Below are 144179 nucleotides of genomic sequence, written 5' to 3'. Positions count from 1 at the left end.
GACCAACTTGGGCAACATAGTGAAACCCTATCTCTACCAAAAAGAAATATAAAAATAGCCAAATGTGGTAGCACATGCCTATAGTCCCAGCTACTTGGGAGGCTGGGGTGGGAGGATCTCTTAAGCCTGGGATGCAGAAGTTGCAGTGAGCTGAGATTGTGCCATTGGACTCTATCCTGGGCAGCAGAGCCAGACCCTGTCTCAAAATAGAAAAATATTTAAAAAAGAAAGAAAAATTGGCAATTGAAACTCAAAAAAGTACCACTTACAATCGCACAAAACATAAAATATTTTAAAATGTGTAATACCTGTGTAAAGACATCTATAAAACATTGCTAACAGGAAGTCCTCTATTAAAAGGGAGCAAGTCCCTGAATACTGACCTAGAGCTCTCTCTTAAAGAAAGCCAAATTCAGTTTTAGAGATGAGCCTGTGGATGGAGGCTAAGCAGCTGTGACTGATAAATAGAAAGATGATAAATTAGTTAAGATAGCTATAAGTTAGAGCTTGTAAAAGCAAATAAACAAACAACAACAACAAAAAAAACTGACTCATGTCTTAGTCTGGTTCCCCTAAAGGGAAGCCTTTGGTGAAGGCTTATGTGTCAATATTTTATTAAGGACTCCCGTCCCAGGGAATAAGAGTGAAGTTAATGAGACAGGAAATGAGAGTCGAAATGAGGGTGCATTGCCTGGGTAGCCATCACTTGTAATCAAGGTGGCTGATTGCTTGATAGCATGACTCTCTTTCAAGAAGCCATATACATGACTATTTCTTAGAACTCTCCAACTGAGGTAGAAAGGGAGAATTTATTAGCTGATTTCTGTCTCCCTCCACTCAAATTTCTGCCCCACAGGATGTTAATTCACCCGTTTTTCTGCATTGCACATGCATAAATATGAGAGCAGTCACACTGTCTCTCTTGACTTACTGCCAACAGGCAAGCTCTGGGACACACGAAGAAATCTGTGGTCACGAGACAAGATGGTTTTGAGTTGTGCCTCAGTGGAGTTGTTTGGGCTCCACGCTGAGTTGGCCGACTATCTTTTCACTCTGCTTTCCTCATTCTCATTGGATCAGATTTTATCTCAGGCCAGACCCTTCATGCTTCCAAGAGGCTGCAGCAGTTCCAGGGATTGTTTCTAGATGGATTATTTCTGCATTATCTTCTTAGGGTTGAGGAAATGCTTTCAGAATATTTCCAGAAGGCTTCTAATTGGGTACTCTTGGCCAGAATTGAATCACATGCCCATTTCTAAACCAATAACAAGAAAGAGAAATGAGATTACTATAACTGAATTACCAGAATCAGGGTATATTCTCTGAGGCTTGTGGTAGGAACGGTTTTCCCTGAAATGCATGATAGGTTGTAGAAGGGACAGTGAACTGCATATGATTAGGGTTGTTGGGAAGGAAGAAAGAAGGATTAAGAGCTTGGATAGACAACACACAGCATCTGCCATAAGTTTAAAGGCAAAGATTGAAGATAGATTATACCTGTATTCTATTTTCAATAGAAAACATGAGACATTTTTCTTTCTAAAAATCCTCCTGACTTCAATATAAACCATCCATTCATCTGTCCGTCCATCTGTCCTTCCATCCATCCATCCATCCGTCCATCCACCTATTTATCCATTTTTCCACTTGTATTATTGTTTACACATATTAATTGCCCTTATGCTGTGAATAGGCACAGAATCACTTAGATGATTTATATGTGTCAATTATAAGTAGACCTTGATAGTTCATTTTGTTACGAATCTTCTTTCAGATTCTGTATCTAAGGGATCTATCACACCAAGTGCAACTAATTTAGTTGTTGGGAGGCTATTCCTTTTCTCTATGTGCCAATCCATTTAATATCAGCATCTTTGCATGATACCAGCCAAGCAAAGTCAGACATTGGTGAAGCTTAGCCTCTTTATCGACCTGAAGGATAGCCCTAAATGCTCATATTAAGTAGGTAGCTTTGGAAGTTACCAAACATCCAAACTTGATGACTTCCTTTTAAAGAAAAATGTGTAAAATTTGCCTATTTGATATTCCATCAATGACCTTATGGACATTTCAAACCGAACATATTCAGAATGCAACTCTAGACTTCTACCCCTGCCCCATATATATGTTCTTCTTCCCAGTCTTCATCCTTTCAGTAAATGGCAAGAAAGGGGCAAGCATCTGGTTCTCCTTCTTCCTCATCTTTCTCTTTTAATCCAACAGCAAGACCTATGACTCCTATTTCCAAAAATAGATCTGGAATCTGTCCCACCATTCCTATGCTGCCACTGTGATCCCAGCCTCCAGGATCTCTCCCCTGAGCCACTGCAGTAGCTTCCTCAGTGGACTTTTTATACTTCTTCTTGTCTTCTCCCAGTGTACTTACTTCACAGCAATCAGAGTAATCTTCTGAACATGCAACTTAGGTAATGCTACTCCCTGCTTAAATCCCTTCATGGCTATACAATACATTTTAAATAAACTTCAAACTCCTAAATACCTAAATAATCTGACATTTGCCTATCTCTACAAATCTGTCTCAACCTGTACTCCCTTGGGCCAACAGGAGTCTAGCATTACTGGCCTTCTGTATTAGGCCATTTTCACACTGCTATAAGAGTGGGTAATTTATAAAGAAAAGAGGTTTAATTGACTCACAGTTCTACATGGCTGAGGAGGCCTCAGGAAACTTACAATCATGATGGAAGGCAAAGGAGAAGCAAACACCTTCTTCACAGGGTGGAAGGAGAGACAGAGAGTGAAGAAAGCCACACTTAGCATCAGATCTTGAGAAAACTCACCCACTATCCTGAGAACTAGCAAGGGGGAAATCGGGTCCCATGATCCAATCAACTCCCACCATGTCCCTACTCTGACACATGGGGATTACAATTCAACATGAGATTTGGGTGGGGACACTGAGCCAAACCATATCACCTTCTTCTCTCTTCCTGGAGCACGTCAACTCATCTTTCAAGGTTTCTGAGAATACCCTTCTCTTTTCCATTTTAACTAAGTCAGCTCCATTCCCACCTTCAGAAACCCCTGTTGGCCTCTTCCCCAGATGATTTATAAGTGCATGGCAGTGGGAGTTCATGCCCATGTTGTTTACCATTATATATCTAGTTCTAAAACAATGCCTGAAACCTAGAAGTGTTTAATAATAACCTCAAGTCCTTCATGTCTGTGTTTTCTCTTCTGAAGTACTCTTCCTCTACATCTTCACACCATTTGCTCCTTCATATCAGTTCCCTGGGCTCTTCTCCCCAGTCACCTCCTCCAAGAGACCTTCCCATCACACTCACCCATAGGTCTCTTTACCCTTAGGTAAGCCTTCATTGTGGGAATTATTTTATATATTCCCCTAAGAAATATGAGCTCCATGAAGGCAGTGGCTTTGTTCATTGCTTTATCTCCAACACTGAAAGTAGCACTTAGAACATAGTGATACTTCATAGACATGTGTTGAATGAATGAATGTAGAAAGCCAGGGAAGGTAATGTTAAAATCCAAAATGAAATTGCTGTGAAGAACACTAGAAAATAAGCTTACATTAATTGCCAATTAAGCCCTAAACATTTGGAGATTCAGCCTTCTTTACCCAGCTCCACCTCTTGCTATAGGAAGGGCAAAGGAAATGATCCAGAGTGCCATTGCTGAACTCCTACTTAGTATCCAATGTGTTTGCATTTTAGCAGCTTTGTGTGTTGCATTCTTTGCATTTCATCTTTTAACTGTTTTGAGTGAAATATGAAGTGAGTGCAAGAATGAGCATTCAAATGAGTAAATATAGAGCATCACCAGTGCATACTTGAGGGTATGTATCAATTTTCACCAGGGAGAGTCACAGAGGATGTGCGAAGCAGTGTTGACATTATAAAGGTGAGTCTCCTACCTCTGGTGCATGGTGAACATTTATTATATCTCTAATAATTTATTTTGTAAGACAGAGTCTTGCTCTGTCACTCAATCTGGAGTGTAGTGGTGTGATTTCTGCTCGTTGCAGCCTCCGCCTCCCTGGCTCAAGTCCCAAGCAGCTGGGACTACCGGTGTGTGCCACCATGCTTGGCTAATTTTTGAATCCTTCTATTGTAGAGATGGAGCTTTGTTATGTTGCTCAGCTGGTCTCAAGAAATCCACTTGCCTCGGCCTCCCAAAGTGCTGGGATTTCAGGTGTGAGCCACCACACCTGGCAATAAAAATGTTTTTTAAAAACAGGCATGCTTCTGAAAATCCCAGAGAGCTTTACCTATATTTAGCTTAGGTTTCTTCCTTCCACTTACCGTTTGTTTGTTTGATTTTAGATGGAGTCTTGCTCCGTCACCCAGTCTGGAGTTCAGTGGCATGATCTTGGCTCACTGCAACCTCCATCTTCCAGGCTCATGCTGTTCTTCTCCCTCAGCCTCCCGAGGAGCTGAGACTACAGGGGTGCACCACCACATTCAGCTAATTTTTGTATTTCTAGAAGACAGAGTTTCACCATGTTGGCCAGTCTGGTCTGGAACTCCTGATTTCAAATGATCTGTCCACCTCGGCCTCCCAAAGTGCTGGGCTTACAGGTGTGAGCCACCATGCCTAGACTTCTTCCACTTATTGAAGCTAGATAATCTCAATATGTTACCATTGATATTTCTCAGACATCTACTCACAGGGGATTAAATTTGAGTGTTTGTGTATTGTGTCATTAATTGAAACTTTACAGATATTTTGAGTTAATATTTACTAAAAATCAAACCTTATTTTTGATAATCAAGGAATTTATCTTAAAAATACTGATATGGTTTGGCTATGTCCCCACCCAAATCTCATCTTGAGTTGTGGCTCCCATAATTCCCACATGTCATGGGAGGAACGCTGTGCTGGGTAACTGAATCATGGGGGCGGATTTTTCCCATGCTGTTCTCCTAACAGTGAATAAGTCTCATGAGATCTGATGGTTTTATAAAGGGCAGTTCCCCTGCACACGCCCTCTTGCATGCTGCCACGTAGAACATGACTTTGCTCCTCTTTCACCTTCTGCCATGATTGTGAGGTCTCCCCAGCCACGTGGAACTGTGAGTCCATTAAACTTCTTTCCTTTATAAATTACAAAATCTCAGGTATGTCTTTATTAGCAGTGTGAGAACAGACTAATACAAATGCAAATTCATTTTTCAAAAAACTCCCTGATTTAAAAATTATAGGCATATATGTAAATATATGTGTATGTGTCCATATATAGACACAGACACATAGTAACAAATTGTAACAAACCAGTGTAACAAATCAGTATGGTCTTGTAGTTGTGACACTTGATTGTAAAATAGTATTAACATGCTTTGTAAACAATGAAGGGGGTAGGAAGGTATTATATTATGTGTTCATAATATTTTCCTGGATAGAAAAAGCTATATAAATCTTTAGTTCCCTTGTCTTATGTGTGCTTTGACTGATCCATGACAATTTGGACAAATTTTGAACTGTTTCCCTTGGTAGGAAATAGCCAAGACCATACATTTGTAAGGCATCTATCTGGCCAAGGTCATAGACATAGCCTAGAGCCTTGAAATCATTTTTCTTGGGGAGATCTAACCGGCGTAAATGGAATTTGGGTATAAATAGTGCCCTGACCAGTGACAACAAATCTTTTGGTCTCTGAACTGACATGACATAATCTCTTCTTTTGCCAGGGTTAGGTTTGATTCATAGACCTCAGGACTATGGGCTAGTGAGCTGTGTGCATCATTCAGCACTGTGCCCTGGCTTCCCTGGCATCATGCACAATGAATGACTGTGAACAGGTTGGGAGTTGTTACACTTTTGTCACTGGATAGCTGGGTGGTTGGCTGCTTACCAGCTTCAGAAAGAGTGCAATGAAACTAGGAAAATCTTTAGGGATGAGAAATAAGAAAGCTCAAGATGAGAAAGCAGCAAGGTCTATGGAAATTTGGGTATATTGCTGAAAATCTCTCGGAATTGCTGTTATTGGTCCCTGAAAATCTTTCAGGAGGATAGGAACCATGAAGAAAATATAATAGAATTCATAACATTTTTGTTGTTTGCTCAAGGAAGCAAAGCTATAGGTGCTGTTTAAATAACCAAGTATATTGAGTCCGATTATTCATCAACTGTTCTCCATTTCTTCCCCTACTAAGCCCGAAAGAGTGGTATAGCTTTAAACTATGGCAGTCAGAGTTTGCTTTAAACATAACACATAGCTTCAGGACCAGAGTGAAAATGCCTGGGTATCACCTCGGTCTTATTTCTTTGTGAGGTGGGCTGGAGAATGTGTTTGAATTTGGACTTGCCACGGGGAGGCCCTCTTCCATTTTCATCTTGTGGAGCACCAGGTTCCTTGAGAAGCTAAGACCTGTCTTCCTAGTTGATGTGGACCGGACTTCCCTACCAGCTCACATTTGGCAGGAAGATCTTCTTCGATGTTGCAAAGCTCAGGATGCGATCCTAAGGAGACCGGTGGTTTTCTGAAAGGCCAGCAGAGGGAGCTAAGAAACAAGAGATTTTTTTTTTTTTTTTTTTTTTTTTTTTTTTTTTTCACCTTTGCTCAGCTATTCCCAGTGGTTACCTATGTGGAAAAAGAGAATTTTCTCTACCAGGTTATGATCTGGAACATATTAAACCAAGATCAAGGCTCCCTAATTTGGCAAGTGAGTGTGCCTGGTGTATCAGCTCCACTGTGCCTCCCTGAGCCAGCCATGTGGTCTTTATCTCTGAGTGCTAGAAGCACAACTGCAAAACAGTCCAGCCCATGTGGATGTGTGCACTGCTTTATGATCCTCCTGAGGTGGAGGCAAAGAGAGCAGAACCCAATCACATTTTGGTTTATGAGACTATCTGGCCGATACATTTCTCCTCAATTTTGTTTTGTTCTAATAAAGTAAAGAATGACTCTCCTTAAGGTAACAGTGTTAATCCTTCTGAGAGATGCTTTATAGAAGAGTCTGATGACAAGTCCTTCATAAAGGAAACAGCCAAGTACCCAGGACACATAGCATGCGGTTGGTTTTATGTTAGGTCAGCAAATGGACCAATTAGGTAATTTGTAAGTTAAAAAAAAAATGGCCACAGAAAGGAAGGAAAAAATGATAATAATTCAACCCAGAATTTCAATTGTAAAGAGAAAAAGAAATGCTCTTAAAAAAAGATCATGCATTTGAACTCTAGAAGGAATTCATTGATGAACAGAATCCATTAGATCTCCAAGCAAATGGAATAATAACATTAATTTTGAACTAATGGAAGACCTTCAGATTATTTCCTGGGCATAGTGGGGAATGATGACCAGAACCAAATGGAACATAAGTATTGTTTGAGTCAGTCTTTATTCTTCAGATGTGAATGAAATAATGATTATGGAATGAATTGGGCTAAAAATAACTCTAGAGCTTTTATTTATTTACTTACAGAGTCTCCTGCAATGATTCAGACTTGGCTTCTCTGGCTTCTTCCATAGAAAAGCACCAACCTAGGAGTGCTCAAAGCTGTTCCAGATGAAAGATAAATTCAGCTTTTGGTCTACAGCGACTTCCACCCTAAGTGGCTGTGGACAGTGCTACATCTCCCTCTATAAATATGTCTCTGCAGCAGGTAAGTGACATCTCCTTCTCAGAAGGCCAGAGTCCTCAGTCATCTGGCAATTCACAGGGCTCAAATACTTGATCCCTGACATAAACTTGGTGGCTTTTTCTAGTTCTTATATAACTGAGAGTCAGCTAGGGGGCTGACCTGCCCCTTGAGATGGAGGTAAAATTGCCTTTAACTCTCTAATAAGTGGGTCTGATCTCTGTTACATCTCTCTAGTGTGAACTCACCTTATATGGTTCTCAGAGTCTTTTCTGCCTCCTTGGACTTCCACTTCCTCCCTAGTTGTCTGGGTCATCCTATGTCAAACTTGAACTTGGCCTTTTTAGTTTCCACCACACCAAAATCATTCATACAGAATGCAGCCCCCTCCCTCTCAATGGCACCCATTTCTCTCACCTTCTTTTCTCTGCTGGATTTGCTGAGGAAATCCAGTGGCTTCTCCTTTTATTTGCAGTGCATTCAGCTCCTTTCTCTTCAGCCTTTGTACTGACCTTCATGGGCATCCATGGTGCTGGTTGTGGTGGATGGGGAGGAATGGAGGTGAACTTTTCCCCTATGTCTTTCTCAAAACATTTCCAAAGGGGAAGAGTGACTTTGCTAAGATAAAATTTTCTGCAAGCCACAGGTTAATATTTTGCCAACCTCATTATGACGATTTTAATTCAATTATTAGTATTCTTGAAAGAATACCTATTCCCACCTCCATTAGGCTCCATTCACAACCTTCATCTTGATACACAGAAACGCCTGGTTGGAGAAGGGCAGAAAGTTGAGAATATTCTTTACTGGAAAAAAATGTACACTAAAAGTATATTTTATTAAAGCAGTAACACAGAAGAAGAGAAAAATCCAAAGCGTTCAGATGGGCATATGACAATAACAAAATGTCTCACTTCCCTTCCTCCTCTTCTCTCCCTGCTAGCGCTCCCCTGAGGTTGCCACTTTTGGACATTTCTGCTTTTAGCTCTTCTGGTGTTTAGAATCATAACTTCCCTGACTGAGAGGCATGACTAACCCTGAGCATGAGGGTGGGGCTTGTGCGCTGGAAGGCTTAACTCGAATCTTGTGGGCAGGAAGTCAGGCTAGAACCCCTCCTAAAGTGCCTGGGGAAGATGGGCCTTTTCACTGTTGGTTGCTTCCTCAAATCCAGTGGTTCTTGAACTAGAGCCCTCAGCACTGCCTGAAAAGTTGGTAGAAATGCAACTTCTCGGGCCCTACCCCAGACTTATGAAATCAGAACCTCTGGAGGTGGTGCCCAGCAATCCATGTGCTATTTTGACAAGTTCTCCAGGCGATTTTGATGCCTGAAGCCCCATTCTAAGACAGCCAATCAAACAACCAACCACCACCACCAACAACAAAGAAACAAAACTAATTTCTCCTTCCAGTGATTGGTTTGAGGTGGGCACGTGACCCTGCTCTGTCTAATGCAGTGCAATAGGAGGCTTGTCTAGGGGCTTCTGAGGGGAAGTCTTGTTCTTGAAAGAGATGCTTGAGGAAGGAGACCTTGCCCTGGGTCCTTTCCCGTGTAGGTGAGAGGCGTGGTGCTGCTACTGCCATCTTGTGCACACACCGAGTGGAGGAGCTGAACCAAGGGAAGAACCCGGATGCCTAATGAATGAATGCCAGAGCCCTGAGAGTAACCATCTCAGAGCCACCCTACTGTAGACTTCTTGTGTGATCTGTATTACTTTTTAAAGTTAAAAGCGGTTGAGTTTGGTTTAGCAGTTAGGTGCCCTGACACAGCTCCATTATGGAACTGTTATCTCCTCCCAGACACATGGTAAGTGGCTGCCAAGAACAGCTCTCTGGGTAGGATGGGTCATAAAAGCCACTATTACACGAACAGGTGAGGGGAGACAGGAGGGGAAATGAACCGACCTCACTCTATTTGTATTTTCAGTCATTTTAATACCTGCCATTTCTGAGTTCAGGACCCTCTTTCAGCCTCTTCCCGGTCATGTTCTGAGCTGTTGTTCCTTCTGCTAATGTTACTCCCTCAGTGTAATTCCACTCACTGACTGGTTTCCAGAACTTTGTGAAAATCCTTGGCGTGCCCATCCTTTCATGTGCCTGCCATTCCTCCTATCCTTCCTTACTGCCATCTAGATGGGATTTGGGGAGAGCAGAGAGATAAAGGAGTGTTTGGCTTGCCATCTTGAATGGGAAGGCCCAGATTGCTTCATTTTTCACTTTCATCGAGACTTGGTTATTATTGCCCCTTTTCAAAAGAAGAAAGAAAGATAAAATAGTGGAGGAGGAGAACTGCCCAGCAAGGTTCCCTCAGGGACATCCATGTAACCCTCTTGGAACATATGCTAATGCTATGGAAGTGATTCTTAAGTCTCAAATTTTGTTGCTCCTTCCAAAATGCAGACTATTCAAGATAGATGGGGACATGGTGGTGAATCAACTTGATGGGGAGGGGCTCTCAGGCCTCCTGAGTTTACCCTAGATTATATCTGTCCTTCCCTGGAGCTTGGGTGGACATCCTTCCCTCTAAGAAGATGAAGAATATGAGTCCCTTTGCCTTCATAAGTTTGCGAAACTGAAATTTTAATTGTCCAGCACAAGCAAAGAATGTATATACATAGTTTTATTCAAACCTTCAACCACATGATGCTATCTTGAGGTAGCACTTACATTGGTGAGAAACCACTGTGGGATCTTAGGGTCATCTCAGATAGGCATCCTTATTCTACTGTATAAGTTTTCTGAGCCAAACTTCCTTCATTGTGATGTGGTTTTGCCACAGCTGATCTTTCTCTTTGCTCTTTGATTCCCGTTGAAGAATGCATGTAGATTCTCCCTTTAAATATCAGAATGTGACATTCAGTATTTTTGGCAGTATTTCTTTTATGTGTATTCCTTAATGTTTCTCTTTTATTTAAGTACAGTCACACATCATTTAACAATGGAGGTACATTCTGAGAAATACGTTAGGTGATTTCAGGTGATTTCATTGTTGTGCAAACGTCATGGAATATACTTACACAAAACTACGTGGTACACACCTAGGCCATATGGTACAGGCTGTCGCTCCTGAACTACAAATTAGTACAGTGTGTTACTGCACTGTAGGCTATTTTAACACAATGGTAAGTATTTGTACATCTAAATATATCTAAACATAGAAAAGGAACAGTAAAATACAGTATTATGATCCTATGAAATCACTATTGTATATGGGATCTTTCATCAAGAGAAATGTCATCATGTGGCACATGACTGAATAGGTTAAACCTTAGGTTTGTTGCTGTGTGAATCAGGGACCCCTACATTAAAAGGCTCAGTATGGCAGAAGCATCATGATCTGACCCAGGATCAGGATGTTGAGGCTTTTACTGGCTCTAAAACTGAGTCAATTCACTCTTTCCTTTTAAGCTTGAGACACTTCCTCTGCAAAAGACGATACACTAATCACAGCCTCTGACAGATTTGTGGAGTTGAGGCTTGACAAGGGTGTTAGTTAAAATTGCAGTCTTGCAGATGTGAAGCTGAAGTTCTGAGCTATGAGTAAACCGATCATCACCGCTACTGAGTGACAGCAGTCACTCGGCCTTTCACATTCCAACTTAAAAAGCAGATGCATATTCCTATGACTTTTCTTCAATAAACTCTATCCATAAAACATGGCAGAAAAGTTCTGGTTTCTTTAAAGTGGGAGGGAAAACTACAACGTATTTTAAGGCATTCCAAGTACAGAGGTTTTTATGAGTCCCCGTTCCACTTACCCACATATGAATTGACATATTTTATGCCAATATAAATTTATTCTACCTTTCCAAAGCCATTAACTTAATATTCATAGAGCTCTGTTTTTTCTTTTGCACTCGTATTTCATTGGTTTAAGTAACCTACTTAATCATATAATTAGAATAGTAAGTAGAGTTTATATTACCTTGGAATGCATTAGCTGGACAACAGATAATTCACTTGGTGGGAGTAGAAGTAAATGGTGTACCACCAGCTGTGAACACTTAGCAGCTACTACGCACTCATCAAAGAATGTTACAAAGGGTTGCAGAGAATTGGGAACTTAGTTAAGGGCAGATTTGGTTTTTTTAAAAAAGTTTCTTCTTTGCTAATCAAATGTGTTCCTTCAGAATGGTCTTCAGGAGCCTGGCCAGTCACAGTCTGATCCAAGGACCAGCAGCATCACATCACATTTTCTTTTTCTGGAGGATCTAGGGAAGAGTCATTTTCTTACCTTTCCCAGCTTCTAGAGGCTTCCTGCATTCCTTGCCTTGTGGCCTCTTTCTTGCATCCTTCTGACCTTTGTTTTGAACTCACGTTTCCAAATTCTACAGTCAAATCTCTTCCTACCTCCCTCTGATAAGGGCACACTTGGAAAATCCAGGGTGGCATCCCCATCTCAAGATCCTTGACTTAACTGCATCTGCAAAATACTTTTACCATGTTGTGAAATAATAAGAAATATATATATGTGTGTGTATGTGTGTGTGTGTGTGACTGTGTGTGTGTGGAGATAGATAGATACATAGATAGACAGATAGATGGATAGATAGATACACAGAAAGATACATAGAGATATTTGTCTCTGCCCCTGGCTCCTGACATACAGCTCCTATGCTTCCGTAATTCCCTAAGCGATATGGGTACTAGCAGCATCATTTGTTCTAACATTTGGTCTTTGAATGCAGTTCCTGACATGGAGCTCCTAAATTTCTTGGTATTTTATGGATAATAAGAGTGTCTTTTGTTCAAATGAAGCAACTCTTGATGAGCCCCTGGAGAGCTTTAGGATGGGGGATTGTCATCAGAAAGACCAAGCCATGATTACAAGCTTAGCACTTTCTATCCCAGCCCTCATTTTCTGGGGAGGGGAGAGGACCTAGAGACTGAGTTAGTGACAGATCAAGCCTACATGATAAAGCCTCTCCCACAAAAAAATGGGATTTGGAGAGCTCTGGGGTTGGTAAACACATCCATGTACCAGAAGTGTGGTGCACCCCAACACCACAGGGATAGAAGCTCCTGCACTCAGAGCCCTTCCAGACCTCACGCTTTATTATAAAAGAAACCGGCAAACACAAGTGTCTCCCTGAGTTTTAAAAACCATTCTAGCAAATTATCAACCCCAAGGAGAGGGTCATGGGAAGCCCAGTTTATAGCCGGTCTGCTAGAAGCACAAGTGAGAACCCTGGACTTTTGACTGGTGTCTGAAGTGGGAGCAGTCTTGAAAGACTGAGCCCTTAACCTGTGGGACCTGATGCTAACTCCAGGTAGACAGTGTCAGAGCCAAGTTGACTTGTAGGACACCCAGCTGGTGTCAGGGAATTGGTCAGTGTGGCAACACAAAAACCCCACACATTTTGGTGACCAGATGTAAAGTGTTGAAAATGAAGAGGAAAAAAACAGCTTCTTCTTTTTTTTTTTTTTCTATATACATGTAAAGGAACACATTCTCAAGTTCTAGGGATTGGGATGTGGATATCCTCAGGGGCCATTATTCAGCCTACCACAACTTTGCTGTCAGATACTGTTTTAAGGTAACTTAATGATTATTAACACTACTGCTTACATGAAACCTACCTCTTATAAGAATACCCCACACTAGATGTTATCACCCTATCCATGTAGATGAGAAGTCCAGAGTTCAGAAATCACAGTGAGTAATGACCGAGCAGAGGCTTTATTCCCAAACTCAGAATAAGTGACGTCTATGGTCCAGGTTTGTTTGAACTGTCATGTCCATTGATCTAAAGCCCATGCTTCTTTTGAAAAGGAATCTTTAATGTTATATAAAGACCAAATTGATGGTTTTGGTGAAAAGCCAGACCAACTTCCTGTGTGCTGTCAGCTGACTGATCAGGGCGCTTTTCTGGAAATCACACACCCAGTCAAGGAAGGTCCCCATGTTTAAAATTGCAGGAGTTAGACAGAAATGCTGTCCCTTGGCAGGAAGTGGCTTTAGAGATGCCACTCTAATGGACTTCCATGATAAACTGTGCCTTAAGAGTTTAGTGAAGCCGAGGGATGAAACTGGGAAAAAACAGGGATCACAGACAGAAACATTTCAGTCTTAAAATAAAAAAGCTCCTATACTTGCTTTTTTACAAAGATTAAATTCCTCTCAATTATGTATAGCCATAATCATTTTGTTGTTAGTATCATCCAAAAGGACAAGTTCTGGATGCATAATGGTCACAGTCTGCTTTTTGCCTTTTCTTCACTTCCCTCATCCCCAAAATCCTACAGTAAGATGGGCAAAAGTCTATGTAGTTTTTAATAGTATGTAGTATGTAGTTTCTAATAGACTTTGTTTTGAGACTTTTGAAGTTGATCCCCGTAGACTCCTCTGCTTGATTAATATTATCTTTCAAAACTGACATAGATTTTTATCCGGTGTCAGGATTATAACTCACCCCCTTCTTACCTACCTCTTCACCTGGTGCTTCCTATCTTTCACCCGATGTGTCCAAGCTGATCAAACTGGGTGTCCCATTGTTTGCACAGGTACTGGGCCACTGGGCAGGCAAAGAGGGGCTCTTTAAACCATACCAATGGTTTTTGGTCCAGAACTGGTCACCACCCCCAGCATCTCAGCATGCAGTGCTTTGTGGACTGAAATTCAGCTGTACTCACAGATGTGGCTGAACGCAGAAACACTCAAGGCACCCCCAGATTCCAAGGCCTTATTGTGGCATCATATCCTCATTGCTTTTTTTTCTCCTTATATACCTGAAGCTACACATGAAATTTCTTGGGGGCAACTTCAACTAATGCCAACTCGATTAACACTGGAAATAGTTCTGTTTCAATTAAAAATGTACACAAATTTTAATTGCACTAGCTACTTCAAATTTCCTAAACAAAACTGTTTTGCATAAGAGATAAAGGATGGTGACGCCTTTTATGAAACTGGTCCAAACTCATTTCCTCTTTGTACTCTCAGAACTAGCAATCAAAACTTGTTTTATTCTGAATTTTATACTTTAATGATTATATTGTATATTTTCTGACCATAACAGTTTACAACAACTCGTGGATAAAGTATGGATTTCTGACCTGACCTGTAAGCAAATTATTCCTCCATTCCACACTTCTTTTCTATAAAATGGGATGACTTAATTTCTGTCCTATTTACATACAAAATCATGATAGGGGTCATGAGAAGGAAGTGGATTTGAAATGGCAATGAAAGTCAAAGTGTTCTCTTTGCCAGTGTGTGGACATAGTTTACAGCAAAGTTACGCATTCCCACCAGCTCCTCCTCTCCCCCAGCAGATCTGGGTGTTCTATGTGTAATCACTCAAGGTGAACCATGACTTTCATATCAGCAGCGAAATCAGCTGCCTTGCTCATTTCCTGTTCTGGCAGCACCCTGCTAAGTATCTCATGATTTCAAGAGAATAGAAGCTGGCTGGTGCAGCAGTCCAGGTTTGGCTTAAAAATACAGTTCTCAGGGCCAGGAAGGGCTGCTCATGCCTGTAATCCTAGCAATTTGATAGGCCAAGGTGGGTGAGTCATGAGGTCAGGAGTTCGAGACCAGCCTGACCAACATGGTGAAACCCCATCTCTACTAAAAATACAAAGATCAGCGGGGCATGATGGAGCATACTGCTAATCCCAGCTACTCAGGAGGCTGAGGCAGGAGAATTGCTTGAACCCGGGAAGTGGAGGTTGCCATGAGCCAAGACTACACCACTGCATTCCAGTCAGGACAATAGAGTGAGACTCCATCTCAAAAAAAAAAAAAAAAAAAAAATACAGTTCTCCAACTGTTGCATTGGATTCCCTCTCAGTGAAACCTAAGGTCAACAGAGGATTACACGTTTGCCTTTCCATAACTTGGATTCCTTTCTCTTCACTAGGTGTCAGGATTATAACTCTCTCCTTTTCTGCCTGTCCCTTCCTGAGACACCACTTCCTCTCACCCACTGTGACCAAGCTGATCAAACTGTGTGTGCCGTTGTTCACACACTTGCCGGGCCACTGGGCAGGCAAGGAGGGGCTCCTTAAACCACATCAGTGGTTTGTGGTCCAGAATTTGTCACCACCCTCAGCATCTCAGTGTGCAGTGCTTTGTGGACAGACAATGTCCTTTCTCACTCCTTTGGGTGACTCTCCCCAGCTGGCTTAAGTTGGCCTTGTAGCCTGATAGGCCTTTTAAACAAGGAAGGGAAGGTCTCTCAGTACATTTTAACTTACTAGTTATTGAGCTTATTTTCTTAATAAGTCACATGGAATTGAGCTCTAAGGGCTCTTCAGAACTCGTAATTTCAACAGTGGAAATTATTTTCTTCTCTTTATTAAGAATTTGCAGCTGGGCACCATGGCTCATGTCTGTAATCCCAGCACTTTGGGAGGCCAAGGCAGGTGGATCACTTGAAGTCAGGGGTTCAAGACCAGCCTGACTGACATGTTGAAACCCTGACTCTACTAAAAATACAAAAATCAGCCAGGCCTAGTGGCACATGCCTGTAATCCCAGCTATTTGGGAGGCCGAGGCAGGAGAATCACTTGAACCAGGGAGGCGGAGGCTGCAGTGAGCCGAGATTTTACCACTGCACTCCAGCCTGGGTGACAGAGTGAGATCCTGTCTCAACAACAAGAAAAAAGAATTTGATACACGCCAGGCACTATATTGAGTTCTTTTTATATATCAGAAATAAAGCTTAGAGAGGTTAAGCAACATGCCCAGCATCACCCAGCCAGTTGAGCTGAGTGGGTAGGATTTGAACCCAATCTGGCTCTAGGGCCCTTGTCTCACCCTAGCTCAGGCTCCTGAACCTCCCCATCTTTCCCCAACAAGCAGGGGCACATGAGCCCTCAAGGACAGCTTTGCAAAGCACCATGCAAAGGACTTGAGACAAACACGAGTGTCACTTGGTGCAGACATCCTCAGGCCAAGGTCAACAGGCACATATGCTCCCCACTCTCCAAACTGGGGAGAGGCGTGCTTGGTCTGGAATTCAGCTGGAAACACATGGGCCTGTGCTCCAGCAGATGGCTACCACCACCTCTGTGCTCTTTTTTCTTATAAGGCAAAGGTGGCAGCGCCTCTGTTTTACTTCTTGAACTGGCCATTCCAGTGCTCATTTAGGCTCACTGGTGACGGTCGGGAGGGAGTGTGGATTATCCAGCAAATTCCACAATGCTGGGCGTGGTCATGGGAGGCAGTGGCCATAAATGAAGTTCTTGCCATCGGATTGTCAGGGAATCGGGAATCTAGCACATGACAAAGGAAGTCATCTATGATTATAGCAGTCTGTGATCATTCCCTTGGAAAAGACAGACAATTTCATGCCCTGAGAACGTGTTCAAGAAAATGAAGTCCCTTCCTCGGGGGCAGGGAGCCTGTAAACTTAGCCTTCTCGTTGTGGGCCATGCAAATTCTGGTGGGATTGAACCCAGCTCATTCAAACCATATGCCACTTAGCTGCCAATCCGTCCTTCTGTATGTCACATAGATTCCCTGTTGGGCTTCCCAGTCATTAGTGGCTGTTTTATGACCATGCTGAGTCCTGCAGGCCTCTGTGATCTATTGTAGGTATAATATTATGGCTCTTGCATCCAGAGGCTTCTCGGCCTTCTTCATTCCAAATGCTTTGCTCTGTAATGGTCTCTTTTGTGCAGCACAGTCCCATGCTGCTAGCTGAGAGGATAGGGACTGCAGGCACCTGCTGACTCTTCTTCCCCTGCTCAGGGCCTGCTCAGCCAGGCCGTCCTGACTTCCCATCCTGGGGGGTTAGCACTCACAGCTGCATCCTCTGCTATAGGGCACCAGGGTTCTAGGCCTCGTGGGTAGGGATGAGGAAGGAGGCTCTGTCACTACTATGGCCAGTCAGTCTATAATAGACACAAATTGGACATATGAGCGTGCCCTGGGTGGTTTTGCCAACATACTGCCTGGTTCCTGGAGGTCACATCACTGCAGATGTGATGGTGTTGGTGTTTTCCCTGGCAGAGTATACCAACGTGGAATGAACGATGCCTGACTAGGCCTGCAGAAGGGGTCAACGAGGCCCTTCAGGGTGGAAGACACCTCTCCCTACCCCAAGGGTGCTATCAGGGTGGGGAGAGCAGTAACCAGGTTGGCCACAATGTCTATGGGCCAATAAAACCCTAAGAAGGGAGATTACTGACCCTAAGGAGGGATGGTGGCCTGATGGCCATGCTGTCAGCTGTGGGCCAAGAAAGCCCTGAGAAGGACGGTCCCTTCTGATCCCTGGCATGGTGGATTAGCCATGGAGGGGAAACTGGGCCGTGGATACTGCTGCATTCAATTATTTTGCTCTTTTTCATAGCACAAATGACTAGGGGAATAATGGGACCAAAGATGAGGCCCAGGATGGAGTAATTACTGTATATATATGCGCTGGGGCCTGCAGGGGAAAGAGAACTGGGTTCCCTAAAGCTCATTCCTCAAGAATCTCTAGATGGAATCTCTTTGCAGTTGAAGAAGCCACATGTCAGATAGGGGGTTAATAGGGGGCCTTTTATTGCAGAATGAGGTATCTAGTCTGGCTGACATAATGGATCAGACATACCTGCCCCAGTCTTGAACTGGACTCATAGTGAATAAGCTGACACATCTATGTGAGGGATGTGACTTCCTAGGGACCTCAGATGCAAAGTAAAACACCCCTTCTAAGTCCACAGGCACCTGGACACAGCTGCTCTGTCCCCATGAACTGAAAGATCCCAGGCAGGATGAGTACAACTCCCAGGGTCCCCACCCAGGAAAGAGTTGGGAGAGAAAGCGTTGAAGGAACCTAGAAAGGGAAAAGTGGATAGGATAAATCTGCCGTGGGAGCTGTAGTCTGAAGCAAGACGGCTAACTATGTTTTTTTAGCTGGGAAATAGAGTAGTTGCTAATTCATAAATAGTAGGGAAAATACTGAAAGCCTGAAAGGGAAAGGCAGGCTCAGCAGAATCCTGGGAGAACCAGGGCAAATGCATGGGAAGCTGTCTTGGCACTTGTCTTGGTTGGCCTGCATGGTGCTCAAGGCTAGGAGGAAAAATCTGGGCTTATGAGAGCTGTGGGAAGCCACCCAGGTAATGCACTGTAGCTGATAGCTGATAGCAAAAAGGGCTCAGTGGAGCCAACATGAGGGAGAGAGAGTGGTCATCCAGAGTTAGACAGGGGCCTTCTGGTGGATCCCCCCATGCAGGGCTCCTCAGCTAATCTGCCCAGGCTGGTAGACCTATTTGGGGACCAGCTGCAAAATAGCTCACTTGAAGAGGGAGCTATTTGTAACCCTTGCAGCTCTTTGCAATAGCTGGGACAGAATAAGGGGAGGCAGATGAAAACCTACAGCAGTTGTTGAAGGAAAGTGGCCATCAAAAAGTAGTCAAGGAGGAGGAAGGGTGCTGCACTCTCTAGAGATTAGCAACAAGTCTACCATGTTCAGAGGACTTAGAGGAGACAGAAAAGGGCACTGACTCTTGGCATCTTGGCCACTGACATCCATCTTTTGGGGCTGGTATGAGCTGAGTGCTTGGGAAATGATTGTAAAGAGGGCTCCATGGGGAACTCCTCTGCCATAGGGAGACTCCTGAACCGCTGAAAGTGGAAGGATGGGAGCCTCGAGAAGCTATCCCTCTACCTCCTTGCTCACCTGGCCTGCTCAGCCAGGCCATCCTGACTGCCCATCCTGGGGGGTTAGCACTCACAGCTGCATCCTCTGCTACAGGGCACCAGGGCTCTAGGCCTCGTGGGTAGGGATGAGGAAGGAGGCTCTGTAACTACTATGGCCAGTCAGTCTGTAATAGACACAAATTGGACATATGAGCGTGCCCTGGGTGGTTTTGCCAACACACTGCCTGATTCCTGGAGGTCACCTCTTGTGGCAAGATGGAGACTCCCAGATCCCCGCAGAGCTTATTGATCCAAAGAAAATAATAAATAACTTATTTCATTTTGGAAGAAGGAGGAGAGACCCTAATTGTTCAGGTATAGATACATCTGATACTGGGAAACGGGTGGGATGGGAGTAAATCTCTCTCTCTCTCTCTCTCTCTCTCTCTGTCTCTCTCAGCAGGGTCTCATCACTCAGTCACCAGGCTGGAGTGTGATAGCACTGTCTCAGCTCACTGCAGCCTGGACCTTCGGGCTCAAGTGATTCTCCCACCTCAGCTACCTGAGTAGCTGGGACTACAGGTGTGCACCACCATGCCTGGCTAATTTTTGTAGAATCTCTCTCTTCTTCAAGGCCATGGCCTCAACTGATGAGACACTGGGGCCAGAGAGCAGAACCATGCAGCTGAGCAGAACCATCAGATGAGTGACCTCTGGAGCTCTATGGGCAACCAGGAAGGGTAGCTTCTTTTCTCCCAGGGAGAAAGCCTCAGTGCCTTCTAGACTGGGCCCCAAACTCTCCACAGTTCACACTGGACTGATCCCCAAACTCTCCAGGTGTTAGGGAGCTGACATTTTCCCCCAACTCTCTAAACATCTGGTCTTGAAGCTTAGGCTACCTGACACCTAAATCTATAACGTTTATTTATCCTGAGCAAAACCTCTCTTATTCTAGCCCCTCCTGCAAAGGCAGGCAGCTGCCTCACTGGGGAAGGGAAGCTCTGCAATGCATGACCTCTGTGGGATGCTAAGAGGTTGGGGCTGTAGCCACCTGCTGACCCTCAGGCCATTACCAATTGCACTTGCTGATGTTCTTCCTGAGCCACTCTGAGTGACAAAAAGTATTTAAGGTCAATAAAAGAAGTCTTTTGACATTATTTAACTCTACTCCAATGGACCTGTGCCCTAAACACCAGACTCAGATCCAGACTCAGACTCAGATCTCTATTTGGAGATGTTTACTGGGCATCTTTGGCCTAACGTGAGCCAATCTCCAGCCCTCTGTCCAGCCTGCTCCTTCCCTGTCTTTCCCATCGCAGCAGATAGGACCCTTTTCCTTCCATTTTCTCAGGCCACGCTTGACCTTGTCATTTCCCTTGACTCCTCTCTTTCTGTCACGCCTGTCATACAACCTGTTGGTAAAGCAGTTAGGATCGATCCAGGATTCATGTGAAGTCTCAGCCACTTCTCATCCTGGCTACCAGCACAGCCTTTGCTGGTCTATATTGTGCGGCTTTTGTGCAATTTAAAAAGACATCACCCCCATGACTGAATAGGTGGCAGAGCCTTTGAGTAGAGAATGGTACTTTTCCTTGGATGGCTGAAGTGCCACAGTTAGACTCTGGGATAGTGTTCAGTGCCCTGACTGGATTCCAGCCCCATTTACCCACGAGGCTGGTGCCTTGCACCCTGCATCACCCGCACAACCACGTGCAGTGTGCTGAGCCGGCCCTGCTGGTGCAGAGCTGCTGTCCTCGCTCACCTAGACCATTGCAGGCAGCTCCGAGGTCTCTGCTTTTGCCCTTGCCCTGCCACTTCTCAGTCTATTCTCAACACAGAGGCCACAGTGATCTTTGATTATTTTATAATGACAATCATTATTATTACTATAATTGAAACAGAGTCTCTCTCTGCCACCCAGGCTGGAGTGCAGTGGTGCGACTGTGGCTCATTGTAGCCTCAAACTCTTGGACTCACACAGTCCTCCCACCTCAGCCTCCTGAGTAGCTGGGATTACAGGTGTGTGCCATCCTACCTGGCCAATTGTTTTCTTTTCTTTTCTTTTTCAGAGATGGGGCCAAAATTACGTTGACCAGGCTGGTTTAGAATTCCTGGGCTCAAGTGATCCTCCTGCCTCAGCCTCCCAAAGTGCTGGGATAACAGGCATGAGCCAGCATGCCCAGCCTGATCATTTAAAAGTATACATCAAATCAAGGCACTCCTGTGCTATAAACCTCACTCTAAGCAAAAGCCAATGTCCCAGCAAGGTCCTATGAAGACCCATGCAATTCATCCTGTATTACCTTGCCAGCCCCATCTCTAAAACTCTTTCTCTTCCTCCCTTTGCTATGAACACAAGACCTCCCTGTGTCTCTTGAAGTGTTAAGCTTCCTCTCACCTCTGGCAGAGCTCTTGCCCTCACTCCTCTCTCTGCTGGAAGGTTCTCCCACACAGGTTTACCTGACTCATCCTCAGCCTGGCTCAGGTCTTTACTCAAATATCACCTACTCTGTGAAATGTCACCTTTGCTGGCCAACTACTTAAAACTGCAATCTCCCTCCCCTCTCCCCCTCAACCTGACATTTCTTTCACCCCTTCCCATAGCACTTTTTCTTTTTCTCCACAGCACTTACCACCATCTAACACATTACATTTATTTCACTTATTTTCTTGTCCGTCTTTCCTCATTAGAACAAGCTCCACAAAAGCAGGCATTTCCTTCTGTCCTGCTATTGGCTGTGTTCTCAGCACCTAGAGCACTGCCTATCCCTAACATGTGAATGATTCATTTTATACTTACTGAATGAATGAGTGGCAGGAAGCAGAGTGGGCCCATTATCTGGAAATATATGAAATTGTTCTTGCCAGTCAAAAGCTGTCAAATATTGGCAGCTTCATGTGGTTCAAATTAATATAATATTATCCAGAACAATGGCCAAAAGGAGGTATTATGTGAGGGATATTTGCTCCTGATTTGCTCAGTCTGCTCCCACAGGAAAACACGAGGTTCTGTTTATAATCCCTCAGTAACTAATTTCCCATTTAAATAGACATTTCCCTTCCTGACCCCACAATTCACAGAGCAGCCTTCTTCTAGGTAGAGCTCAGCAGCGGTGATGCCAGTCTTGGCCTTAAGGCCTCTAGATATAAATTTTTTGGCTATGGAACAATTTGGCTATGGGATCACTTAGAAAAAATGAAGTTCAATAGGCTATCAAACTGTGGCTAGACATTAGATCCAATGCCAGGGACCTTGGCAAAGGTGACATCAGTAATGAGAAGGGGGGCCTCCAGCTCACTGCTCAGGTCTGGGAGGAACAGGGCTCTGTGATTTGAGCTCAGGAGCCTGCACCCCATCCACTGGGCTCACACAGAGTGTTCAGAGCACAGAAATCTCTTCCTCTGCCAGGTCTGCCTCTGCTGAGCTTCCAACAGGGCATCGTCCTATTGCACAAAGCTTTTTTTTCCCCTTTTTCTTTCTGTTTTTTCCATACAGCCAAGGGAATGGGAACAAAACCTTGATCTTGTGTCTTGTAAATATGGCTTTAAAAAAGATATAGACTATTAAAATCCAAACGGAAAAATTTTTTACATTTGGTGTCTCCAATGCCACATTCCAGGACATACATGCTGAGGCATCTGTCAGTCAAGACCACAAGATGCAGCCATCAGCCTATGCACTTAGTATTTGCTAAAAGCGCGATTACTGGTTGAGTGCACCTGCAACACGGGGGCCCACATTCAAATGCCTGCACGAGCCAGGTGGGAAATGCAAGCGAGTGAAACTGGCTGACTCATGGCCACAAAGAAATGTGTTTCCTCCCAACCTGCTTGACCACAGGCCACGTTTTTCCCCCCACTTTTGGATAAGATGTGGGTACAAAAAGTCTCATGCTTTTCTTCTTAAATCTATTAGAAGGAAAATAACAATACAAGTGTGACTACAGTGGCACCTAGCACAGTCTCCCAGGAATGTAAAGGCTCGTGTCAATTTAGGGCACCTGATCTGCCTCTGCTGAGCCTCCACCTGCTGATTAACAGGGTATCACCCTACTGCACAAAGGCCCAGGTTCAGAGAAACCTCCCCTAGCTTCGTTCCATGCCCAGGGACCTCCTGACAAAGGCCTCCAGACCACCACATTCTGACTTTCCTGGAGTCTGTTCTTCACTCTGACTCAAATTGCCTCAAGTTCAGAAAACTGAACTCTGCTTTTCCCTCCATTCAGTTCTCTGATGCTCATCAGTGAGGCAGCTGGAATAGGAGTCCTCCATCCCCTCCCCAGGCATTGTTTTAAATCCTTGCAGAAAACAACAGCTACAACCTTCATGGTGGTAAGGGATGACCGTGGCAACCGCAACCTGGAGTGCTCGATGGAGAAGGAGAGGGAGAGATCTGTCTTCAGCAGATCTAATCACTCCCAGGAAAGTGTGAATGCCTTTTCATGCACAGCACCACTTAAAAGTTCTAGAGAAACAGGCAAGGGGGAGGGAAAATGCAGCTGAAGTACATAGAAAAAAGTCTGCTGGAAATCTGAAATGATACTGAGCACTAGGTACATCAGAAGCATTAAATGGAAATAAGACAAAAGTAGAAGAGTTTCGGTCAGAGTTGAAGGCTTGAGTTTTAGCTGGATGTCGTCTGGAGAAGATGCAGGTTCAGTGGACTCCATCACTGGATGTTTCATGAAGCAGGAATTCTGCTTTGGAAAACCAAACCAGCCAATAAGCAAATGAAAAGATGCTTGACCTCATTAGCCATCAGGGAAATGCAAATCAAAACCCCAGTGAGATAATAACATTTCATCCTAGCCATCCACTAGGATGGCTAAAATAAAAAAGACTGATGATAACAAGAGTTGTGGAATACGTGGAAGAAAATGAAAACCTCATACATTTCTGGTGGAAATGTAAAATGGTACAGCTACTTTGTAAAACATTTTAGCAGTTCCTCAAAAGTTTAAACATAAAGTTACTATATAACCCAGAAATTCCACTGCTGTGTCCATACCCATGAGAGATGAAAGCATGGGTTCACACAAAAACTTGCGCACAAGGCCAGGCATGGTGGCTCACACCTGTAATTCCGGCACTTTGAGAGGCTGAGACAGGAGAATCACTTGAGCTCAGTAGTTTGAGACCAGCGGGGACAACATAGTGAGACCTCCATCTTTATAAAAATAAATAAACAGATTTTAAAAACTTGTGCACAAATGTTTATAGCATCATTTTTCATAATAGCCAAAAGGTGGAAACAATCCAAATGCCCATCAACTAATGAACAGGTAAACAAAGTGTGGTCTAACCATACAGACACGAAATATTATTGGCCATACAAAGAGATAAAGTTCTGATACATGCTACAATATGAACAAAACTTCAAAACATGCAGAGGGAGAAAAGCCTATCACAAAAGATTACATATTACAGTATGTGATTCCATTATGTGAAATGTCCACAACAGACACCTTTGTCTATAGACAAATCTATAGAGACATAAAGTGGTTGCCTAGCACTGGGGAAAATGAAGAGGGTCTGCTAATGGATATGGAGTTTCTTTTGTGGAAGATGAAAATGTTCTACAGTTGATTGTGGTGATAGTTGCACAACTCTGTGAATATACTAAATCACTGAATTATACATTTTGATGGGTGTATTGCATGGTATGTGAATTATGTATCCATAAAGCCAGTAAAAGCCGAGCAGTAAGGTGAAGAAGAAACATGAGAAACGCTCTCGAAATGCAGATGACAGTAACAGAGGTGACGACATGAAAGACAAGGAGGTGATAAAGTAGACAGCTAACAGGCAGATAACTTCAGCTCCTGAAGAAGATCCTGGAGCCAGTGGGATAAAAATCAGAAATAAAGATATAGAAACTCCTCCTGCACTGATTCCTTGCAAAATCACTCAGACACATCGACACTTAGACACACCTGACCCCTACAAATGACCAATAAGCACATTTAAAAAGTAACTTTAGTTTCACTGGTTAATAAAAAATTATTTGCTTATTCAATCAAAAATGGTTTATAATAAAAGCAATGATAACACCAATTGTTAGTGAGGCTATGAGGGAATTGGGCCCTCCATGTATTGTTAATCAAAACATAAATTGTAGAACTTTTGGGAGGGCAATTGGAGAACACATAGCAAATCTTAGTATATTCTTAATCTCTTTCCCAGCATTTACACCTCTAAAAATTCCCCCTGAGGGGGGAAAAAGACTAGATTTATCCAGATTTTTAGCCACAAGAATATTATGAAAATTTATACACATCCCAAATGCTCGATCACACAGGGATTTGCAAAATTAATTTTGCTCTCATCATATAATTAAAAATCACGAGGCCATTGATGATGTTATGGAAAAATGCTTAATGAAAGGTACTTTTTCATGTTTTTTTTTAGTCAAGGGAAGATAATAGTTTATAAAACAGCATATGCACCATTTAGAAAATTTAAAATACATGCATGCATACATTACATGTACACAAGGAGAAAGTGAGAGAGAAGTAGGAAACCAAGAATGGGAAAAGTTCTTACTACACATCAAGTGGTAACAATAATTTTTATTTTCTTTATGCTTTTAAAAAACTTGTATGGTGACTATGCATAGACTTTCATAATGGTAAAAATAATAATGAAAGATGTTTTAAAAGTTCTCCAGGCTGGGCACAGTGGCTCATGTCTGTAATCTCAGCATTTTGCAGGCCAAGGCAGAAGGATCACCTGAACCCAGGAGCTTGAGACCAGTCTGGGCAACATAGTGAGACTCCCATCTCTACAAAACAATTTTCTAAAAAATTAGCCAGTCGTGGTAGTGGTTGCTTGTAGTCCCACCTGTTCCAGAGGCCAAGGTGAGAGGGTCGCATAAACCCAGGAGGTTGAGGCTGCAGTGAGCCATGAGAGTGCCACTGAACTCCAGCCTGGGTGACAGAGTGAGACTCTATCTCAAAAAAAAAAGTTCTCCTCAGGTTAGAGTCCAACCTTCCAGCAAGTGCATCAGACCCTGGCCCCAGCAGTGCCTGCAACATCTATTACTGGGCATGGGGCTTCTTTGGGGGCCATATATCTTTTCTGATACTTCCCTCAATGGGGGCCATATTTGTGTTTTAACAGCAATCTGCCATTTCATTTGCCTGGAGCATTCTCCTCTCACTCCCTCACCTGGCTTCCTGACTATTCCCTCTCATGGGTCACCTTTCCTAGGAAGCCGCCCAAGCAGAGCTAACCAGTTCCTGCTCTCACTTTACCCCAGGAGTGCACTATTTTTCCCGGTACTGCTGTTATGTTTACACTTCTCTCTCATGAGTCATTTGAGGATTTGGCCAGGTTCTTAATCATGCTTGTTTACTCAGCATCCAACGCAGGCCTGTGTAAATGTTTATGGAGTAAACGAGTGAATGAATGAATGAATGAGTCTGAGCTGTCGGTTCACATGAGCCTTGAGTACAGAAGATCCACACTCAAGTGCCCCTTGGGTCCCTAAATCAACATGCGCTAAACTAAGCCCACCATTTCCTCCTTGTCCCTCATTACCAATCCTCACTGTTTTTGTGTGTGCCCCATCTCTGTGATTGGAACTTACACCCTTCCAGTGATGAGCCAGAGTCGTGGTTGTCTCTTTTTTCTGCCATAATAATTCTCACATGACTCCTGTGTGGTTTTCCCTTCTTTCCATGCTGCCAACCTCTCTCCCTCACTCTTCCTCTCTCTTAGATATCTGCCACAGCCTCCTCACCCCTACCCTGCTGAAATCTCCCCAGTGACCTCCACTTTCCCCAGGGTAAAGTCAGAACTCTTTGCCAATGCTTACCTGCCCTGTGTGACGCAGCCCCGCTCAGCCCTGCCTATCTCTCCAGCTTCGTCTCTCCTCAACCCCATCCCTTTCATCTTTCTTAGGAGCGACCCGAAGAGCTTTCTTGTTGCTGTGCCTCATTCAATTGTTTGGTCTGGAATCATTTTTTCAACTCTCGTGCCTCCCTAACTCATTCCTCAAGCTGTACTTTAAAAGACTTCTTCCAGGAAGCCTTCCTTTACTTCCCAAGTCCAGTTAGACCCCTCCCATATGCACCCCCATAGCTCCCTACACTTTCCCCAACACAGCTCTTCTCACACTGTATTTGTTTACTTAATTGTTCTTCTCCCCCAACAGGCTGTAAGGGGCAACAGCCAGTGGCAGGGCGGTGACTGAGGAAGCAGAAACCAGGTCTGCTTGTTTATAAACATTCCTCCGATGTCCAGCAAAAATTTGGTCCTTAATAAAACCACTCAGCATTCAACAGGCCAATAGATGGATGAATGTTTGCTTGCACTGCTACAGATGCTAATTCAAACTTTGGGACCAGGCAAGGCATCTGGCTCTTCGTTTTATGAAGATCAGAGAGAGGGAGCAGCAGTACCCAGCTGACTGCCCGAGAAAGAGCTCTGTGGTGAGGGAAGGCTGCTGTGTTGGGCTCTTGTGGGGAGTGTGCTTTTCATCTGACTGCCTTTCCACATATGCACGACCAACTTCCCCCATGGGTCACAAGCTTTTCCAAGACTGACAGGAACCTACCCTTAAGTTCCCTGCGTGTTTCTTAATGCCACATTCAAAATATTTTCAAAGTTCCTGAGTTTAAAGGTCCCAGGACTGAAATTTTCGATGGGTGTCGAATTTCCCCGTGGAGATGCTGCTGGGCCAGGGCCAGACGGCTACCCCTGTCACACCCACTGCATGAAGTCAGGATATGAAAAAGAGCAGCGGTGGGTGTTTGGGTCAGGCAGGCAGTAGCACGAAGTCTCCAAGTGGCTGAGTCAAGTTCAGTGGAATCCAGCTCCCTGGGGGGGCTGGAGCTGGGTAGTTGGGTAAACCGGGTGGGTTTGGTGGATTGGAGTCTCGATCAGCAAACACTCTGGCCCTTGTCCCCCACTCTGGCCCTTGTCCCTCCCACTCCCACTGAGGGCTGGGTGTACGTCTGGCCTCACTGACTTTGGGCTTGGCCATGTGACCTGTGTTGGCCAATGGAATGCGAGCAGACAGGATGTGTGCAGAGGCCTTAAATGTCCTTGCTAGGGTCTTCCAGCTTAGGCTCCCTCCATTCCTAAAGAGGGGAGTACACCCCAGGTTGCCACTGTTCCTTCAGCCTCCTTCTCTGGATATACAGTTTGGACACATTTAAGATGGCTACTATAGATCTAAGCAGAGATCCATGAGATTTGGAGTTCAGGGGGTCTGCGCTGGAAATATACCTTGGAATCACCTGCAGTTATGTGGCATTTAAAGCCTTGAGACAGAAGAGCTCACCAAGGTGTGAGTGTGGATGGAAAAGGAGTCCAGCTGAGTCTTAGTTTTCTCCAATATTTAGAGATCAGAGAGATGAGAAGGAATTAGCAAGAAAACAGACACGGAACAGCCAGAAAGGCAGGCAGACAGCCAGGGCCAATCATGGGCCACGGAAGCCCCATGGACAGAGGGCTCAGAGTTGGATAGAGCTATCACGTGTGCCCGACACTGCGGATGGGCCGGCGAAATGAGGATGGAGCACTCACCTGTGAGTTTAGTGACAGGGAAGTCGTCGGTATCCTTGATAAGAATATATTTTGTGAAGAGTCATAGGGGCAAAAACATCAACTAAGGGATTCAGGAGAGAATAAGAGGAGAGATATTTGTAAGTTAGACAATTCTTACCAAAGCTTGGTTCAGAAACTAAGGAGAGAAATGGGGCTCTAACCCAAGGGGGAGGTGGCATCCACAGAGATTTTATATGGAATAAAAAAGTAATAAGTTTGAACGCTGACAGGAAGGATCCAAGAGAGAGAAAAAATTGATGATGCAATAGGGATGGGAGAGTGGTAACAGCCAGTTGACTCACTGTACCAAGAAGAAGGTCAGGAGTACAGCTCGCATGCAGCTAGGTGAGCAGGTAGAGTGAGGGAAGCTTAGGGACATTCTTTCCCAGTTACATCAATTTTCTCAATGAAACAGGAAGCCAAGGTCATCAGCAAGAGTAAACAAGTGGGAGGTGAGGAAGAAAGTATGACAGAGTCATCTAGGAGAGTTGGAGAATAAACGGAGCAAGGTGTGCGGCTCAGATGCTGTCTAGCAGTGACTGTTCTGAGCACTTTGTACTGGCTTTTCTAATAAAGTCTCACAACAGCCTATGAAGTAAGTGCTATTATTTACCTCACCTACAGATAAGAATTGAAGCACAAAGTGGTCATGAAACTTGTCCATAGTCTCACAGCAAGAAAGCCAGGATTTGACTACCAGTGATTTGTTTCCAGGGCCCAAATACTTAATCACTAGGTTAGGCTGATTCAGTTAAACATATGAAAACTTGTCACGGGGCTGAACTAAATAGAATAGAATAAAGGTTGAATTAATGTTTGTGGTGCAACCACTCTGTGTCAAGCTCTGCACTAGATTATGTAGCAAAAACCCTTTGAGTTGTGGTTATTATCAACCCCATTTTACTGATGAGGACATTAAGGCCTCGAAAGATTCAGTTGCTTGTTAAAAGTTGAAGAGCTAGCAAATGGAAGCCCACACCCTGTATACAGCCCACACACTCTGATTCTAAAGCCCATGCCCTGTGTGCAACGCCAAAGAATGCTTACTGTATGTGAGTGGGTCTACCTAGCTGAAGTTGATTCATTAAAACAAATACATCAAAACCCTCCCTACATCAGGCTGAGATCACTTGCAAACTTCATCCTGGGCAGCTGGAGAGCTTGGGACATGGTCTTTACAGCAGGAAGAATGTAAAAGAAGATAACTTTGGGGGAATGCTGGTTGTTTTTCTGACCATTTTTAGTTGCTTGATCCATTAGGTGAGGAAGAGGAGAGCTTAGAGTTGAGGTGTATGATGGGAGTCTGGACATTTTCTTTTAATTAAAACTATAGCCTTTTATAACAGAAGCACCCATTCTGGTTTTTCAAGCATTTCCAAAAACTATTTTCTCAAAACAGAGTGCTCATAATGTATCATCCTCACTCACTGAAGAGCCACCCACTTCCTCCAATGCAAGGAAGCAGACAGTTAAAAAAAAAACCCCAAGAGGCAGCAGTTGTTTATCACGACCTCAACTCAGTGAGGCCTGAGATTCTTTCGAAAAGGAGCTTTGCTTCCCATGACGCAGAGGGAAGTGTCAACTGGAGCATTTCTGGTAAAACTGAAAGCTAGAAAAGCAGGGTGCCAGCCACTGTGGGCCTAAGGGTGCAGGCTGGGGGAGTTTGGGTGCCATCCTTAAGTGACAGATGGATGGACCTTTCATCTAAGAGAAACGAGGAGAAATGTTGGCAAATCAACCTCAAGCCTAAGATTGCCTGTGAAGCAATCATAAGGAGGAACAAAAACAGACACAAAAACAGAGGGAAAGAGCAAAAAGGCAAGAAGGACGCAAACTGTGACAGACTCACCGCTTCACTAGCTACTCACCTAAACTGGAAGCAAAATGTCCCTAAAATTGCCAAGGACCTGGGATTTCAACCTGAAGGTGGAGGCTGCGAAAATAGGTACGGCTGGTGTCTTTTCGTTGCTTCTGTGATTCTTACGTTTACCTCGAGCACCATTTGCATGTTGGTCTGCAGGAAGCATAGTCTACTTAAAAATGGATCTCACAGCAAATCTGAGTTTGAGGGACCATTTGCATTTAACTTGGCATGCCAGCTCCAGGTTCTAAAATGCTGGGAGGAGGTTCTCTTTCATTTGGACAAAACAGTGGGATGGAACTCCTTGGTGTGCATGACCTGGGGTACTTTGGATGATTTAAGGCTACAGATCACAAACAGAATTGTGAGTTTTTAGCATTAAAAGTATTAAAGGATAATAAAGACCTTACATAATAAAGATATAATGTAAGGGAAAGAATGGGAGGGTATTCTTAGATGAGTTGGAAAAGAGATATATTTTTTATTATTTTAAGGGAGACTGGCATATTTTCTGAGATAGTCTGACCCGTAATCCATACCCTTTCCTTCTAATGATGATGGTGATATATTAAGTTTAATCTATATATTTGTTAGGAAGTTCTTTATATAGATTTCTTCTATTATTAAATTGGTCACAGTAATTCATGGCAGAGCAATTGGGCTAAAAACTATTGCCTACATTTATGTATCTTGCCCATATTATTGTCTAATATCAAGGATATAACGTCCTTGATATTAGACATAGATAAATATTAAGGTGTTTCTAACAGCTTGGAGAAATTTTGCTTGAAACAAGGTTTATTTAAATTTTAACCTCTAATGGGGTTAAGTGTGCTACTAAAATAAGTGCTGCATTGAAAAGTCACAAGCAGAGCATTAATGATGTAGATCTGAGAAAGGATTGGAAAGAAAACAGAATAATCAGAAAAGTCATTTATCTTGATAACCAGGGGAGATTAGCATTCCCTAATCAAGCTATGAATGATTGTATGCTGAGATCAGTTCAGAGAAAAGATAGTGTTCATACCTCTTACATAAGCAAGAGATTTTCCTCCTATCACTGATGTATATGCACTTGGCTAATGCTCAATTTATGTCATACAAATTCTATGGTTCTGTTCCTTTGAAAGTGTCCTGCTTCTACATAAATTAAGTAATTCTGCCCTCTTTCCACCTGTGTTGGAACACAGGTTATTAAGGTCTTAATCTCCTTTGGTTTAAAAAAAAAAACAAAAAAAAAGTTGAGATAATTCATAGTTAAATGATTTTTTTTTTAACAGATATAGGAAATTACCACAGTAGAGCTCACGACTGCATATATTCAGGTCTAGGATTTGATTGGGTGAATTTCATGATTTTTACCAATGTTTCTTAAAGCGTGTTCCCATGGATAACCTACATCAGACTCACATCAAGTGCTCGCTAAAAATGCAGATTTCTGGGCACCATCCTTCTAAAATCAGAATCTCTGGAGGAAGGCCCAGGATCCTGCATTTCAACAAGTACCCCAACTTCCATCCCCACCTGATGAGGAACTCCTGCCATAGGTACTGTGGTCTATGTTCACTAGCCTCAGACAGTTATCACCCAGCTAATACAGAGCATAGGACTTGGACTTAACTGGGCACACAATAAATATCTGTTGGCTGAATGAATGTTTAACTACAAGCTGATGATGTTATTGAGTATTACTTAATGAAAAAATAATAATAAGGACATAATGAAATACAGAAGAATGCTTGTCATTATCCATGCTGCCTACAAGTTTGTCATCCTGAAGGATGGGACTACAGTAGAATGCATTTGTAAGTGTCATGTAAACTAGAATTTGCATCATAAGCCAAGTCCTCTGATGGAGGAGATTACTTGACTCAATCACAGGACTTCCAGTCCCCTCTTCAGCTTCCTGTGTCCAGGTGTAACTGCAGGAACTGGCTTACCAATATATGAGAGACACTTACCTCTATTGGGCTCTTTCCAACTGGGAGTTATGTCAGGGAAGTTGACAATCTGTGTTTTTAACGTTTTCTCAACCTAGATACCATTAATGTTTTGGGTTGGATAGTTTTTTGTTGTGGGGTCTGTCCTGCTCATGGTAGGATGTTTAGCAGAATCCTTGGCCTCTACCCACTGCATGGTGGTAACACCCCCCTACCACTACCAGTTGTGACAAATAAAACACTTGGCATAGCCAAGTGTTCCTTGGGGATGGGGATGAGGGTGTTATCTTCTCGAACTGAGAACTTTTGGAGTAGATGATAACCAAAAGAGTGGATTATAAGGTCACTTGGGAATAGAACCCAAATATTAACCCAAGATTCACTCTCTAGCTCAATTTTTTGGGAGCTTTTATTGAGATCTGTCCTCAGAGAGCCAGGCCATAGCTTAGGAAAGACACTAGAATGGGCACTTGGTGAAACAGCAAGACACTGACCCAGAATGTGGCCCAGGAAGGGGGCTCTAGCTTTTTTTTGATGAGCTATGCTTCCAGTTTCCCTAAAATCTTGTGAGCTGGAGTGAAAGTGAAAGTCTCTGAGAGCGAGGGGAAGGACTCTCAAATATTTTGCTCTTTAATTTATGTATCTTTTTAACTGAATTGTCATCAGTGGAGGACAGGTCCAGACTTTCTGGACCTTGAGTCTCAAGTTACAAGGCTTTCTTGAAAAAGCTACATGGCTTCCCAATGACCAGGCCAGCCTACATGAGCACATTTTGTACCTTATTTGAACACTGAAATGCTGGTTCCCCATGTTGGGGAATCCTGAAGCCATATGGCCCATGGTGAATTGATCTGTGCTTGTTTGATGTTCAGCTGTGAGAGCTTTCTTTACAATTCATTACCAAACTTACCATGTGCTAACCAGACCAGCCTGGGCTATAGACTGAATGTAGTCTGTTTGCTGTGTCCAAAGTCTTTGCTTTCCATGAGTGGCTCCTAGTCCCTGATAGATAAAGGTTCCCCACATATATAGGTAGAGTCTCTACTAATAATACAAAAACAAAAAAAATTAGCCAGGGTTGGTGGCGGGCACCTGTAATCCCAGCTACTTTGGAGGCTGAGGAAGAAGAATTCTTGAACCCCAGGAGGTGGAGGTTGTAGTAAGCCGAGATCATGCCACTGCACTCCAGCCTGGGCAACAGAACAAGACTTCGTCTCAAAAAGAGAATACGAACATGCCTCTCTTAGAGAGTGAGTAGCTACACAAGGGAGCTGCTCCTTCCAGGGCTCACTCTGTTTTTATGTAGAGGTTACATTGTTATTGCTTGTTTAAGTAAAAATGTCTGCCCATATGTTGCTATTGACTTAATATTTAGGCATAAATTAAATTATCTCCACAAAATGCATGTTTCCTGCTAGCCAGGCCAACAGACTTCTGGCCATTTTGGGGAAAAAGGACTGATATAACCTCTGGAATTTCTGCAGCAGCAGCAGAGTGGGGACCAACTTAAGAGGTGATGGGAAGATAGGACCTGGTCTTCTACCCACTCATGCACAAAATTCTCCCTGTACGTGCTAGACAAGGTCAACTTAGATTTTGTTCTTTGTCTGAGACTGGGCACTTGGACTGGCAGGGTCTAGCTCGGAGGTTCTTGGTGCCTGTGTGTCTAAAACTAGGCCTAGGTTAAAATGCCCTGTGGCCCTGGCATGGGTATACATCACTATAAGTCACTTTGGTAGTGGTAGTGCTGCCCTGTCTCACAACTCACAATTATGAACCATCTTCACATAGCATCCAATAGGAGAATTCTATGCAGACTCTGCCAGCTGTGTAGTCCTTTTGAGTAAGGCCCACTATGGGGGCGCTGGAAAGATGCTAGGACCAGTTGAGAGAAACAAGTTGATGACAGTGGTCCTATCACACACAGGGCAGCTTGAGGAAAGAAGCTTGTATGAGGGTGCACCCTGGTTGAGTGGTCTGAGCTTGTGTTAAAATACACAAGAGTACAGAGCAGAAGAAAGTCCCAGTTGTGACCACAGCAATTGAGGCCTAATAGTACCTGGGAGGAGCCAGGGAGAGCCACAGCGAGGCCCAGGCAGATTGTGGGGATTCTGTCACAGAGGATGGCATGGAAATTTTATAGAGTCCGCAGGCAGGAACTGAGATATAAAACTTACAAGGAGATTAAATAATTTACATTTCTTGTGTTATGCTTTACTCATCATCCTTTTTCTCCTTGAAAGCTTGTTTAAAAACCAAAAGTCATTTTGCAAAAAAAAAAAAAAAAAAAAAAAAAAAAATTATAGGTCTGGCAGCCAAATATGAAGATGGTCCTGCTGGGCATACAGTTCAGTGGGGGCAGAGACAGGGAGATAAAACTGCAAAGCAGTGAGAGAGGTGCTGTGATGAGAGCAGCTATGGGAGCCCCAGATAGTACCTAAGAGGAATTCTGGCCCTGCCACCCCTGTTCCCATCACTGCCATTCAACTTCTTTAAGATACAGGTGCAGATGTTCTCCAGTGGGCCCCACATCTTTCTCAGTGATTTTCCTGCACATTGTGTCTACTTTTTTGGAGAAGCAGAAGGCTTTGTACTATGTATAGCTCCTCTGCATGATGGAATTAAATGGGAAGTCTTTATGATCTGGCCCTGCTTACCTGCCCACCTCTCTCTTGCCGCCTCCCCTTCACCTGATGCACAGTGGAGACTTCAGCCACGTCCTCCCTTCTGCAGCTTCCAGCTCTTTCTCATCAGCCTGGAGCCCTCTCTCCGCCTGGGCCTCCCTTACCACCACCCAGTTCCTACTCAAACTTTGGTCACAGTGTAAACATCTTGTCCATGGGGAGTCTCTAGGTCTTCTGATCACTGGAGAGAAAGTATAGTAATCCTTTCCCAGGTCATTTAAACAGAGAAGTTTACAGTTCTCAACACTATGGACTTCCTTTGAGATAAGAGACATGAACATTTCTGCACATGCAGATATGAGTCAACCCCACAACCAACTGATCCCTTGGCTTTTGAACAAAATGAATTGTTCTTAATAAAGTATGTAACACCAGCACTGTAGGCCCTCACTGGGGAAAATAACCTTAGATTGCCTGAAGAAAGGAGCTAAATTGTCCATTGACTCTTCTTGATAAAAATGGGAAAGAGCAGTGGAGGTGTGGTATAGGAAAGTGTGCATGAGCTTGGGACTCTGCTCTAAACAGCAGTGAATCTGGGGCAAGTTGCTAAGCTTCTACAGATGAGACTAGTAACACATATGCTGAGAGGAAGAAAATATTTCATGCATATGACCTATGTTAGGTGCTCAGCAAACATCTGTTTCATTTCTTTGTAGAAAGTCTCATTTCCAACCCCAGATCAGACTAGAGGCTGTACTTGGACTACATTATCTTGCAACCCTCATAGAATAGGGCTTACTGAGTTGTCCTTTAATGGTACATCCTCAGTTTATATCTTTCCTGCAAGTAATGATTTCATGAAATCTGCTCCTAATTGCACTGGAAAAAAATGAGAATGAAGAATGGACAATGCCAGTGACTTCTATGTATACCTTTATGTGAGAAAGTTACTTGGGAATTCAGTGCTCAGAAAATAACTTTGTCTTCTTTGAGGGACTGCAGTGCTTCCTCCTTTCTAGTAAGACAGGAGTGCAACTTACTGTGTTTTCCACTGTCTTGGCTGCCAGAAAGCTGAGCTAAATTTGAAGCTCAGTCACAACTTCTAACACCCATTCAATTAACACACTTTTAGTCTTTGTATTTGATAAAGAGTTTATATGTTCATTGCAAATCATTTCCATACTTTTTAAAAATTTTATTTTTAAAAAATACAGATGGATGTGGGTGTCACTATGTTGCCCAGGCTGGTCTCGAACTCCTGGGCTCAAGCAGCCCTCCTGCCTCATCCTCCCAAAGTGCTGGGATTACAAGCATGAGCCACCACACTCAGCTTCAGATTTCATAGTTTTTAGTGGTGACTGAACATTACAATTTATCTAAGAAGAGTTCAAGGAACATTAAAATGCTGAAAGTTATTTCCTTTAGTTCATAAAGTAAAATGCAATTCTATGATCACACATATTCCTTCCCTGGAGTTATATAAAATTATGAAATCTTCAGTACATTCAGACCGGCCATTTAATTTCATTCACTCATTGATTCACTCACCATAAAACATGTATTTGCTCACCTGTGTGTGATAGGTACTTAAGCAGCATTGCCCTGCTGTGCCTCTCATGCTGCGAGTGCCCCTCACCACCCTTTCATCTTTCTAAAGAAAGTGCTCAACTTTGCTTCCACCATCTATTCTCCTTGAGCTGTGACTGACTAAGGTGAGAGCTACTGCACTCTCTCCTTTCCTTCCTGTACCACTCATCCACCTGCAAAACATGCACACATGGATCTCAGCTCTGGATGGGGCTGGCAATACCCACTGCTGGAATTCTGGACTATGGCTGCTGAACCATTAGCTTCCTTGTTGGTTTGGAGTTTCAAAATGAAAGAGGAAGTGGTACGATATAAAGTTCCTGAGTCTGATGTGAGTACTTTTTAATATTTTTAAATAATTTTGTAAAATTTACAAAAAGAATTTTCTGACAAAGTATAAACTAACCATAATGGAATGAGCCAGCTATCGTATATCCTGGCCAACATGGTGAAACCCCATCTCTGCTAAAAATACAAAAATTAGCTGGGTGTGGTGGTATGAACCTGTAGTCCCAGCTACTTGGGAGGCTGAGGCAAAAGAACCGCTTGAACCCAGGAGGCAGAAGTTACAGTGAGCAGAGATCGTGCCAGTGCACTCCAGCCTGGCAACAGAGCAAGGCTTCATGTTGAAAGAAAGAAAGAGAGAGAGAGAGAAAAAAAAAGAAAGAAAAACAAAGAAGAAAGAAAGAAAGAAAGAAGGAAAGGAAGGAAGGAAGGAGGGAAGGAAGGAAGAAAGAAAGAGAAAGAAAGAAAGGAAGAAAGAAAGAAAGGAAAGAAAAGAAAGAAAAAGAAAGAAAGAAACAAACAAACGAAGAGAAAGAAAAGAAAAGCTGGCTCTGGGGCCAGATGGCTTGAATTTGAATCCCAGTATCACCAGTTGGTCACTGTGTGACGTTGGTCCTTAGGTTTTCCATCTGTAATATAAGTGCAATCCTAGTGCTAACTCATGAAGTTGTTGTGAGAATAAAAGATGATCTATGTCAAACTTTAGCATAAGATCTGGTATTCATAAACACTAGTAATTATCATTATTGTCATGGACATTAGCTACAGCGGAGGTCTGATATCAACTCCTTTGACTCAAATTGTTGGTGAAAACCACAGTCAGCAGTGCCAGGGTTTTGTTTGTCTTGGTTAAGTTTAGTTCTTCTTTCTTTTCTCTAGACATACGGTTTTTACAACATCTGCACATCTCCTTTCCTGCCCGGTGTCTGTCCCTGGCTCACAGCACACATGCTGGTCTGCAGTTGACTCGTCATGTTCTGTTTCTTGCCCTTTATGCTTCCAAATGCCATATATTCACTTCCTTTTCAATTTGCATGAATTGTATCAATTTTGTCTGCACGGCTATTCTTGTTTTCTTCCTTTTTGCTTTGTTTTGTTTGCCTGTTTTTGCCAGTTCTTTTCCAAATCAGTAAAAGGCCTGAGTTGTGACTTTCTAATAAGGATAACGATGGTTTCTGGTAAGTTTCCTGCTGTAGAAATGTCATCGTCTCTGTGCTATGGCAGGAGCAGTTCCTTAAACTTTCCTTGCTTTTGGTAGGCAAAGAATGACTGTGGGTTGTTTGCTTCATGGAAGACTCTCCTCCATGACTTAGTGCTTCCTCCTCTAGAGCTGCCGACCCTTTCCTACTGTCATGTGTATCTCTGGCTGCTGAAGCGAGGTTAGAAGTTGTTGGTTTGGGCTTCAGGGGCTCAGTGTTTACCTGCTTGTGATCACTTACATGTGGGTTACAGCAGTGGCAGAGCAGTGTTTCCTATTTGCTGTAAGAGTCCTGTACTCGGCCTAACATTCTCTTTCAGATCATTATTTGTAGATATAATTGTGGGGGAAGAGCAGGACCTTCAAAATGAGGCTCCCGTTTTTCTTGTCCTCAATTCTGCTGTTGGTACCCAAGGACTCTTGTGCATGCATTCTTCCTCTTTGACTGTCATTCTGCATTTGATTCCATGCACCTGGTCATTCATGGAAGCCAGAAATCCACTTTGCTAGTGGGTGAGGAATCTTCTCATGCAGACAACTCAGAGTTAGGATGATAGCAGATACAGAGTTGTCACCTCCAGTCCATTCTCAGCCCAGCCCTTGTGCTCCGTCTTGAGACCAACCTGTTTGAGCTTGATCTTCGCACTGATCTTTTTCTGAGCATTCCTCATTCTCCTTCCCAGGAAGAGCGACAGCTGGCCTGGTTTGTCAGGGACTCGGGGGGTTCCTGGGACATAGAACTCAGTGTAAAAACCAGGAAAGTCACCCAAGAATCAGTTCTCTAGGCTTGGGAAAACAAAGCTGTAATTTTGATAGGTGCTCTGTATATTTCTTGAATTGAATTTCCTGAGAAGCCACACAATGTATGGTAAAAATTGATTTAGGAGAAAATATCTTTAAGTCATTACTCTTTCTTTTTAGTACTCGTGGTTAGAAGTCCTTCCAAATTCATTTTTTCAGCCTCATTGAAACTGTCATGCTAGCTTCCTCCATCTGGTTTTATGAAATCTTTTATTCTTGCTCACCTTTTCTCCAGAAAGATTAGGAGCCACATCTGTCAGTGTATTGCAAGGTACTTCTTTCTAGGATCACACAAAAATTCCTACCCTGTGGGTCTTATATATGGGCTTTCTGGATTTTTTTTTTTCTCTTTCAACTCTACCCCTCCCTGCCCATTACCATGGCCACCACCCATCTCCTGGGAAGGCTTCCTGAATTACCTAGGTACGGTTAGTCCCTCTTCCTTTCGTGGGATTGTTCTGTTTTACTCAGTTTTCTTTCTATTCTAATTGACACATATTTATTGGACACTTACTATGTGCTGGACAGTTTACGAGGCTCAGAATGAAAGACGATGAAAAAGATTAAGATTCTAACCGTCTCACTGGAGACACTCTGAGGAAGTGGGGCTGTCCCACTGAAGGGAGTTAGACATAAGCAGTGTGACTGTGACTGTGACATTTAAAAAGCTGACACAGAGTTTGTTCTGTAAGAAAAGCTTTTCTTGGCTCATTTGAGCAATAGCCCCTATATATCTCCAGGGGCAAGTTTTTTACATGTTCATTCAAGTCTATATGCTCCTTCCAAAAAGCCACAAATCAAGCTTCTAATCCCACATTGTTATTCTGATTTAGAGCCAATAGAGAGTGCCCGCAGACAATGCAGCTGCATTTCCACCAATAAATATGGTCTGTTTTCATTATTTCTCCCCAGGAAACCCTGGATTTAACCAGTTTTCTGGTGAGCACAAAATTATCCCAGTCTCATCCTTCTGTGGCCTTAAATGCCCAGCTTGGTAATGAAAGTGATTGATAATGTAGTCAACTTTGTGTCTTCACAGATAAAAAGTAAGATTCCAGATAAAAAGCATTTCCTGAAAGAGAAACAAAAGAAAGACACTTGACTTAATTAGGAAGCCATATCTGAATGTGGTAGGAAGTCTTTGAGAATGAGGCCCTTGAAGGCAGATGAGCCTGGGTTTGATTTCCAGCTCAGTCTTTTCTCATTTCTTTGACTTTGGGCAAGTCAGTTTAATGTCTCTGTGTCTCAGTTTTCTCATCTGAAAAATGGGGCCAGTAGTTCTGCCTCTTGTAGAGAGTTGTTAGATAATACTTCCTCCAACCAGCTCAGCCACTCATAGTCATAAATAAACCACATCACCCGCTATAATTGTACCACCTCTGAAATCTCACTTTCAGACTTCCCACTCTATGCCCACCACATCCAATGTGCCCAGCTCACCCACTCCAGCAGCTCTCTTACATGACCTCAGTGAGCCAGCATTCCACTGTCTCACCATTTTTTCACTATCAGTTACCCCATTAGTCCTCCTTACCACAGATTCATAACTAGCATTAAATCTGCTACTGAACATGCACCCTTAACTTCTCTGGTCATTTCTCCTCATCATAACCCCTAACCCTGTTTAAACCCAATAATCTACCTTCTTGGTGCCTGTGCCTGGACAGCTGAACATCACTGGAGAAAATCACTCTTGAGCTGCCTGGACTCACTTTCAATTTATGACCAGTCATCTGAGGTGGGCACGCAATAGAGCCAGACAAATGGACTATACCTACTGTCTGAGTCCACTAGTGCTGCTGTAACTAAATACCTGAGACTGGACAATTTATACAGAATATTTATTTATTACAGTTCTGGAGGCTGGCAAGTCCAAGACCAAGGTGCTGACAGGATTAGTGTCTGGTGAAAGCTCATTCCTTGTAGATGATGCTCTCTCAGTGGCCTCACATGGCAGAAAGGGATAGAAGGGCAAAAGGGAGGAGTGCTGTGACATCACATGATGAAAGAGCAAAAGAAGGGGAACCCACCCCCTCAAGCCCTTTTATGAGGATCCTAATGCCATTCATCAGAGCAGAGCTGTGAGCTCCTCTCTATAGGTGCGGAGATGAGAAACTGTAAAAACAAAAGACACAAGACACAGAGATAGAGAAAACAGAATTTAGGCCCAGAGATCCACTGCCAACCAAAGCGCAGAGACTGGCAGTGGCCCCGAGTGCCTGGACACTCTGACTTTTATTGAGTACAACGCAGGGGGCAGGGAAGGTAGGGTGAGGTAATGGTGGTCAGTGATAGGGTCAGGTAAATCACGTGTCTTGGAGACAGGGGCCCAGGTCTTTCAAGTAGCCGAGGCGAGGAGAAAACCTCATGTGTCAGCACTTTTCTCATACTTGTCAAGAAAGGACAAAGACATTAAGATTTATGTTGCTATTACTGATTTTATCTTTTAAGAAAGGGAGGGACCAGGTGCAGAAGCGGAGCATGAAAGTAGATCTGGAACGTGACCACTGAGGCCCAGCATTACATAGGGACAGTTAAGCCCCTGGATGTCTGCTGGCCTCCCCGACAGCCATCAGGCCTACCACAAGAGCTTGGAGAAGCGGAGTTGTCTCCTAACTCCCTGAGGAAGGAGATGTCTCGGACGTTTTGGACATCTCCTTCTCTAGCTGGCTAAACAGCGGGCGCTTTCCCAGCGCCTGCCGCACAGCCGAGGCGCCCTCCAGCAGCCCTTATGCGGCGTGACAGAGGGCTTAGAGCATCTTGCCTTAGGATCACTTTGTTTACAATGTCACCTCAGTTCCATGCTTCATAACCCGATAGTCATTAGTAAGATTAAAAGCTTATACTGAGTATATATATTTCTGTGATTACATATGAAGAACTATGTGATTTTTCATGGTTATATATAGGAATAAGTATGTAACTGTATCTCTAATTCTTTTCTAATTCTGTATTCATGTGGGAACAGGCCGAGGCTTCAGACCCTTGCCTTGGCACTTGTGGGATCTCCCACAGGGTCTCCCACCCATATCTTTCAAGCCTAGATTACACTGTAAGTCTCTTAACCATTTCCCATCTTGCACTTTTCATGGCCTTTGTTCTCTGCGAGCACCACAGTGCCTGCAAGTGTCGATAATTTCGTTGATCAGAGCAGTCACCCAGAGGCAAAAGGGAATGGTGCAAAGGCAGCCTCAGCTCTTGAGCTGAACATTCTCAACTCCTCCACTAAGTTAGTGGTTACCCAACTTGGCTGTCCTGGAGAGGTTTAAAAAAATTCTCTGCTCAGGTTCCACTCCAGAGATACTGATTTAAGTAACAAGGGTTGTGGTCTAGGTATTCGAACTTTTCTATGCTCCCAAGTGACTGGATATACAGCAAAGTTTGTGATCTGCTGCCATAAGTGTTGCTAAGACCCAGAGCCACAGCACAATGGCAACACATCCCCAAAATGTTTGCAATTGTGTTACTTTATGGTAGTGGTTTTGAGTTTTGCAAAACTTCCTTCTCCAAAACTATACATTAAAACATTATTTAATATTCCAGAGTACAGCTTTAAGTGACGTATCAACAGCCCATGAGGTAAAAGTGATGTGTTAGGAGGTTACTGAAACCAAAGGTGAAAGTTTTTTGCTTATGAGTAGTGAGGAGGAGGCACTCATAATAGTTACTGATGTCGCTTGTCAACAGGCCCATGGAAATTGGAACAATACATCCTTTCTCTTTCAGCAAGTCCAGCTGACATTTATTTCACCTGCTTTAAGCATGAATTGCCTGTGGAATATCCTAGAAGGACTTGTTTTTAGAATAACATTGCAGACTGCAGAAATTGTATACCACTTCTGACTCTTTCAATGTTTTTCACTTATACACAGAGTCTCATTCCATCTTAAGAGAGGTTAAGGGATGCTCCTCCTCACGCGGACCCCAGGAAAGGTGCAGGACTTGCTCACTCATCCAGCCAATTGGAGGTGCTGGCCTAATCCCAGCCAGTCTTCTCACTCTCAACCCAAACCTACTGCTGGTCGGCCAGGGACTTTGGATGGAAACCAGAGGAGAAAAGGAGGGGCCAGGAAAAACTCAGGCATGTAAAACATGGAACCAGTTTTAACAGTGGAAAGCTAAGGTGGAAATACACAGCATATATAAACACAACTGAGGAGCCACGGGCATTTGGCACATTTTAGAGGACAGTAAGGTTATAATCCTCCGGTTAGCAGTAGAATTCCTTCTCCTTTTTCTCACACCTGCCCTTGCCATTTTTCCCTTTCTGTTTCAAACAACTTCAGAATGACTTATAATTATACCCAGCTAACATCTGCATCAGGCCTATATTCTAGAAATTGTATGAAAAATTATATGCATATAGGTAGATTCTCAAAGGGGCCTGTGACCTCACAAAGGTTAAAACCATTGCTTTGTGTTTCCAAGTACAGAAAAGCACCTCAATCAGTAATCCTGTAATGTTAGCCTTTCTGGTCTGGGCCAATCCAAGAGCGACAACTAACCTGGAAATCCCTAGAATGGCCTGCTGAACGCTGGTCCTGGCCAGCCAGCTGTGGGCCCGCATCCTCTTCGCTGCGATGTGCAAACTGAAGCTTGAAGTGGCCACTAGATGGCGGCAAAACTCAGCCAAGATAGGGACCGGTTTCAGTTGGCGCTACCCACTGGCCAGCTGTGTAGGCTCCTGGCAGCCATTTCATTAGCTTCAAAATAACGTGACCATGAATAGTTGATTGAATTTTAGACCCCACGTAAAATCCTTCTGGACCCCACTTATTGTGTGGGGCAGGGATTGACTGTCCTTTCAATTCACTCTGTCTTTAAAGCACAGAGGGCAAGCAACAAAATTACCCCCCATGTCCTGACATCTCCAAGGGAATAAAGCTTGGGACTGCTATAAAGAAGGAAAACTTGTTAAAGTTCATGAAGACAGCTGTAGAAATTGTGGAACATAAGTCACGGTTCCATTTGTTTTATAGAAGTGTAAAAAATGAAATCTGTTCTTCAAGATAGAAAAAAATACAGAAATATGAATTCCATGTAAAGGAGACACCTGCCATTTCTGTTTCCAAGCTCCCCTGGGGCTCATAGCCTTTTATTTAGTTGTAGGTTTCCAGAGGAGGGGTGGCATTATTGCTACTTTACAGATAAATGCAATGGGCCTCCTTAGGGCTGTTTTCCCAACTCCACCTCTGTAAGGGCTCCTGACCCAGTCTCCAAGGATAGTCACTGGCTTGAACTTTGACTTGAACATTTTGCCTTGGACACAGCCAACTAGAGCAGAGTAAACAGCTGACTCAAGCTGTGTCTATCTCATTTCCCCCTCAGTCTGAGGTTCACAGAGAATGGGCATTTGTAAGTGAGTCCTGGAAATCAGAGGGCACTAAAAGGAAGGCCTTTGAACTCTGCTGAGAACTCAAAACTTGCAAAATCTGCCTTGATTTCTACTCCTCCTGAACCATGATTTCCACTCCCCCAAATTTCCCTAGATATTGTGAAATAATATACTATGCTTCAAAAATTACACATACATAAATTTTATATATGATATATATATAAAGAGATAGATGATAGATTAGATAGATAGATAGATAGATAGACAGATAGATATTGGGGTTTCCCAATCTCATCACTATTTTGATCCAGATAATTCAGATAATTCTTTTTTTTTTTTTTTTTGAGACAGAGTTTTGCTCTTGTTGCCCAGGCTGGAGTACAATGGCAAGATCTTGGCTCACCGCAACCTCCGCCTCCTGGGTTTAAGCGATTCTTCTGCCTCAACCTCTCCAGTAGCTTGGATTAAAGTCATGCGCCACCACACCCACTAATTTTTTTGTATTTTTAATAGAGAAAGGGTTTCTCCATGTTGGTCAGGCTGATCTTGAACTCCCAACCTCAGGTGATCCACCCACCTCAGCCTCCCAAAGTGCTGGGATTACAGGCGTGAGCCACCACGCCCAGCCGCAGATAATTCTTTATTGTTGGGGGCCACAAATTGTAGGGTAGCCCCTGGACTTTACCCAATTGATGACAGTAGCAGTCCTCTCTGTTATGACAACCATAAGTATCTCCAGACATAGCCAAATGTCCACTTGGGGTGGATGGGTGGGTGATAAAACCGTCGCCCAGTTGAGAACTATTAGCTATCTATCTTTCTATTTATCTGTATCTAGATTAAACCAACTTGATTTCATATCTATTTCATGCAACCAAAATATTAACTAAGACAATGAGAAAATAAAGACAAAGAAATTATGTGAAATGCTCATATAGTAACACAGCAAGTTAGTGGCAGAATCAAGACTAGGTAGCAGAGCTCCTGAACATTAGTGGGCTTTCTGCTACTTTCCACAAGATAACTCCTGTGCAGGGTCTTTAACCACATCAACTTGCCCAGCATCTGGCTTTCCTTTATATTAAAACCCAGTACTACTTGATTTATGGAAGGAAACGCTACTGGCTGCATTTTCTTATTTGTTCGGGACACCAAAATAAGTAATGTGGTTGAGGATCATGGTAGGGCTTTCTTCACAGGAAGTTGAAGCAGGGATGGCATGGGATGCATTTCCCTAGCACCTGTTAAAAGAGCAAGCTAAATGAAGGGGTGCTATCAGTCCACTCTGAGGTGTTACTCCCAGATTACTGGGGTAGGTTTAGCTTGATGTCTCACTTGAATGTAGTCTTCCCCACGTCGTGTTTTTTCAGGTTACTTCCCTCACCAAGTCGCTGTGGAATAATAAACATCACTTGTTTTTTTTATTCAGAACTTGCATGATCTGTGGAAACATTTGAAGGTCAGGAGGAGGTGAGAATGTCAGCTCTGTGTAACAAATGTGCAATAAATGTGAGCAAATGAAAACAATATTTTAGAATTGTCGTTCAGTAAAATGTGTCCATCTTGATCTGCAACTAGATGGGTTTTGTTAAATACGTGGAGCCACGTAACAACCAACACAATCAAGAGTTCCATCACTGTAAAAAGTTTCCTCTGCCCATCTTTTCTAGTCAGCCCCTCTCACCCAACCCAAACCTGGAACAACCACTTATCTGTTCTCTGTTCCTATGGTTTTGCTTTTTTCCAAAATGTCATATAAATGAAACTACAGTGTGTAATTTTTTAAAGCTTCATCTCTTTTATTCAGCATAATGCATTTGAGATTCATCCATGTTATTACTCGGATCGATAGTTTTGTCCTTTTTATTGTCGAGTGGTATTCCATTGTATGAATGTATTTATTCATCACTTGAAAGATACTGGGGTTGTCTCTAATTTTTAGAGATTATGAATAAACTGCTGCAAATATTTGCTTATAAGTTTGTGTGAACATAATGTTTTATCTCTTTTGAGTAAATATTGAGGAGTGCTACTGCTGGATCATATGGTAGTATATATATTTAACTTTATGAGAAGCTACCAAAGTGTTTCCCAAAGGGGCTGTATCTTTTATGTTCCTACCAGCCAGGTATAGAAGTTCCAGCTGTTTCTGATTCTCACTGATCCTTGATACTGTTAGTTTTTAAAAATTTTATGTTATTCTAATATATTTGTAGTAGTACCTCACTGTGGTTTTAATTTACATTTTCTTAATGACTAATGCTGTTTGACATTTTCTTGTTTTCTTATTGTTGAGTTTTGTCCTTTTCGGACATCTGATCTGCAAATACTTTCTTCCAGTCTGTGGTTTGCTTTTCACTCTCTTAGTGCATGCTTTTCATTCTCTTAGTTTTAATTTTGATGAAGTCAAATATTTATTTTACGGATTGTGCTTTTGGTGTCAAGAGTTGTTTTTGATAATCTCAATCCAGTATATTCTGTAAATATTGAATACATTTCATAAATATTATAGGCTCTTTGAATCTTTTAACTCCTGCCTGCCATGACTTGCAAACATTCTCTTTTATTTTTTCTCTCCAGCACTGCCCACATGAACACACCCACACACTTCAGCATTATAAACACAGATTTCCTGTGTTACTCTGAACCCTCAACCCTCCTTTTCCAGGCCTCCTCCCACAGATCATAAAAGCCACATTTTCCAAAATATCTTTTATCACTCAGAGAAAACTGCTGGAAGATTGTAATGAGCAGTGCTATTTTTATGGCAGAACACTCCAAAATGTCATACTGGATCCTCTTTTTTCAAAATTATGCAAGTTAATTCAAAATAGCATTCTGAAAACTCACCCTCACCCCCTGCCAATACATCTATCCTGGGTATAACATATGCATGCTATATATTGATTCAATTTAATGTTAAAGTCCATTAATTAGTTACATTTATCTACTCGTATTTTGAAACATATTCCCATATATTAAAAGGAACAGAAATTTTCGTATGGTTTTTCTTGAGTCTGAGTACAACTTCTATCTGCTTCTCTTGGGTCTGATTTTAAGTTGGCTCATTTCGCAATTGATACAACAAGGAAATGACAAGAAAGAGGAGGGGGTGTAATAAAAAGTTGAAAGAGGAAAAATTTGATTTGTTCTTGAGCACACAAAGCAAATACCTTTCCTCCATTTCCACACTTTTACATTAAGATATTTACTATTTCTTTTCTAAATGTATCCTAAACCAGCTTATTATAAAACGTGTTATTTTATGTTTGATGAATTTCTATAGGGTACTGTATATGCACATATACCAAAATATTAACTAAGACAATGAGAAAATAAAGACATAGGGAAATTATTTGAAGTGCTCATTAAATAAATGCTTTATTAAATGCTCAAATTTAATAAAGTTATACCCTTAAAACATAACCCATAGAGGATTATGTGAAGATGGCAGAATCTATCACCCCCACCTAGACAACAATTACTCTTTCCAAGCCTATCTGATGTAAATATTTTGGAACCCTGATGTCTCATCAAAACTGGCAACTTACAGAAGAAGGCTTGGACAGTGAGTTGTGCTTAATTTCAGTGAGTTTCAGCTCTTAACACAATAGTGGCTACCCATCTTCTACCTCTAGCCCTGTGGCAGGCTTTCCAGATGTGCATACATTCCCGGAGCAGCTTGTGCCCAACTTGCAGGAGCCAAGGTGGGAAAAATGAACCCTGTCCTACAAATAACAGGCATCTATATTGTGGTCACTGATTGCTGCCTCTGATCACAGAGGTACAAACAAAGAAATGCCAACCATGTGTTTGTACCGCTCCCTGTTGTTGCAAGCACCTCCCACTTTGGCTGTAATGACATCCAGGGGATTTAAAGAGCTTGTGCCTTTTTCTGTCTCCTTCATTTTTCTCCTTTTCCCTTTTTGGGAGCCAGATATTGAAGACTAAGACATTCAAAAGTAACCACATATATGAGGTAAGTTAGAAAGATATTGACCATCCCCAGGGGAAGTTGCAGCCTCAGAAAAGACCTAAGAAGACCCTAAGTTTGCAGCTCAGGCTGATCCTTGGCACAGAGACAACCTACAACAATTACAACAAACAAACAAAATCCAGCAAATCCTGGAGGAAGGAGGACAATCTGATTTATAGAGTTGTCATATCATTAGGTTCAGATATCCAGTTTTTAGCAAAAAAAATATGAGGCATAAAAAGAAACAGAAAAGTGTTGCCCACTCAAAGGGGAAAACTAAGACCAACAGAAACTGTTTCTCACAAAGACCTGATGGCACATCTACTAGACAAAGGTGTTTTTTAAAAACATTACATGTCAAAACTATGGAAAACAGAGAAAGCAGGAGTAAGAGGGAAATTGATAGATTTAAATACTTAACATTAAAAAGAAGAAAGATCCCAAATCAACAACAGGACTTTATAATTTAAAGAACTAGAAAAAAAAGGATAAACTAAATGTAAAGTTAGCAGAAAGAAGAAAATAATAAAGATTAGAACAGAGATAAACGAAACATGGAATATAAAAATAAAAGACAGTCAACAAACCCAAAAGTTGGTTCTTCTTAAAGGTCAATAAAATTTATAAACCTTTAGGTAGATGGATCATGGAAAAAACAAAGAAGATTCAGATTACTAAATTTAGAAATAAAAGTGGGATATTACTACCTATCCTACAGAAATAAAGAGTTACAATAGTACAATGAGCTATTGCACATCAACAAATTTGATAATCTAGATTCAGTGGAAAAAATCTTGGAAACTCAAAATCTATCAAGCCTAAATTGAAAGAATAGTTTTAGTTTAAAAAAGAATAAAATCTAAATATATCTCTAACCAAGGCAATTCAGTCAATAATAAAAAAATCTCCTAATGAAAGAAAGACCTGATGTCTTCAACCAAACATCTAAAGAAGAACTAATACCAGTCTCTTTGAAACTTTCTAAAAGAATTGAAAAAGAAGGAAAACTTCCTAACTCATTTTACATTACTTTGATATTAAAGCCAGACAACAACATTACAAGAAAACTGCAGACCAATATCCCTTATAACACTGATGCAAAAGTCCTCAGCAAAATGCTGCAATGGAAAACTGAATGCAACCGCACATAAAAAGATTATACATCCAGACCAAATGGGATTTAATCCTGGAATGCAAGGGTGATTCAACATACCCAAATCAATCAATGTCATTAATACATCTCATTAACAGAATGAAGGGGAAAAACATATGATCATCTCAAATGATAGCCATGTGTCCAACAAGATTCAACATTCTTTCATGAAAAAACACTCAACAAACCAAGGATAGAAGGAACCTACCTCAATGTAATAAAAGTAATAACTCACAGTGACCATCATAATGTTGAAAGACTCCAAGCTTTTACTCTGAGATCAGGAACAAGGCAAACGTGCTGACTTTTGCAGCTTCTCTGTGGTATATAATACTTGAAGCCCTAGATAGAGCAACTAGGAAAGGGAGAGAAATAAAAAGTATCCAAATTAGAAAGGAAAAGGTACACTTAACTCTGTTTGGAGATAATATAATTTTTATGTAGAAAATCCTAAAGATTCGACCAAATTTCTATTAGAACGAATAACTCCAGCAAAGTAGCAGGATACAAAGTCAAAGCTGAAAAATTAGTTGCACTTCTATACACTAACAATGATCAATTTGAAAAGAAAACTAAGAGAGCAGTTTCATTTACAACACCATCAAAAGAATAAATTAATTAGGAATTCACTTAACCAGGAGGTGAAATACTTGTACTACAAAGCTGCAAAAACTACAAGACATTTCTGAAAGAAATTAAAGAAGAACAAAATAATGGGAAGACATTCCAGGCTCCCTAGGTTGGAAGACTTAATACTACAAAGCAATCTGCAGATTTAATGCAATTCCTGTCAAAACACCAGTGACTTTTTTGGGGGGGTAGAAATGGAAAAACTCATCCTAAATTTTATATGGGGTCTCAAGGGATCCTGGATAGCAAAAAAAAAAAAAAAAAAAAAGAAAAAAAGAAAAGAAAAAGAACATTGCTAGATAACTCACATTTCCTGATTTCAAAAACTATGCAATGACTTACAAAACTTACAGTCAACCAAAACAGTGTAGTAATGGCATAAAGACAAAAGTAGGTCAATGGAATAGAATACAATGTCTAGAAATAAACTCTCACATATATGTATATGGTCAAATGATTTTCAACAAGGGTGCCAAAATAATTTAATGGGGAAAAGATTGTTTTCTCAAAAATGGTGCTAGGAAAACTGGATATCCACATGCAAAATAATAAAGTTAGGCCCTTACCTAATACTATATACAAAAATTAACTTAAAATGGACCCATGAACTGGATTTAAGACCTAAAACTATAAAACTCTTGGAAGAAGACATGGAGCAAAAACTTCACAACATTGAATTTGGCAGTGATTTCTTGGTTTCAATACCAAAGGCAGAGGAAACAGAAGAAAAAATAGTCAAATGAAACCTCATGGAAATTTAAAAAATTATGTATCAAAAGACACTACCAATAAAGTAAAACAAAAACAGAATGGGAGAAAATATTTGCAAATCATATATCTAACAGGGGATTGATATCCAGAATATATAAAGAACTCCTAAACTCTACAACAAAACAAAACAAAACAAAACAAAACCCCACAAACAACTTAGTTCAAAAATGGACAAACGACTCTAATAGACATTTCTCCAAAGAAGACATGCAAATGGACAATAAACACATGAAAAGATGCTATTGATATTAGTAATCATTAGGGAAATGCAAACCTGAAGTACAGTGAGATTGCACCTCACACCCATTATGATGGCTGCTATTAAAAAACTGGAAGATAACAAATGTTGGTGAGGATGTGAAGATATTGAAACCCTTTTGCACTGTTGGTGGAAATGTTAAATGTTACAGCTACTATGGAAAACAGTATAGCAGTTCCTCAAAAAATTAAAAATAGAATTACCACATGATCCCACAATTCCACTTCTAAATATACATTCAAATAATTGAAAACAGTCTTGAAGAGATATTTGTATATCATGTTCAAAGCAGCATTATTTGTAATAACTAAAGCATGAAGGTAACCCAGGTGTCCACTGACAAATAAATGGACAAACAGAATGTAGTATGTACATTCAATGGAAATTATTCAGCCTTAAAAAGGAAGGACACTCTGCAACATGCTGTAACATGGATGAATCTTGAGGACATTATACTAATAAACTGATTCAAAAAAGACAAACACTGTATAATTCCATGTATATGAGGTGCTTAGAGCAGACAAATTCATAGAGACAGAAAGTAGAATGATGGTTACTAGGGACTAGGGGAAGAAGGAATAGGGAATTACTCTTTAATGGGTACAGAATTTTAGTTTTTCAAGATGAAAAGAGTTCTGAAAATGAATGGTGATGGTTGCGCAATAACGTGACTGTACTTAATACTATTGAACTGTACACTCAAAAATAGTTAAGATAGTAAATTTTATATGTGTTTTGCTGCAACAAAAAATAATTAAACCAAACAATAAAAAATTAAAAAATCAATTTCAATAAATGTTTTGTTTGATTTTTAAATTTTTTATTGTTTGGTTTGATTTAATTATTTTTATGTTTCAATAAATGGAAAAATTAATCAAATCAAACATTTCAAGTCGTAACTGGAGAAAAATAGCCCAAATCAAATATTACAACTCATTTTTCACCTTCAAAAGATCTCGTATGCTATGAGATGTGCTAAGCCAGAGGGATTTGGAATTGGGAGTGCATCCTGGTGTCCTAGTGTTCGCCTGCTGTGTCACCCACTCGTGGTTCACCTTCTTTTACCTCCTGTTTGTGCATTTCTGGTTCCTGCTTCTTCAGCTTTGCACAAAAGCTTAGTTGGTCCTTCAATGACAACTGGCTAAAAACAAACACAAAAAGAAACAAAAATGGTGCTCTTCTAATTCTTCTATAAGAACTGTGAAGGAGTGGCCAGCCAAAAAAAAAATGTCAAGCAGAGGCTAGTGTGTGGGCCCAGAAAGCCCAGGTCAGACAGAGGCACTACGGTTGCTCACAGATACATACAAAATAAGTCCTGACTTTTTTGTAAGGACCTTGGGTGATAAAAGAGAAACCCCCTAAAGCATTTTTCAGGCAGCTGATAATGTTTGACAGCTTTGAAGAGGAAACAGAGCTGCTGTATGTCAGTGGCAGAATCACGGAGAAAACTCTGCATTCTGCAAAGCCTTACTCAAGTACCATGAAGTGTAGCCCAAAATTGATAGAAATGCTGGTAAATAATAAAATTTTTGAAAAAGTAAAACTTGGTAATTTTTCACAAGTCACTAGCTGTAACAAAGAAACTGTTTTTTTTTTTACTTTTTTTATAATCTTTTTTTTTTTTTTTTTTTTTTTTTGGTATTTGATTATCTTTCATGGATTTTAAGAATGCTTTATCAAACTGAAAAATCTTTAGTGGAGTTGCAAAGTGTCACAGCAGTGAAAATGTTCATAAACTCCACAGCTCTCAATTAACACAGTAGAAGTATCAGAAATTTTCTGCTGTGTAATTTTCTGTTTCTTTGAAGAGTCTCAGCTATACTTCATCATTTCTCAATATAGAGTTGAAACACCAAACAAATATTTGGCCTGAATCCTAAAAATGTTTAGTTCTTTCAATTTTCAGCAATATAGAGCATGCTTTCAATTCTCTCCCACCCTTTTTTTTTTTTTTTTTGGTTTGAGATGCTCTTTAACGTCTAAGAATGTAGTCTTCTGTTCTTCATAATTAACATTTAATATAAACTAATGTTGAATTTACCAAAAGCAAGTTCACAATCTTTGAAAAAATACCACTTTTTAAATTATTGGTGGGCTAAACCATTTACTAGTTTTTTAAATATTGAAGTATCCTTGCATTCTTGGAATATTCTAGACATTTGAGTGACAAAACAGGCAAAAATCTCTAACTCTGTAGGGTTTCTGGCATGCTTCACTGTATAAAAGGTGTAGGGAATTATTCTCAGGCTTTCTATGCAGAGACTGTTTTACTCTTCACTGTTTCCATGGTGAGATTTTTGTGTATATGGCAGCCATATATATGTGTGTGTGTGTGTGTGTGTGTGTGTGTGTGTGTGTGTGTGTGTGTATATATATGTGTATATATATATATCAGTTAGTTCTTAATCTTTCATTTTAAAACTTTATTGATGTATAATTTATATGCCATAAAATTCCTTCATTATAAGTGTACAATTCAATGATTTTTAGTAAATTTATAGAGTTGTGTGATGATTACCACAATCCAGTTTTAGAACGTTTTCGTTACCCCAAAAAGTTCTCTCCAGCTCTTTTGCAATCAGTCCCTGCTCTCACCCTCAGTCCTGGCAACCACTGTCTCTATAGAGTTGCCTTTTCTGGATATTTCTTGTACATGGACTCATATAATGTGTTGTCTTTTGCATTTGGGTTCTTTCACTTAGCTGAATGTTTCTGAGGTTCATTGTATGGCATGAATCAGTCCTTTGCTCCTTGGAGTTTCTGAGTAGTATTACATTGTTTGGCTTTCCCACAATTTGTTTATCCAGTTACCCATTGATGGCTTCTGGATTGTTTTCAGTTTTGAACATCATCCATAATGCTGCTAGAGACATTCACATACGAAAAATGTTATGGAAATGTGCTTTCACATCCCTTGAATAGATTTCCAGGAGTGGAATTGCTAGGTGGTACAGTAAGCTCATGCGTAACTTTTTAAGAAGCATCCAGTTAAGGGGTTAAGGGAGGGTGGCCCCCCTCTCTGTTGATGGAGAGTTTGTTTTCTTCTTGTGTAGCTCCAGGTTAGTTGGAAAGGCACCCTCTGTTCTCACTGGTATTGTGACCTGGTTGAGGAGCCAGCAGGACAGAGCCATTAGTTTTTGTCTGGCCTGACTTTGGGCACCCAGGGTAAACTGAAAATAACATGCCTCAGCCAGGCCTCTGTGAGCACTTGGAAGTAGCTCTCAGGTCTCTATCTGTTCCCTGCCTCCAGTGCTGCTGCTGTTCCTCTCTAGGCATTGTTGGTGCAGATTTTTCTCGGGCCCTTTCCACTCCCTCTGCGGCAGGCTGTTCTGTGTGCATTGAGTTATGGGACCACCAGCTCTCTTCAGTTTAGCCTTGCCTATCCTACATCTTACAGAAATCGTTCTTCCCCCAAAATGGCATGTAGACAGCATCCTTCTTTACTTTTACTTTCATTTCAGATTTCCCCTCTATTACTGAGCTAGTCCCTTTGTCGTTTTCATGGAAATTTGGACATGGAAGCTCTTGCCATGAGATCACCTAGAATTCTAGGTAGTCATTCCTTCCTGAGTTCCCTCACAGGCCACCCTTGGCTCCCTCCAGTTCCTGCTGCCCTTTCTCCCTCTCTGCTAAGTGTTGGGGCAAAAGCGGACTTAGCAGGAAATACTACCCATACTGGAAGCCTCGGGAGTCCCTCGGTTCTTCCCATTCATCATTCATCAGCTGATAAAGTGACAGTGCAGGGGCATGGAGGGTGGATCTGTCTGGGAGGGGATGTGTACGTGAGTGGTGTAACATCTGTGCAGTGTCATTCCACTGTGCTCTGAGGAGTAACCGGTCTGAAATGCAGGCCTTGGAAAATGGACAAGTTGAAGTTCAGAGCAATAGCTGACATGTGAAAAAAAAAAAAAAAAGCTTATAGAATTTATTTTTAAGCCTAATAGAATCTTGAAAAAGATTATTTATTATATCAACATTCCAAACATAACAGAGAAAATATAATGAACCCTTCACTACTGAAATTCAACAAAAGATTTTGTCACATTGCTTTATCTATCCGTTTCTTTTTCTTTTATTTCCTTTTTTTGCTGAGATATTTTAAAACAAATCCCAGACACATTTTTCCCCATGCTTAACTATGCATCCTTAAAAATATAGAAATTTTATTTTCTAACCACACTGTCCTGATCATAACTAACAACACTAATCAATAATTCATTGGTATCATCTATCCTCTATCCGTGATAAAATTATCTCAGTTTTTAATGGAATCTTTTTATCAGGTTGTCGAATAGGAGAAACATAGTATGACTTGTTTCCTGGTCTCACCCCACTGCTAGCATTATTCATTGGTCACTTTAACTCTCAGTAGAGTTAAACTTTAAAATCACTCTTCCCTAAGACCTGTAGCGGCCCAGAAACTGATTGGAGTGATGTCTGTTAGTCTGCAAAGGCTTGTAGCTTCCCCAAGGGCCAGTGCTAGTACTTAAGCATTGTCCTGGAAGGGTCATTATACTCGGGGCATATAATTCATCCATGCTTATGCAATACAAATATTTCAAGCATCCTAATGCACTTATTTATTATGAATGCTAGTGACCAGTGAAGCAAAAGCTCTTACCTAAAATGAATGACTAGTTTTGACAATGGAGGGGTCAGTACTTCGATTGCTCTTCCTAATTTAACACACCACTGGGTGCTGGGCAGTGCTTACTGCACTAATTATCCTGCAGTCCTACCTGATGAGAATTGCTCTTCCTTACACTCATGCCTGGGAAAGCAGGTAGCTTGCATATGCATTTAACTAACTACAGTGTCACCACAGAGAAAAGTCGCCATCTGACTGCCAAATCTCCACTTTGCCTTGTGCTGAGGAAAAGGCAGCTCTGGAGCAGTGTTCAGTAGGAAACGTTCATAATTCTGCAATATTCTTGTTATTACACGTGGCTTCCTGTTATGCAGAGATAGGCAGAGAGGGCGGGGTAAGGTGTTGCAACCGATGGAGACACGCAGACCCACAAGAGGCAACTGTATTCTAAATTCCTAAGAAACACAAAAGCCACACAACATGAACACTGGTGGGGTGGTCCTGGAGAAGCACCCTCAAACAAATTTGTTGGAGTGCAGAAAAACCTTGCAAGACTTGTTGCTGGCTTAGGTTTCCAGAGCTGCTGATGAGAAAGAAGAAACAGAAAGTCAGTTCTCCACCCCCGACCCTTTCTCTCTCTCTCGTTCTCGTTCTGTGGCATTCTCTCTCCCTCTCTCTTTCTCTCTCTCTCTCTCACACAGAGATAATTTCCCTCTGTCTCATATTGCTACCGAGACAGCATTTTTACCTCTTCCTGTAGAAGGCATAGCTATTGGTGCCAAGCCTTTTTCCAAAGCAGAATTTGTTCCTTTAGATTGACATAGTCACCTGTCAAACAATAAAGGACATTTCTAGAATCCATAGGACATAAGAAAATTAAACCTGCCCAATTCCCAAGTATTGAGGCAGGCATTTAGGGAGCAGCTTTTAGATATCTCTATGAATTAGGTTATACAAATTTGTCTCAAGGGTGAGTGCCCTGGGAAGACCCATGCGGTTTAATTTCAGGTACAGAGAGAAAGCTCGTTTGCTGTCATTAGTCTCACAGTAAAGATGCATTTTGAAGGGGCAATGCTTTTCATACTAAAGTTAAAAATGAAACTCAGAATTAAAAAAAAAAATCCAGAAGAGGAGTGACAGGATAAATTCATCCTAAGTCTCAATGCCTGGTTTTAAAAGTGGAAAAGTTGTACAAGTCCTCCTAACCCCCTGAATGATGGGTGCTTTTCAATGGAGGGCTGTTTCCTTTGAAGACAGAAAAGGGATGCAGAAAGTAAGCCTGAAGTTTCCGAAGTCAAACATCCTAATTTCCTTCTGGGTGGAAACTGAAGGCTACCATCCCACAGTCTGATAACAGGATAGGTGGAGGGACTGCACTGTATGTGTGCGTGAATGTGATGGAGGTGTTGCGTGCGTGTGTGTGCAAGGTGTGGGCAAGGACATATGAATCTTTTTATCATTTTCAGGCAGCAGCCATGCCAAGTCTGCTGTTTCAGAGAGCTCCCCAGCAGGTTCCCTCCTCAGCTGCCATGTGGACCTGACTGCCAGCCCACACCAGCTTAGCTCAGTCTCCCTGCCCCCGATGCCTCGGCCACACTGGGCCTTGCTCAGAATCCCTAGGTCTCTTCACGTGAGCTTGGGTAGCAGCTGGTAAGACGTAGCAGGATTACCTAATATGTCCGTTTTCCTGTTGGGGTGTCAGCACAGCCTCAGTGGTGGGCCTGAGGTTTCAGCACCATTTCTCTGTCACTGTTTTTTCAAGGCCTGCTGAGCCTTGCAAAGCATACACTGGCGGAAATAGTGGCACAAAGTTTTTTATGCACAATATAGAGGTAAAATGGGTGGGGCCAAGGCAGCTGCTTCACATGTTAGGTTAGGAATAGCAGCTTTGTTCCCAGCTCAGTGAAGGGTGGCATGGTCTCTCCTGTTCACATCACTATGGATTCTTTAACCCTGTGAATTACTAGACATGGATTCCAACTCCAATGTGGATGCCTCTCTTTACCACAAAAACACATGCTCCTTTCTGGGTTGTGGCTTAGGTATGGAAATTGGGCTTTGAAATAAGATTTCTAACTATTAACTGGAGCAGATCATTTCACCCCTGTGAGCTTCAATTCCTTGTCTGAAAAATGAGGGTGACAACATGGTGCGGTAAGCACCATAGTAAATGAAGAGCATGAGCATTAAATGACACAGCCGTATAAAGTGCCTGCACTGTGGTTGGCTCATGGTAAGTACTCAATACATAAGTAACTACTGATATTCATTATTGTTAGATCAGGGATTATACCTTTCATTGGCCACTTTGCTCAAGTGGGTATGGTGAACATGTCCAGAAATCCCACAAATAGGTAAATTGGCCAATATTTCTTGCAAATGTAAAATGCCTGCATGGTGGCTCACATTTCATTCTAAAAGATTTATTTTATTAACTCAGCAAATATTTATCAAGATACTTCAATTGCCAGATGCTTTTCTAGGTGGCGTGGAGCTCTACTAAAAATCCTGAGGAAAACAGCACCCTTTTCTGTCTTGCATCTCGGTTTATCCCCATAGCCTTGAGTTAGAAATGCTTCCCTCGGTGATGTCTTCCTCCGTGCTGTCTTGTCTTTGGTTTCTGATTATCTATACAAATACTTTTCTGGTGGGAGATTTTCATGTCATTCAAATCTCCTGGCTTTCACTTGTACCTCTTTTCTCCCCCGATCTCTTTCTTAATTCATAAGCCTTACTTATCAAAACCAAAACTCTTGGGAAGCTTGAAGCTCTCAGTCCATGCTCACACTTTATCATGTCCAGACCTGGACTCACCTGCCTGTTCAAACTGGCCTTGTTCTCTGATTTCCTTCCTTGCTTCCATGAATGGGTCTCCCAGATCTGTCAGGTCTGGCTGATCTCATATCCTTAGGACCCAAAATGGTTCTGGTGCATGTCAAGTGCCCAACCATGACTGAATGAATGAATGAATGAATGCATGAATGGGGAAGGCCATTTTACTTGAGCCACTCAAACCCCAAACCTCACAAAAATCTTTGTCCCCTGATCCTCCTTGTTCAGCAGGTGGCTGAGTCCTGTTGTATTAGCCTCTCATATTGTTTCCTCTTCCATCCTAATCCAGGCCTCTGGCTTTGCACCTAGGATATTGTGCAATGTCTAGCTACTCTCCCTCTATTCCATCTCTCTCCCTCTTTTCGTCCCTCCCCTCCTTAATATCTTCTTTTCTTTTCTCTCATTTAGTATAAAATTGAGTCCATACTATGATAATAATTGCTTTCATTTAATGTCTATGTTTTAAGAAGCAGGCACTGGCTGGGACCTGTACACCTATCTTTACTAATCCCTATGAATTTATCACCCCACAAGATACATGTGATTATCACAGTTTTACAGAGGAGGAAACTGGCCCTCAGAGATAGGACACGGCTTACCCAAGGCTGTGTATGTAGAAGCCTGTGCACTTCTGCTACTTTCTCCTTCCTTCTCTGTGTTAGGCACTGTGTTATGTGCAGAATACAAGGATAAGCAAGGCCAAAACATCAAGGCAGTACCCCTGTCTTCTTAGAGTGCAAGACGAGAGAGAAAATAAGGTAAGAAAAAAGTACCAAGCAAGGTGATGCGGGCTATGATGCACATGTGTCCCCACTGACAAGGGTCCAGAGCCATGGAGCAACTAAGTCTGGCAGGACCAGGAAGACTTCTCACAGGAAGTGGGGCCTGAAGGGACTCTTGAAGTGTAAGTAAGAGTTTTCCAAGAGGTGGAATTGGATGTAGGTGGGGGAGGGTCCGGGGGGACATTCCCGCAGAGAGACTAACATACTGTCCTGGAGAAAGTGCAGGATGGGTATGGAGAAAAAGCAGGAAATGCAGTAGAAAAAGCCACAAAGGACTCCAGCTCCATGGTAGTTTAGCCTTTACCTTTTAGGAGGGAGGCGTTGGGGGTCGTCAAAGGCTTTTAGGCAGGGGAGTAACATGATCAGACTTCTGTTTTAGAAGGCTCACGTCATAAGCAATATTGTCTGTGCTCAATATAAGGAAGAGGCTGCTTCCTGTGTTGATTGGTTGGCTGGGAGAATGTCACTCAAGTACAACAGAGGGACCAGTCGATGTAAAGCAGATTTGGGTGTGTGTGTCAGTGCTAGCCAGGGTAATGGTAGAGGTGAGAAGGAGGAAGGTGATAAGTTTGATGAAGTGGTAAGCAAGATGAGCTTGACATTCTCATGGAGGTGCATTCGGAAGCTGAATGGATGGGTCTATAGCTCCGAAGAGAGGGTTGGGGGGAAGTCATGTAAATTCTCCTCCCTTTTCAAATCCATTTAAACATGGTTCCCAAACAAATGCATGGCTCATATCAACATACTGAGGAAATATCTGAAATTGTTTCCCCAGTTCCGAAAGAACTATTCACATGTCACCCACACATTTACAGCCATCCAAAGTAGAATCTAGACTGAGTCAGAATTGAGAGCAGATTATTTTGAGGGTTAGAGGGCAGAAAATGAGAAGATGAAGAAAGGAAGTGATAATGTTTCTCAGCTGACTTCTCTGTTCACACTTCCTTCTTTAATTTTCCCCTGCCCCATCTTGGGGCAAAAAGCTGCTAACTTCTCCTGCAGAAATAACATCCCTAGGCATGCGGCACCTCTTCTATTTCTCTTCTTTCCCTTCCAGTACTCTCTCTCACCTGCAGACTAAAATTCAGCATGACAGTCCAAGCATACAACTATATTTTATCATGATCCTCCCTTGCTCAAGAATATGAAATAGCTCCCTACTACCTCTCTAATCAAGTTTGAATGCCTCACTCTCTCTCCTAAAGCATCTTCTTCTCTGGGCTCTCCAGCTTGATTTCTCTGTTTGATAAAATGCTACCTTACCTTTATGGCCCATTTCCATCTCACGCTTTGTAATGATAGTACTCAGGTTCTAGGAAGTGCTGACCAGCAGAACTTTCTGTGATAGTGAAAATGTTCTCTATCTGTGTTGTCCAGTACTGTAGCCACAAAACACATAGGGTTACTGAGTACTTCAAACATGGCTAGTATGACAGAGGAACTCAATTTAAACTTAATCTATTTAATTCATTTACGTGTATACAGCCACTCTTGGTTAGTAGCTACTGTACTGAACAGTGCAGTGTTAGAGGCATGCTCATCCTCTCTCCACTACAGTAAGGTGAGGTTTCTAACCTCACTGAGGCCCTCATTTCTCACTCACCCCAAAGTGTTCTGTAAACACTGAGCAACTGTCTTCCCACCTTTCCCTCCTGGTCTGCCTATAGCCCCTTCTCCAACCTTCAGCCTGGTTCAGATCTCCTTCCTGAATGGCTGGGAACCTGCACTCAGGGTACAATGACTGGCTCACAAGTGAAGCTTATCATGGTTATTATTTTCATTATGAGAAACAGCTCCATTAATAGTAACAGATCTCTTTGTTTACTTTATCCGGAACAAGTCACACCCACAAAGAAGAGAGACTGTTCAAAGAACCTAACAAGGAAAGTTAATCAAAACCAAGACAAACTCAAAGCCCTAGACTTTCTTCTTAGATATTTTAATCATCTCATGCTAGGCCTGGCTGGTGAGCAACACTGTGGGCTAAGGAGGAGATGGCTCTGCACATGGGATAGAAAGTGCCCCTGCTTAATATTTAGCTCATCTGAGACTCCAGCTGTCTCCCTCCTCCAGGGTTTGGGCCTAATTCCAGCAGTGTGGAAGTTTGTACTGAGCTATCCGCTCTCTAGCTTGTAACGGATGGCCCAGTGCCCATAATCACACCAATTATGGTGGGATGTTAACAGGCAGTAAAGAAACATTGGCTGGATATAGAGTGAATGGTATCATTTATGGATATAAAACATGGCAAGGCAGAGCCTTGAGGAGATGTAGGCAGACATGGTGGTTGCCTTTCTGACACCAGGGCATCAAAGGTCCTCTTGGCCAGGTCTGAGAACATAAGACGTTCACACTTACTCCTGCCTTTGTCAGGTCATTCTGCCATGCACACATGCTCCTAGGAGGGTTTTTTGTTTGTTTTTCTTATTGTTGTTTTTATTGCAACAAAGCATGAAAAATCTCACAGAACTATAAACAAGATACCAGCAACTAATTTCTTCTATGCTGAGCAAATTCTCTCCAATCTGCAGTATCTTTTTGACTTCTGCTCACTCCTTCCCACGTCTTCAATGCTGTTGGAGACCTTCAGTTTCCCCTGTCCCCCACGGTGGTCCTAACGATGTTTGTGGGCCTCTAGGGGTGGCCCACGGGGCCTGAGCCCTTCTAGCCACCATGTGGCACCTCCCTGATTTCCCCCTCTCCTGAGTTGGCTCCATTTGGTGGCATCACCCCAAAAGCCAAGTAAAGGCTCCCCATATGGCACTGCTAGAAGGGGGTCCTCCCTCTCGTGTCTGATGTTGCTTCAGTTGAATGATCACAAAAGCCACATGGGGATGGACTTCACTGAGGCTATTGAGGTGGGAAAGAATGCCTCTGCATCTGCTGGGATGCCTCACTCTTCCATTTTCTTCAAAAGTTTTGTGTGTAGTCTATCCTTTTCCTTGTTGCCTACTCTCTGCCCTCTTTCTAGGACAGATAAGAGTCCTTGCAAGGTATAGTCTCTAACTTGGAAACAGAGCTGCATACAGTCCTCAAATTCCCCCCTCCCCATTGTACTCTGCCAAAATCATTCTGTAGTTCCTTTGGGATCATTTCCACAGCCCTAGAGCAAGTGATCAGCCCAGAGTGGCTGCTCTTTAATTGCAGATAGAAGGCCTTGAAGATAGCAAGTAACTGAGGAACAAGATTGCAGATAAAGTTCTTAACTGGACTGCCAAGACACATTGATATAAAGCAAATCCTCTGTAAACAGGCTACCAAACTGTCATCAAAATATCAAACTGCCTTTTCTACATCTGAGTATAAGCACTCTGATGATGATGTCTGTCCAATGGGAAGCTGATTCAAATATTTCTTGCAACCTGGGATACAACCTAGTAATGGCCTCACCAGGTCCCTGGTGGGAGGTAAGAAGTAACTGCCAGACAGAACCAGGTATAAGGGTATATTACGGGAGCTCAGACCCCTTGTGAGGGTCAAGGAGCCCAGTTATAGTGGAGTCCTCTTCAGACAGCAATACTGGACCGAAGGGTGAACCGTAGAAATAAGGTGATAACTGGATACTATTGGAGACATAGCTACAGAATGCAGTGGCTAAGGCTGTGAGAATGGACTTTCATCCTGAATCTTGGGCCTAGGTCTCTTCACCCTCCCAACTTCATTGCTTTTTTGGCCTTTGTGGTATACGAGAATAAAAGAGGAGCTGAACAGTTACCCCTGGTCACCCCGCCTTCTCTGCCCTCTCTGGGGTCCCTCCAGCAATACTTGGCCAAAGGAGAGGAATGCAGACACTGGGTATTAGCAAGCGTGGACAGCAGCACGGGCCAAGGAGACAAGGGCATCATTGAACTGGCTGGGAAAGAAGGAAGATGGGGCTCAGAAGGAGGTGTTGACTGGGGACCAGGGTGATCGACGGAGTGCTGTGGAAGCAAGGAAAGGAGAGAGTGGTCCTGGGTGGGAGTTACCGTGGAGAAAAGATGTGTCGGTACAGGCCTCACTTAATCCAATGGCAGGCAGAACTCCTGTGTGAAAACAAAAGCCAGTTTACAACCAAGCAGCAGGTTCAAGGGGCTCTGGCTTCAAATCCGGCTTCCGAGTTCTACGGGCAGGGACAACCTAACTGCAAAGGTAATAGGAAGGCAGCTGCGGTGAGGCCCTCGTACAGCAGAAAGGGCTGGGGTTCTGTCCCCGGGCCGGGGACAGAACGGCACTAATGACACAGGGTGGGAGAATTCGGAAGGTGCCAAGTCCCTGCAGGCTGGCCCTGGGGCCGGGGTCTGGGGTTTGAGTGGGGCCGGCTGCAGGGGGCCTGCTTTCCACAGCGAGGCCGGAGCTCACGCGGCGTGCAGCGCGCGGCCCCTCCTCTAGCCGGCCGCTGTGGAAGAGTGCCCGGGCGGCTTCCGGCGACCTCTGCAGCTGCGTGGGACTCACCCCGAGCCCTCAGACGGAGGCATTATTTTCTCCTCTCTCTTGACAGATACTAACTCCCACGCAGGAAAAAGGAAGCACCTTTGTCAGATGCTGCGGCCACTTCCTCTTCAGAAGGCTCCAGCCAACCTTTCGCTTTGCAGAATGACGGGGCCCGCGGCGCTGCCGGACTGCCTGTGCAGCGAGCCGCAGGCCGCCAGGGTTTTGTTCCCGGCCTCGCCCTGACCGGGAGCCGGGCCCTCGGCTGCTTCTCTGGCTCAGGGGGTATTTTCTCTGATTCAGATCTGGACCCCTGAACTGGACCTGGCTGTGGTGCCCCTCGCTTCTCAGCCCTCTCTGGGGTTCCTCTCCGCCTCTTTGCTCACTGCCACATGTCCCTCAGTCAGTCCGCCTGTCTGTTCCTCTCTATAGCTCGGTCAAGGAGCGTGATGACCGGCGAGCAGATGGCGGCCTTCCATCCATCGTCCACCCCCAACCCGCTGGAGAGGCCCATCAAGATGGGCTGGCTGAAGAAGCAGAGGTCCATCGTGAAGAACTGGCAGCAGAGGTACTTTGTGCTGAGGGCGCAGCAGCTCTACTACTACAAGGACGAAGAGGACACGAAGCCCCAGGTACCAGCCAGGCCGTTTGTCCCGTTCATAAGGCGCGGAGGAGGTGGGCCTGGAGCCCGCTGGGATTGCCCTTAAACTCACAGGGGCCTTCTCATTAGGACTAGACACACCCATTGCAGAGGAGATTGCTTTTTCCTTTACCCCATTTCCTAGATACATAAACTGAGTTGCAAAGATGACAGAGTGGCCCTTCAGGAAGCGCCAGGATGGTCACTGTGGCATTTCCTACTCAGGGCTCTAAGTCAAGACTGGTGAAGGGCGGTGGTGGTGGTGACACTCAGCTAAGGGCCCAGAGAGAGTGGATTGGGGTTCAGGAAAACCGATTCTGGGGCAGATTGATTTGTTTGTTCAGGAAGTATTTATTGAGAATTTATTATATGCCAGACACTGTTCTAGGTACTTGAAATAAACAATGGGCAAAACAGATAAAATTCTCTACCATATGGAGCTTGGAATGTGGAGGAAAAGACACATAAACATAACAAATAAGAAAAGTGTGTAGTTTGTTAGGAAAAAGATTAGTTCTATGAGAAAAATAATAGGATGAGCTAACAGGTATCAAGAGTTAAGGGAAGATGCAATTTTAAAAAGGATGGTCAAGTGACCTCAGGAAGAGGGTGACACTGGGGCCAAGACTGAAGAGGAGAGGAAACAAGCTGGGTAGATCGCTGGGGGAGACTGTTCCAGGCAGAGAGAACAGCCGGTGCTAAAGCTCCTAAGGGAGCACGTCTAGCTTGCGTGGGGAATAGCAAGGAGGGCACTGTGGTGGGAGCAGAGCTAGCGGGTGGGAATCACAGGAAATGAGGTCTGAGAAGCCAGAGGGTAGTCAGGGGTCCCAGGGAGCAGACTGCTGGGGCACTGCAGGCTGCTGTAAGGACTTGTGCATTCCCACTGAGGGCCACAGGGAGGCATTGCAGGGCTCTGTGCAAAGACTGACTGTCTTGTTTACACTGTGAAAAGACAGCTCTGACTCCTGTGCTGAAAAATAGATTGGGGGGGGGGGCGGGGGAAGACGCAAGTGATCTAGGTAAGGGGTTATGATGTTTAGGATCTCAGTGAGAGTTGTTGGCTGGAGGAAAATGGTCAGCTTCTGGATATACTTTGAAAGTAGACCAAACAAGATTTCCTGATGCAGTGGCTAAGCCTGTGAGAATGGGCTTTCACCCTAAATCTTGGGCCTAGGTCTCTTCACCCACCCAACCTCATCGCTTTTTTGGCCATTGTGGTGTGCAAGAATCAAAGAGGACACGCTGAACAGTTACCCCAGGACCTCAGGTGCAAACTGGATGTCTCAGGGCGTCCAACACAGCTGGTCACTCACCTAGAACTCATGCCTGTGAAGATGGAAGGGTGGGCTTGGCCAGTAGGAGCTTATTCAGGAAGACAGACTCTAGAACCTTCTGTAGCCAGAACAAAATCCTAAGAAAGGTGAGGACAAGAAATGTGTAGATATTGGGGGTGGATGGTACCAAAATGAAAAGGTCATTTTGGAAGAGGACAGTTTTCTTTAAGGGCAGGCTTGAGGATTCATTACATATCAGCAGGACTTAGTTAACCAGTTCCTCTACTTAAGAGCTCTGAACTCTGTTTGTCACTGCAGAGGCCAGGGAGGGATCACAGGGACTCCATCACAGACTGGACTCTTGCCTAGTGTTCTGTGTGTGGTAACCAGACTTCCTTCTCTTTATAAACACCCCAGACCTTATTAAAGCCAAGCAATTCAGGCTAAGATGGTGGTTGACGTGTTAAGACAATAGAGGAAGTCTTCCTATCTGTAGAGTGTGAGGGAGATGGCAATTAGGCTTTATTTGGCCATCCCAAATCAATGAAAGGGGCAGCTGAGTGTGTTTCCATGAAATATAGAGGGTGAGAGGTACTTTATATCAGATTATGTGTTCTTTCCCTGGTTACACCACTGTGTGGCCCTGTAATTATTTAATTTTTCTGGACTCCTGTTTATTATTTTATAAAATCAGACAATACTACCTGGCCCTCATTTGTCACAGGATCAAATGATATAAAGCAGGTATAAAAAACCGTTTTATAAAAATATAAACTAATGTCAAAGAGTAAAATAAATACCTAAAGGTTCTTGCTTCTCCTCTTTACTTCTGGGAGGAAGAAACCCAAAGCCTTCTCAGGACTAAATTAGCCTGAGATAATTAGGTAGCACTTCTAGGATGACAGGGTAATTTATTTGGGGGAAATCTATTGATTTTGGATCAATAGGTCAAGTAAGCAAAACCACACAACCCTTCAGTAGATGGCTGAAAAACATGTTGATAAAATCCAACACTTATTTCAGTTATGAAAAAGAGAAAAATAAAACTTTTAGGAATAAAATAATAATTCCTTAGAAAGAATAGTGTATTTTACTGCATGTTGACATGTATATTTTGATTACAAAAGCTTTTGCATGGTAGGAAATTTGGAAGATGCAGAAAAGCACAAAGTAGAAAATAAAAATTATGCACAATCCCATCAGTAAGAAATAGCCACCTATATCCCCTCCACATTCAGTCTTCCCTATGCATATGTGTTTAAGAACTCATCTATTATAAATGCAAAATATGTATAATAAATATTATTTAATGAAAAAGTTAACACTATGTCATGAATTTTGCCTCCTAACATTAAATATGATTCTACAATGTAATTTTTAATTATGTCAAAACAATCAAGAACATTCTATAATTTATATAATTAATTTTCCACTGTTGGGAATTTGGGCTGATGTTCATACTGTTATCACAAATAACAATTAAGTAGATTCCCCACAGCATTGTTTACATTAGTGATGTAAAAACAATGACCACTGGTAGGGGCTAACTTATATTAGGCTACATTTATATGTGTATACAATAGAATACAATTCAGACATTGATGCTCCTAATTAATACTTTTTGAAAAGGAAAGATGTCCATAGTATTATTGTCTTTAAAAAGCAGTTTACAACAGAATATGATGTATATACTTATCCCATTCTTGAAAAAAAATCATGAATTTGTATTTATGGAAAAAAGCCTAGAAAGACATACACAGAAGTATTAACCACGGTTATCTCTGAATACTGGGGTTACACATACAAGTTTTAATGTTTCTTTTATAATATTTTTATAATTAAAGGACAATAGTTGTAAATTTAAAAGGAATGCATACAATCATCGGATATATCCCCCAAGATACCAAAAAACAGAAACAGCACAATAATCTTGGAGCAATCAGGTGTAAGAGCCCTCACATACAATGATGATGTGTGTGTCCATTGGTACAAACTTTCTAGAAAGTCATTTGGCTAGATTTACTAAACATGAAAAAATTGTCAAACCCTTAGACACAGTGATTCTGGGTCTACAAAGTTCCAAAAGAAATAATAAGAATATTCAATGCTTTTAAAAAAATTTTTGGGCCGGCAGCGGTGGCTCACGCCTGTAATCCTAGCACTTTGGGAGGCCAAGGTGGGTGGATCACCTGAGGTCAGGAGTTCAAGACCATCCTGGTCATAATGGTGAAACACCATCTTATGAAAAAAAAAAAAAATTTATGGAGACAGTCTCGCTATATCAACCAGGCTGGAGTGCAGTGGCACGATCTTGGCTCACTGCAACCTTCACCTCCTGGGTTCAAGCAATTATTCTACCATAGCCTCCCAAGTAGCTGGGACTACAGGTGCATGCTGCCACTCCTGGCTAATTTTTTATATTTTTAGTAGACATGGGGTTTCACCATATTGCCCAGACTGGTCTCAAACTCCTGAGCTCAGGCAATTGGCCCACCTCAGCCTCCCAAAGTGCTGGGATTACAGGTGTGAGCCACCACACCTAGACTCACTGCTACTTATAATGAGAAACACTGAACCTAGCATCTGACAAAGGAGAATGTAAATAAATTATGGAACCGTGTATGATAGACTTTTCTATATGTGCTTTTGAGGAATCTTGTGGCCCTATAGAAGACGTCTGTGCATTTTTTTCTTGAGTTCTCAGAAAGATCCTGTCCAGTTTCAACATGATAAGGCTGAGTAAGTCAGTGAACTAGCTTTATATAAACCATTCTAAAAAGTTCTTTGTCAGGGAAGTTGTTTCAAACAGAATCTCAGCTTATTGCCCTCAAGTTTCTGTTACAATGATGGTCTCAGACAATCCTAGTAGTAAGGTCGACCCATCTTCCCATTTTCTCATCTGTTTTCTGAGACTTTGCCACAAGTGATTGTCTACCAGCAATGTGCTGGTAAATAGTTAACAATCAGCCCTCTGATGGGAGAGTTGATTGAAGTGCAACATTTGCTAATTTCTGTGCTGCAGATACTCTGGTCATGACTGATGCAAGCTACCAACGTAATTATTTGAACACTGAACTCAGAGTTGAGAAGAGACATGCAATAGCACCATATTATATAGGATTTTCACCACACAGTTAGAATAGAGGAAGTAATCACAACAGCAGAAATGATAGCAAAATATAGCAAAGAATCAGAAAGTTGTCAATTTTGAGTATCCTTACCTTTTTAATAGAAAATACTTCATTGTAAGCTTATAGAATTTAAGTTTTAGTAATAGCTGTGTTTAACTGGCTTAAAATGCAATAGTTAAGTTCTCATGAGCCAATATAAGCATTTTGAAAAATGCTTTATCAAGGAATTGGGCTGAAATTTAGTTCTAAATCAACTTATAAGTGGATTTAAAAGTTATAGCTAGGGAATTCTAGATATTCTTGTACCTCACTGTCACAGCTCTCTCCACTGCTTTACTGCTGAAAGACTTATAGCCCCCTGCATAAATATTTCCATCCTTCCATCTTTAAACAGAGTCCGCCCCAGTCAACTTGCTAAGGAGATAAAAGTGGCTCTGGGTAACTTGGGCCCTTCTCTTCCTGGAACAATTCTTCCTTCCCCATCAGTGTCCCCACCCTCACCCCTACTGGTGTTTCTTCCTCTCGTCTACCTTCCTCTTGCCATTTATGAAGTTCAAGGCTCTCATGCTGAATACAAGGAAAGGGCCTGCAATTAGTCATTTATGCCTTGGTGTGAACATGTTTAACTCTGATTGTTAACTTCTTTCAGCAAGTGGGACTTGTAAGTAAAGCCTTATTTGTAATTCTGGAATCACACTGACCGAGGCTGGAATCGTAGATTTCTTATTATCTAGCTTTTGTGATCCTGGGTCAGCTAATTAACTTCTTTGAGATTTACTTCTTCATTTCTCCAATGGGGGACAATAACGGTCCTTCCCTCTTAGACTTCTTATGAAGATTAGATGTGCTGATATATTCAGGGCAATTGGCATAGTCAGACACCTAAGAACTGCTCAATAAACGGCATATATATTTTTAGTATTTTATTGTTACAATTTCTGAGGAAATGATTTTGGGTATCAAATGACAGTTTAGAGAAGTACTTAGAGTAGGCAGACACCTCTGCGATTGCCCTTTCCTTCTTTTACCAGACAGTGCTCCACCCTGTCTAAAAGAAACAGGGCGTTTTATTCTGGTGCCATAACTCATCCAAAGTAGTTCAGCAGTACAACCTCAGGGTCATTTTTTCTGAAGGCATTGATGTGATTTATTGAAGATGGTGAGGACTGTGTAGGTGGATGTTATTTTTGAATGTAGAGGAATTGCAGAATTCCATTTTTTTAGGCTGATCTCCTTCCCCTTCCCTTTTCTTCCTTTCCTTGCCTTTCATTCTCATTCTCTTCCTCCATTTGTTCTTTCTCCTATTCCTTCTCCTGCCCTTTCTGTTCCTCCTCCTCCTCCTCCTCCTCTTCTTGTCTTGTTCTCCCTCAGTCTTAGGCATTTTTATTTCTAGACCCTCGGGAAACATTTATTTTCTTAGGCTCCTGACTGGATCTTACTTCTGAGATTTCCTTAAAACTTTTTTGTCTTTATAGTATTCTTTGCCACCAGTCATCTCCATCCACACTTTGTTTTGAAATAAAAACATGTGTTTATTCAACTCAGAATCAGACCTGCTACCTTTAACAGCCAGCGAGGTGTAAATTACAAATAACTAGCTCCAGTGCAAATTAACTATGTCACTTTGTGCAGTCACTTAAGACATTCGAAGCGTCAGTTTCCTCGTCTGAAAAGTAGCAGTGATAAATCTTGCTGTGCTATAGATATAGAGCTGTTGTAGGGGTCTAATGAATTATCTCAAGTGGACTAGGCACGGTGGCTCATGACTGTAATCCCAACACTTTGAGAGACTGAGGTGGGTGGATCACCTGAGGCCAGGAGTTCAGGACCAGCCTGACCAATATGGTAAAACGCTGTCTCTACTAAAAATACAAAAATTAGCCAGGCATGGTGGTGTGAGCCTGTAGTCCCAGCTATTCCAGAGCCTGAGATTGGAGAGTTGCTTGAACCCGGGAGGCAGAGGTTGCAGTGAGCCAAGATCACGCCACTGCACTCCAGCCTGAGCTGGAATTATCCCAAGTGAAATGCACCATAAGTGATCACTGTAAGTGATCAAGCACCATGCAGACACATGATGGAAGCAGCTTGTTTTTCTGATAACATACCTGTGTATAAGGGATAACAAATCTTTACTAAACCCTCAGTCCCCCTCCATGGATCTGGGCTTGGAGTTAGGGTCATCTGACCATTTCCCACAACCTTAGCTGTGATGGTGAGGAGCACTGGCTTTGTACTGACTTCTGAGATGAACTACCATTCTGGCACTCACTAGCTCTATGACTTTGGGTAGATTAAAGACGCTTTCTGATCTCTTTTCCTCATCTGTAAAGTGTGCATGATACTTTGCTTGGAGGACTGCTGGAAGGACTAAATGAATCATATGTTCAAGGTGGTTAGCAAAGGTACAGGCACTTGCTACTCCCATCCCCTCAAATGATGACCTGAGTGCTTCAGTCCTCACCAAACCCCTCTGGCAGGCTGGCAGATAGTATGGTCTCCCTAGCCTTCACAAAGACCAAGTGTCTTATTTGGCCATGAATTTGGGTCCTTGGAAAAGTGGGAAGGGGCAAGTATTGGTGATGACACCCTCTTAGCTCATTCTTACATCAGAACCCCATCTTTTCTCTCTGGGAACCTGCTTTGCTCTCGAATAACTGCCCTTTAAGTTGCCCAATGCCTGAGTAGCCGAAGGGGCCCCATTAAAACTGAGATGCTAGCTTCCCACGTCCCTCTCCTCCTTCTCTCCTCCCCATCCCGTCATTACCCTATCTATTCTCCAACTCAATTTTACTTCATCAGTGTTAAGTTGCTGCTTATCCTTAAAGCCTGACTTTTCATCTTTCAGGGCTGCGTATATCTACCAGGAAGTACAATCAAGGAGATCGCCATAAACCCAGAAGAAGCTGGGAAGTTTGTCTTTGAAATTATTCCAGGTAGGCCACAACAGGTAGGACACAGCAACAGTACAGAAATAAAAGTCTTACAGAAGTAAAATTCTTTACAGAAGTAAAATTTTACTTCTGGATCTTAGAAGTCAAAGCTATATGAGGAGAGTCATTCAACCAACTAACCAACCAGACTATTAAGAGCATACAGTGGTTCTGTATACAATTAATGAAGCTATCCTCATTTATTAACTAGTATAAAGTGCTTGAATAACGTCCATGAAATAAGTAGGTGAGCATTTTGTTCAACGCTGTGTGCTAGGAGCCAGGTACTGTACCAGGAACTGAGCCACTCACTTGAAAAGTGCACTCTCTCTACTCACTAAAATGAACTTAGTCTAGATGGTGAGTAGGTCATTAGATTTCAGTTAAAATGTAAATGAGACCATGTGAAATTGCCATTCTATGGGTCAAAAATTGTGAAAAGTCAGCAGCCCCAGGTGGTTCTGCGGACCTAATGAGAAATGACAGCTCCAACTTCCCGAGCACTCAGCACATGTCAGGTGCTGCATGCCACCTATTGCATACATGACTGGCACATCGGAGGGTGTTCTTTCAAATCAAGGGTTTCCTTCCTCGAATGCATTTGGAACAAGGGGAGTTTGGGTTATGCTCCTGGATCTGCCACACTGAGATGCTTCTACCCTTCTCCCTGTCGCTTGCTCCTGTGCCAGCCCTAGCCCTGTCAGGGGCTCCAGAACTAGTGACTAATCTGTCTGTATCACCTTGCTGCTACTACTGTACTGACCACAGCAGAGGAGGCCACATGGTCCCTGAATGCCCCTTTTCTTCACTCGCTCCTTCCCACTCACACAAGGTGACTGTGTGCATAAGAAGGTTGATGGAGAAGGCAGCGTAGCATAGAGGTTAGCAGTGTCCAGTCTGGAGCCAGCCTGCTCTGATCCTGTCACTTACTGTTTGTGTAAGAGGTTACTTAATTTCTCCCTGCCTCTGATTTTTTGTCTATAAAATGGGGACAATAATGATGATAGTGAAGGTTAAATAAAGAAATTGATATGAAACATTTGGTACAGTGCATATCATATCAGTGTTTGCTATTTGGGAATAATCTAGAGATAATTATAATGCAGAAAAATCCCAAACTTGGCTATGACTATTTATAGAATACAAATAAAAACATTTTTAAGTTCCTAGATGGCTCCCTCAGGACACTGTCTTGCTTGCTTTTTTAAATTTTTTAATTTTTATTTATTTATTTATTTTGAGATGGAGTCTGGCTCTGTCACCCAGGCTGGAGTGCAATGGTTCGATCTGGGTTTACTACAGCCTCTGTCTCCCCAGTTCAAGCAATTCTCATGCCTCAGCATCCTGAGCAGCTGGGACTACAGGTGTGTGCCACCATGCCCAGCTAAGTTTTGTATTTTTAGTAGAGATGGGGTTTCACATGTTGGCCAGGCTCTTCTCGAACTTCTGACCTCAGGTGATCCACCTGCCTCAGCCTCCTGAAGTGCTGGGATTACAGGTGTGAGCCACCATGCCCAGCCTCCCTTGCTTTTTTATCTGAAAGTCTATCTTCCTCTCTTTCTCTTCAGAGGAAAATCAGGAAAGTCTGCTTCTTCAGTCTCTCCTAGCTAGGAAAATCTCTCTCCCTTTCCACAATGGGTATTTTATTCTTAGGATTCCTCTCCCAGTGCAATTCATGGGACACAACCATCTATGGTAACGTGTACCCTAAAGTCTGGATTTTCAACCTAAAGAAACCCTACTGAGAGACCCAGCTGAAAATTCACAGTGGGCTTTGCACCAAAAATACCTACTCTTCAACATTGCTATACCAGTGCAGGAGGAAAGTTTGTTCTCTTATTTTCACTCATGTTTGCAGCAGTCTCCTTGGCTGTTAGAGGAATTCTCAAACAAATTCTCTCTCTCCTGTTTCTCCCTCACCCCACTCCCACACAAATACATCTTATAAAAACAAATAATTCTAAAGTAATAGTAAGAATTTTCTTAAAGATACCATCATCTTCCAAGGTTCCACCCAACCCTAAAGTGAGACATCCTTCATGTTACAACATAGAGAATTTTTAGTTCCTCTTTGTATCATCCTCTTTTGCAAGATGATTCTCAGGAGCTAATGTTGGTATAAAAAATGGGCTTCCTAGATAGGATCTTCTCTCTGTGATCACCAGTTTTAGCTGAACAAAGGCCACTCGGAAACCTTTAATTGTAGTCATGCTAGATTTTTTTAAATTGGGTGCAGGTGACAACTTAGGGTAGGCTTCCCTCTCCCTACTGACCTCTCATAGAGTAACTATTCTCCTCCCTGATTCCCAGGAAATCACCAGGGATAAGGGGTTTTTCCTTCTGTTGCGTATGTTATCTCATTTAGTTCTCATACCACTTTATGATCTGTCGTCACTCATTTATACAACAAATTCACTGAGCACCTCCTATGAGCCAAGTCCTATTGTAGGACTGGGAATGTAGCAAAGAACAAAGCAGCCTGCATGCACCTTGCAGTCTAGTGGGAAGAGACCAGCAGCAAACCAAACACATGGGCAAATTATATAGTTTTTTGATAGGATAACAATTATGGGGAAAATTAAACCAAAGAGAGAGAAGGTGCTGGCTGAGGTGGTTGATTGGTTATTGTGAACAGAGCCAGTAGAGTTTGTGTCATTGAGAAGGTGATTTTTGGGCACAGATCTGAAGGCAGTGAGGGAGTCAGCTAAGAGCACAGCTGGAGAAAGAGCATTCCAGGAAGTGGAAATGACCAGTGCAAAGTCTCTGAACCTATTTCATATGTTCAAGGAAGGCCAAGGAGGCCAGTGTGATTAGAGTGAAATGATGGCAGGAGACAAGAATAGGACATTTACTCAGTGGTAGGCACAGATTTCATAAGCACTTGCAGGCAATGTGAGAATTTTAGCTTTTCTGCTAGAACGAGGGGAAGCCACTGGAAAGTTTTGAGCAGAGGTGTGTCATGACATGACTCATGTTTTGAAATTCTTTTGAATTGAAAATAAAAGTAAGTAGCAGGGGCAAGGCCAGAGCAAGGAGACCAGTGAGGAGGCTTTTGCAAGAATCCAAGTCAGAGATAGCAATGATGAAGGGTCTGAGAAGTAAGCCATTTCTGATTACATTTTGAAGGGAGAGAGGGCTTCATTTGCTAATGAATTGGATGTGAGAAAGAGAAATCAACGTTGACTCCAAGGTTTTGGCCTAAACAATGGAAAACATGGATTTGCTGAGGAGCTTTGCTGAGATTTGTGCATGTAGCAAGCTTTTCTGAGTTGGGGATAAGGGCATTAGTTTTGGACATATTAAGTAACATCTCCATTGTACTGGTAAGAAAACTGTTGCTCAAGATAATTTAGCTACTGCAGTGATAGAGGTAAGGACAAGATATTAAGGGATTATAGAATAAGGACTCCCCACTCAATTTGGAGTAGGGGAAAGAAAAGGTCCCTAGAAAAGATAACATTTGAGCTGGGTTTTAAATAATGGATAGGAGTTCCCTAGACAGGTTAAGAAGAGAGGTCCATTTTCAACAAGAGAAACAGCCCAGTGGGTAACACATGTTGAACAGCCTATGTTTAAGTCAGAGAAATGATATGCATGAGGTCAGAGTTGCTTTTCATGAGCTTTGCATTCATGTCAGACACTTTCTCTGAATGAAAGTCTGTCCTACACCCCAATTATGCCCAAATATTTACTTTTTTTGTAGGACAACAGAAGACTTTTAAGTCTCCTTTAGTTCTGGTCTCTTGGACCTATCTTAATGTCCTCAAGCTTCACCTTATTTCACCCGTTGGGACAACCTGTTTCTCAGTCATCCTGTCATCAGGCCATCAGCTCTCCCAACCAGAAGAGTTAGTTCATGGAAGTCCTCCTCATTCAGAAACATCTTGAGACCTGGGTGTTTCCCAGTGGGGTTGCTCATGATAGAACAAAAGGAGCTCCCAGGAATCAGGGTAAATTGAGAAGGCGTTTTAACAACATAGTAGACTGGAGTTGAGGCATGGTAGAGAGGAAAGGGGAAGGACACCAGATAAACTTTGTCCAAGGTCAAATTTAGAAGCAGTATATGCCAAATTTAGAAGCAGTATATGCCAAATTTAGAAGCAGTATAGGTGGAATCTTTCGTGGGAATAAGGAGACCGAAGGTCTTGCCCTGAGTTTGGCAGCAACTCACTGGATACTGATGGATTGGTGCTTTTGTGTCTCTGGGATTCAGTTCTATTATCTACAAAACGGAAAGAATACTAACTCCTTATTCTATTTCAAAGGGATATTGTAATTCCTAGAGGGTCTTTTCATCCTTTCCTGAGTATTTTTTACTTATCATTTTACTTCTCAAAACATACAGGTCTCAGGATACTCCTAATGGCCAGGGCCTTAATGAACTGACCCTTCTGGTCGGAAAAGCTGATGACCCAATGACAAGATGAATTCAGAATCAGGTCATCCCAAAGAGTGAAAGGAGGTGAGGCTCAGTGATATTAAGATAGGCTTAAGAGACCAGAACCAAAGGGGATTTGAAAGTCTTTTGCTACCATGCAGAAAAATACAGGTTTAGGTACAACTGCTCTGCTAGAGCAAGCTCTCTGAGGGAGATGGCCTGCCATTGTGAGAAGAATGGATTGATGCTTACAAAGCCACTTTGAAATTTAATAGTATCCCGTAATGGAAACTGATAACTATTATTTTCTTGTCCCCTTTAAGATCTTTTTGTTTTGATGAACTAAAGAAAATCCCAACTTCAAGGGTTTCCATTTACAAGGAGGTCCATGGATGAAGTTAGAGTTCAAGTCTCAGATCTGATACTAACTGCATGGTCTAAGACCTGTGTTTGATACTCTCCTTTCCCTTCTCTTGCTTCTTTCTCCCTATTTTTCACTTTCCCATTCTTTCTCTTGGTCTCCTCCCTGCTCCCTGTCCCCTTCAATTTCTCCTACCTTTTTTGTGCATTTGAGAACACCAACCAAGGAAACAGTTCACCTATCTGTAATCTTAGGTTTGAAGTGAAAATGGTAAAGAAAGCTCTAACAAGTTTCATGTATCCATTACTTGAGTATTGAGAACCTTCATTTGCAAGGTCTTGTGTGGTCAGGAGAGCAGAAATATGATCATCAAGCACCAATTTTATGAAAGAAGCACACATGTGCTCACTGTCACTCCCACCTGAGGTTTTCGTCCCCTTCGCTACCCCCACAACTGAGCTCTGGGCTAGCTTAGGAAAGTATCAATGATTGGCGTGATGATATAAAGTATTCTAACTTTTATGGGCTGACCCTGTTTCCTTCGTGCTGAAACTGCACCATGAACCTCCTTTTCCTTTTGGTAGGAAATGACTTCTGTCCTCTTCATGAAAGCAGCTCTCAGCCTAAGCCATCCCAATTACAAACCATTATATTCAATGATTTGTATGTAGTTAGAGCTTCAGCAGAAACAGTAGGAGTGCCTGAATATCCAGTTCTGCTGAGGATAATTAGACAATGCATTGTGTTGTTTGCCTGGTAGTGCTTCACTGGACCAGGAAATCAATTCAGGTCTGGTTCCCTTCCCCTTGCTTTCATGCCCTTATCACTCTAAGACCTTCACAAGTGCTACTTCTTCCTCCAGCATCATGGGACCAGAATCGCATAGGACAGGACTCCTACATCCTCATGGCCAGCTCCCAGGCAGAGATGGAGGAGTGGGTTAAATTCCTGAGGAGAGTTGCCGGCGCACCCTCTGGAGGTAAGGACCCCGGCAGGCTTTCGTGGGCAGGCACCTATGACATCTCAGGGAGTAGGAAGTAGCTCCAGATGTGGTAGCTCCTTGAGCAGTGCTCAAGAGAGACAACCAGAAAACAGTTCTCTGCATGCCTATGGCCAAGTCCTCTGTCAAATGTGGAGGAAAAGTGGACTCAGAGCTTCTAGCTTCCCACCCCCTGCCCCACCCAGGTCATCTCAAAGAGCCATCTCCAAATTAACTGGAGGGAAAGCAAGTCCTTTGCACTGAGTAAATGTGCATGATATCTGGAGCAGTTTTTTCTCCTCTCTGGGCCAAAGTACTCTCGTCTGTAAAATGAATGGATTGGATGAGCTGAGCCTGGTCCCCAGCAGCACTGGCTCATGCAGCACCGTGAGTCTGCCTGGTTCTGGGAGCTGATGGCAAGAGCTATGTTGAAAGCATGAGTTAGGCTGCATAAGTCAGCACAAAAAAATAAAGCTGCTGTCCAAAAGAGGGGTGGTCAGACTGGGGAGGGTTCAGGAATTGTGTCTGGAATCTTGCAGGTATTCAGTAAAATGCTGATTTCTGTACACCTGCAAGCATTCAACACTTTTCTGGGTTTCACAGCTTAAGAATTTGAGCTCTCTGGGAATCCTGGTGATGTTTCTACATTTGAGGAGGGTCCTGACTAAAGAAAACGGATGCAAAAACCATCTGAAATTAACAAACACATGAATCTAGTATGTTTCTCTCCTTTTATAAAAATATGAAAGAACTGACATGTATGACTTCTCGAGCTAACATTTTCCTTCAACTTTTTAGGAGCATGCCTACTTGGGTCAACTCCAGATAATCTTAAATATATAATTATGTATTGACTGCGTGGTGCATTATTTTGGATATCATTTAGGGAGGCTTTCATAGTTTGAATGTTAAATATTTATTGACTGCCCAAGAGCGTCTTTCAGAAATTTCAAGAATACCACAATAATTTTCTGAAAAGTAAAGAAAAAATACTCCACCAGAGGCACTTTTATGTTTTTCTTTCATCTGCTGTTTACATATATACACTTTTTGAAAAATTTTATGGCTTAAGCATTTCCCCCAAGTTGCTATGGAATCTTAATTGATACATTTCAGAGTTTATTTGGTTACAAATAGAAATCATATCCAATAATGTCAAGCAATCAAGAGAAATTTGCCGGTTAGATACATTAGCTTCTCCAAGAAACCAAGAGCAGAAACTGCCAAGAGGTCCGATAAGAGTCTGGGACCAAGAAAGGGGACATCAGCATTGATTTTACCCTGTCTTTTTCTCTGGGAGCAAATGACCAGCAGGTACATGATTAGGCAACATGCCGGAAAATCTTAGCAGTGACCTTCCTTATTGTGCTGGATTTTGAGATTGTGAGCCACCCTTTTTTGTTTTCTCCGGTTCAGTGCTTTAAGTTATCTGCATAGACAAGGGTAGTGGATGTTGCCTAATCATGCACCTGCGCTGAGTCAAAATGCTATCCGTGCACTTTCACTAGGTTCTGTGGCTACTGTGATGCTTGGCTGAGCCTTGCCATAGTGAACTGTTGTACTCTGTCATGATACACATGGGGATTTTACCCTCACCACTCCCCAAGACCACCACCCTGAGAAGCAAGTCAAGCATAAGTCCTGTAGGCGGTGGAAAGTCCAGGGGAGGGAAAATCAGAGTGCAACACCACTTACTTATTCAAAAAAATGTTGCCTCTGATATGGCATCTCAAATTTTTTTTTTTTTTTTTTTTTTTTGAGATGGAGTCTCGCTCTGTCTCCCACACTGGAGTGCGGTGGTGCGATCTTGGCTCACTGCAACCTCAGCTTCTTGGATTCAGTGATTCTCCTACCTCAGCCTCCCAAGTAGCTGGGATTACAGGTGTGTGCCACCACACCCAGCTAATTTTTAATAAAGACAGGGTTTCACCTTGTTGGCCAGGCTGGTCTCAAACTCCTGACTTCAGCTGATCCACCCGCCTCGGCTTCCCAATGTGCCAGGATTACAGGCATGAGCCACCGTGTGCAGCCATTTTTAAAGTTACTAACTAAAATCATAGATTCCAGAATGTGAGGGAATTTTTAAGACAGTATAGAGTCTCATTTTAGGCCACTTGAGCTAATCAGAAATTTATTCTTACTATTTGTAAGTTAGGGAATGTTGGTCTTAAAGGGACAAATGACCTGTCCCATGGGTCCAACAGGTGAGGGGCAAGGCCAGGGCTTTACCACAGCACATTACCACTTGGAAAGCACTTCTAACATGGGTTGACTAGATGGGCAAGTGTTGGAAACAGATGCTCAGTGCCACAAAGAAAAATTAGCACTGAAACAAAGGATCACTCAGCAAAGCAATTTTTACTTTCTGTAGGAAGGGTACCCTCACCAGCCATCTTGCCACGAGAGTACTATGAACAAAGGAAAAGCAGACATATTTATCCCTTACATATTTGAGGATTGTCCTTACTGCCATGTTTGATCTCTGTTGGCTGGAACCAGACCTCACAATCTAAACTAAAACCCAAATGGCTAACAACTTAAAACTTTTCTAAATAAGTAAAAGCAATGGAGAACAAAAATGAAGTCCCAATAAGGAAGGGGCATAGGCTATGAGCTGGGACATGCCTGTGAGCACATCCAGCACAGATAATCCTGGTTAAAGTACAAGGACATAGAATGTACTATGTGCCTGTAAGCATGTTTAACAACTACATAGGATAGGACTTAACAAAGAGTTATTAGCAAAAAGCAAGAAGGATTTGTTGTTTAACGAGCAAGGAAACTTTGAAGAGGAACTTGTCTGCTTTCCACAGCAAAGTCTGCCTCCCAAATACTGTAAAGTCACTGAGGCATGTTGCTGCCACCTCTTTCCTGCCCTTTGTGAAACTTTCTATGGTTTTTCCACCCAGAGCCTGTACCCTTCCCACTACCTTCACTACCACCCTGATGCAATTGGAATCCTTTCTTGTCAAAGTACAGTTCTAGCCTTCAAACTCATCTCCACACATTCACCCCTGCCATCTTACAGTCTGTTTTCAACAGAGCAGCCAGAGTGAGCCGGGTAAACCTGTCATACCAAGATTCTTCTCAGCTCATCATTCTCCAGAGGCTTCCTTCCTCACTCAGAGTAAAAGTCAAAAGGCTTATAATAATCTTATAGCACACAGTCTGTCCCCCTCCCCTGCATTTCTCCTCTGAACTTGTTTTCTAGAACCCTCTCCCATGCTCATTTCACTAGCTTCACCAGCCTCTTCAAACATCCTAGCCTTGTTCCTGCCTTCAGGCCCTTGCCCTTGCTGTTTCCTCTGCCTGGAATCCTCTATCCCCAGGTAGGTGCATGGCTTGGTCCCTTAACTGTCTTCAGGTCTTTGCTCAAACATCACTTCAGTAAGCCTTCCTGTATCATTCAGTTTAACATTGAACCCTTCTAACATGCTAAATATTTTATTCATTTGTTTTGTTCCTAACTAGACTCCCCTTACTGGAACAAAAGTTTCAATCTACTTGGCAGGAACTGTTTTTTTCTTTTTTGTCTTGTACAGTATCCAAGAATCTAAACAGTACTCAACAAAGATTTATTAATAGAATGGGTGAAAAAGCGACCTCATTTTCCCATAGTAGCACTATGTTCTGCTCCCTCAATAGGCTCTTTTTGGTAAGGTAATGATCAGATTATCTGAGAGATTATTCAGTAAATGGTTTGTGTCCTCTAGAATTATACTATCTCCCTTTACGTATGTCAGTGGTGAGTCTTGGTGAAGCTCTTAAAAGACCCCCTTGGATAATCTGATGAAAGCTATAGAAATTCTCCCCAGAAAAAAATACCTAGACAAAAACAATTTTGCTTTCAACAGCAAAATATTTTCAGACACCTGAAGCCCATCGGTACACCCTAGGGAATGAATCCCAATTTTCAATTTTAGAAGTTAATCTGATGACAATTCTGCAGAGCTGATACCTCTTTTGGCCCACAGTCCCCTTTTGGGCTCCTTTTCTCCCTTGGCTGGAGAGATGGCCCACATGGTTTTCACAACATTCCTAACTTCTTCCTCACTTCTTCCTCAGGGCTTCTCCTGCCTGTAGTTGGCTCTGAGCATTCATCTCACCTTAGAGGGCAGCACATTGGCATTTCAGTCTTTTTCTTCTCAGTGGGCTAATTTCTTACAACCCTTTCCTGAGGCTTGTGATTTCTGACAACTCACTCTCAGCTTACTCCTGCCCATTTTCTCTAAACTACTCCCTCCTTTGAGTAAGACATCCATGCCTTCTCTGGATCTCCACACTGGTCCCTGTCCCATCTCCAGGGAGCAAGCAGTTCAAATTGCAAATTGTCACTCTGTCCAGACCTGCTTTTGTCCTCTTCCTCCAGAGATGAGCCATCTGAGGTTTTGCTCAGGCCACTGCTAAATGAGGAAACAATGCATTACATTGTCCTGCTCTACCCAACCCAAATTTAAGGTCCTCAAACAAGTCCTGTGTTTTTGAAATTATTATTAATTTCTATAAATTTTGGAGTACAGGTGCAATTTTGTTACATGCATAGATTGTGTAGTAGTGGCCAGGGCTTTTAGGGTACCATCTTCCAGATAACACACATTGTACCAATTAGGTAATTTCTCATAACACAACCCCTTCCATCCCCTCATCCTTCCAAGTTTCTGTTTTCCATAATTCCACACTCTATGTCCATGTGTACACATTATTTAGCTTCCACTTGTAAGTCAGAACGTATGATATCTGTCTTTCTGTGTCTGACTTGTTTCACTTAAAAATGGCTTCTAGTTCCATCGATGTTGCTGCAAATTTCATATTTACTTTGAAATTTCATATTTACTAGTCTTTGGCTGAATAGCAGGTATTCCATTGTGTCTATATACCATATTTTCTTTATCTAATCATCTGTTGATGGACAGTTAGATTGATTCCATGTTTTTGTTATTCTTAATAATCCTATGAGAAACATACAAGTGAAGGTATTTGTCATAATGATTTCCTTTCCTTTGGGTAGTTACCCAATAGTGAGATTGCTGGATCAAATGATAGTTTTATTTTTAGTTTTCTGAGAAATATCCATACTGTTTTCCATAGAGGTTGAACTAATTTACATTCCAGCCAACAGTGTAAGTGTTCCCTTTTCTCTGCATCTTGACCAACATCTGTTATTTTTTTACTCTTTGATAATAGCCAGTCAGACTGGTGTAAGACGCTATCTCATTAAGGTTTTTATTTGCATTTCTCTGATGATTAGTAATGTTGAGGATTTTTTATTATTGTTTAATTATTTGAGCTCCTTGTAGATTCTGTATATTAGTCCTTTATCATCTGCATAGTTTGCAGCTATTTTCTGCCATTCAGTAGGTTGTCTGCTCACTCTGTTGATCATTTCTTTTGCTATACAGAAACTTATTAGCTTAATTAAGTCCTATTTGTTTATTTTTATTTTTGTTGCCTGTGCTTTTGAGGTCTTAGTCATGAATTCTTTGCCTAGACCAATGTCCAGAAGAGATTTCCCTTGGTTTTATTCTAACATTTTTATGGTTTCAGATCTTACATTTAAGTTTTTAAACATCTTGAATTGATTTTTGTATATGGTGACAGATAGGGCTCCAGTGTCATCCTTCAGCATTTGGCAATCAGATTTTTCCAGCACCACTTACCACTTATTGAAAAGAGTGTCTTTTCTCCAGGGTATATTCTTATAGACTGTCAAAGATCAATTGGCTGTAAATATGTGGCTGTATTTTTGGTTCTCTATTCTGTTCCCTTGATCTATGTGTCTGTTTTTATGCCTGTAACATGCTGTTTTGGTTATTATAGCCTTGTAGTATAATTTGAAGTCAAGTAATATGATGCCTCCAGCCTTGTTTTTTTGTTTGTTTGTTTGTTTTTTTCTGAGGGTTGCTTTGGCCATTTCAGCTCTTTTTGGTTAAATATAAATTTTAGGATTCTTTTCCTAGTTCTGTGAAGAAATGACTGACATTGGTATTTTAATAGGAATTGTACTGAATCTGTAGATTGATTTGGGCAACATGGTGATTTTAATGATATTGATTTTTCCGATGCATGAGCATGAGATTTTTTTGTATTTGTTTGTGTCATTTATAATTTCTTTTGCCAGTGTTTTGTAGTTTTCCTTATTGAGATCTTTCATGTCCTTGGTTAAATATATTCTTAGGTATCTTATTTTTTTTTATAGCTATTGTAAATCAGAATGCCTTCTTGATTTTGTTTTCTGCTAGATCATTACTGGTATTTAGAAATGCTATTGATTTTTGTATGTTGATTTTGTATCCTGAAACTTTACTGAATACATGTATCAAATCTAAGAGTTTTTTGGTGGAGTCCTTAGGCTTTTCTAGATATAAGATCACATCATCAGCGAATAGGGATAATTTGACCTTCTCTTTTCCAGTTTGGATACCATTTATTCCTTTCTCTTGCCTGATTATTCTGAGTATGACTCCTATTGAGTAGGAATGGTGAAGTTGACATCCTTGTTTTGTTCCAGTTCTTAGTGGGAATACTATCAACTTTCTCCCATTCAGTATGATGTTGGCTGTGCATTTGTTTCATATGACCCATATTATTTTGAGACACGTTTCTCCTATGCCTAGTTTATTGAAAATTTTTATTATGAACAGATGCCGAATTTTATCATATGCTTTTTCTATGTCTGTTGAGATGATCATGTGATTTTTGCCTTAATTCTGTTTGTGTGATGTATCACACTTATTGATTTGTGTATATTGAAATCCTTACATTCCTGATATACAAGCTGTTTGATCATGCTGTATTATCTTTTTGATGTGCTGTTGGATTTGATTTGTTAGTATTTTGTTGAGGATTTTTGAGTTTATATTCATCAGGGATATTGGTCTATAGTTTTCTTTTTGGTTTTTGTTATGTACTTGTCTGGTTTTGGTATTAGAGTGATACTGACTCTGTAGAATGAGTTAGGGAGAATTTTCTCCTCATCTTTTGGGAACAGTTTCGGGAGGATTGGTATTAGATCTTCCTTGTATGTTTAGTAGAAATCAGCTGTAAATCCATCTGGTCCTGGGCTTTTCTTTTTTGGGAGATTTATTATTACTGATGCAATCTCACTACTCTTTGTTGGTCATTTCAGGCTTTCTATTTCTTCCTGCTTCAATTTTGGGAGGTATATGTTTCAAGGAAATTATCCATTTCCTCTAGGTTTTCTAGTTTGTGAGCATCTAGTTGTTAATAATAATATCTGATGATCTTTTGTATCTTGATGGTATCAGTTGTAATGTTTCATTTTTCATTTCTCATTTGATTTATTTGGATCTCTTTTTTTCTTTTTCTTGGTTCATCTGACTAGAAGTTTAACACTTTTGTTTATCTTTTTGAAAAGCTAGCTCTTTGTTGATTCCTTGTATTGTTTCTTTGGTTTCTATTTTATTTAGTTCTGCTCTGATCTTTGTTATTTCTTTTCTTCTGGTAATTTTGAGTTTGGTTTGTTCTTGCTTTTCTAGTTCCTTGAGGTGTGAAGCTAGGTTGTTAATTTGTACTCTTTCTACTTTTTGATGTCGGTATTTAATGCTACTAACATCTCTCTTTGCTTTTGCTGTATCCTACAGGTTTTGGTATGTTCGTTTATATTTTCATTTGTTTAAAATTTTCTAGGTTTCCATCTTAATTTCTTCATTGACCCAATGATCACTCAGTAGCATGCTATTTAGTTTCCATGCATTTGTACCATTTTTGAAGTACCTCTTGGTATTGATTTCTAGTTTTATTCCGTTATAGTCCAAGAAAATACTTGATATGATTTCAGTTTTTAAAAATTTGTTGAGACTTGTTTTGTTGCTTGACATATGGTCTGTCTTGGAGAGTGTTCCTTGTGTTGTTGAGAAGAATGTATGTTCTGCAATTGTTGTATAGAATGTTCTGTAAATGTCTATTCATCCCATTTGGTGTAAAGTCTAATTTAAGACCAATTTTTAAATTGATTTTCTGTCTAGATGATCTGTGTAATGCTGAGAATGAGGTGTTGCATTTCCACTATTATTGTGTTGCTGTCCATCTCTTTCTTAGTTTTAGTTCTAGTAATATTTGTTTTATGAATCTGGGTGCTCCAGTGTTGAGTGCATATGTATTTAGAGTTGTTAAATCAGTTGGTTTATGTAGTTCCAAATGACTCAAACACTATGTTCATTCCTTTTTATTCTTTTTTCTTTATTTTTGCCTGGTTGGATTATTTCAAAATACTTGTATTCAAGTTCTGAAGTTCTGCCCTTTTGCTTGGTCTAATGGGAGAAAGCTTTAGCTTTCGAATGTTTTTGTAATCCCTTCAATAAATGTTTTTTGTTCCAGAGTTTCTGTTTGGATTTTTTAAAAGATATCTATCTTCTTGGTAAATTTATCATTCATATCCTGAATTGATTTTCTGATTTCTTTGTATTGATTTTAGATTTCTCTTGCATCTAATGAGGCTTCCTTAAAAATCAATATTTTGAATTCTTTATCTAGTGTTTTGAAGATTTTTTTTTTTTGGTTAGGAGCTATTGCTAGAGAATTATTGTCTTTCTTGAGGGTGTCATATTGCATTGCTTTTTCATGCTTCCTGTATTGTTACATTGATTTCTGCACATCTGAAGCAACAGTCACTTCCTCTTATTTTTGAATTTATATTCATTGCTGGGTGGGGGGACATTTTTTCTTGAAGATGTGACTATGATGTCGGTTGGGTAGGGCCATTTGGCTTTGCTTCTTGGTGTATGCAGTGGTGAAGACTCTGTATGATTTCCTTGGTCATAAATAGCCTTAGTGGTATCTGTGGATTCCTTAGTGTGTTAGGGTGAAGTTATTGGTTACTTTTTCAGGTTTCAGTGGTAGCACTGGGGGACCAAGTGTGTTTCTCCTGTGACCTCAGGCAGCAAGCATATGCTGGCACCTGTTTGGCAGTTCCAGGCAGGCTGATTCTTGGGCCTCTGGGGGCTTTTATGGATGCTGATTGTAGTAGTGAGTGAGCTTTTGACCTTTTGGGCAGCTGGGATGGTGGGGGCAGTGACCGTAGCAGTGATCATGAAATGTTCTTCTAGTTCTCAAGCACCATGCTTTTGTGTTAGCAGTTGTTACAATGGGCTGTATGGGCCAGCCTCCAGGCTAGTAGATTGTGCTTGCAGGTAAGAACCAGCTGTGGGGGTAGCATGGCGATTTATGCCTGACCTCTGTTCCCCAGGAGAGGTATTTGGGTGAGCCAGGTGGTAGTTGGAATACCCAGGAGCCTGGATCCCACACTCGGTCTTAGAGTAGGGGGCAAAGTTGGGTGGAGCCGGACCAAGCAAATTTGTACTGAGGCTCTCCAATGGCATATGTATGCACCAGCCTTGATTGGGGGTAGAGGAAGTCCTCAGGCCCTTTGTGAAATGCTTGGTGAGGGGCAACCATTGTTGTCCTGAAGTCTTAGCATAGGTTGGGCTGTCCCAGTGGCCACCACTTTGGCCCACAGGAAAGAGACTTGCATTTGTCTCACACCCCAGTTCCAGCAGGGTTCGCTCCTCCATTCTAGCTATGGAAGCCAATCTGGCCACCCAGTCAGTCCTGGCAGGCTGCACCTAGTCCACAACTCAGCCCTAGACATAGGAGATGCCACTCAGCTTAAGATCAAGCCTCCATAGCAACTCTCTGCCTGTTTGGGACCTGGGACGGTGGTGTGCCCAGTTCCAATGCCAGTGGCTGGAGCCTACTCCTCATTTGCTTCTCAGGACTGGCTGCAGGAGTTTATCCCCTACTCAAGCCCCAGTCCTGCAAGCACCACCCAGGTTGCCCCATGCATAGTCTGCTAAGAGCTCTGATCCAGAATGTTGTCCCACTGCAGCCAGCTAGGTTTCAAAGAGGGTATAGGATGTTCCCTGGAGAAGTTCCTTATCATAGTCTTCTTGCCACTTCTCAAGTTAGATAGAACTGGGCACATGCCGCATACTCAAGAAAGAGTTGTTGACCAAATGAATAAATAAGTATCTGTCTGTTGTTACCAAGTGAATAAATTGACCAAATGAATAAATAAGTATCTGTCTAGATTCATGGCGTGGGAAAGTCAAGGTGCGCTCTCATGGCCTGGACTGTATGATTCCCCAGAGGGAAATTGGACAGCAGAAAGGCACTCACTCACCCTCTCCCATGTGGGGGATTCGCTCCCCTTTCCCAGCTGGCCTCAGCCACACAGCCTTCCTGTTTTCCTTCTTTCTGGATTTCAAAGCTTCATCTCACTTTTTTGTTGAACTCCCAAGTTCCTTCTTGAATACTGTATTTAAGGTGTGGCTGTCTGCACATTAGTTTAGTTCCTCTGAGTAGATGAAATTATTGGAAATGCTTGTAGTCAGCCATCGTGGAAAAGAAGATTCTGTGTTTTAAGCATCATTGTGTGTTTGCCAACAGGAGGCATAAAGTATGTAAATATTGAATTATATACTTTGGATTTCTTTTTCCCTTTCATTCTTTTAAGTCCTCTGCACCCTTCCAAGCATGATTTAATAATCCACAGCATAGTTTAGCCTGGTGGAGTGTGTGGTCATTATTATTCCATGTGTTCTGGTCTTTCTCACCAGCTACATTGGAAATTAAAAGAGATGATTTTTACTTATTTCCATGAATTCCTTCATCGCCCCTGCCCCCAGCTCCTAACAACAGACAGATACTTATTTATTCATTTGGTCAACAACTCTTTCTTGAGTATGCGGCATGTGTCCAGTTCCATGCTAACACAGGGCCTCAACAGTGAGAAAGAGAGAGAGAGAGAGAGAGAGTAAAAAGTCAAAGTCCTTTTTCTCAAGGAGCTCACAAACTAGGAGAAGACACAGCAATTACTTTTAAAGAGCCAAAGAAAAACATAGTTACAACTGTGAAAAGAGCCATGTAGGAAAAACACATGATTCCATATGGGGAAAAATATCTTTGTCAAGTAGGTCAAGAAAGGCTTCCTTGAACTAGTGATAATTGAGCTTAACTCTGAAAGGCCAGCAGAAGCTAACTAGACAGAGAACGGGGGAGCAAAATAGTGTCTCAGTCACAGGGAATAGCATGTGCAAACAAAGGTTCTGTGACAGAAAGTACAGGCTCTGGAGTGAGGGGAGGGTAATAACAGAGGAGATAGCTTTGTTAACAATGTTGGTCTTCATTCTAATAGCAATAGGTAATCATTGGGGATTTCAAGCAAGAAAGTGAAAAAAAAATCAGATTCTATTTAAAAGATTATTCTAGTTGCTGTATGGAAAATGGATTGGGCTGGAGGTGGTAGATCAGAATGAAATCAGGAGACCAGATATGAAACTCAAGCCATTGTCCAGGCAGAGAGGACAGATGGTGGGTGGTGGCAGTAGAGATGCAGAAAAGCAAACAGGCTTGCCCAATGTTCTGGAGGTAACATTGCCAGGGTGTGGGAGTGAATTTGACATGCAGAAAGAATGTGGAGTCAGAGTCTGTGATTCCTGGCCTATGAATGAAAGGAGAATGAACACTGAGTTGTCAACATGAGACTGCCCCAGGGCCCTTCCGGACAACCTTGCTCCTGCCTGTCTCCCCTGACTGCTGAGAGCCCATTTGCCTTCTTCTGGGCATGTCTCATAGGGTTGCTGCACTATTTACTGTATCTGCTCATCAGCAGGACAAAATCATCTCAGTGTACCCAACAAACTACCTTCAAGATCATTATCTCTGAAGGCCCCCACAGAGCCATGTGCAACTCTGAAAGCATTTCCAGGGAATGGTGGGCTGGCTTCATAAACACTAAGTGAAATTCTGTGTTTCTGCCAGACACTTTGATATATGGAGCAATGCTGGTAAGGGTTCCCGTGTGGGATTTTTTTTTTAAACCCACCTCGGAGGTATCCCTTGAATGGCAGTTGACAATTAGCTGCTAAGTAAAAGGAGGCACTTATTTTTATTGCGGGCCTTGACAGCTTTATGGTCACTGTTTAAAAGCCCAGAGTCCTGTGTGTAAAGGTGAGTGGGGAGGAGAAGTGCTGGGGGAAGGAGGGCCGGGAGGGCTGGGGCAGGTACGGACACATCCCATGGTTTCCTTTTTGGAGTCAGAACCTGAGCAGTATTTGCAAGCATGTGTTGATCTGGAAGTGAGAGTAGAGGGTTCTTCCAGCCTGGGGAGGAGGGAAAGCCTGAGGCTGGCTCATCGGAAGCGTGAGTCTTCGGCCCGCCATGCCTCACATCCCCAGGATGCCGCGGTGGGAACTGGGCTGTGGCTTTCCTGCCCTGGCACTGTTTGTTTGCTGGGATTTCAGGAGGAAAACCCCCAAGCTCCGAAAGAAAGGTATTTCTTCCTTATTTTGTGATTGACTTCTTCCACTAAAAGACATGTTTCCCAGCGCCTCTTCGCTCTCCTGTAAGGGATAGGCAGCGCTTCTGGAACTGAGCCCCTGTGAAGCTGGTATCAATGCTGAGCTGGCCGGCGAAGTGTGTATGGGGGTGGGGTGCTCTCTCGGAGACTTGGGTTGGGCTAGAGGTGGGGTGGGAGGGGCTCTTGTCCTGATCCTAGGAGCGTTCCAGTGATGACAAAGGAGTAACTAGGTGGGGAGGGAGGTGACAGCTGCTCTTTCAATTTCCCCTTCCCCAAATCAGCTCAGTGTCCTGGAGTTTTCCAGCAAATCTAAGGAAGGGGTTGAAGGGTAAGAGGTGAAGGATGAACTGTGGGAAGAGCTAGGGCAGTTACTAGAGTGGTAGTGAGGTCTCAGCCTTCTGTGGCTGCTCAGGATGGGATCCAGAACTGTAGGTCTGGGGACTGGAGACAAGGCAGACGTGGTATGAGGGAAGGTGAGGCTAGCATTAGAGGACCCTTACCCCCTAGTCCTTCCCCTTGAGACTTGATCTCTGAACTTTTGTTACATTGTCTTTAAACTTTAAAAGGAATTAAAGTTCCGAATATAGAATCACAGGGTAAATATGACCTTGGAAAAAATCCTGATCCAAATCTCAGTTTTCTCACCTGTAAAATGGAATAATATTTACTTTGTAAAGTTCTTATGAGAACGAAAAGAGATAGCACATGTGAAAGTCTCTGGAGTCAGTTCTCAGCATGATTAATTCCATGGGTTAATAGTTATAATTATTATATTACATCTATTATAATTACATTATGGTAATTATATTCCATATAATTATTAAAATTAATTTACAAAAATTCATACTTATTAAGATGGAAATGCTCTGCTTATGGCCCAAGGGGTGACAATTAGGACCCAGAGGTCAAACACTGGTAGAACTCAGGACCAGGTTTTTGGAGTTCCAAGGATGTTTCCGATTACAGACTCCTCATGTGATCTGAGATTAAGAGTGACAAAACCTGACCTAGCAAAAAAAACAAAGATGGGCCGAGGTAGGTAGATGCCCTGAGGTCAGGAGTTCGAGGCCAGCCTGGCTAGCATAGTGAAACCCCATTTCTACTGAAAATACAAAAAAAATTAGCCAGGTGTGGTTGTGCATGCCTGTAGTTCTAGCTACTCAGGAAGCTGAGGCAGGAGAATCTTTGAACCCAGGAGGAGGAGGTTGCAGTGAGCCGAGATTGTACCACTGCATTCCAGCCTGGGTGACAGAGCAAGACTGTCTCAAACAACAACAACAATAAACAAAGATGATTTTTCTCTCCTGTAAGAAGGGACACTGTTGGTTCTAATGTCTCCAGAGCATCCAGTGGTTGGTTCTTGTTGAGAGAATAGCTTTGACTGATTTCTAGGCTGCAGATGTCAAGTTTGGAGTCTTCATCATGTGGGTGAAATTTAAAGTGGCGAGACTATGAGAAAGTGTGTGCAGATGAGAAAGGGAGGCCCTGGGACCCTCCAACATTTAGAGGACAGCAAGAAAAGGAAGAATCCTCAGAGGAGGCTAAGAGCATCTGTTGAGACACATGGAGAACCAAGAGAGACTGGTGTACCAAAAGCCATGTGAGAAAGTGTCCCAAGAAGGAGAGGGTGGTTTTCTGTGTCACATGCTGCTGATAGAGCAGTTAAAATGAAGACAGAGGATGTAACCCCAGATTTTAAAATGTAAAGGCCATTGATCTCCTTGATAAGAGCAGGTTTGGGGAAGTATTGAGCATAGAAAAGGGGCAAAGAATGGGAGGAATGGGAGGCAGCGGGTAGTGACAGCTCTCTGAGGGCTAGTCCATCATGCACCAGGCTTTGAGAATAGATGCTGAGCCAGATGGACTGTCTGCCTTTGAGAGGTCCACAGTCCAGTGGAAGAGAGGGATGTTTAAATGAATCACCATAAAGTTACATGAGAAGTGATAACATTGAGGAACACACAGGGAGCTCTGTAAGTAGAGGAAAGAGTGCCCAGTTTTCTCTGGGAAGACATCCAAATTCAGGAAGACTGGGTTTCCAGGAGGAGAGTAGGAGGAAAGGCATTCTCTTGAGAATTTTTAAGGGGAAAGAGCATTTTTCATTCATTCTATCATACTCTCCAGCTATCAAAGAGCCTGACCCACAGCAAATGCTCAGCCTGCATTTGTTGAATGACTTTGAGAATTCTGGTGGAAGGAATTTACAAGAAATAGAGTTGCAAAGAAAACCATTATAATGATACAGGCAACAGCAGTGAGAATAGAGAGCTGGTTTAAAGCATGTTTAGAATGTACCAAACTATTTGGAGAGAGTGAAGCATGTTACAGATAATCCTAATGCTCACAATTTTGCTAACTGGATTAGTTAAGTGGAGGTAGCTTGTGTTAATGGCTTTGTATTATCAGTGCCTAGCAGAGTACCTTTTCTTGACTGAGGAATGAATGCTATTGCCTTTAAGGAAAGCTACAGGAGAAGCAGTGATTTAAGAGTGGGATGATACTGATATTAGAGAAAATACTGGGAGAATTTCCATTAGACACTGAACTTATGGGAATAGAGGAAAGAGAGAGAGAAGATGGAAATAGGTATGGAATAATTACATACATTATAATCATATAATAAAACACATTTTTCCATGAGTATAATAGTAAAGAGAGGAAAGCAAATATTGGTCATTTGCATGAGAGCTGAGGTGGGGGATTATTCTTCCATAAATTATATCTATCTATCCATATGTATGTGTGTATGTGTGCGTGTTGTGTGTGTGTGTGTGTGTGTGTGTGTATATATATATAGAGAGAGAGAGATCTGGACCAGATATGCAGATTAATAAATTATAAGTTTATAGGAGATATCTAAATGTGTGGACTCCTATGAACTTTCCTAAGGAGAATACTACAGTGAGAAGAAAACAAGTCTGAGTTGGAATCACAGGAAATGATGCACCAAAGGAGCAGGTGGAAGATGGAGCACAGTCAAAGAGACTGAAAGGAGTCATCAGTGAGACAGGAATAGAACAAGAGTGGTTGGATTTATTGCAATGTAAGGAGAATGTATTGAAGAGGAAGGAGAATTAACAACATCAGCCTTCAGAGGAGACCAGTAAGTAGGCTGTGGAATGAGCATTAGGAGAGCACTAGAAATCTTAGTGAGCAGATTTAGTGAAGAGGTGCAGGCTAATGAAACCAGATTGTGATGGGTTGAGTAGTGACTGACAAATGAGGAAGTGGGGCAGACATCTCTCTAGAAGTAGACACATTTTTCTACAAGTATATGGCAAAAAGAAGGAAGGCAAATGTTGGTCGTTTGCATGAGAGCTGAGGTGGGAGACAATTCTTTCAAAAATGGCAAAGACCTAGACTCAACGTGGGATTTTTCAGTTGAAAGAGAAAATTTTAAAATACAAAGAGAAAGAGTAAGTACTGGAAGAGATGGGGAAAATGAAGCCCACACTTCAGGAAGGCATCATCCTAGATGAAAGATAGGGCCCTTTTGTTCCTCTGGGAGAAAACAGAATCACAGAGGAAGAAGGATGGGAAAGGAAGGGATTGGAGAAGAGGGAGTTCACTTATAGCCTTCCATTTGGTAATGGAGGGAAAGAGGAGCCAAGATCACCTGTTTAGACAGAGAAGGGAGGGAATGGGTGGGGACTTCAAGAGGAGTGGTGAAAATTTGGAACTAATGTCTTGCAGAGATTGGAAGGATGGATTTTCACAATATGGTTATGCCTGGTCTCTTGTAGCTCTTAGTGGTGTGATGAAGGCATGCAGAGGGTAGTAGGAAGCAGCAGGGTATGGGTGAGATTAATATCGAAAGGGCTGCATTTAAGGCATGAGAGGCACAGAGGGTGAAGGCAGGACAAGACTGATAGACTGGGATGATGAAAAAAGCTAGAGGACTAGACACACAGAGAGATGTAACATAGAGCATCTGCTTTGAGACCTCAGATATGGAGCTTGAATTTCAAAGCTTTGACTTCTCTGTGCATATCCTTACGTTGTGTTTGGGGTATCTTTCCCAATCAAGTCCAGTAGACCTCTGTAGCCTGAGCTTCAACTGCTTCAACAGACATCTGCCTCTCCCATTGAGGGGCCCCTGTCTGGACCTCTCAAAGAGAATTTTCCAGATGCCATGTGGTCCACTTTAAGTCAGATTGTCTCAATCATGTTCTATCAATTTAGCGAAAAGATCTGTCCAGCTCCTTTTATAGACGAATAGAAACCTAATTCCATATGGTTATTGAAGTTTTTTAATTGTTTCTCACCATGTTTTGTGTGGTCCTGTTATTTTCATAACTTGATGATAAACTCATTTAAAGCAGGAACCAGTTCTTCCATGCCCCTTGTCTGCACAGCCCATCCCATGGGACCTGCTGCTGGCACATGGCAGGGCACTCAATGCATGCTAGTGTGAAGCTGAATTCATATACCAAGGAGATTCCTACTACTGTTTACACTAAAGAAATGCCGAAATAACCATTAGTCACGGAAAATACTTGCTTAAAGACAAATTCGTTCACTAAATGCTTCAGCAAAATGTGTTGACTGTCTGCCTTGTGCTGGGAGTTATGCAGAGTGGTGGTTTAGAAAGGCAAGCAGCAGGAGGGTTTTGAACATGGTAGAGAGTAGAGACTGCAGTGGTTACAGGTGAGAGAGGAGGCTAGCCTAGCCTGGGTAGTGGGTGGGAGTGGAGAGAACGTGAGAATGGAGGTGGGAGATTAATCTTTCAACAATGGCAAAGACGTAGACTCACATGGGATCTTTCAATTAAAAGAGAAAATTTTAGGATACAAAGAGAAAGGGTAAGTACTGGAAGAGAGGGAAGAAGTGGAACCCACAGTTCAGGAAGACGTCATCCTAGATGAAAGGTGGTACAGCTCTATAAGGGTGGAATCCACAGCAACTCAAGATGGGATGGAGGGCATCAACCTGAGAGAATCATGGGGAGAGTCAAGTGACTTGGCAAATGATGTCCTAAGGATTGAAGTTCTGGGCGCAGCAGAGCCCTGATGATGGCAGAGGGAAAGTCAGGCAGAACAGGACGGAAGCCACGGCTTGTCTTCTGAAACTTCAGGGCATGGAAGCCTGGTGGGAGAATGGGTACGCAGTGGTTGCCCTGATTTGTAAACTTGTCTTGTCACACTGTCGGAGCAGGGAAACTGTGGAGACACAAGTTTGTCCACGTGGACAGAGCTGGGGCGGAGCTGGCCCACACTTACTTTGCTGGAGGCAGGGTAATTTTGGAAAATATTTTTGGAAAGCAATTTGCATACCATCAAGCTATAAAAATGTTCAAACCTTTTGGCCCAGTACTTCTACACATGGGAAGGAAATCGTTATAAGCAAATAGTTCAAAAGACTGAAACGCTTTTTGTTATCCATCCAAATGTTAATTAATTAATTAAACAATTAATTAGAAATTATGCATTGTACTGCATACATTCCAGGATCTCTGCCAAGTGAATAAGCATGTTTGCTGTGGCAATGTTTATAATCAGGACATAGTAAACAATCCAAATTATTTTAAATGCTACAATGTTTTGGTACTATGAGACATCTATATGATAGACCACAGTAGTCCCTCTTTATCCTTAGGGGATATATTTCAAGACAGCAGTGGATGCCTGAGACCTCAGCTGGTACTGAGCCTTATATATACTACATCTTTTCAGTATTATAACTGATGTAACTACTAAGTGACTCCGGGCAAGTAGTGTATACGTGGATACATTAAACAAAGGGATGATTCATATCTCAGGCTGGACCAAGCAGGACCACGAGAGGTTTCATCATGCTACTCAGAATGACACGCAATTTAAAACTTATGAATTGTTTGTTTCTGGAATTTTTGCATTTAATGTTTTCAGATTGCAGTTGACCATAGATAAGGGGGGATGCCGTACTGCATTATGCTTTACTACTCTGTGTCACGAGTGGAACTCAGCCCACTTGCTGCCATGGTTAGGGCACATTCTCAGGAGTTCCCTGCCTGGGCTTGAATCCCCTGTGCCATGCTCTGAGCTGCCTGACCTTGGCAAGTGTCTAAGGCTCAGTGAGTTTAACAGTAAGGTGGGTGTGACATTAATACCACCTCATGGGGTTGCTGTCAAGATTAGAGGACAAAAAGTGTGTGATTCCTAGCAAAAAGTACTCAGTAAAAGCCAATCGTTATTTTAAATATGTAAGAAATGTGGGTCAATATAAAAAGACTGGCAAAGACTGCCTCAAATTTACAGGCCCCTATTTATAGCTTCAGGAAATATTATGAGTGATTTGTCTCCCATATTTTGTCTAGTATCATTGCAATAAAACCTGTGAAGTCACAGGTGACACAGAAAGTCAAGAAATAGTTCATCCAATGAACGACAGAATGACTGGCAGATTCTGTTTGCTCTCTCCTCAGCAGTGTTTGGCCAGCGCTTGGATGAGACTGTGGCCTATGAACAGAAATTTGGCCCCCATCTGGTGCCCATCCTGGTGGAGAAATGTGCAGACTTCATCCTGGAGCACGGTAGGAATGAAGAGGGCATCTTCCGTCTGCCTGGGCAGGACAACCTGGTGAAGCAGCTGAGAGATGCCTTTGATGCCGGAGAACGTCCCTCCTTTGACAGGTACGTTGCCCAGCTGCAGTGTCCCACCTCTGCTCGCCCCTTGGCCTGGCTTGGCTGGGAGGGCCTCTCCATTCCAGTGGAGCCATGGGACTTGCATAGACACTTCTAAGAGCCCTGGCTTGCAACAGAAAAAGCCTTTGTTTTGCTCCTGATTGGGCATTTGGGAGGCTGGAGCAGAGTTAAGAGAGTATGCAGATAGTTTATGTGAGAGATGATGTAAACCAGAACTGGAACTCTGCTGGGCAGATTCAGGTGATGTTTAGGACACAGGAGAAGGGGACATGCAGAGGAGGGGAGAAAGATGGGTCCTGCCTGAGGCTCACCCTTCAGGTCAGATGAGGAACATGGAAGAGCTGAGCTGACTGTACAAACATTTGGTGTGGTGGAGAGTGCACCAGATCTATATCCAAGGGCACCAGTGGCCTTTGTTAGCATTCCAGGAGTGGCCAGAATTAGGACTTCTTGTTAGTTTCCAAGATCACAGTACTACGTGATTCTGACTCAGTTCTGAGTCCTTTTGCAAGCAACACATCTGATATCTTGGCAGCCGGGCATCCTAAGTCCTTCTTGTGGAGGTCTGCCAACCCTGTTTGGGGCATATCAGGCATAGTGACACTTCCTCCCCCTACCCCCTTCCTCCCCAGCTTTGCCAACCACTCAGTTGAATTTCCTTCTCTGCCCACTCGGCTAGTACAATCCCCACCCAGTGTTGTGCAATCTTCACCCCAACTGCCTGCGTGAACTCGTCCTGCTAGCATAAGATTGACTGCTCTTTCCAAACTAGCAGCCCATAAACCAAGATTTAGTAAGATGGGCCTGAACTCTATCCAGTTTCCAAAAATGAAAGTTGCCAAGCTTATTTTGGACAAAGGGGTTGGGTTGATTCTGAGAAAATTGTGAAGACCTAAGTGTCACCTTGTGTGGAAGCTCTCTCACCCCTCACTCTAATCACCAGTGCTGCCCATTTTTCCTCCAAGCATCTCTGAGATCTCTTACAGCCACAGTCATAGTTTGGACCACCATACAGGCACCTTTCCTGCCCTTAATAAGTAATAAGTTAATTTCCCAAGGTGCTATATTTTAGCACCTAGGATCTCCTAGGGAAGCAAGAGATGCAGTTGTTATTGGAACAATAGCAGGTTATGGACACCAAGCACAGGGACCTTTCAGCAGCCCATAAAAGCATTTTGTTATCAGGCGCCTGTTTCATTATGCTTGCCACCTTTATATTCAGTTTCTTTTTATGTTTTCAGTTAGCCTTGACCTGATGAAAGATACAGGTGGGTTGTTGCTAGAGCAATGCCATACAGTGTGCCAAAACAAATAGATGCAATTGCTGGGATTTGCCAAATAACTGCCTTAGGCTTTAGCCTATGCACTATAGAGTCAGCATGGGTGGTGGTGTGGGAATCTTTGATTATTTTGAAATATTTGGGGCTGGAAGGAGGAAAAAATTACCTTATCTTGTCATGACATCTCCACCCCTGGAACTAAGGGGTAGAATTTACACGTCCAGAAATAGGAAGCTCATCAGGGGCTCTTCAGGGTCTTCCCAGGGGCACCTCTTAGGTCCACATAACCCTTGAGAGGACAAGTCTGATTTGGGAGGTGTGACTGGCTCTTATTTGATTCTTATTATTTAGTTACATTTGAGCATGTTAGGAGAGACCAGGTCTTCTCTCTCTCTGGTTTCACTCATGATTCTGAAAACCCTCTTTTTCTTCTTTTTCTGCCCTCTCTTCACACCTTTTCTTACTCCCCACTTCTCATTCCATGGGTGTGTTCTGGCGTTGAAGGCTGTGAGAGTTAAGGCAGGGTTTTCAGAGTCATGAGTGGACCAGGAGAGAGAAGCTATGGTTGTAGCTTTTCTGCCTCCTAGAGAAGGAATTTTAGGAGTCAGCGGGTGGAAGCAGGGATATTGGGGAGAGCAAGGAGTCCCCTCCTGGTGTCCCCAGCTTCATGCCTATGGGAACTCACCCAGATCCAGATCCTCTGCATTGGTCATGTGCTGGGCTCCACCCCAAGATGCCCTACCCATTACCTCACTAGAATAAAGGTGAGCAAAAGAGCTGCTGTTTGGTGAGACTAGTGCAGGTGTACCTGGTGTCCTTAGACACATAAATGTGAATTTTAAAATCTCTTGCCAAGTTTCTACCAGGATGGACACTGCCTGGCTACAAAGCCAACATGCTTCTTACCCCTATGTGTCTGTGAGAAATGCACTTACAGACATGCCACATTACAAGCATCAGAGCCATCTGGGGAGTCTTGGGTAATCCCTTGTGCATCAGCCGTTGAACTCAGAAGCCACTTGGCTCCTGACTTACTCTTAACCGTTGTTTTTTTTTTTTTTTTTTTTAAGAATGATTTAAAGTTGCTCTATTGGGTTAGAAGAACAGCAAACTCAGAAAAAAATAGTGCTACAAATTTAGACCATAAAATAGACATCTGAATTAGCCCTAGTACAATGAGGTGCTCACATTAAAACAAAAATTTATAGAAATAATTGTACAAGTTACATGGTGTTAAGTGCTGAAAAGGAAAGTCAGTACTATGAAAACTTTGAACAGGGGCTTTTCACATGGCCTGGTGGATTTAGGGAGGTCCCCAAGAAAATGACATTTAAACTGAGACCCAATAAACAAGAATGAGGAGTTAGCTAGGCCCAGCAGTGGGCATAACTGAAACATCCATACTGTAGCTGTGTTTATAACCCCTTTCTCTTTTCTAATGATGGATGTTTTTGCTGTCTAAATTTCTCCTGATTAAACTGTCTAGCTGTCTTTTTTATTGTTGTTTCTCTTCAAAAGATCCAGTTTCTTCCTTTCTTCCTTTCTTTTTTTTTTTTTTTGAGATGGGGTCTCACTCTGTCACCTAGGCTGGAGGGCAGTGGTGCAATCTCGGCTCACTGCAGCCTCTGCCTTGGGGTTCAAATGATTCTCCTGCCTCAGCCTCCTGAGTAGCTGGGATTACAGGCACCTGCCACCACGCCCAGGTAATTTTTGTATTTTTAGTAGATATGGGGATTTGCAATGTTGGCCAGGCTGGTCTCAAGCTCCTAACCTCAAGTGATCTACCCGCCTCAGCCTCCCAAAGTGCTGGGACTACAGCCGTGAGCCACTGCTCCCAGCCAGGATCCAGTTTCTTGACTTAATCATTTACACTGTTTTTTCCATTTCAAACTCTGTTTTCTTCACTCATTCCATTGGCATGTTTCAGCGTTGAGAGCTGTGCCCTGTAGTGGACAAAGCATAGAATACTGGAGGCATAGGGTAATGAAAGGAGAGGAGGGGATTACAGGGATCAGCCTCACTTCAGGATAATAGAATTGAAGAGATTTGGAAGGCTGAGTGGATGAAGTGTGTGAAGGAGAGGCCCCAATCAAATGAGAGTCTCAGGATGCTGTTAGAGACAAGCGGGTGGACTGCAGTGTAGGGAATTTTGCGGGATGCAACTTTTGGACTTTGGGAGGATTCTGCTCCTGCAAATTGTCAGCTGACTGTCTTTCTGCCACTTCTCGGGAATTTCTCCTAACGTATTTTGACAAGAGTACTTTTCCTAGTCTGGCTTTGCCTTGGGTATTTTTAGGCAGTGACTCAGCAGGGAAGGATTTTCCAGAATCCTCATGTTAAATAAATGGTTCTCATCTCAGATTTCCTGAGGGCAACCACAGAGCATAGAGTGAGCTCTGTGCCAGCCTGTGTTTTCCTATTCAGGTAAAGTTCACAGGCTGCAAAGGAGGAGCCTTTTCAGAAGACAGCTCCAACAACTGGCTGTCAAAACCAAAGCCAAATGCACACAAAGCGCCAAGACAGAGCTTTACAATCTAGGCCCAGTGTTCTTGTTTCTGCTGCCTCAGATGCTTCCCTTCTCCTCCTCTTGTCCAGATCCACCCCTCCCTTCCCTCCTAGGACCAAGAGGCATGTCCTCCGCCCTATTCTATATTTCTCATCACTGAAATCAAGGAGATTCCCAGGTTGCTCTGGACCTCCTATCACATCCTTTTCATGACGCTACCAGGGCTGCTGCCTAAGAATGACAGGTTTTATAAATATGAAATAAACATTTCTTCAGCTTCAGGAATATGGTAGTGAATCTTATTTTCTCTTGTAGCATTGCAGAATCAATGCAATTGCCTTGTAAGCCAGGGTCAGCAAACTGTTCTTAATGGGCCACATATTAAATATTTAGGCTTTGCATGCCAGATGGTCTCTACTGCAACCACGATACTCTGCTTAGCACATAAATGAACAAACGTGGTGGTGTTCTTCCGTAATTTTACTTACAGATGCTGACATCTGAATGTCTTATAATTTTTACATCAGGAAACACTCTTCTTCTTGTGATTTTCCCGTCAGCTATTAAAAAATGTAAAGATCATTATTCGTTGACAGGCTGTACAAGTAGAGGCAGTGGGACAGATCTGACTCCTGGCCCGTACTTGTGAAGCCCTCCTATAGATGGAGAAGCTGAACTGAAGAGCAGTGCTTCTTTCAGTCAATCAGGCCCATGGTGAGGCCTCCTCTCCTCATGTTCCAGGCTGACACACATGCTGCCTGCCTCATGCCCTAACCCCTTACCACTTTTCAGAGCTCATTTCAGGTGCTCTTTCATCTGAGAAGTCACTTATGTGTTCCCATCTCTGCCTTGGGTGTTCTTTTTCCATGCTTCCATAGGATCCTGAATCCTGGGCTTCCCATAACATAGCATTAGCCACACAGTATTGTAATGCTCGAGTCCCCATAGCTCTGTGGCTCAATGGGGCCAGGGCTCCTGCGTGTCCCTTGGATTGGTTACTGAAATCCCAGTGTGTGACAAGTATCTTGCACCTGGCAGGTTTTCTCAATGCTTATTGATTGATTGCATTAATTAATCTCAGCACTATTTTAGGCGCTCTGGAAGATTAAAGAGATGAATGGACCAAGGATATAAAAGAGTTAACACATACAAAATTATAGACTAATTAGACAATGCTAACTGTGAGGCGCTAAATAAGTTGAAGAAAGAAGAATGCAATAAAGACTAAAATCATTAAGGAAGGTTTAGTAAAAATGTAGACCTTGAACTCACCTTTGAGGTAGTTGGGTGGAAGGGACAGAGGAAAATGTATTCGGGATTTTTGTTCCAGAAGGGTGAATTAGCAAAAATGTTTTGCTCTGATTCTTCTTTATCAGACTCTACTCCTCTGCAGAATTCCCCTTTGTAATTTATGGTTCTAGTCACTGAATCACCAGGATGGAAGTGAGGAACATCGTAATGTTTTTTTTTTTTTTAAAAGGGGTTTAAAAGAAGTTGGTTTTTTTCTTTCAGAGACACAGATGTGCACACTGTGGCTTCCCTGTTAAAGCTCTACCTCCGAGACCTCCCAGAGCCCGTGATTCCCTGGAGCCAGTATGAAGGGTTCCTGCTCTGTGGGCAGCTCACGAATGCGGATGAGGCAAAGGTTTGCATCTTCTTAGAGTTAGTTGTCCTGCTTTAGAAGCAAGTGATTGGTTTTCTGGACAAGATTCCACTAGGCAACAGTGGGTCAAGGGGCCCATACTTTTTGGTAAGATAGTCAAAATGAAACTTCCTCAGCAACAAAAGGCATATGAACTCAATCATAGTGACTGGCAAACCACAGCCTTCATGAGATGTAATAATCCAATAAAGAATCGGCCCATAATCAAATACCACTGGGTCATATTAAAAGTAGTAAGAAAAGGAGGATACATCAAAGGAGGGTTTCAAGCACTATGACCCTGCTGAGACTTGCTGGGACACAAGGACAGGCTGGAAGGCAAGTGTGAGGTCACATAGTTCAAGCTCTACAGCAGCTGTGAGTGTCAGGCGTGGTCGATCAAAGAATGCATGTGCTAGGGAGAAGCAGGACAGGGAAGTTTTTTTGATTGTCATTCTTTTCGGCCACAGCTGCCTGTAGGTTCTGTAATCACCATCTGCAGCATCATGCTTGTGAGAGTGTACAAGTTGACCAGCAGGATTTCTGATCCTGAATAAATTATTTCTAGAAAAGCCTTATAGTCAACAATGACCACACTATAGTCATGTTACTATAATGAGCCAGCCAACCAACCAACGAAGGAAACTGATGAAACCCAACCAACAACAGCAATTCTTGATGATTTTTAAACAAGATTTTCAAATTCAAGTGATCCAAGAAGAAGTTTATGTCACACTGTTGATATGAGGGTTTAACCTCTTTAAGTAGGTTGGTTTATATCAATGACTATGTTAAAAGCCCTCTCTGGCAAAATGGTGCACAGAAAAATCTATAATGAAGACCTAGATTTAACTTTGATTTTGCCATTAGACAAATTATGCATCTTTTATAAGACTCAGTTTATTTACTTAGACCAATAGAACTTTCTATGGTAATGGAACTTTATATATATCTGCACCATTCAATATGGTAACCACAAGCCACACATGGCTTTTGGGCATCTAAAATGTGGCTAGTGCACCTGAGAAGAAGCCAAATTCCTAATTTTATTTGATTTTGATTTAGTTAAATTTAAGTAGCTACCTGTGGCAAATAACTCCTCCATTGGACAGCACAAACTTAAATAATTTTCATAATATCAGCTATGCCTAGGATTGCTTTGAGGACCCAGGGATATGATAATGGTGGGTGGCTTAAAAATGTTTTCAACATAAGGGGAGGTTTATTATCTTCCATGCTTCAGAATTTGTTAGATAGTCTGCTCCATAGAATATATTCACTTAAAATGAATGAAGAAATAGCACCCTAGCCTTGTAAGAAAACACGGTTGTAAGAACTTCCATCGCTGACAGATGGTGCGGGGAGCATCATGATTTGAATAGGTCCTGACATAAAAGAAAAGCTGACTTTATATTTCAAAATTAAGAAAGGAAGAGAACAATCATGATACGGCTAACCTGATAACAGGTTTTGTGGCTCTTCTCCAAACAAAAATTAGGTTGCATGATCTGAAGGGTGATATTTTGTGCATAACTTACGAACTTTATTGGGGGAGGGAGAAGGGGATATGAAAAATCTTAACTTATACTGGTATATCTGCTCACCATTGTGAAAGTAATAACATTGTGTGGAATAAGGTTTAAAAGGCAGCTAAAAAGGTAAATGTTTCAGATGGTGTCTCATCCCTGGGTTCTGGGGAAAGTAAAGGAGGCACCTATGTACTGTTCTGACAATAAGATTCCCACCCCCGCACTCACTTGACACCTGCTTCTCCCAGCTTTTCTCAATCTCAGCGTCTTTGAGAATTTCCACCTCTGTGGCAATGCATGTCTACACACAGGGACTAAGGTCCTTCTCACTGGTGAAAACATGGCAGAGGTGGCAGCTGGGAGGGGTGAATGTGTAGCAACCTTTGCAAAGAATTTACTTGACTCAGCTGAAGGAGGGATCTCAGCATGAAGCTGATGCTGCGCTAAGAAGGTCTACATCTACAGGAGGTGCCACCCATGGGCCGACAAGGCTGGAGGGTGTGTTTTCCACAGGAGAGCTGCTCAGGTTTGAGGAGTGCCTGCATGCCGCATGGGAATTGTGTACCCTCTTTTTGTTTTATTTTGTTTTTGAGTCGGAGTTTTGCTTTTTCGTCCAGGCTGGCGTGCAGTGGCTTGATCTCAGTTCACTGCAACCTCCGCCTTCTGGTTTCAAGCGAATCTCCTGCCTCAGCCTCCCGAGTAGCTGGGATTCTAGGTGCCCACCACCACACTCAGCTAGTGAATCGTGTACTCTCACAAGCACCATGTTGCATATGGTGATTACAGACACTGTAGGCAACTGTGGTTGAAAATACAGAAAAGCTCCCTTCCCTCGTCTCTCTGGCACATGCATTCCTTGTAGACATTGCCTGACATCCACAGCCATCCACTGCGGAGCGTGAACAGTCTCACCTTGCACCACCCTCCAGCATCTTCTGCCTGTCTGTCTCCCAGCAGGTCTCAGCTAGGCCATAGTGCTTGAAATCCTTCTCAGAAGTATCCTCCTTTTCTCACCAGTCTTAAAGTAATTCTGAGATATCTTATTATGGTCTTTTTCTTTATTGAGTTGTTACATCTCAAGCATTCATTAAGCAAACAATTATCGTATGAGTTGTTAAACAGTCCTTCCTTAGAGTAGCTCAGGGTCAAGGGTAGGGTGCAGTGGCATAATCACATATAAATAAAAAGCACACATGACAAAAACTATGAACCTTTTTTTTGAAATTTTATGAGAATTTAGAGCTATTTTCATTTTTTTTAATCCGTAAAACTACAGGGACAGGAATGACTGCCAAAGTGTCGTTTCTGCACAGATACAGCAATTCTGTTCCAGGGTCTTCTTGCTGGCACGTGGGCAGGGTCATTTACTGGTAAATGATTTGCTTGTGTAAATCTCTTCCCAGGCTCAGCAGGAGTTGATGAAGCAGCTCTCCATCCTTCCTCGTGACAACTATAGTCTCCTGAGCTATATCTGCAGGTGAGAGGCCCATGGTATCAACTCTACGGTTTTCAACCCCATCAGAAAGAAGCTCCTAGTTAGAAAAGGAGGGACTACCTCTGTGAACACAGAGATTCTGGTCCAGCACTTTGGAGTATCAGCTCCATTCACATAACACTAAAGTAGCTTCCTATATAATTTCAAGGATTCTGAAAACCTGGTTGACCCAAAAAATGAACATGCTCCCCACTTTAGGCCTGCCTCAGCACTGCCCAGGGTCCTGGGACATGCAAGAGAACCCAGAATCCTTATAATGTTTCCAGGATGATCTCCCATCTTCGTGACTGTGAGCCATAGCTTAGTGCCGGGGAGACATTCATTCTGGGTCACCCTGGTTATTCTCCTTCAGCCCTTTCTGGAGACCGGCCGTGCATCATCCCTGTGGCAACTCTAGCTGTGGATTGATCCAGATCTGGCTGGGCTGGGAAGTAGGATCTTCATTCCAGACAGACCTGAATTATGTCTTTTATTTTTTTTTTTAAATAATTTATTCTAGTTCCTAGATTATAAAAGTCATACTTGCTTGACTTGGGAACCAGGAAGATATAGCGAATGGTAAATGAGAAATAAAAAGAACCCACAATCCCCTCACCTAGCAATAAGTACTATTAACACTTGCGTTTTTCCTTCTGGGTGTTTCCTCTTCATGATAGATCTTTTCATACCTCAGTATAAATGTAGGGGAACAGTATTTTATAGTAAATCAAAATTATACCATATATATCTTTTATATATGTGTATGTATATATATGTGTATGTGTGTGTGTGTATATATACATATATATATATATATATATATATGATTGTATCCTGCTTTTTTGGTTTGATTTTTTACTATGAGCATTTCCACATGTCACAAAATTAGATCATAAATAACTTTATAGTATTTCATAATGTTTCATTATTTGGACACATCACCATTTATTTAATAATAGCTCTGTATTTGAAATTTTGTTGCTTCATTCTATAAATTTTTAAATGGTTCTTAGAGTATTTAGAAATTCCCTATTTTTACAGTGAATCTAAGAGCTTTGTTCCTCAAAGGGGTAGAATTTTAGTAAAAATTCAGTGTTATGGAGCACCTGCTGAGAATTAGCAATGTTTGTGCTCTAATCAGAGGATGAGAGCAAGGAGGCACCATGGATTCCCCAGACCTGAGACATTCTTACTAATAAAGTTTTTCTCTTTGGAGACTTTGGTGGGATGGGTGCTGACAGCTGGGATATAAGCCTATCAAGGCAAGACGTGAATGTGGTCAGATGTCCATTTCACCTTTTCTAGTCCACTCCGAGCTCCTGACATGGCTCTTACCTCCTGCTTATGTGATTCCTCCCAACTCCCCAATACCGTATCTCAGCAGCTGGGCAGGACCCTCCTGGTTCCTCTTCCTTCCTTGGTCTTGGATCTTTCAGGATGAGTCAAAATTCTTGTGGGCAGAGCAGGCTGGTCTCATTCCTGAGACTAGGAGGAAAGCATTGAGATACATCCTGGAGTTCTCACTGGAACCATATGGTTCTTCTTCCTGGCTACTTCCTGCTTTCTACCATGGGATTTCTTGGCTGCCTCCAGGTTCCTACATGAAATACAGCTGAACTGTGCTGTTAATAAGATGAGTGTGGACAACCTGGCTACTGTGATTGGTGTGAATCTCATCAGGTCGAAGGTTGAAGACCCTGCTGTGATCATGAGAGGTATGGCTGGTCCCGTAATGAAAGCAGGTGCACAGGAAGTAACAAATAAAGCACTCACCCTGATATTTGTGCACTGCTCTGAAGTTTGTCAAGCATTTTCAGCTGGTTGTCTTTCTCATCTGAATCATGCAGTAGCTTTGTGAGGTAGGCAGGGCAGGAATTGTGTCCATTTTCCAGATCACAACAAAAGACAGGTCAAGCGTTTGCCCAATGGTCCTAGAGTACAGTAGGCTAGCACAAAAATAGCTAGCTAGTATTTCTTAGTCTTTCATTACTTTTAAACACCCTTAGCCAGATCAAGCAAGCAGGTTTCATTGTATTTATTTATTTACTGAGATGGAGCCTCATTCTGTTGCTGAGGCTGAAGTGCAGTGGTGTGACCTTAGCTCACTGCAACCTCCATCTCCTGGGTTCAAGTGATTCTCCTGCCTCAGCCTCCTGAGTAGTTGGGACTACAGGCACACACCCCCACACCTGGATAATCTTTGTAATTTTAATAGTGGCAGGGTTTCACCATGTTGGCCAGGCTAGTCTCGAACTCCTGACCTGAAGTGATCTTCCTGCCTCAGCCTCCCAAAGTGCTGGGATTACAGACATGAGCCACCATGCCCCGCCAGGTTTTATTTTATAAGCCAGCTCACAAAAAGGCTGCTTATGAAACTGTGCTGGGCAGGCTTCTGAGGTTGTGTCTTGGTTCAATGAACAAAAGTCCTGGCATAGAGTACTGATATCTGCCATGGATGTGGGCCAGGGGCAGTAAGCCTGGCACATATTTGCTGTGTGTCTGATAAGAAACCAGATGTCATATTGAGGACCACATCATGAGAGAAAGCTGTTTTCATTTTTCTTCTATTTTATTGCCTACTTTCCTGATCAAAAACTAATCCAGTGGACTATTGGCTCCCCCTAAAACAGCTCCCTCTTTCATTCTACTCCCATATCCTTTTATTCCATCCCTTTCAACATAATTTCCAACTCCAAGCAATTAAAAAGGGTCTTTTGAGAAGGAGAATGAGGCCCTTCTGGGCCATGTAGTTGTAGGACTGAGTCTGGGGACATCCACAAGTGAAGATCCTTGAGGACTGACTACCTGCCTCCTACACTACTCTACATATCTTTTTCTTCTTTCTTTCAGGGACTCCTCAGATCCAAAGAGTGATGACTATGATGATCAGAGATCATGCAGTCCTTTTCCCCAAGTCCAAGGATGTACCCCTGTCACCCCCTGCACAGAAAAATGACCCCAAGAAAGCTCCAGTGGCCCGAAGCTCTGTGGGCTGGGATGCCACTGAAGACCCCCGAATTTCTAGGACAGACAGCTTCAGTAGCATGGTAAGGTGCAGAGAACCGTCTGCTTTCATTGGGTTCTTCCTTTAGTCCAGGCAACTCCATGTAAGGCCTGCTCTGGGGTCGCAATTTGGGGAGTTTTAGATGATGCAGTGGCAGTGGGCACAACTGATACAGACTCATCTGAACATACCTTGAAAGCCTGGCCTCTTTCCAAATCTAGTTTCTTTTTTCTTTTTTTCTTTCTTTTTTGAGATGGAGTATCACTCTGTCACCCAGGCTGGAGTATAATGGCACAATCTTGGCTCACTGCAACCTCTACCTCCCAGGTTCAAGTGACTCTCCTGCCTCAGCCTCCTGAGTAGTTGGGACTACAGGCACACACCACCACATCCAGCTAATTTTTTGTATTTATAGTAGAAACAGGGTTTCACCACGTTAGCCAGGATGGTCTCGATCTCCTGACCTTGTGATCTGCCTGTCTCAGCCTCCCAAAGTGCTGGAATTACAGGCATGAGCCATCATGCCTGTCCTCCAAATCTAGTTTCTATTGGCATTCTTGAGGGGGGTGAGTGACAAGTGTGCCAATTGCCCAGTGACTGAGCAATGAGAGTCCTCACTGAAGCCTACTCTAAAAGAGAGACTCAAATGAAACCCAGAGAAATTCAATGGAAAAAATGTATACCACATTGTAAATGTTTTTATGAGAATTGTTGAAAATCCTGGGTGAACGTCCAGAGAAAACTGGTTTCCTGCTAACCCATGAAACGTGATTCCTTTCTCAGAGTATGTGATGTGTTTGTGTAATATTTCTCATTCCTCGATAAGCTGTCTCAGCCGTGTCAGCCCCCACGTTTGTGCTGAAGGGTTGAAACTCACGTTCCCAGTGTCCACAAGCTCTGCTGACTCTGAAATGTAGACTATGTGAGGGCAATCATTTACAAAGGTCAAATATTTTTATATATTTATAGGAACAAATATTTTTACAAAGAACATGTGAACTTTATATAATAGCTTGATCTTTATGTGTGGCCAAAAAAATGGATTTAAGATTTCTAGTTGATCAGATGATTCAAGTTACCTGCAGTACTGTTAATTCTGAAGATTTTTTTAAAAGGCAGGTAATGAGTAGTGGTTGTGATTTTTCTTAGGGTAGGTATTTCTGGATGCAATGCATTTTACTAACACTCTAAAACTAAAATAAAATTTTAAAATGCTCATGCTTCATGTAACAAGATCATCCTACAGTCCTTGAGAATAGCCATTATTGTACTCATTTAACAGATTTCTGCCGTTTATTGATTTCTGTGGGCAGGAACTATGCTCAAAAATTTATACTGTTCACTTCTAGAGTCCTCATATTACATAACACTGTAGGGTAGAATTTATCATTCGTATTGTGTTATTGAGGAGCAGAAACTCAGAGAGGCTGAGCAGCTGGCCCAACACAGAAGCACTAACTTGTTATAGAGGAGGACTCAGATTCAGTTCTTCCTTCAGGACCCAGGTGCTTCTAACTCCAGGTGGGGTTTCTGAAGCAAATGATTGGCTACCAAGGTCAAAGGGAGGGCTCGAACCCAATTGTCTGATTTTATGTTTAGGTCTCACTTGATCTTAGCCAAGAGGAGCTAAGAAGCAATTGATTTTATGTTTAAGTATCATATTCTCTCTACTTTTTCTTAATGATTTCATTTAAAAATATATAATATATGCACATGGTTCAAATAATCAAAAAGATAGAAAAAAGTATACATTGAGAAGTTGTACTCCCTCCCATATTCTCACCCACCCCAACTCTCATTGCCTTCATTTAGCCTTCATAGTTTCTTATCCGTCATTGTTCATTTTTGAAAATACAAGAAAACATGAGTGTAATTTACCTCCTTTTTTACACAAAATGTAGTATAATTCTCTCTCTCCCTCTACAGTCACATACATACACACACATACACTCTCACATATAACTTTGTATCTTTGTACTTAGCAGTGTATCCTGGAGACTTTTTCATGTCAATACCCAGATAACTACCTCATATGACCTCATCTTTTCAGGAGGTATACAGTGTTCCATTCTGTAGTTGTACCAGTCCCTATAGATAAACAGACTGCCTTCAGTTCTTTTTTTTTTTGAGACAAGGTCTCACTTTATCGCCTAAGCTGGAGTGCAGTGGTGTGATCACAGCTCACTGCAGCCTAGACCTCCTGCTGAAGCGATTCTATGGCCTCAGCCTCCCAAGTATCTGGGACTATGGGTGCATACTACCATGCTGAGCTAAATTTTTGGCGTATTTTTTGTAGAGACAAGGTTTCACCATGTTGCCCAGGCTGGCCTCGAACTCCAGAGCTCAAGCAATCTACCCTCCTCGGCCTCCCAAAGTGCTGGGATTGTAGGCATCAGCCACTGCACCCAGCCTTTCAGTTCTTTAGACTACAAATCAAGCTGTAATAAATAACCTTGACCAGACCTCCTTTTGTACTCAGGTAGATGTATTTCTCACATAAATTTTCAGAAGTGGGCTTGATGGGTCAGAGAGTAAATCGATTTGATTGTGTGATTTTAAAATAAATTATCAGAGTTTGTATCATTTTATACTTCCAGAAGCAATGCATGAAAGAACTGTTTTCCTACACTTTCACCAGCAGAAGAGCATGTTGTCAAATTTTGGGAGTTTGCTCATGTGATAAGTGAGAACTGGCCTTTCAGGAGTTTTAATTTTAATTTGAGTTTCTCGTATTATGAGAGAAGCTGAACATCTTTTCTTACGTACAAGGGCCAGTTTCATTTTTTCCACCGTGAGCTGCCTGATCTTGTCCTTTGACCATAATTATATTGGTTTTTAATCTTTTTCTTCTCAATATTTATGAACTTTATCTATTAAGGAGAGTAACCAGTTGTCTGATATGCATTGCAAATATTTTTTGCCAGTTATTTGCTTTTTTAGTTTGGTATGCGGTGATTTGTTTCTTTGTTTTATTTTTGTTCTTTTTAATTTTTTAGGTCATAGAAATCAAAAGGTCAAATTTATCAAACTTTTATGGCTTCTGGGTTTTCAGTCATATTTACAAAGACCACCCATTCTAAGATTACCCAACGATCCCACTTTAGGATTTTTTAACCACAAACACTTGATCTTGGTGAGCACTTCATCTCTAGAACATGGTTTCTTTAGTTCAGTATTGTTTTGGAAAAAATGCCAATGCAGATAATCAATTAATGTGATATATTAAGAGTTTCATCGGTATGCTACCAGGAAACATTTGTTTTGGGGTCTCTAATCCTTCTTAGGAGCATGACACACAGAGGTGAAAACCCCATGTGACATCCATGGCCATTTCTTTTCTAGACAAGCGACTCTGACACAACCAGTCCCACCGGACAGCAGCCGAGTGATGGGTTTCTGGAGGACAGCAGCAAAGCACCCAGGGAGAAGCCAGGAGATTGGAAGATGCAGTCTCGAAAAAGGACTCAGACACTCCCTAACCGGAAATGTTTCTTGACATCAGCTTTTCAAGGTGCCAACAGCAGCAAAATGGAGATCTTTAAAAATGAGTTCTGGTCACCTTCTTCAGAGGCAAAGGCAGGGGAAGGGCACAGGAGAACGATGTCTCAAGACTTGCGCCAACTTTCTGACTCCCAGCGGACTTCTACCTATGATAACGTCCCTTCCCTGCCAGGGTCCCCTGGGGAGGAAGCCAATGCACTCTCTTCCCAAGCCTGTGACTCCAAGGGAGATACTCTTGCCAGTCCAAACTCTGAAACTGGGCCTGGAAAAAAGAACTCTGGAGAAGAGGAACTTGATTCTTTGCAGAGGACAGTCCGGGACTTACAAAAGGAAATAGAAACACAGAAGCAAATGTATGAGGAACAGATTAAAAAGTAAGTCACAGACAGAGGGACACTGGGCGGCACTTGACTTCCATCTTTAGAGACAAGAGGGATTGTTCTCATCCACCAGAGAAGTCACATCACAGAACTTCCATTTTGGAAAGACAGTAGTCTATAACAGGCCTAGGAAAGAAAGAGTAAAGGGAACAATGAGACGACTAAATAGGTGAACACTCTAAACTTTAGGCTAGATTTGGGAAATGTAAATATCTAGCTTAAGTAACCTAATCAACAGTTTCCAAACAGTGAGTGGTTCTTTAAGAATCAAGATGCTTTAACTAATTTAAAGAAACTTAAAAAAAATTTTTTTTATGTTAAGGTCATTAATTGATTCTGCAAACATTCCTCAAGCCCCTCATCTGTGCAAGACACATTCCTGTTGCTAGGGAATAGCACTGAACGAAAGAGACAAAAGTCCCTGTACTTTCAGAACTTTTTTCTAGTGGGAACAGATGGACAATATAAATATATAATGAAATATATGTTATGTCAGCTGATGGCAAGTGCTATGGAGAAAAATTAAGTGGGTCAGAAGGTTGGAAATTTCAAGGAATGGGTTCCAGTGTAAAATGAGTTCTGGTCAGGGAAGGGGGTCAGGGAAGGCCTCCCTGAGAAAGGCAGCAGGTAAGTAAAGGCCTGAAGGAGATGAGGAGTGACTCAGGTGCATAGATGGGAGATGATCATGGCTGGTGCTGAGGCCGTGAGAAAGGAGCGGGCCCCCATGGTTCCACCCACGAAGAGTGGAAGCTGCCTGGGGCTAGGGAGAATGATTAGAAGGAGATGAGGGTGGAGAAGTACAGGAGGCCAGGACGCAGTAGGGGTTTGTCAGCCACTGGAAAGCCTGAGTAAGACAGAAGTTTCTGGGTGGTTTCAACCTGGTTTATTCTTCACCGGGTCTCTGGCTTCCCACTGAGCACCAGCTGCAGGGGGGCAAACAGAAATGGGAGGCCAGTTAGGCAGCTGTTGCCACTGTCACATGCAAATTCCCAAGATCCATGCACACAATTTGTTCTCATGGGTAGGTAAAGTATTTTCTTGAAATCTTTTTCACACTACTGATTGGCCGGCAAATTTGTTTTCAGGAAAGAAAACCTTGATCTAGCTGTGCCCATATCAGCACTAGTCATGAGGCAGTGAAATGTGAATTAGTGGGCTCTTAGATTTATGGATATGTCTTAGTCCAGCAGATTCAGGTATCTGAAGGGAAGGCTGCTGTGAACCCTCATTTACTGTTCCACATAGAAAGCTGCCATCTAGAAGCAAAATGTAGTTTGTTTGTCTAAGAACCTGAAACCAATCTTTTGTAGAATTAAAGATTTCTGTGACATCTTGGCAGGGATCAAAGCAGTCCCAGAGAAGTCTCACACTTCTCTGATACCCTGTTGAAGATACTCAGACATGATGGCAAGTGCTGTGGAGAAAAATAAAGTGGGTATCTTCAACGGGTTAGGAAAAGAACTGGCTGTCACAGAGGCAGCCAGTTTCCTGCCCCGTTGAAGACATGCGTATCTTCAACAAGGTAGGAAAAGAACTGGCTGCCACAGAGGTGGCTGCTCCTCCTGAATGGAACAGAGTCTTCTGAATCCAGCTGTCGGGGAAGCCTCCCATCCCAGACTTCTGAGCCTACACAGACAGGGCCTAGCACAATGCCTTACATGGAATTTCTTCCAGAGCCAGAGGGGTACAGAAAACTTGGAGGAAAAAAGTAGGTTTGTAATGAGAGGGCCAAAGAAATGAGACCAATTTAGCTTTAAGAAGAGGGCTGGCCGTGGTGGCTCAGGCCTGTAATCCCAGCACTTTGGGAGGCCGAGGGGGGCGGATCACGAGGTCAAGAGATCGAGACCATCCTGGCCAACGTGGTGAAACCACGTCTCTACTGAAAATACAAAAATTAGCTGGGCGTGGTGGCGTGTGCTTGTAGTCCCAGCTACTCGGGAGGCTGAGGCAGGAGAATTGCTTGAATCCAGGAGGTGGAGGTTGCAGTGAGCTGAGATTGTGCCACTGCACTCCAGCCTAGTGCCTGGTGAGAGAGTGAGACTCTGTCTCAAAAAAAAAGTAGAAGAGATAGGCAGGGGTAGGCAAAGTTCTGAAGATGGATTTTTACCCACAGAATAGGCCAAGGCCTTTGAAGATAGAACCCAAGCTATGGGCTCACATGGGGGCTCAAGTCTCCCTTGTACAAATGGGTAGGCCGCTGGGGGAAAAGGGAGGCACACTCTACAGAATGAAATTCTGAAACAAATTTTCAATCACACAATCGGCATATGTACACTCATTCCTAAGGGTCAATTCAGCACAGTCTGGTGGGGGGGCACCTGGCACTACACTAGGATTTTGGCCAATACCAATGAAAATCCTGGCAATGCAGGAATCCCACAGATTTTTCACCTGGCATGGAATTCAGAAATGAGGGTGAGACTGCCAGGACCACTGCTCCCACAAGGGCAGGTCCCTCTGTTTCTCCAAATCTTGGTCCTCAGGAAATCCTTAATAAGAGAGGGTGCCAGTCTATGCTCTCCATTGACACAGGATGAGGAGGCACTCATGAGCACAGTGGTGTGAGAAATCTGAAATATGGATGGGGCTTCCAGGACTGATACAAGGTGCTGTGGGAGTGAATATATAGATCTATTAGAGCTGGTCTCTTCTTTCAAAGACTTTGTTACCTGGTAGAAGATACAAAACAAAATGACATTAAAAAAAGCAGAATAATGTCACAAGGTAATGTTAAATGACAAAGTAGGGGCTCACAAGTGCTGTGGGAATTCAGGTTTCCTGGGACGTCTTCATGTGGGAAGAGGGACATATCAGAGGTTGGATAAGGATCTTATGATTTGAAAAGGAAGATGAGCAGAAGGTTGTGAGCAAGGGTGAAGGAAGAGCCTAGAATGAATGCCATATTCTGTCATTCTTTTCTTCCCTTCCCTGTAGCCTTGAGAAGGAGAATTATGAAGTTTGGGCTAAGGTGGTGAGGCTCAATGAAGAACTGGAGAAGGAAAAGAAGAAGTTTGCAGCCTTAGAGATCAGCCTCCGCAACGTGGAGCGCTCCCGGGAAGATGTGGAGAAGAGGAACAAGGCCTTGGAAGAAGAAGTCAAGGAATTTGTCAAATCCATGGAGGAACCCAAGACCGAGGAGGCTTAAGGGTCGCAAGAGTACTGCAAGAACAGCCTGAGAGAGACCCAACTCTGACTCCTGTCTCAGTGCTACCTGATGACGGGAAACAAAATTACTCTCTAAGAGGGAAAGGACATTTTGAAGGAGACATCAACTTTCCCCATAAATAAAAGAATGGAGTTTGCAGGAAGGGGAGGGTGAGCAGAGATGTGTGTGGACATCTCTGACCGTCCATTGCTGTGTTCAAATGGATCATGTTATTTCACTCTGGTCTCAGGCATGACCATGTCCAGCGAAGACGTTTGAAGCAGGTCACATCTCAGGACCCAGGCAACAGACTGGCTGCAGCACCGGCTAGCTGAGGTGTGATTAATTCTTTGTTTTTTGTATGGAACAGCTCCCTTGCCAGACAGCCTCAGGGCATCTCTGAGACACAGGGGCAGAAAATGACATTCAGCTTTTGACTCCTCATCTATGTAGTGCTGTGTTGTTGGGGGCTGCATCTGCTGAAGCCAGAACCCCATTCGGCTATCCCACCATGATGCCCATTCTCCAGGGATTCTCCAACTTATTATTATTATTAGACTAAACCAGGACAAGCAACAAACTGTATTTATAAAAGCAAAATTGATGAGAAAATTATGTTAGAATAAAGCAAAAAAAAAAAAAGCAAGGCTATTGCTAATCCACACAGCACTTTTGTGAGAATTAGCAAAAGACACCCCTTCCTTGGGGCAGATGGGTTGGTCAACAGGGCATGGGCTGGATTTCAGTCCTGACTTGTCTTTCAGGGACAGGTGTTTCTGTACTTCCTGAGCCCCCTTTTTTTCTGTATTTCACAAAATTATTGTGGGAACTATATGAGAAGATGTAATCTAGTCCCTACTTGCCTTTTAATTGTCTATGGATGGCCTGGGAACAAAGGATTCCTACTATGATATGACCTCTTTATAGGTTTGTTGTGGGTTTAAATAGTAATTGTCATGATAGTAGTTTCTTTTTTCCTACTTCACCAAAATGCAAGTGATTTTACCCTTTAAAGGGGCAGCAGGCACTAGACCATAGGTGGGAGAGGGGCTTTCCCAATGGACAGCTGATTCTTCCCCTTCTATGTCAAGCCAGCCTGGCAGAGGCCCTGGTCAGACCCCAAACCTCTAGGTAGGTTGGTTGAGTCTTTTTTTTGTTGTTACCATTCTAATTCGATGGTCTCCAAGCTCTTTTGACTGGGTACCTCATCAACAGAAAATGTTTGAGCATACATCCCCCAATATATTTATTTATTTATTTATAAATTATATACATGTACTGCTATAGTACTCCACATTTATATTATAAAACACAGAACAGTAACTGAATAATGATGAGATAAAAACAAAGATTGATAGATGTTCCCAAGTTTGAATAATGATGGGATGAAAACAAAGATTGATAGATGTTCCCAAGTGCGCTGTCAGCTCTGGAGACACCGACCCAGTTCCCCAGCAAGTATTACCTGTACCAAATTCATATCATTCATCCTATTGCTCCCACAAATGTGCTTGAACTCTTGAAGCCCTGTGGCTTCAGTAGTGGTTTGGAATCTATGGTTACCATAGTGAGAGTTTAGCCTTCCCCAGCACATGGGCCTCCTCTGTCATTCCTTTTTCTCTCTCTCTTCTTCATTCTAGTTAGTCTTTCCTTCCTGTGGGCATGACTTATTACCAACAGAGTGAAGTGGACAGGAGCGTCAGTGTTTCTTGGTCCTGCTACTCAGGCCCTGCTCCACCAACACCACAGCCCCTTTGAGGACCAGATTGATGGAGAGGGAGGGTGACTCTTAACAGCATTCCCGCCTAGGCCTGCTTGCAGAAGATTGAGGGGAAATTAATCTGAATATTCATAAGAAAAGCAATAAAATACTTGGTTTCCTAAGTTTTCAGTGTTTTTAAATTACAGAATAGCAAACATGGAAACACTTACTGACCACCTGATTTATGTTGGTGAGTGCCTGCATTTCTGCAAGGCACACATCCTTGTGTTCTCCCACGGATTCCTCACACTGACTCTTTGGGGGCTTAAACAGAGTTGAACAAGGAAGTGGCTGCTGTCACAGTTTCCAAAGGAAACATTTGTCTGAAGGTACAAAGAGGAGGTTCTCAAGTCTGTTTTGAGGTCCCTGTCATTGGGCCTTGCTGGGTCCAGGAGCCAGAGCTCAGGCTGAGTGGGAACCTTTGGATCCCAACTACCTTCTGGTTTGCCAGTGTCTCTCATTCTATTTTTTTCCACCAGTATTGTGAGAAAACAGAGCAGCTGTTGGCCTTGGAAGCACTGCAAGTGTCAGTCCCTCTTCACAATCAAGAGAAGAGTCTGGCTCGCTTAAGTTGCCACTAGTTGCTCCTGTGCCACCTTGCATACAAGGAGAACACAAGAAACAGGGTTTTCCTAGGACCCTGGGACCTTATGAGTCCAAGAGTCACATGAATCCCTTCATCCTGCTGGGAAAGGCAGAAAGGAGGGAGCCCCTGAGGGCCAGAAAAGAAGATCTGGGATCTGATGGCACTGTTTTAATGCCCTCAGAAGGCATGCATGTGATCGCATGACAGGGTAGCTCCAGGCCTTATCTGGACCAAAGGACCAGGTTCTAGAAGGCAAAACCTGGAGACTGACCTGTGTCGGGTATGCTATTGGACTCTGCAGCTCCTACCTATATTTCCATGGACAGAGCTCTATCAAATCTGCCTTTTTCCCAGCCACACCCTTACCTCTAAGTTACCCACTCTCCTCTCTGCTCATGGGATAAGAACCTAGAAAGGTCTTCAAAGTGCATTTGAAAACCCCTTGCCCTCTTCCCTCCCAAACTCCTTTTCTGTCAGAGCCTCAAGCCTGCCCCTTATCAGGGCACTCTTAAGTTTGGGGTAGATATGATGATTTTCCAGTAAGACTATACACTGGATAGGACAATTCGTACTAGAGGATTGGCTGGGATGATTCCCTTCCAGGGGGTTCTGGTCAGGGTCTGTAGTCTGGAGAGACTATGTGCAGCACTCCTAGTGCAGAGACAGCTGCATAGGATGTAAACTAAAAACATGATGTTGTTTTGACCAACTTCCTAAAACTGTTCAAAGGCCTGTCCCCCCAGAAAAGAATGAAGCAGAAGACTCCCAGGCTGCTCAAGGCTGCTGAGAGGGCGAGGCCAGAGAACACAGTGGCACAGCAACTGCTGGCTGGATTCCACGGGCTCTGGACCAGAAGATGCATGTACACGAGCGAACGCCCTGTAAACTTCCACATTCCACCACTTCCTTTGCAGATAGCAGCAGTGGTCAGGTCACGTGCTAGCCGGAGAGCAGAGAAAACACTTGGAGGCTGTTCCTGCAATTAAATGTTCCTGCATTTACAAGAATCACACAAAACCCTTCATCCTGCCAGAGAAGGCTCGGAGGGAGGTCCTGAGGGTGGAGTTCTAGCTACTGCTCAGAAACTCAGGCTGGCATCTGGCCAGCAGCAGAGAGGCTGGAGCCAGGGGGCTTGTGGCTCAGATGATGTCCCAGGGCAACTGGGAATAAGCAAAGAATATCAACACAGCTGTGTAACTGTAACTTCTATTTTTTCTGATGCTGGAAACGCTCTTAGAATCATAGGGTAACACAACTGGAAAACAATCCGATTATATTTAATTCAACCTATTTACTTCATGGACAGGGGAACCAAGGCCCAGTCACACAAAATAAATGGCCAGTGCTCATGCAGAAATTAGAAAGAGGATTGAAGGAGGTGATTTTTGAAGGCTCCTCTAATCCCTGATTCAGTGATTCTTGTGATTCTTGCGATTCTTGCCTTCTCTCCAAGGGTTGTTTCCCCTAAACTGCAACCATGGTGTGAACCCTGCTGAACATCTGTTGCTGAGTGCTTCCAAAATACAGAGCACTTCCTCAGCTCATGATTATAACCAAGACCCACTTAATATGATGCCAGCTTTTCACCTACTGTGTATTCCCAATACTATTGTAAAACACGGGTTCTCAGTCTTGGTGGCACAAGAGAATTACCTTAGGAACTTTTACAAAAAATTCTGATGTTCAGAACTTACTTCATATCAATTGAATCAGAATCTTTGGGATGGGGCCTAAAAACTGGCATTTAAAATAAAAATTTCCAGTTGATTCTAATATGCAACCAGGATGGTTAAACAGTTTTAAAACTGCTAAGTTTGGTGTTAGTCGTCACTAATGATAATATTATTATCGTCTTTATATTATTTATCTACCTGCTCCCCTTTCCCATCTCCAGTTAACACTGCTACATTCTCTGATTTACAGGCTGGTTTTCATGTGTTTATTCATCTAGGATAAGACATGATTAAGAGATACAGAATGGATTTATGTTATATACCCATTTTATGGATGGCGAAAGTGAGCCCAAAGATGTTTTTTAAAAATCAGCATAACGGTAGCTTAGTATGAACAAATCCAAGGGTTTTGAAAATTCCTTATTGTATGGGAGCACTGTTTACTTGCTTTAAGGGTTGACTCTAGACACAGGCAAAGAAGATAAGCACTTGAAGGCCTGATTTTAAAAGTACCGAGAATAGCTCTGATGAAAGTCATCTCCCTTTCAGACTCACATTAGATTGAGAGGTCCCTACCAGTACCCTTTGGAATATTAACCACAAATGTGATATTTCTGGAAGATTCCACGAAGCCTCCACTAATCATTAGTATCGTCTTTATATTAGTTATCTGATTCTTAGAAGAGAACTGTGTAATGAAGGAATGAGAGCCTGGCCAGATAAGTTGTGCTGTGGGTGGAGGAACAGATCAAGAATATGGATGTCACCTAAAAGTATTGTACTGTGGAGCCCTAGCCGCCTGAGATGGGGTGAAGGTGCAAAAATCAGGCCTGAAGAGGGGAAAGGGGGACTCATCAGCAGGGTGGATGGAGAAATGGTTTACCCCTACGCACACCTGATACCTGCTCAAAGTTGGCATTCTGCCTCATTCCTTCTCTCTGTTCTCCGCTTTATTGATGTCCTGTCAGTCCGGCTGAGGCCAGCCCATGCTAAACATCACCCTGGGTCATGAGTCCTTGGTCAGCATCAGTAGCAACATCATGACAGTAATTACCAATAATAAGCAACAAATACCATTTATTAATACTTTCTGGCAAGCACTATACCCATGTCATTTCCTTTAAATCTCAAATCAACTCTTCTGATTGCAATCAAACCTCTTTTACTCATGTGGCATAGCTAGGAACTGAAGTGTATGTACAGCCTGCACAAGGCTACATTATCTTTGTCTTCACCTAGAGAAGGAGTGCAGCATAGAAAAGGACTACTTGGCAGAGATGGACTAAAGCAACATTTGCAAAGACTTTTTCTTTAAAAAAGAGAAGAATGGCAGGGGTTCTGGAAAGAACCACTAACTGTGCCTTGTCTGACTCAGCATCAAGATGGAAAAATATCTAGAGGCTGTTGCCTTCCTCACAGCCCAAGTCAAATCCACCTGCTTGCTCTGAGGATGGCTGGGAGGCCACACATCACCACGTCCTTTCCTGGAGTCAATTTGGGGTTCCATGTCATTGGCTCTGCCTTTGAAAGAACTCTGGGAATGGGGTTGTCTTGGAGTCCCTGGTTCCATGTGGCTAAGGAGTGAGCCTCTCATATCTCCATGCTGAATTTCCTCACTCATTCTCAACCCTCCTTTCCATTTCAAGAAACATTTTCTGTTCCCACAAGCCTGGGTGGGCCCTCAAGTGGAGCATATTGGGTAAGTTTGAAGGAGTACTGCCAGTGAGACCTTCAAGAGACCCCGTGTGAATGGGCTGGTATTGGTGGGAAGAAACAGGGTCATGCATTTCCCATCCCTTACTCCTCATAAGATGTGTCATCAGCTAAATATAGACTCTGGCCCTGTGGAAGTTTACAAGCTCAGACAGCCTATCCTGACTGGGGGCTCACAGCTTCTGAGAGAAGGGCACTGGGATGTCTTCAGCCCATTTCCCATAGTCTGACTGTTTCCAAAACACTTCTCGTGGGTCAGCGAGCACAGGAAGTATTGCCATGTGACCACTTTGGAAACAACACTCACCTAATGATGCACTAACATGGACTTTCCCTCTGCTTTTTACGTTTGATCATTGTTGACACTTTGGCGAGGATACAAAGCCCTGTTTCTTTTAGAAGTAGCACCTTCCCTGGGTGTGAAAGACAGGTTTCCCTGTCCGTCTTCTTTTAGGGAAAGAGCTGGACGAGTACATGACCCAGCTTAGCTGGTCTGGGGCTGAACACAGACACAATCATGAGAAGTTGAACTGAGTCACCAGGAAGCAGGTGGTTGGGATTAGGTACTGTGTCTATTTCAGGGCTAAATATTGCCTTTAGTGAAAAACCATACCCAATCAGAAAAAGCCAACACCACGCTCTGCAATACTAAGTTGACTCATCTGTTGAAATGCTGGTTATTAAGCAAAACTAATACCCTCAGAATTCCAGATTTCACTTCCAAGTTTCTTACATGGGATTTCATAGTATCAGGCCCAAAAATGTGTACATCAATGGTTTGGTTCGCTGTATATGCTACTTACTTACTCAAGCAGTCACTCTGGTGTGTTCTCATGGCTCTTGTGAAAGTATTAGAATTCAGTTCCCAAAGAATTTGAGGGCTACTGGAGAAAAAAAATACATGGAAATCATATGGCATCCAGCAGTTGCCATGCCCATCTTGAGATAGTTGATCTCTAGATAATCTTGGCAGTTGTGTTGTCAATGATGTCTTTACTTAGTACAACTGGATTGCACTCGAGTTATAGCAAAATGTTACAACACTGGTTCTTCCTGCCATGGTTAATGGCATTTTAGAAGAGCTATGATTGACTAAAGCCATCTTTTTAAAAAAATGCAAATATTGAGTGGTTTCAATTCCCTAAGCATGGTGTTTTCTGCTTTACCTGCAATGTCTTAATTAATTTTCACAGAAAACTATGAGGTAATGGCTAGTATCATCCCCATTTTACAGATGAGGAAACTGAGGCTTAGAGAGGCTAAATAATCTGCTCAGGCTCACAGCTCATGTCCTATTTCTAAGAGACATTTGTTTTCATTCTAATACTTTTGAAATTCAGTGTGTATTTTACAGTTGATTGGTGCATTTAAAATGGAACCTCTTACAAATTGGTGGTTACTTAGAACTGAGAAAATATAAGTGACAGAAGCAAGCACTAAAATCATGTTTACCTGGTTCTAGTACTGGATTGTATAAGCACAAAGGAAACACTCAATCCATCTAAGTCATGACCATAAAAGTAATAACTAGCCTACATTTGTATTGAAGATTATGGCTCATATTCTTCCTACCTATTTGATACTATTTACTGTATTAGAACAATCAACTGGTTTGGTCGGTTCAATTAGATTGATCTATCTATTCTTTGTAGAGTATCATCAGTTAAACCTTCTAACTTCTGGGCCACCCCACCCAGTATGAGCCATGAGATATGGCTCATATTCTTCCTACCTATTTGATACTATTTATTCTTTTAGAACAATTGACTGGTTTGGTAGTTTCAATTTGATCTATTTATTCTTTGTAGAGTATCATCAGTTAAAACCTTTTTTGCTGAGAAAACTTCAGGCTGTTCATTTCTCTAGTGAGAGTTGTTTCAAAACACATTTAAACAGTCAAGAGCCCAGGCATGGGTATGGTCACAGGCAGGAGGGTCTGAGGCTCCCTGAAGTTTGAGTGCTCAGCGCCATGGCTCCTGCCATCCTTCCAAGGAGACAGCAGCCAAGGCAGTTGGGGAGAGATGCTCCATCCATGATTTAGGTAATGACAGCATGTCTCTAACTCGAGATTAAGTTTCTGCCCTCTGAAGATCTCAGTGTAATTCATTACAGAGTTGCTTCCCAAAGCTTCTCCTTGGAAGGCTTTTCTTTACATGATACCCTCTTTGAACAATGGATTCTATCATCAAATAAGTTTATAAAACCCTCTTCCCCCTCAAAGATTCAGAAGTCAGGGCAATCACGTGATATTTGGAGTCTAGTTCATAAGTCAATAAGATGAAAATCCCTTGTGGTCAGAATTATCCTTGAAAATCACCAGAAATTCTTTATAAGCGCCCCAATTTATAGCTTTATGTGTACACCCTGGTCAGTAAGGTGTAAGTGTAGTTATAAAGCACTATAAATTATGAGACTAAGAATACAGACCACTAGGGTTGCTATTTTCTTTCCCTGGCATCCTCATTTAAATTGTTATTTTTATTTTTCATCTAGTGTATAGTTTGATTCATGGAATTTAACTGCATATATTAAATTAAAAGTAATAATGATGATAATACTAATAGTAATCATCACTGACATTTCTTGGGGGCTGCCTTTTGCCTGCCATACTGCTCTAAGTGCTTTATTTGTATGAACTGAGTTAATCTGAACAAAAATTTCAGGTCCAGATACTATATTCCCTTTTTACAACAAAGTCACTTGCTTCTGCCTTTGACAACACAATGACTCTGCAAACTGTCCTGCACCCGGAGGAAATGTTTTTCTGAAAGCTTCTGCACTAGGGCAAATTTAGGGCAAAGTTAACACTTCAAAAAAAATCTCCAGTAATTGAGTAAATTGCTCATCTGACAAATTGGCTTTTTGGCAAATTAGTCTGCTTGCACATATTAATAGCCAAGCTCGGCCAACTTGAAATATGGAGATTTACTGGAAATCACAGTGAAGTGAAGAGAGAGGCAAGAGGAGAATTGAAATTCCCACCTGGCAGTAAAAGAGCGTTATGTTGAGGGTACCAGGCAAGGCAGAGGCACTTCCTGAACCACTCAACTGAAGGGCACAGCCAGCAGTGAGGTGTGGTGGCCCAGAGGTTAGAAATCCCACAGGAGGAATCAGAGGGAAGCTGGAGGCAGAGGGAACTCCATGGGATGAGGGCCTCTAGATCCCAGGTACTGTTGTATGGCTGGGGCCAAAAAGCTGCTCCTGCCAGGCCCTGTGGCTCACACTTGTAATCCCAGAACTTTGGGAGTCCAAGGTGGGCAGATCACTTGAAGTCAGGAGCTTGAGACCAGCCTGGCCAACATGGTAAAACCCCATCTCTGCTAAAAATACGAAAATTCGCTGAGCATCTGTAATCCCAACTACTCAGGAGGCTGAGACAGAAGAATCACTTCAACCGGGGAGGCGAAGGTTGCAGTGAACCAAGGTCTTGCCACTGAACTCCAGCCTAGGTGACAAAGTGAGACTCTGTCTCAAAAAAAAAGAAACAAAGCAGCTCCAGGCCAGCCTGCACGGTCTTCTTGAAGCCTTGCACCCTGACGGTTCAGCCAGGGAAAGGGGGCCTTTTCTTCCCTACCAAGACACAGTCAGCTTCCTAAGCCTGCAAGGTTACATCAGTCCAGAGTAGACACTGTTTTCAGCTCACACCAAGGAGCCATAGAGGCAGCTGAATGACTCTCCAAGACATGGTCTCAGTAGAGATGACAGTGTAGCACCCTGACAATAAGGAAGTGTAGGTGTGCCACAGTTGTTAGTGGAACCTAAGTAAAAACCAGAGACAGAGGAGTTTAGCTCCCCAGAGATTTCTTTTTGTTGTTGTTGTTAATTTTTATTTTTATTATACTTTAAGTTCTGGGGTACATGTGCAGAATGTGAAGGTTTGTTACATAGGTATACACATGCCTTGGTGGTTTGCTGCATCCATTCCCCCCGTCATCTACATTAGATATTTCTCCTAATGTTATACCTCCCCAATACCCCCACTCCCTGTTATCCCTTCCCTAGCCCCCCCAACCCCTGACAGGCCCCAGTGTGTGATGTTCCCCTCCCTGTGTCCATGTGTTCTTATTGCTCAACATCCACTTATGAGTGAGAACCTGCAGTGTTTGGTTTTCTGTTCTTGTGTCAGTTTGCTGAGAATGATGGTTTCCAGCTTCATCCATGTCCCTGCAAAGGACATGAACTCATCCTTTTTATGGCTGCATAGTATTCCATAGTGTATATGTGCCACATTTTCTTTATCCAGTCTATCTTTGATGGGCATTTCAGTTCATTCCAAATCTTTGCTATTGTAAACAGTACCACAGTAAACATATGTGTGCATGTGTCTTTATGATAGAATGCTTTGTAATCCTTTGGGTATATATCCAATAGTGGGATTGCTGGGTCAAATGGTATTTCCATTTCTAGATCCTTGAGGAATGGCCACACTGTCTTCCACAATGGTTGAACTAGTTTACACTCCCATCAACAGTGTAAAAGCGTTTCTATTTCTCCATATCCTCTCCAGCATCTATTGTCTCCTGATTTTTTAATGATCACCATTCTAACTGGCATGAGATGGTGTCTCAATGTGGTTTTGATTTGCGTTTCTGTAGTGGCCAGTGATAATCTCAGCTCCCCAGAGATTTCTAAGAACCCCACCTAAAGAAGCTGTTTATTAGTAAATGAAACTATTATTGTTGTTATTATTACTAATAGCAGATGGGAAGATCTTTTTGTACATAAAGAAGTCAATACCGGAAAAATTTAGTAGTTGACAGATTCAGCAGGCTGCAAATTTAGGTCAGACTTCCAATTCTAAAATGACTTCCTTTGTCTAGCCTAAGCAGAGGGTGGTGCTGGTTAAGTCTGAACACAGTATTGCCTTGTGAGGAGTGTTCCAAACTTTTGTCTACTTCCATATTCATCTAATAGAACTACCATGCTACTCTCTGCCTTATAAGCCTTTGCCTGCCAACAATACAAACTCAGATACCTTCCCTGAGTGTGGCGGGCACTTACAGAATGGTCAGTCCGGGTTCCTTTAGTGAAACGTACCATGTGCACATCTACATACACCCTTTGCCCTTGCGCTACCATGGGAGCTGCTTTGTCCACTCAGCCCCAGATTTGTTTTCTTTCCTTGGGAACCCAGGACAAATGCCATGACAATACTGTTGCAGGAGCCAGCAGTCAGCTGCTTAATGTTGCCTCTTCTGTACACATCTTTGTGCCATTCTTTGGCTAGCAGTGTTGGTGTTAGTCAGGGTCATCCTATGAGACATCACATTCTTCACCTGTCAACTGTGGTAGTGGGGAGGCCTGGCCTGCTCACTGCACAAGAGGTCTTTAGGACAAAATACGTTACTATGGATGAAAGGGCCACATCAGGGGTGTCCAATCTTTTGGCTTCCCTGGCATTCGTTAGAAAAGAAGAATTGTCTTGAGTCACAAATAAAATACACTACCACTAACAATAGCTGATGAGAAAAAAAAATCACAAAAAAAAACTCATAATGTTACAAACTTGTGTTGGGTCATCTTCAAAGCCGTCCTGGGCTGTAGGCGGCCTGACGGCTGCAGGATAGGCAAGCTTGGGCTACATGGTACCAGTGTTAGCATGAGGATGAGCGTATATTGCACTTCATAACCCCCAGAATAAGGGTTCTCCTTCAAGCAGGCTTTCTGACCATTTTTCCTGGTGACATGCTACTCCAACAGTGAGAGACCTGCCACCAGGCAAAGTGGAAATTCTTCCCAGCTCCTCTGGGGAATGAGGCTTGAGGATGAAGGTTCATGCCACAGTGAGATCCTCTGTGCCTCTGGCATAGACTGAGAAAATGGGCTGTGATCGCACATAAAGCCACTACGGGAAGTCTCAGGTCCTTGACCCAATGTGCACATTCTGAGCTTCTGGTGCAACAATGAGCTGACACAAATCGTGGCGACCTGAGGACCCCGACCTTCCGTTTTGCCTTTCAGGACCCCTGTTCACACCAGCACTTGTTTTGGAGGAAGCACCTGGAGGAGATGCAGAGTCTAGATGTGCGCCCTCTGCCGGCAGCCTACTGCACCAGGACAGAGGCGTGGAATGGCCTTTAACACGTTTGGAAAGTAGCCTTCACTTAAAAAAAACAACTTCCTCCAAAATGTTCGTTAATGGCTCTTTAACAGCTGTTGTTTCAAAACAGTTCAAGGTGGTAAACAATTAATATTTACATAAAGACTCTGGAGTAGGAATTATCTGAGTTGGAAATCCAGTTCTACTCTATTGGCATCATGTTGCATTCTGTATCACCATTAAAATTGTCAGAAAAACTCTCAACCTTGGTAGATTTGTTTTCTAAGACTGCTATAATGAAGTATCACAGGTTCAGTGGCTTGAGAAATAGAAATTTATTTCCTTGCAATTCTGGGGCTGGGAGTCTGAGCTCAGGGTGTTGGCAGGATTGATTTCTTCTGAGGCCTCTCTCCTTGACTTGAAGAATCATAGTCGACACCTCCCTGTGTGTTCACATGGTCATCCCACTGTGTACATCTGAATCCCAGTCTCTTCTTATAAGAGCACCAGCCATATTGGATTGGGGCCTGCTAATAAGATCATGACCACATTTTACCTTAATTATCTTGGAAGGCTCTATGTCTAAATATAATCACATTCTGAGGTATTGGGGGTTAGGACTTCAACATATGAATTTTGGAGTAACACAATTGAGCCCATAACTGTAACCTTTTTAAGACCGTCACTTATTTCTCTAGCGAAAAGGCAAAACTTTCAGAATCTTTTAGAATCTCCCCTGCAGATGAGTAAACATCTTAATGTCTTCATAACTAGAAACCACAAGTGGTTGTTTCATTTTGTTTTAAATGTTCTGTCATAGAAGATAAGACCAGAATTCTAAAGTCTTGCTAACCCATGGACGTCATGATGAAGGTCCTGGATCAGGGTCAGTAAACCTGGCTTTTCATTATAATTTTTAATTATGAGATTATTTATTCAACTATTATTATTCACAGTATATTTGTATTAGTTTGGTGTGATGAGGCAGTATTAACTTGACCCAGAAGCCCTGAATGCCTGATTCTATACTCATCCAGCTATTACTATGATGGGTTTGCAGAAATATGCCAGACAAGCATATTCCTTTTTGCTGAAATGATTTTGCTCCCAACAACAGTTGGGAGCAAAATTCTCCCAGGACCCGCACTGGACCTCGAGGGATCTAGCACAGGGGCCCATTGCACCTGGGCTGCGGGTGGACCTGCAGCCTACGCTCCAGGAAGGCTGAGCAGCTTCTCCAACCCCTTCATGCTGGGGTCCCCCAATCTCACCATTCTGACACTAAGGAAACATCACTGAGGACAGGAAGAGAAGAACATACTTTTCTTAATCCTTGCTGTAGTGCTTTTCTAAGCTGCTCACTCAAGACCTACCCAGACTTCCTACCCAGCTTTAAACTTCCCTCCTGCTAACTGAGGCTTTGGGGGCCAAGAACGAAAAGATGTTTCTAAGGCCTGGAGGCATCCATGGCTCCCTGCAAGTCCATGGAAAATTTCCAATTTGTAGAAATGCCCCCCAGTGTGGAGACAGCTGGTATACCATAAGCCTGGCTGTTGGTCCAGTATGTAGAAGGGAAGAAACAAATCAAAAGGCAGGAGATGTTGGTGGCCCACTCCCTGCCACTAGTGGGAGCTCTAGGTTCATCCCACTCCATCAACCCAAGAATGGGGTAGAGCACAAGGTAAGGATGGAGCCTGACACTAGGGGAGGAGAGACTAAGGTCAAAACTCTCCCCTGCAACATTATCTTTCCAGAGTCCTGTTACTCCACACAGCTAGTTTGGCAAGAGAGGCCTGGTGCCTTTCCCTACCTTTTGAACCCCATTGTGAGTTTGAAAAACAGGGTTCTGGAGATGAAGGTGGGGGCCCAGAGGACAGAGGCCCAGGAAGCTAGGCAGCCTGCTTCCAGGTTTTAAGCAGCCTGGGACCTGGACAAAAGGCATCCATCCTAAAAGCCCCAGGTGTTGGACTGGGCACAGTGGCTCATGCCTGTAATCCCAGCACTTTGGGAACCCGAGGCAGGTGGATCACTTGAGGTCAAGAGTTTGAGACCAGCCTGGCCAACATGGTGGCCTTCTTTTAATTTGTCCTCTCCTTGTTACTCCCCTCTGTCTGGTTCTGTCTTCCTTTGCCCATCATCCAAATTTGCATCACCAAAATTTAGTATCTGGAACCTGGTGGGTAGAGACAGAACCCAGAAAGCAGGCCCTGGAATCAGGCTGCGTGTATTTCATGTGAGACTCCTTCCCCACTGGCCAGCCTTGGCAAAGCCACTTACCTTCTTCAAGTCTCAGCTTCTTCAACAAAAGGGGACTAACGATGATAATGACCTGATTCAGTAAAGAATGTTTGGCTGCAAATAACAGGACACTGAACTAAACATAAGCCCTGCAGCACTCTCTTTCCTAATGAGAAATCTGGAAATAGGAGGTACAGATGCGAGAGGGCAGCTCCACAATGTCTTAGAGGCACAGGCTTTACCCAGCTCCCCCTCTTTACCATCCTCAGCCTTTGGCTTGTCTCATGCTGGTCATGCTGGTCACTTCACGTTTCTAAGGTGACCCCCACAGCCTCAGGCCATTTGACCACTTTCAAAGTCAAGGGGTACAGGACAAATGCCTTCCATTTTTTGAGGCACCGTCTTTTCATCTGCAAAAAGCATTCCAGAAAACTTCCCCTGATCTCCCATTGCTCAGAACTCAGCCACATGGCCACCCCTTGCTGGACTAGCAGCTGAGGACGTGCCTATCTGGCAAAGCAGGCCAGAACACAGTGGTGCATTCAGGTCAATTATGAGCCACACCACGGGTGTGAACTAAATTGGAGTTCTCTTAGTAAAGAGGCGTGAGTAAACAGGGATCTGTTTTTACCCACTTCACGATGTTGTCATGAGGATTAACTGAGGTGACAGCCTTGGAGCACCGCCTGGGACTTAGTAAGAGCTTAGTAAGTGTTAGCTACTATTTTTTATTTTTATCTTAATTATGTTTGATATTGCCTCATCACCCCTTGCTGTAGCAGTCTGGAGTCTTTTTTTTTTTTTTTTTTTTTTTTTTTGAGACAGAGTCTTACTCTGTCCCCCAGGCTGGAATGCAATGGCGAGATCTTGGCTAACTGCAACCTCTGCCTCCCTGGTTCAAGCGATTCTCCTGCCTCAGCCTCCCAAGTAGCTGGGATTACAGGCACATGCCACCACGCCTGGTTAATTTTTGTATTTTTAGTAGAGGCAGGCCACCATCTTGGCCAAGCTGGTCTCGAACTTCTGACCTCGTGATCCACCTGCCTCGGCCTCCAAAAGTTCTGGGATTACAGGCATGAGCCACAGCACCTAGCCAGCAGCCTGGAGTCTTATGCACAACCATTTCACATTCACTCTGAGGTGTGCACCCTTGTGCTGCCTGCAGCATAGACAAAGACAGCTCATGTTTATGGGTAAAGCTATAGTGGTAGATGAGGAAGGACAGGGGCCCAGAGCAAGGAAAGAGAGTTCGTAGTCTAGAATACTCTTTAACCAAATGGAACATGGAGACCACTGGTGACACTTGAAAAGGTTGTTAGGCAATCTGTGGTCTGGACGCTATGAGACTAGAGATAATCTGCATCGATCTCTTGACTTTGGTTTCCCCCAAAGCAGTCAAAGAGCAGGAGTGAAGAAAGCAGGAAGTAATATAAATCCAGACTTGGAGTTTGCCTTGTGGTATGTGTGATATGAAAATTATCTGAGCACTGGCTTTAGTGTAAAATGGAAGCTGTAAGAACATGCCTCAAATTGTGTCCTGTAACTTCTGTGTGCCTTGTATACATGGCCAACCCAGGGGAGCACATGGACCCCAATTTCAAGAACCTTAGAGTAAGGTTGGGATCTCACCCTCAGTATTTTCAAACTGGAATCCTTGGTTTTACCCAAGGAGAAGTCATGCTTCTCTCCTTTGCAATTTTTAGGTAATATGCTGCCATTCAACAAGTCACTGCCGCTAGAAAACACGAAATCATCTGGAGTTTTCCATGCCCTACACTCTGTTACTGTCACATCTGTTTTCTCACCAAGCTCAGGCAATTCTATTTCTGAAAATATCTCTAACCCATCCTCTCCCAACGTCAAGCATTTATATTGCCTCAGACTGGTATCAACTCTCCAATAGCTCTGAACGAGGAAACAGGACAACTCTGGAAAACAGTGACCCTGGTAGAAGAAGGCGGACAAAAAAACCTGAGTGACAGTGAGTGGTCACTGATCAGAAGACTCAGGGACCTGTAGCTGTTTCAGAGCCTGGAAATAAGACAGCAAGAGATATTGTCCAGTATCTGGTGTGAAGTGAGCTGCTGATCCTCTGGCAGGCAGAGCACCATTGTTTGCAGACTGGAGCAGGATCCACCAAGTCCCTCCAACTGCTACTATGATTAGCACAGGTGATTAAATTCTGTTTTATTAAGTGCTATTCATTGAGTACCTATCATGTTTCAGGTCCTGGTCAAAACCACAGGGATATCAGGCAATGCATGAGAACAGCATGGGTCATGCCTCATGAAGGAAACTTACATTCTAGTCAGGAAGACATATTAATCAAATGTGTTGAGTGTTATAATGAAGAAATGCAGGGTCCAGGGGAGCACATACCTGGAAGACTTGACTTAACCTAGTCTAGGGGTTCAAGGAAGGCTTACTGTGGAAGTGATAAGAAAAGATTATGTAAGTTGTTAAAAAGGAATGAATTAACAGCATTTGCAGTGACCTGGATGAGATTAGAGACTATTATTCTAAGTGAAGTAACTCAGTAATGGAAAACCAAACATCGTATGTTCTCACTGATATGTGGGAGCTAAGCTATGAGGGTGCAAAGGCGTAAGAATCATACAATGGACTTTTGGGGTTTGGAGGAAGAATGGGAGGGGAGCGAGGGTTAAAAGTCTATAAATATGGCACAGTGTATGCTACTTGGGTGATAGGTACACCAAAATCACCATTAAAAAGTTTACTCATGTAATCAAATACCACCTGTACCCCAATAACTTATGGAAAAATTAAACAAAAAATAAAAGATTATGCAAGTAGGGAATACCCATGTTTGGTGGGAAGGGGAGGAATTATGTTCCAGGGAAAGAAATAAAAGATGTAATTTTATTATTTGTCCAATTTCAAAACACATTTGTCCAATATGTAGAGAGATTTTCAGATGAGGCACATGGCCACAGTATAGATGCTTCTTGGAGAACTCTGGTTTTAGCTTCACCATGATTTTCTCAAATATATTGGCTGATATCTCTAATGGAGGAAGATCCCATTGCAAGTTAAGTCTTTGATGAAATCATCATATTTTATTTTTAACACTCATTAATTCAACAAATATTTATTGATTACCTACTATGCCAGATACTGTTCTGGGAGCTGAGGAATCAGTGGTATGTGTGATATGAAAATCATCTGAGCACTGGCCTTAGTGTAAAGTGGAAGCTGTAAGAACATGCCTCAAATTATGTCCTGTAACTTTTGTGTGCCTTGTATACATGGCCAACCCAGGGGAGCACATGAACCCCAATTTCAAGAACCTTAGAGTAAGTCATAGAAAGGGTTATGATTGGGCCGGATGCGGTGGCTCACGCCTGTAATCCCAGCACTTTGGGAGGCGAAGCGGTTGGATCACGAGGTCAAGAGATCGAGACCATCCTGGTCAACATGGTGAAACCCCATCTCTACTAAAAAAATAAAAAAATTAGCTGGGCATGGTGGCGCGTGCCTGTAATCCCAGCTACTCAGGAGGCTGAGGCAGGAGAATTGCCTGAACCCAGGAGGCAGAGGTTGCGGTGAGCCGAGATCGCGCCATTGCACTCCAGCCTGGGTAACAAGAGCGAAACTCCGTCGCAAAAAAAAAAAAAAAAGAAAGGGTTATGATTTGGGAGTTCTGAACCCAGCCCTGCCTGAAAGTGTTTTCTGATCTCAGAAGTTCATTTAGACTTTCTGGTTTCTGAAAATAAAAGGGTTGAACTAGATGAGTTCTGAAGCCATTTTCAGTTCTACAAAATATATAAATTTGTACACTCACATGGTTGGAAGTAACCCTAAAGTCATCTTGCCAATTACACTAAGTCCTTAAATCAGTCATTAGTAGAATCTTGAGGAAAGAGCAGAAAGTGTCAGGAACACTTAGGAAGAAAAATGAGAAACTCAGACCAAGAAGGCTCACTGGAGAGTGTTTATTCAGAGACACACAAACATACAAAAGCCTTGCCATGAGGTCACCTTCACTTATCTCTGCACTGCTGATGGAATATACTCATTTGTTGGAATTCTTCTCTCAGAATCTGTGAGTCAGCCGGAAGCCAAGTCAAATAGGTCCACAATTAACTCAAGAAGTAGGAGCCCCCGCTTTCTTAACTTCCTACCACCCTCATTTATCTGGTGATGTGAACGTGAAAATTCTTTGGAGTTCAGAAGGAGGTTCTGCAAAGAGCAGAATATACAAATGTATAGCAAACTTTTTATTTTTTTAGGGGAAGACAGAAGACATGCCCTTTGTGGGAACTGCCACATTTAGAAGAGGCAGCCCTCCTCCAGAATTTACCTCCAAACTTTTTCAAATGCTTCCTGTGGAAAAGTCTTGTCAAGGATGGTCTTACGTTTTTTTAATCAGGAATTATTTTCTCACTAGTCATTGCCAAACTAAAAATCTTGGGAATTTCATTTTGGCCTTTTTCTTTCGGACATTCATTGCCAAAGGAGACCAATACAGGCAAACCACATTTTAAAATGTGTGTGTTCCAACCCTCCAAATTCTGGTGTGCCAGCTCTGTCGGAGTCTACAAGGCTTTGAGAAATGTCTTTGCCTTCACTAGAAATGGCATCAGGAGGGCATCTTTGCTGATGCCCTGCAGGGATATAAAATGATGCTTCCCTGAATCATAACCAACAACTCATGTGTACACATAAGAGTAAGATAAAAATCAGCTTCATGTTCAGCCTTATGGGAAAAGAAATAAAGCATGTAACAGGGAAAGGTAAACAAGGGTTTTCAGTGGAGGGGGGCAGGGCTTCCCGCCTTCACTTAGGAATGCTATTCCTTGACATTTATTGCTTCCTTACCCATTGACACACATTGTTCCAAGTACCTTGAATGCATCAACACATTTAATCTTCATAGTAAGTCATAAAGTCAGTGCTTTTGTTCCTTTCAGTAAGCAAATGAGGGAACTCAGACAGAGAGGGGAAGTGATTTTCTAAGGAAATGTAGCCAGGAAGTGGCAACGCTGGAATTCAAACCCAGGCAGACTGGGTCCAGCTCAGGCTTTTACCCTCTGAGCTACACAGCCCTTTCGAGAGCAGGAGGAGCCAGGGCTGAGGGACCAGCTCATGGCCATCTAGTTTTCCTGAAGCTTGGCAGGCTAGGGAGGCCTTATCTCTTCCTTTCGACACCTCTGGTCAGCTGAACAAGGGAATGTGCAAAGCACTATCCACTAATAAAGATTTCAAGAATTCTTAATTTGCAACTATGTGGCCAGGAAAATGTGAGAGTTGTTTCCTGTATCTCTTTTATTTTCCCTAATCCAACCCCAGCTCCTCTAATTTGTTACTTTCCACGTGGTCACAAACATTTGTCCAATCAAATATATTTAAGGACATCTATAATACCTAAGTAGATGTACACACACACACACACACACACACACACACACACACACAGCAAAAGAGAAATTCAAAATACGTTCAATAGCTTCAAAAGTAGTCATTTATCCTATTTTAATAGAATTGTTCTCAGAAATGAAAAGAAACTTAAAATTCCTTTTGTCCAATGGGTCTCAACTAGAGGTAATAGCTCCCTCCAAAGAGTTCTCTTGAGAGCTCTGGGTTTTTACAGTGGTTGAGGGTGGAGTGTGGTGCAACTCATATTTAGGGAAGCCAGGAATAATAAATATAATGTAACATGAGGGACGGTCCCTCACAACAGCAACTTTTTCTGCCTCAATTGCTAATTGTACTCCTTTGATAAACAACGACTGATGTTCAACACTTTTATTTTACAGTTGAGAAAATGAGTTGTAGAAAGATAAAGAACCATTCTTAAGGTGTCTTAGCTAGTTAATAGCACAGTCTGAAGCTGAATCTAGTTTTATACACCTATAGGAAAGAACTGTGGTTTTTTTCCCTGGGGAAGGCTCTGTAGACCAGAGAGTCCATAGAGGTCAAAACTATTTTCATAGTAATGCCAGGACATTATTTGCTTATATCGATTATTATATCGATTATATTTGCTTATATTCTCTCACTTAGTATACAACAGTTTTCCAGATATATGATCATATTGTTTGATGAAATATGTCAACATTTAGGTCTGATGACAAACATTTTCCGAATGACAAATATATGCTGTTATAGAATTATCCTTGGGTAAAAGATCCATTCAAAGTACAAGACCAATGGCTTTTAATATAACAAAGTACAAAGAGTTTACTAAAAGATTTTAGATTTTCTCTTCCAACTAACATTGAAGAAACTACCATTCATTAAGTTTCAGTGTAGTGTCAAAGAGGAATATTCATAATTATCTGAACAGGTGACTAAAATATGATTTCCTTTTTCAATCACAAATTTGTGTGAAGCCTAGTTTTTATCATATACTTCAACCAAAACAACATATTGCAACGCATTGAATGCAAAGCAGATAGGGCAATTCAGGTGTCCTTTTGTTGTTGTTGTTGTTGTTGTTTTGACACTCTGTCACTAGGCTGGAGTGCAATGGCACAATCTTGGCTCACTGCAACCCCCACCCGCTGGGTGTAAGCAATTCTCCTGTCTCAGCTCCCTGAGTAGCTGGGACTTCAGGTGCACACCACCATGCCTGGGTAATTTTTTGTATTTTTAGTATAGACGGGTTTCACCATGCTAGCCAGTCTGGTCTCGAACTCCTGGTCTCATTATCTGCCTGCCTTGGCCTCCCAAAGTGCTGGGATTATAGGCATGAGCCACCACGCCTGGCCCCCAGGTCCCTTATATTAAGTCAGACACTGATGAGATTTACAAAATTGTAAGCAATGCCACTCTTCTCATGAAACTAATTTTGTTTTCAAAAAACATATTTATTATTCACAAAACTGTTATTTGTATTAATGTGCGATGAGTTTGTTAATTTTAGAATGAATTAATACATATATATTTTAATTTTCAGTTTTAATTCCTAATATGGTACATAGCAACAGATACAACCCACATAAACACTTGCTCTTTGGGGTGATTTTTAAGTAGATAAAGAGCTTCTGAGAATAAAACATTTGGGAACTGCTGCTCTACATCATACCCATTTGACTACATCTCATTCTCCCGGGTGAGACCGGGGAATCGGGTTTTTAAATTACTCTTCAGATGATTCTGTTGCACAAACTACCTTGAAAATCATTGAAACAGAGGGTATCTTTGTTGAAGAAAGTCCCATTCTAATGTTGGGCTATAGAAACAATGTTAGGATCAAGGGCAGTTCTTTGAGAACTTCAAGGATGCTGTTGGTTCTCTGTCAACAGGAAACAGATATACATTCCCCCAGAATGAGGGAAGAAGGAAGCACCCAATGCAACTTTTGATCCGTCTTAACCAAGAAAGGCAGCTGCACATTAAACGGAAGGATGAGCCAGAAGGAACAGTTCCAACTCTCGGCAATATTGGCAGGATTATGGGCTTAGTGGGAATGGTCTCAGTCAAAAGGAATGTGATTCTCCCAGTACTGGCACTAATCTCAAGGCCAGAGAGGGTAAAGGGGTAGCACTGGAGCCAAACTTGACTCACAATGTGCATTATTTATACTTCCCAGCATGTAAACACTTTCTGTAACCAGATGGAAAAATTCAAAAACTTTTAAATTCCATATTTCTAGTTTATCTTAAAAATTGGAATATCTGGCACACACAGGTCTGAACTCCATTATGGTAACAATTGTCTGGAACTTCATAGCTGCTGCTGTGGCCTGAGCTGTCCAGGCTGAGTCCTGAGCTGTCCAATGGTCCCCGGGCAACTTACCTTTTTTTATGTTGCTTGGCCCCTGGGTTGCCATTCTGCTCTAGGGAGCTCAAGAGAACCCTGGGATCCTTGGATGGTCTAAGAAGAAGGCAGGAACTAGGGCTGTATTGATGGACAACAAGACAGCCATACAGGATGAGATGGTATAGAAGACTCTAATCTGGCATTGCTACTTCAGGTTGGTTTAATTTGCCTGGAGCACAGGAGTTACAGGCAAATAGTTCAATCTTCCTATTACTGATTTTAAGTTGTCCTATCAGTAATAGCACTTGTAATAGCTCTAAAGGGTTCAAATTAGTTGTAGGTGGTTGAGTAACCTCATCTTTTTGGTGAATATTAGAGTTCAGAGTAACCAGTATTGGCCACTGTGTTTTTTCTATATCAGTTTTGTGCCCATGAAAATAGCAGTTCTAACAAACCTCATAATATCTCCCATATGGAAATCTCTGGCTCTGCTGCTGAAGTTTCGTATTTGGTCTCTGTTTGTCAAGCCACTTAAGGAAAGTCACTTCCTCAAGTGACAGCTGTGGATCCTAAAACATCTACCAAAGATAAGCAGTTGTCATGGCGAAAAACAACAAACCTAAAGGTGATAGATAATGGGACTTGGTTACTGTACTTGCTGTGCAAATCCACGCTGCCTTCACCCTTTACTTAACTTCACACACAGCTTTTCAGCACCATGCCCTGGGTTGTATCAAAAGCACTTTGCTTCTCACTTTGCAGCTCCTCAAGTAAATTACATTCTGCTGCATCATGTGGATCCCTACTTATTAAATAGTATTTCTTGGCAGCATTTATTTGTTAAAAATCCAGCTTTTGTTCAAGTATACTCCTGAAAGTTTAGAAAATGCAGAATATTATCTAGTAGAATCTGAAAATTTTTCTTTGTTATTTATTTCCTGCCTCATTGAGACAACAAACGTATTGAGACAAATCTTGGAAAAAATTTCACTGAAACAGCTTCATTGCAAAAGGTTAAGTCTTAATACCAGAGGTTGAGAAATCCAGATCTTGTGATTAATCCTTTCGCTGATTGAAAAGTGACTTTATTTTTCTGTGATTCCTTTGTCCAAAGTGCAAGAATTCCGAATATAGCTTTCATTGCAAAAGGTTGAGTCTTAATACTAGAAGTTGAGAAATCCAGATCTTGTGATGAATCCTTTCTCTGATTGAAAAGTGACTTTAGTTATGTTACTTAATTTTTCTGTGATTACTCTGTCCAAAGCGCAAGCATTCCAAATATAGCTTTAAAATATACTAGTAAACCAAAAGAACTGGAAGGGACCTTTGGCTCTTGCTTAAATACATCATTCAGCCACCTTGGGTCACCAAGTTTTAAAAACCTGTCATGACTCAACTTAAGAAAAATTGTTATCCCATTAAGGAATATTTTCCATGCCTACAAGTATTTTTCAAAGCTTGATTTTAGTCAACAAATTCATTTTTGGGTGAATCTTAATTACTTAGCCAAACGGTGATCATTGGAATTTAGGAGAGGGAAGGAGGAATGCCTGTCCTTCACTTCAGGTACAGAAAAAGTTATTCAAATGATACCCCTGGGATAATTTGATATGCATTTCTACATTTGGGAGTAGATGGGGCATAGAGGACTCAAGTCTGAGCCCACCCTGAAATCTGAGGTCAAGAGAGAGACTGGCAGCCTAGTCTGGTGGAGGAGCGAAAAAGAGAAGCTATTTTTGAGCAGGGACTGGCTTGCACCCTTAGGGTTCATCAGGGCAAGGAAGATAGGGGTGTTTCCTATAGACCCTGCACAGGCAGTGCACGGAAGAGACAGAGTCCATTTGGTGCATTCCTACAGTTTATCTGTGGGAGTTTTCAAAGATGTCTGAAAATTCATCAGCACACTTCCCATCAGGAGGTGAAGTCTAATTCTCCTCCTCCTAATTATAAGCTGGCCTTGTGACTCACTCCTACCATATGGGGCCAGGAGAAAGGAATGTTGCATGTGTCTCTCAAGTTTAGGTAATAAAAGGCAATACAGTCTCCTCTCTCTCTCTCCCCTTCTCTCTCTCTCTCCCCCACCCATCTGTCTCCTGAACAGAAATTCTACTTACCCTGAGGTAGCCATGTAGAGAGACAGTGTGGAGGGAACAGGCAAAGAGATCTAAGAAGCCCCAACCCCGGTGCCTTCAAAATGATGACATCCCTGTTACCGTCACATGGTATGAGATCTTAACGGAGAATCTTCTCCCTAAGCCCAATCAACCCTAAGATTCATGAGCAAAATAAATTATTGTTATTGTTGAAAGCACTGTTTGGATGTGGTTTGTTACACAGTGATAGATTACCATAACGAGGCACTGTCCAGTAAGACTGCCTGGAGGCATAAGGGGACATTAGCACAGAGGAGCCTGGTTGGTCTGCAGGTTCTCTGGGCTTGGCAGGAGGAAGCAGTCAGCCCTCATGTCACAGGAGCTGCAGATTGAGAGGTTTTCCAGGAGCAATCCCCAGAGAAAGTAAAGCTTTAAACTTCTTCCAGGCTCAGATGATGTGAACTTGGTCTAGGATAGTCCAAGGAAGAGACAGAAATAGAAGACACTTTTCTTTTCCCGCTACCTTTTCTCCTTCCCTTGGCAGTTACATTAGACTATGCCAAAAATGACAGTGACTTTGCCAACGAAATCTTTTAATAGTTTGGACATGGAGAAACCACTTCTAAGCATGACGCACCTAAGTAAAGAAGCCACAAAGGAAAAGACTGCCAGAGTTGACTAAATAAAAATGTAAACTTTTAAAGTAACAAAATGTAATATTTTTAAAAAGTTAAAAGATAAGCAACAAACTGGAAAAACTATTCATAGAAAATGACAAAGGATTGAGCATAATATATAGAATTCCAACAAATTAGCTAGAAAAATATGAACACTAGGTAAAAGGAAAAGTTTAGCTGTGGAATGAAGAAAACTGGTTAAGAAATATGTCAAAATATGTTCAAACTCACCAATCATTAAAGAAATCAATTTTAATTTTAAGTAAATTTAAATCATTAAAGAAGATCCCGATCCAAGATGGCAGAATAGGAACAGCTCCGGAGTGCAGTTCCCAGCAAGAACAACACAGAGGGTGAGTGCCCACTGCATTTCCAAACAAATTTTTACTGCCCACAGACCAGGATGTTCCCAGGCCCAAAAGCACCACAAGTTTTCAGCATGGCGGTTTCAGCCGGTACCAACTTGGCATACAGAAACTCACACAAATCTGGGTGGCCATCTCAACTAGCATCTGGAATGCCTGGGAGACAGAGCTGCCCATTCAACTAAAAGGGAGGGGGCAGAGACAGGGAGCCAGGTGATCTGGCTTGGCGGGTACCACCCACACAAAACAAGCAATCTGAAACGCTCTGGATTGAGAGTTTCCCAGAAAGCACAGCTGAACCCAGGACGGTCCAGCTCAGTGGGGAGAAGAGAGACTGCCACTACTGAGGCAGCTCACCCAGCAGCTGGGCACAGCCTGTGGCAGCTCAGCAGCGCCTCTGCTGGCAGACTACTCCGTGCAGGCAGGGCATCTATGACAAAAGGCAGCAGCAAGACAGGATCTTATAAATAAAGCCAATCTTCCTAGGACAGAGCACCTGGGAAAAGAGGTAGTATGAGTGCCGCTGCAGCACACTTAAAAGTGCCTGCCCAGCATCTCTGCACAGCACAACAGAGCTCCCAGCACAGCACTTGAGCTCTTATAAGGGACAGACTGTCTCCTCAAGCAGCTCCTTGACCCCATATACCCAAAGAGACACCTTATAAAGGACAGCTCAGGTCAATATGTGGCAAGTACCCTTCTGGGATGAAGATAACAGAAAAAGAAACTGGCAGCAACCCTTACTGTTCTGCTGACCCCACGGGTAATCCCCAGGCAAGCAGGGTCTGGAGTGGACCTCCAGCAGTCCAGCAGCAGAGGGGCCTGACTGTTAGAAGGAAAAGTAAGAAACAGAAAGAAATAACTTCATCATCAACAAAAAGGGCATCCACTCAGAGACCCCATCTGAAAGTCGCCAACTACAAAGACCACAGGTAGACAAAGCCACCAAGATGGGAAGAAACCAGCACAAAAAGGATGAAAACACCAAAAACCACGAAGCCTCTCCTCCTCCAAAGGATCACAACCCAACAGAAGACAAGAAATAACTAAGATCAGAACAGAACTGAAGGAGATAGAGACACAAAAAATCCTTCAAATAATCAATAAATCCAGGAGCTGGTTTTTTTTTGAAAAGATTGACAAAATAGACAGACCACTAGCCAGATTCATAAAAAAGAAAAAGGAGAAGAATCAAATAGATGAAATAAAAAACCATAAAGGGGATATCACCACAGATTCCACAGAAATACAAACTACAATCAGAGATTACTGCAAACAACCCTATGCACATAAATCAGTAAACCTAGAAGAAATGGACAAATTCGTGGACACATACACCCTCCCAGGCCTAAACCAGGAATAAGTTGAAAACTTGAACAGACCAATAACAAGTCCTGAAGTTGAGGTAGCAATTAATAGCCTACCAACCAAAAAAAGTCCAGGACCAGACGGGTTTACAGCTGAATTCTACCAGACATACAAAGAGGAGCTGGTACCATTCCTTCTGAAACTATTCCAAACAATCCAAAAAGAGGGAATCCTTCCCAAATCATTTTATGAGACCAACATCATCCTGATACCAAAATCCGGCAGAGACTCAACAAAAAAAGAAAACTTCAGGACAATATCCATGATGAACATAGATGCAAACATCTTAAATAAAATACTGGCAAAGTGATTACAACAACACATCAAAAAGCTTATCCATCACGATCAAGTAGGCTTCATTCCAGGGATGCAAGGCTGGTGCAACATACACAAGTCTATAAACATAATCCACCACATAAACAGAACCAAAGACAAAAACCACATGATTATCTCAATAGACACAGAGAAGGCCTTCAACAAAATCCAACAGCCCTTTATGCTAAAAACTCTCAATAAACTAGGTATCAAAGGAACATATCTCAAAACAGTAAAAGCTATTTACAACAAACCTACAGCCAATATTATACGGAATGGGCAAAAACTGGAAACATTCCCTTTGAAACCTGGCACTAGACAAGGATACCCTCTATCACCACTCCTATTCAATATAGTATTGGAAGAGCAATTAGGTAAGAAAAAAAAAAAGCGTATTCAATTAGAAAAAGAGGAAGTCAAATTGTCTCTATTTGCAGACGACATGATTGTATATTTAGAAGACCCTTTCATCTCAGCCCAAAATCTCCTTAAACTGATAAGCAATTTCAGCAAAGTCCTAGGATACAAAATCAATGTGCAGAAATTACAAGCATTCCTATACACCAATAACAGACTAACAGAGATCCAAATCATGAGCAAACTCCCATTCACAACTGCTACAAAGAGAATAAAATACCTAAGAATACAACTAACAAAGGAGGTAAAGGACCTCTTCAAGGAGAACTACAAACCACTGCTCGAGGAAATAAAAGAGGACACAAACAGATGGAGAAACATTCCATGATGCTCATAGTTAGGAAGAATCAATATTGTGAAAATGGCCATACTGCCCAAAGTAATTTATAGATTCAATGCTATCCCCATCAAGCTACCAATCACCTTCTTCACAGAACTGGAAAAAACCACCTTAAACTTAATATGAAACGAAAAGAGAGCCTGCATAGCCAAGACAATCCTAAGCAAAAAGAACAAGGCTGGAAGCATCACACTACCTGATTTCAAGCTATACTACAAGGCTACAGTAAGCAAAACAGCATGGAACTGGTACCAAAACAGAGATATAGACCAATGGAACAGAACAGAGCCCCTGGAGGCAGTGCCACACATCTACAATCATCTCATCTTTGACAAACCTGACAAAAACAAGCAATGGGGAAAGTATTCCCTGTTTAATAAATGATGTTGGGAAACCTGGCTAGCAGTGTGCAGAGAGCAGAAACTGGACCCCTTCCTGACACCTTACAGTTAAATTAACACCAGATGGATTAAAGACTTAAACATAAGATCTAACACCATAAAAACCCTAGAGGAAAACCTAGGCAAAACCATTCAGGATATAGGCATAGGCAAGGACTTCATGACTAAAACACCAAAAGCATTGGCAACAAAAGCCAAAATAGACACGTTAGATCTAATTAAACTCCAGAGCTTCTGTACAGCTAAAGAAACAATCATTAGAGTGAACTGGCAGCCAACAGAATAGGAAAAAATTTTGCAATCTACTCATCTAACAAAGGGCTAATATCCAGAATCTACAAAGAACTAAAACAGATTTACAAGAAAAAAACAAACAAACCCATCCAAAACTGGGTGAGAGACATGAACAGGCACTTTTCAAAAGAAGAAATATATGATGCCAACAAACATATGAAAAAATGCTCATCACTTATTATTAGAGAAATGCAAATTAAAACCACATTGAGATACCACCTCACACCAGTTAGAATGGCAATCATTAAAAAATCTGGAGATAACAGATGCTGGAGAGGATGTAGAGAGATAGGAACACTTTTACACTGTTGGTGGGAGTGTAAATTCGTTCAACTATTGTGGAAGACAGTGTGATGCTTCCTTAAGGACCTGGAAATAGAAATTCCATTTGACCCAGCAATCCCATTACTGGGTATATACCCAAAGGATTATAAATCATTCTGTTATAAAGACACATGCACACATATGTTCATAGTGGCACTGTTTACAATAGCAAAGACCTGGAACCAACCCAAATTCCCAACAACGATAGACAGGATAAGGATAACATGGCACATATACACCATGGAATACTATGCAGCCATAAAAAATGATAAGTCTGTGTCCTTTTCAGGTACATAGACAAATCTGGAAACCATCATTCTCAGCAAACTGACACAAGAACAGAAAATCAAACACCACATGTTCTCACTCATAGGTGGGTGATGAACAATGAGAACACATGGGCACAGAGAGGGGAGCATCACACACTGCTGTCTGTTGGCGGAGGCCAAGGGAGGGACATTGCCATGTGTGTACCTATGCAACAATTCTGCATGATCTGCACATGTATCCCAGAACCTAAAGCACAATAAAAAAGAAAAAAAATCATTAAAGAAATAAATTTACATGAAGGAATTATTATACTTAGTATCTGTCACAATTTTCTAGGCCTGCTATAATAATGTATCACAAACTGTTCAAACAACAGAAATTTATTCATCTCCCAGTTTCAGAATCTAGAAGTGCAAGATCAAGGTGTAGACTGCGTTGGTTCTTTTTGATAGCTGTGAGGTGTATCTGTTCTATACCTCTCCTGTAGTTTCTGGTGACTTTCTGGCAATCTTTGGTGCCCTTTGACTTGTAGGAACATCACTGCAATCCTTACCTTCATGTTCAATGGCATCCTCCCTGTGTTCATGTCTGTGTCTGTGTCCAAATTTGCCCTTTCTATAAGGACAACAGTCTTATTGGGTTAGATCTACCCTAAGGATCTCATTTTAACTTCATTACCTCTATGAAGACCCTATTTCCAAATAAGGTCACATTCTGAGGTATGGGGGGTTAGGGTTTCAACATATCTTTCTAGGGGGACACAATTCAGTTCATA

At 42.4% G+C, this 144179-nt stretch overlaps 1 protein-coding gene and 1 long non-coding RNA gene across 5 annotated transcripts; both read left to right on the top strand.

Moving 5' to 3' along the window:
* Positions 1 to 30161: 30161 nt before the first annotated feature.
* Positions 30162 to 116687, top strand: ARHGAP25 (Rho GTPase activating protein 25). Of its 4 annotated transcripts, none has more exons than XM_032291887.1 (11): positions 30162 to 30626; positions 64143 to 64342; positions 71601 to 71688; positions 77287 to 77403; positions 96126 to 96330; positions 101641 to 101773; positions 104703 to 104776; positions 106367 to 106488; positions 107624 to 107820; positions 111120 to 111652; positions 114593 to 116687. In XM_032291887.1, exons 1-11 carry the CDS (start codon positions 30566 to 30568, stop codon positions 114801 to 114803), a joined length of 1941 nt encoding a protein of 646 aa, XP_032147778.1. In that variant the 5' UTR covers positions 30162 to 30565; the 3' UTR covers positions 114804 to 116687. The 4 variants fall into 4 exon arrangements, with proteins under 4 accessions (XP_032147778.1, XP_032147777.1, XP_032147779.1 ...); XM_032291886.1 differs by having other exon boundaries at positions 96123 to 96330; XM_032291888.1 differs by lacking the exon at positions 77287 to 77403 and having other exon boundaries at positions 96123 to 96330.
* Positions 99289 to 100265, top strand: LOC116560501. The gene is made up of 2 exons (XR_004272992.1): positions 99289 to 99325; positions 99441 to 100265. It is a non-coding gene; the product is annotated as an uncharacterized LOC116560501 (long non-coding RNA).
* Positions 116688 to 144179: the final 27492 nt, after the last annotated feature.

The sequence above is a fragment of the Sapajus apella genome, unplaced genomic scaffold (genome assembly GCF_009761245.1).
Source record: "Sapajus apella isolate SASKATOON/1434 unplaced genomic scaffold, GSC_monkey_1.0 scaffold26, whole genome shotgun sequence".
Classification (NCBI taxonomy): domain Eukaryota; kingdom Metazoa; phylum Chordata; class Mammalia; order Primates; family Cebidae; genus Sapajus; species Sapajus apella.
The sequence above is the reverse complement of the archived record's forward strand: the minus strand, read 5'-3'. Positions and strand labels throughout refer to the sequence as shown.

Coding starts and splice junctions, on each gene's coding strand:
- ARHGAP25 (XM_032291886.1), top strand. CDS start 30,566: ATGTCCCTAAAATTGCCAAGGACCTGGGATTTCAACCTGAAGGTGGAG. Junction 30,627..64,142: donor GGTGGAGGCTGCGAAAATAG/GTACGGCTGGTG, acceptor TCCTCTCTATAG/CTCGGTCAAGGAGCGTGATG. Junction 77,404..96,122: donor TGCCGGCGCACCCTCTGGAG/GTAAGGACCCCG, acceptor CTCTCTCCTCAG/CAGTGTTTGGCCAGCGCTTG.